Raw genomic sequence first — 144179 nt, forward strand, 5'->3', positions numbered from 1 at the left:
TACCCAAAATATTTTGCTTTGTTTTGGGTAAACTTCATATATTTCATTTTTGATTCAGGGGAAATGCTCTATTTTTTTGCCATAATATTGGTTATTTAAAATTTTCATGTACCTTTCTTTTCTTCAGCATAGGTCTTTTTAAAGAAATGTGGGAATACCTAGAAAAAAATATTCCTAATAACTTCTTACTTAATCAAACTTGAACCAAATTTGCAAATACGTCTCCCTCCCAAAATTCTATTTTCAAAGACATCTCATATTTGTCAAAAATATTCCCCAGAGCCAGCCACGTGCACCTGCCAGACTGACATTTTTATTTTAAAGCACGCAATTTTAATCCCATGTGCTCGATAACGCTGACCTCAAACCATAATTTATGTTGCTAATAATGCGCTCCCGTAAAAAAAATACAAGGTGAGGCTGAAGGAAAGGTTTGCTTGTCAGATGCCATGGCGGTGAGCAGGGTTTGACAGCAGGGAGCATGGGGTGAAGAGAAAAGAGCCGGCTGTTATTATGTGTTATGTTCCTCCATGAAAGGGGGAAGGCGAACTAACTCCTGCAGTTTCAGCTGTTTCCCCTCCAGCCAGGGTGCTTCTCCTTGAACTGTGACACCAAGCCAAGAAGTAATGACATTATTTTGCAGACTGGAATCTCAACAGGGCAGGGACTGTCTCTTTCTTTGTACTCGTCCAGCACTCAGCGCAAGAGAGGCTTGATAGAGACTGTGGCCTTGGGACAGTGCAAACAATCATATAAATAACTCCGCATACACAGGAAAGCCTAGCTGGAAAGTTTAATTGTTGTGACAGTACCAACATCTGCTCTGGTAAAAGCCTACTTAAATTCCAACACTGCATTAGCAATCTGGGAAGCAATCCTTGCACGTTGGCATCTAAAGTATATTTCACGTGGCCTAAAAAAAAAAAAACCCTGCTGTCAAGTATTTCAGCTTTGCTACTATCCCAAATTTTTATTCTAAACACACATTTTTAAGTGCAGCTGGGGCTAAGTGACCAGCAAATCTGATTACCGTGAGCGTACAATGCCTGACGTCCTTTATGCACTTGATTCTTGACTCAACACGGGGGGGGGGCTAATGGGAGTTGTGAGGCTAATGCCCTGTGTAGCAGGTTGAGAGCACGACTCTGAAAATTAATATGGGAAGCTTTCCATCTTCATAAGGCTGCTTTGGTGGCAATGACAGTGATGGGTGGTGTGTAATATCGGGAAAGATCAGACCATGGCACAGGCGGAAGTCCTGTGACACCAATGCAGAGGTTCTTAAGGACCTCAGCTGTTGGGAAGAGGACTTGAAGTCTGACTACTTTCTCAGGAAATAAATTGAATATCATCTTTAAAAATTACACTGATTAAAAAAAGAGGTGACGGAGAATTACCATAACAAAAGAAGTTTTTCTTTTATTCATCACAAAAAGGATGGCTGCGGGGGTAAAACAATACACTGGGAGCTAGAAGATTTATTCTCTGTGCTTTCCACACATTCTCTTAATAATCTTAAGGACAGTTACATTTCTTCCCTCTCACCCTACTGCAGAATCCAGTTAAATTATAAATTCTTCAAGGAAGGGGTGATCCCTTGTTATGTGTCTGGTACAGTGGCACACTGGACCATGAACATATGCTGGTATTTTTAATAGCTCCACTGTGAGATTTGTTGCAAAAAGGGCTCAGTGAGAATATAATGCTTGCACTGTGTGGGAGGTCAGACTAGATAATTTTAATAGCCGCTCCTGAACATGAAATATATTATCAGACAAAACCACAGTGATACAGGCAGCAATTATTTTCATAATGAGAATTGGTGATTGTGTGGACAGCGTTGAGCAAAAATAAATGAAAGCTGGAGACTAATAGCAGGCTTCTCTAACACAAAAAAGAACAAATATTCCTGTAAACAGAATTAGTATTGCTAATACTTCATATTCACGCAGCATTTCGCAGAGGTGACACCTCCGTTTTGCAGAAGGAACAAGCAGGGAATAGAGGTGAAGTGGTTGCCCAAGACCACGCAGCGATGCCCTGGGTAAAGGCTGCTGGACCACCTCTGCCAGCCTGTCTCCCCCCCTCATACCTCTTGCACATCTGGAAGTGCTCACCTACACAGTGCTGATGGGGTGCCCCTCTCCTGACCCACGCTGCTCCCATTCTCTTGATCCTGAGTGACACCCTGGGTAGCTCTGACGGTCACTTTCCCTTCCTTCAGTGCAGACTGGCAGCAAGTCCCTCCAACTCCTGCTGGCCCCATCTCAGGTGTGGGGGGTCTTCTCAGGGCAGGTTGAACAGAAGGAGCTTCAAATCAGGCATGTGACGACTTCACCTGCAGCTCCCCCTTGTCTCTGAATGCACCCCTTTGACAAACCCTCTCTCAGAAATTACCAACACCGGTACACACTTGGGAGTGTGAGGGTGTGATTGTGCATGTCTGCATGTGAAGAGATAGGAAAATGACCCCAAAATACATTTTTATTTCCCTAATTGTTTTCTTGCTCTTTCTTCCCTGACCTTGAGTTTACACTGACTTCATTTGCTTGGAAAGCTTGCTGCTTCTTTGATTTTGGATTACTATTTTTTGCCTTTCATCGCACTCAACCTCACTGGGTAGATTTTTAGTTACCCACACTGGCTACTTGAGACCAATTTGCAGACACTACGTTCAGTGTCTATAAGGCCGGGAGCCAAGTTCCCAGCAGTTGTAAATAAGGAGTTGTACCAATTTACATCAGCAGATTATCTGCTATGACACTAAATTTCTCCTTCCTCCTGTCCCCTATACAGGATGTTCTGTCTACTACATGCAATAACAGTAAAATGCTGGTAAGATTAAAGGCCCATTCTAGTAACCTTTTACAATCTGATTTACTAATTGGGCCATGGGACTCACAAAGCAGTGTGATTCTACCTCAACTACTAATTATCTGGCACTCAAATCCCAAATTAAAGACCTTATGCAGATGATTGGAGTCTTAGGGGGATGTGATTCTCTCCTGTCATTTTAAGGAGACAGACTCTTTCATATACTGTATGTACAAAAATGGGAAGAAGATGACAGGAGCAATTTTACTTCCTTGCTATTAACATTCATGACACCCATGCTATCTGGGAAAAAAAAAAAAAAAGAAAGAAGAATTATACTACAATAGCGATGTTTTGGCAGTCTGTGAACAACTGCACTTATAAAGGGCTATTAATAGATTAAGATCGTGTCTACTGTACTCCCAACAGTTACCTAAGGATCTTGAAGTGTACTCGTAATAATAGCAATGCTCAGTACTTATAGAGTTTTACATCTCCAAAGTACTGTACAAACATTAACTAATTGATCATCAGCACCACAGTGATCTGTCAACATTAATCAGAAATACCTTTTGAAAAAAGACCAACCCTGTATTTAATTTGTTCAGGTGGCAGATCTATTCTGTAGAGGGCCTTACACTCTAAAGGCTGAGTGCCTTGGTACTGTAAAATTAAGCGTTACAAGAAACACCTGTCATGGATGCTCTATTTTCTCATTTTGACCTCATGGGAAGAAATATTAGAAAGTGGAACGTTGCCTCGGTAGAGGTTTTTGTATTGCATATGAAGGTATTATTTGTGTTTACACAATATATGCATTTGTATAAATCTATAGTAAAGACAACACTCACAAAAATTTATATAGTGTGTTTTTTGATAATTCTTGCTTTGTAGATGAACATCCTTCATCTGTATCCTTAGACAATTGCATTGTACGAAGAGAACAAAGTTCTTCACTATTTGGTGCCTTTACATCTGTAAAACTGGTTCCCTTTGATCATGAAAATGAGGTGGACCTGGAAGTAGGAACTATACTTTTCTTCTTTTTTTATTTTTGTTGGATCATGATGTCATTTCACTGAGACACCAGAGGGAGACAATTCTCAGTTTGCGTTGTGCGGTTTCTAACACTTAAGTGGTTGTGGAGGTGCCTTTTTAGCACAAGACCAAGCTGTTCCATCTGTCTCCCTATACCAAAGCTGATGTAAAAGGCTGCCCCAGGAACTATCTGCAACTGTTGAAATAGGTTATCTATCCTAAATAACATGGGAAACAAGGTACAAAGCACTATCTATTAACGTTCAACTTTTAGTAACTGCTTGTAATACATATACACACACGGTCACAAGCAGAGATAGTTATCCATCCTCTGCATCCCAAGCTCCACTGAAAGAATAATATTAACAAACAGAAGATCAATGTCTCCAGAGAATTTTAGTTGGTTGTGTCGCCTTAAATAAATATATATATATACAGGTCTTTAATTATGTGATTATATAGTATTTTTCTGAATGACCTGGTCTCACTTGGTCCAGAAATGCAATGATACAGTATGTTGTTTCCCCTTTCTTATGCAGTGTGTGGCATTTTTTTTTCCCCTGAACACTATCTAGCCAAACTTTTCTGTTCGTTTCCATATGGGATTTTCTGTCATTCTAAGTGCTTCAAAAATATTAATGAACTCCAGCTGTATTCCAGTGCAGGGTGGAGGGTGAGAAAAGCATAAGATGATTTAAGGTTTCTTGTGCATTTAACTATTGCATGCCTGACTTTTGTAATCTTATTATAACTATGTTTTTAGGGAGGATTTTTGCATGTAGTTTACTAGATTTTCAAGAATGAAATTAATTAAAAAAAAAAAAATTTAGTTCCTTGGCATAGTATTAAAACCTACATGATTCACTGGTAGCATTGGAAACTTCACTTACATTTCATAGACTCCTGTCACTAAAATAAGGGATAACTGCAATAGCAGAGAAGCTCCTCTTAGAGGGTGGTTGGCACACATTTTGCAAGCCCCATGAGGCTTTATGCTGCACATGTGGCTTGCAGAGTTCCCACTGCTCAAGTCTCTGCAGGATGTGAAAAGGAAGGAGCAACATGCTAGTAAACCAACGGCTCATGGGTGTGCAGACTACCAGCATGGGCTGATAGTACCAAGCACTAACTGATTCCTCATTCAGATAACACCACTAGCATCAGTGGGTTGGCTGGATGACCAAAAATATCAGCCTTTCTGAACTGCTCTTCATTTTTCCCTATTTATTATGAGTCTGCCAATGCAAGGATCTTGCCCCAGTCTTTCCTAGTGCTGCTCCCCAACTTCTTGCCCAGAGAGTCTCTTTCCACCCTCCTCTGCCTTCCACTTTCCTCTTTTCTTATTCAGTTTCAATATCTCCTCTTGAATCCTCTTGTTTTCCCCTCAATAACTCCAGATTTGCTTTCACACACTTCTCATTAGTCCTAATCCTATCCCATCCAACCAATTTTGTTCTCCCAGTCCATCTTGTTCCTTCTTGCTTGCTATCTGACCTCAGTTTTGTCACCAATCCCTGGTCCCACAGTGCTGTTAAACCCTTCTCCTGGGTCCCACACCTCTGCAATGCACACAAGAGCACCAGGCCCACTTACCTCCCTGTACCCAATCTCAATCTATACTCTCAGTCTCCCATTTCCAGGGCTCTTTTTTTGTGCTTTAATTCCCCAAATTTTGTGCTTTTTTTGTGCTTTAATTCCCCAAACTGTCCTCTTTCCAATCTGTTTTTGAATTAAATAGATACCTCTTCCTTCCAGCTTGGCTATCACTAGAGAGAGAGAAAAAGAACTTTTTCACTTGATTGCAGAGCCTGGATCATGCCAGGCTAGGAAAAGATGGACGTGTACTTAGAGGACTATCTAGTTTACCCCTCAAAGACTGTGGAAATTCAGAATACGCTTGCTCGTGTTATGGGTGCGATTAAGAACTCCTCAGGCTGACTCCAGAACTGAAAGCAGTATGACAGCATCAGCAAGACGTTGATGTGGAGGGTTACCACCTTAAGCTCCTGCATTGCCTCAACATAACTACTCTTTCCAACACTTATTTTCTCCCCACCTAACTCAGAACTGGCTTAGGTTTCCCCAATACATCACTGAATCATCGTGTTCAGATTTGCCCTCGGCATTCAGTGGAGGGTGAGCTACATCACATCAGCCCAGGGAACAGTGGGTATCTGCGAGACACCCGAGGAAGGTGCTTGGCTCTTCAAAGAACCATGTAACTTTGAAATTATTCATTTTAAGTTACATGTAACTGTCAAGCATGTGTTTTGACCAAGTCTTGGTATGTATTTGCATGCTGATGCCACAAAGAAAGAAAGGGTGTCCAAAGGATTGGACTCAGTAAGAATTATTAGCCATCTCAAGAAGGTCTCTCTTGCCCGAAGGATTGGAGTCATTAAGAATTATTAGACATATCAAGAAGGTCTCTCTTGCTCACCACGTAGCCAAATAATCAGTGATATTCAGACAGGTTTCCAAGAGTTGAGCCTCTCAGTGGAGCACATCCAAACCTCCCAAGTCTGCAGAAATCTCAAGAGAAAATGACATTCCTGAAAATCATGTGAATCCCAGCTTCAAGTAATACAAGATGATTTATTTTCTAATCCCAGATGGAGTCTGAGGGTGAAAATGAAATGGAAAACTTTCTATTGGAGACTAGGGGTGGCTTTAAGTCTGAAACACCCTTGGAGAGGCTATTTTTTATTTAAATATGTATTATGCCAGTCTGTTGGGAACTGGCTATGCATCACTTGCAAATTCTGGTTTGATTCTATGAACTCTCTGTATATTTCTACCTTTGTGCTATCTTTTGCAGTATTTGTTAGATGAAATCACACCAAGTCTGTAGCTGAAGGGGAAAATGAATACAGATCTTCTGAAGCCCAGGTCAGACCTCTTTCCATTAGACAGCCTCTCCACACACTGCCAGTAAAAGTAGATTTTTTTGCTTGATGTGATGTCAAAATACAGGTCCTTTCAATGAAGCAAAACCAAAACTTTATGGTTTTAGCTTTGAAATTTCTCAGCATTCATAAATGAAATGGATACTGTGAAATTATTTTGTTTACAATCCTGTACCGTGAGACAAAAAATAGCTTAGTGAATTTTCACAGAGAAAATGCAGCCACTTTTGTCTTTCTTTTGACTGAGTGCAAAATACAACAGAGTCACATTTCTATTTAATGTAGTCTAATGATTGGCTAACCTCAGATTCTGGGATAAAAGAAAAAAAACACAACATCCAAGAACCTGTAGAGAAACAAGTATTTTCCTAGGAAATAGGCTTCCTGTCAGACAGATCTTTCTGTGTGGATAACTCCTGTTTTTAGGGGAAAGAAACTCTAGGACATAAAGCAAAAAACTTTCGAAGTTTGGGTTTTTTTCCTCTGGAAAACATCTTTTTTTTTTCTGACTACTTAGTGTACTCACTTAGTATACTCAATTTACCAAATTCTTTCAACTAATCCTTCCTTCCTTCGTTCCTTCGTTCCTTCGTTCCTTCGTTCCTTCCTTCCTTCCTTTTGAAACACATTTCCGGTTGGCAGGTGGTTGTAAAGAGCAAAGTAGACACAAGTTTGCAGTGGCAGAACAAAATACCCCAGTAATTTCAGAAAAGTTTACCTTTAACCTGTAAAGGAGCAGCACCGTGATGCAGAAAATCGCCACACATAAATTCCTGTTTCACTTCTATAGCCAATGCAGACCCAGAAGTAAATGTATTTTCAATGGGGCTACTTCCAAGTGGCTATAATGGATATTTTATTGTGGTTTCCATTGTAGAAAACGTGGAGAACAGAGCACGAGGATATAACGGGCAGTGCAGAAGCACTGTGGTTTTTATACCCTGTTAAGGAGGAGTGTGAGGTGACCTGTGTATAGGACGGGGAGTAAGGAATTGCAGGCCGGCTTTTGTGCTGATTTCCTTGAGGCTTAAGGCAGGAAAGAGATTTCATTTTCTGCCTTAATTATTCTTATTTGTAAAATGAGCATGAAAAGGTTTTTCTGCTTTAGAGGACAGATATCAGGGTTAAGACCAAAGACTAAGGACTGAAAAGCTGAGCCTGAAGATACAGTAACAAGAAATACCACTATCCTGCCTCAAGCACCCTACTGCACTCTTTATATGCTTGCAAATTACCTTTGATCATTTCTAAGTGCATATCTCAACACAGGTTGCACTTTGTATAACACAATCTTAAAAGATGCTGAGATTTGAAGGCAGAGCTCAGGACTGGACTCCCAGTGACCAGAAGGAGCAACTCTCAGACCTCAGGTTCCCACCAGGATCTTTTGCAGTGAACCCAACCACACGCTCTGTTTCTGGCATGTGTTTGAAGTACACAGCTCTGCTGAAGACCAGCTCTGCTAATCTTCTGTTAGGGACTCTGCTGACTCCAGCGTAAAAACACTGTGGCTCCTTGTAAAATGTTTGCTGTGCTTCAGCTGTTATGGTAACTAAGTAAATCAAATCTCTCTTCTTGGATGCTTTCCCTCTCTCTATCCCAAACTACTCTTTCAGCTCACTGTCCCTCAAGGATCCTATTTCAGTGTTAATATTGTATGCATTTAACTATGATAAATAATATAAACATGGAACATGAATGCATTCCTGAAGGATAAAATAGCACTATGAACCCCCAATTTTGCTTTGATTTTGACAAATTATTTCTTAAGAGAATAAAAAGTGTACCTAAGGAAATGCCTGCCAGTCAAAAGTTTAAATGAAAAACAGAGCAAGAAAACACACAAAGCTTTAAAGTTCTAACTAACTTTGTACAAAAGATACCTTGGGGAAGTGAAAGTAAGACTGGTATGTGTCCATTAAAAGATGCACATGTAACCTTTGATTTCTTTTTTGCAGAGGACTTTGAGATGATAGGAAGAAGATGTTAAGAAAATGGGATTACATCAGCCATACAGGGAACGGGGGAGAAGTCGGTCACTGGCAACACTTGTCTCATGGTTTATCCAGGATGTTTCAAGTGCTCTGAATCTAGTAAACCTGATGCATTAAAAAAGTCTCAAAATAGTAACCACCGATATATTTGAAGATTTTATTCTGGATGCAAGAGGATATCCCGGCAGTGTCACATTTCTTGGCAGAGAGATTCTGCAAATATGAAAAAACATATTGGGGAAAATAAAAGCTGCAGAAAATATCCAGAACACTTTACGTATTGGATGGGAGGGAGGGAACAGAGAAACAGTGCAAAAAGGTCTCTGTAGCCTGATTTCTTCATTCCCCATGACCTAACAAAAGCTCTTGACTGTCTGGTGGAAAACTTCCAGGTCTCTGGAGGTGTGATAGAGCCAGATTTCTAGTCCAAGTCTAGTGCCAGTGTGAGATATTAATGCCGTCTGATGCTTCGCTCTGCCTGTTGCATGTCTTCCCTCCGTCATTTCACAGATGTTGAAGGCTGCTATTTGTCCTCCGCTAGAAGGTGAGCAGCCAGTAGTAACAACCAAGCCCATATTCCAGAGTACAACATCATTTCTAACTTGCCATAGTTTTAGCAAGGAAGAAAAAAATCCTGATCCTGAGATATTATGAGTTTTGAATAACAAAGTAAGTCCCACCCAGGACTCTGTAACTAATACTAAAGCCGGATGGAGACCTTGCATTTTATATTATAAATTGGCACAAATGATGCCACTTATAGCACTATGGCAGGATTCAGCAGGAGGCTTACAAATGCCACTTGTAATTAATAAAAACTCTGATCTCGAATACATTTCACAGTTTATTCCTGGGGAGAAGTACTTCGCACTTTTTGAACTTTCAGGCTGATGGGCTGAGTGCACAATTGGTGCAGTTTCTTTTCAAGTGGATAATCCGGTACATGGCTGAGCAAATGACAAACCAGATGCAGAATGAAAGGTACCCCTCAGGGCTCGGAGAACCGGAGAAACAATGGAATCCGCAGGACATTTCTAGTGAATCAGACCCTTGTTCTCCTCCATAAAGGAGGAGGAAAAAAAACACGGTGACACATAAAACGTGTGGCAACAAATTGATGGCAACTTCTACAAAATGGGAACATGAACTACATGGCATGTGGATAAAAGAGAAAGCATCTGCAAAACATGTGAGGAAAATTGTGAATATAATTCTAGCAATTATGATTATAGTGTTGTATACGCTACTGCACTTAATTGCAATTCTCTGTTCTTTTCATGCTATGGAAATGGACTAAATGGACTACAAAATATATCTCAAAAGACAAGCAATCTGTGGCATGAATAGGAACTTCCTTTATCTCAATACAATGAGGCCTCCATTTCAGAAACATGGCAGCATCTCTGTGATAATTCTTCAGAGCAGAATTTTGATTACAAAATGAACATTGTGAAAAAAATTAGCAGGCTTTATTATTTCATCTGAGAACATGAATAGGATTATTAGGAGTATTAAGAAGAGTGTGGGGATTTATTTTTTCTTAAAGTAGTTTACTTTAGGAGTTACATTAAAATGATAATCTTTCCTTTTCCTAAAAACTCCAGTGTTATTTTATTGAAAGGGAAAGAGGAGTGATTTTTTAACAAAATCTTCATTTGCATGCTTAGAGCTTTCCTCATTTTTCTTTATTGGAATGAGAAGGTGTGCCGGTTTTGTAGTACACACATACTCGGTTAAAAGTTAAAACAACAGTCATAATCATTGATCTTAAACTGTGAACCAGAACAGTTCATCTGTGTAGATCCGTGAAATATTTTGCAGATAATGAATTCTGTTTAGGAACATTTGTCTAGAAGGGACCCCTTGGGGAACCGAATTAATTTGCAGGGTTTTCTTTGTACGCATTTTAAAATGTACACTCATGTTTTAAGTGTCGGTTTCAGGCAGTTCAGATGCTCCACTGAATTAAATGAGCCAGTGCAGATTTACAGGACCTGAAGAAGTAAGCCATTATACCTGTTGATAGGAGGAATTATATGAAAGCACGGTGTTGTACAGCATAAGGTTTTCAGTGGCACGGATTTGGGACAACGGCGTACTTGGGAATAGTAAAGCCGTGAGTTACACGGTTCCCTGTAAAGACGCACTGACAAAACTTGACACTTCATTGCCCCATCATGTGTACTGCAAGACTCATTCATTTTATAGATTTTTTTTTTTGAGTGTTTAAGAGTGCAATGAGTTGGATAACTTGCCCCTAAATAACTTAGGAATTCCGGTTGTGTGTTTGGAGACGAAGACTTTGCTGCGTGGGAAAGCTGCTGGAGACTGTCAGGGCTGTGCCGTCTGTCTCCAGGGTCAGGAAAGATGTTGGCGAGCCTGGATGACTCTCATTTAGGTGGGAGTAGACTGAACAGTGCGACGAGTGAGGGCTGAGAGAGAAGGAGGCTGAATCTGAACCCTGAAATTTCAGCAGTGGCTGAACAAACTACAATATTGGTACAGCTCTTGGCAAATGCAAAGGCTGTGAAAGTACGTGTGTGTTTGGGGGTGCGGGGAACCAGAAGAAGCAAGACTGTAAGGTGAGAAGCAAGAAGGCACCAGGAAGTGTCAAAGTTTGGACAGTTTGGTTTATCTAAAGGGGAAACCCAGGAAGGAAGAGAGTGACTATGAAAAGGGAGAGCGAGGTGTGAGCCGGGCAGAGAGAACACACAGCTTGGAGAAGATGGATGTAATTGCAGGGGCATACCAGCCTACCAGGCCATACTGGCCATTCCCAGACCTACCATCCAGAAACACTCCGGAGAGTGAAGAAACTGAGCCAGAGATATTCACATAAATGTGCTTATTATGTCATCTAATCATGGATGATTAATTTTTTTTCTGCTCAGAAAGGCCTATGAAGGCTGGAGGGAGAGTTACTTACTTTCAAGTGAACTTTTCTTCAGTATTCATTCTCAAGCCACACAGTTGCCTCCTACAAAAAGCATGCTTAAACTAATGGGACTTCACTGAGCTCTGGGCTGAATTTATTTCTTAAACACTCTTCATTATGAATTTAAATTCCAGATTTTCTGTAGAGTTCAATTAGACTTCTTTTGATTTACACCATCCACTATAAGTCATTGGTAAAGCCGGTATGCCTGTATATGACATATGGTAGGAGAAAATTAACCCTTCTTCTTCTGGCTGAATTCAGGCTAATTTAGACCATTGCAAATGTCCAATATTTACATTGAAAAATTATTAACATTCAGATTTGCTGTGTGCCACTAGCTGTTTTTCAGCACTTTCTTCTTTAATCTTCCTTCCTTGACCATCTCACTTATGAGCGACCTGGTTCCTATTGCTCCAGATCTTACAAAAGCTAACATCCTTTCTTGAGGTCATGTAGCTAAGCATTTCTTTCACCCCCTACTGCCTTCCACAGAGGCTTTGTCTAGACTTAGAAACACAAGCTAACTGAGATTGATTTATCTCAGTCTGGACAAGCTGTACAGCTCTCAATCTCAAATTTGATCTCTTCCTGTCTGTATTTTCTTGGACTCATCATAACCCTCCCTCTGTAATCAAGATACCCATGTTTCAGCGCTGAATAGCAGGACTCCAGAACCTACCACACCTTTTTCACTGTTTGATTAAACTTGTGTTTCACCAACAATCTGGGAAGGATTTCTCTCCAGGAGCTTTTGGGTTTTGGGGCATTTTGTTAATAATTTTTTTCAGGAAGAGAAAATTCTTCCTCTGTTTTACTTAGTCCTTGATAAAAAACAAAAGAAGGTGTCTTTTTTTTTTTTTGCCATAGACAGCCACATCTAGGAAAAAGCTGACTCCTATAAAGTTACTTTGAACATATATAATCAGATTACAATAATTTAATTAAAGCCCATTTAAAAATCTAATGTTTATTATTAGCTTGTGTACTTCCTAATTATTTTATAGGCTTTTATTTTTTATGGCAAGAATCCAATAATTACAAAGCTGTGGAACTTGATACCTATACAAGCAAAGAAATGCATTTGCAGACTTTGTTTAAAGAGAGAATTGTCAGAAATGTCAGAGCATAACATTTCACAAAAGAGAAAGAATAACTTTGCTTTTAATGATGTAGTGCTTCTCTTCCTTGTTAATATATGAAAGATTACATTACCAATTTTGGAGAGCAAGAGGGTGAAAGAGGACTGCACTTAGAAAGCAGAGGGCTGTGTAATGTCATCAACGCCAAGAGATTAAGAAGTAAAATCAATATGTCAGTGTTCACCCAATGCATTGTCTTTTCCAATTTTTCTCGTGGACATCAGAAAGAGATTCTTATCTCAGCCGAATCCTGATCCTGGAAACACTATCCTTACCCACAAAGAAAAAGAATTTAACTGATTTTGAATGAATAGCAGTTTATAAAATGGGACTCCTGAATGCAAACATTTTTCTAGAGACTTTCTGGGACTACTCTGTGTACTTAATTAGGTAGTACCCTTATGTCTGAATTAATTAGTTAGTTGCATAGAACCCTTACAGATACAGTAATGTCAACTAAAAAGGAATCAGCCCTGTCAATACAAAATGTTAATTCCATTAGTTCTGATTTCTGAAGAGCTCCTGATATCTTGATATCATCCTTGTTCCCTCAGAAGTCAGTGGAATTCTTGCAATGATTTTAAGATGCATGGAATGTCACAAATAAGCATTTTCCACTGTTTTCTCATTAGAAATTAAAACCAAGTGTAACACATCTATAGCTTATACAGCTTTAAATCAGGCTTTTCTAGTCTGAAAGTCAAACACAGGCACTATAAAAATAATGATACTATAGTTACCTGGGGAATCCAACCCAAGGGGAATCAATTTTATTGTAAAGATCATGCTTTTAATCCACCTCTACCTGAGTGCCAGATGGTCAAACCAAAGAATCAACACATTAAGCAGATGGACTTGGTATCAGATTCCCAATTACTAGAGTTGCTTCAGGTGGAAGGTTACTTCTACTGATCAGAGAAAATGATTTGTCTCCAGATGGTGGCAAAACATTGCTCACTCTGCTCTTTTAGTATTAAAGGTTCCCATTTACCTTTCAAAGTTAGGCAGTAGCATTAAAGATTTGATCCAAAGCTCATGGAAGGTAGCTATTGAGGTTGGTAGGTTTTGGATCAAGCCTTAAAGGTGGGTGGTAAAAACTTAGGGACAAGAAGTTGTTAAGGTATGCAAGACAGGTGACTAGGCTCTGCCCTAAGGTTGAGCAAGAAAAACGTTGGATGTGACACAAGAAACCACAAGACATAACAAACTACAGTGTGAGAAGTCAGCCAAAGCTTGCAGGGATGGATGGATTTCATGGGTGGTTAAAGAGGAGTTAGGTGAGAGGCAGCCAAACCACAAAAATACATGGATAGAGGTGTTGAGGGCCTTTTGGGGATCAGAGTCTTGCGAGGGCTACATATAATGCCCACATAGCAGCAGAAGTAAGAGCAGATAGGGCTGAGATTACATGAGTAACCATACCAGAAGCATCATATTTGGGTTCAGATTTGGCAAAACTGGGACCAATAGGGAGAAACAAGTAGGTACAGATTGTTTATTTGTGAAGAGTCATGGGCAGAGAAAGGGTGGCTAGAGGAAGAACCAGCACAGAAAAATGGAGAAGCAGTGAGATATGAAACAGGGATAAACTTGAAGCCTGACCAGTTAGAGAGGAAAGCACAGGATGGGGCCGTGGATGCTATTAAAGTCCATGTGACATTTTGCTCCTTCTAGTTCTGCAGGTATGGGTAAGGTGTGGTTCCCTGTTTGTGCTGATCTGAACGACCAGCTGTGTTCATATCCAATGTGTGCATCGGGATTACGCATTCAACCTCACTGATGGCTGGACCCCAAAATGGGAAAAGCAGCAGCCTCCCATCTAGCAGGCCAGCAGAGAAGGAATCATCAGGTCTCAAAGACCAGCAGATGTGTCTTTCCTTTAACAAAAGTGTCAAAAGTATTTAAAATAATCTTGGTAGATAATATAGGACAATAGAGCTGAAAACAATAGAGCTCTATGAAAAGCAATAAAGCTCCATTAAACCTTGTTCAGGCTTCTACAGACAACCATGCATTAGCTACCAGCTGTACGTAACTATTTAGTCAAAGCATCTATTTCAGTGACAATTCCCCATCAAAGGGATAAGTGGAATTATTGTTGTGATGGATTCAACAAGTTGGCTCTGTAGATTTCTGTGCATCCAGAGGTTAGAAGTGGGTATTGTTCTGAACGCAGCTCATGCCTTCCCGAAGCTGACACAATCGAACTGGATTCCCAAGTCCCTTCCCCCATTGCATGTGCTCATAACATTTGCATTAACTCACAGCCTAGAGATGAGAGACTATTTGTCTTGATACCCAGAATAAAATAAATAAATAAATATTTATTATATTTCAGATATATATATGAAATTTATATGTACATCTATATAAAACCCCATTATACAGTCTTTGGGGTCAAACTTTCTTGTCAAGTAATATATATTTCCTTTGAAAAGAGCATTCAGGCCAATAGAAAACATTTGACTTAACTGAAAGTTATACTGTTCATTTTAATGTTGTTCCTCCATTTCAAACACTGCCACTGTTTTGAAATTGTTAATTTCTGAAACAGAATTCCTGTTGCAAAACAAAGAATTAAAAGACTTGTAATGAACATCAACCTTTGGAACTTTTAAAGGTTTTCATCTTCTTGTTTTTGACTATAGTTATTCCCTCAAATAGTAAATCTTGTGAATATAGTCTCAGTCCCTCACAAATTATCTCTTCCCACTCCCAAATCTCCCTCTAACCTCAAAAAACCACCCTCTGTACCACCTGTTTATCTGCAATTATCTGCAGGGGAACAAAGATGAAAATTTCCATGACTGTTGAAGAGTGCGGATCATTTGGCATGAGGCGAATGCACGATACACTGCGCATCGTGCTTCAGGGGTTTTTATAAATGGCAATGAAATTTTACTCCCCAGCCCAACTGCTAAACTTCGTCCAGTTGTAATTAAATCCAACCTTTTGTTGTTAAAACAGGTCAGGTTTCTAAACTACATCAGCTTCATGGACTGATATTTCTGTTCAACGACCACGTTTAGACAGGCAGGAACCACTGCTTCGCTTCGTCCTAAGGGACTGCTTTAGTTTCATACAAATACGACCTGTGAAAGTAAAGGATAAAATAACCTTTTTGCCAGAAAAGGTTGGAGAAAGTCAATTCCCCTTTGTAAATAAAGCGTAAAGACCAGGTTATTTAGTTCTTTTGAGGAACAGTTTGCATCTGTTTCAGGTGCATCTGCCAGCAGAGATAATTTTAAATGCAAGTACTTTGCAACTTTGAGAGTGATATTAGTTATAAAATGCTGGGACACAAACACAACAATAGATTGGAGAATCTGAAACGAAATTGCAGTGATCAAGAATGGAAGAAAAACATTTCTTTATTGCAGATGTGTTTTTTCTTTGGCTAAATATCCTGTTGAAATTGTCTTAGCTCAGTAGCCAGTGCCCATTTGTTTGTATTAAAAGGGAGGCAATAAAGAATTTCAATAGTGAAGATAACATAATTCTTGTTTAAATGTAAACTGTTTGAGAGTAGAAATAATGAAGACTTTTCATACACAGAATAGTTGTCTAGGGGGGCAGTGAGGGTACAGGGCAATGCTACAGCTGCGTGATGGAGACAGCATCACCTTGCAGATTTACTGCACCACGTCATAATCAGATAGAGGAGAAATGCAAACGGCTTTTTAGGTGAGCAGGTGAGACATGACATTGACCAGACACTTTAGTTTACAAAAAGAGAGAGGATTGGTATGACCTTCTCCTGACTCTCATGTTATTTATTCTATAACGACAGGTTAGTGATTCTCTATGGCAACGACCCCAGATCGGTTCAGGAGTATCCCTGGCTCCCCAGAGACTCACATGAAACAAACCCTCTTTCTATGCAATCATTCACTGCATCTCAGAGTGGTGTAAGAAGTAAGACTGTGAGGTAGGCTATAGAATAAATATGATAGAAACTTTGTTGTTGATACCTTCATTCCGAGGCAAAGCTGGCTCCCTGGGATACAGGAGAAGCAGCAACGGGAAGGCGAAGGAGACCAAGAGCTGACAGGCAAAGGAAGGCTAGGCAGGGAGCAGAAGTGGTGGAGTGGCAAATGGAGATATTTATAGCGGCTTTATGGCCTTCTGCTTCAGGGGGCAATTTTCTCTGTGGGTCTGGAAAGTGTCTCTGATGAGTCCTACAGTCAGCCAGGGCTTGAAGTTGGGTCTGTCTACACCTCTTCCTTAAACAGAGGGCCCCAAAAAACATCAAAAGGGCTTGACAAACCTAGAGCTAAGTTTTATAAGGATATAAAGGAGATCCTCAAACTTTGTAAAACAGAGAAACCACAGCACATGTTTAGTAAAAATGTAAAAGGGTTTGAAACAAATCCCCTCCTGTCCAGTCTCTCTCATAAAAGAGGCCCCTTCCTTCCCACCTTCCCTCTATAAGTCCTGGGTCAAGACCCTCCTCATTTTTTCCCTGACTCCGACCCCTGGTTGTGCATTTGCCCACTGGCTCCCAGTGCTTGCAGCAGCCCACCCCTCTCCAAGTTTGCCCCATCCTGCTCTGTCACTCTCCTGGAAGAAGCAACCTCGCCCTGGTCTGGGGTGCAGCATCCCTCTCTACAAGAAGGACATTGAGGTGCTGGAGCATGTCCAGAGAAGGGCGACGAAGCTGGTGAGGGGTCTGGAGCACAAGTCTGATGAGGAGCGGCTGAGGGAGCTGGGGTTGTTCAGTCTGGAGAAGAGGAGGCTGAGGGGAGACCTCATCGCTCTCTACAACTGCCTGAAAGGGGGTTGCAGAGAGGTGGGTGTTGGTCTCTTCTCCCAAGTGACTAGTGACAGTGTGCTCCAAGCTCTGAAACAGCTCAGAGGTGGACAGAGGGACTGCAGCTGCCCAGGGTTCAGGGCTTGTATACGAATTTTGAGATGACTGCTTCTTAGAGTTTCTTCTTTCCATCCTCTGTAAATATGTGCTTCTCATCATTCACTTCATAAATTATCTTATCAACAATAAGGATGCTGTTACAGTGCTGGATTGGAAAGAGGGGAAAGGATTCAATTGCCTAAATATGAAGTGGTGCTTTAGACATGGCAGGGTATCCAAAACATCCCCATGGAGCTGGTAGATAAGACCAGGCATCTTCTGGAATAGCAACTCAAGATCAAATGGGATATCCCAAGGAATTTTCAATAATAGTAGGCAAATAAGTTTAAGCAACTGAATCCCATCCTGGGGGACATGGGTGAGAAATGTGCAAAATGCTTTATCAGACATGCCTCAAATACTGCACCAGCTTTGGCTAGCTGCAAAACTCTCTTTAGCACAAGCAGTAACTTAACTTATTTTTTTTTTAAGGTATTTGATAATGAAAAGAGATAAGTTTTTTTTTTTCTTTTATTTGAAATAATGATGTCTGGAAATGTTAGATGCAAAATATTCTTTGTGGAAGGAGACAGTCTCCTCCAGGAGGTGAGTCAGTACCTTTAAGATTTAATTTGTCCTCCAAAGGGAGTCAAGGGTGACAATATTACCAAATGAAATGCTGCAGGCAATGCCAACAGTGAAGTTGTGTGAATTCAAGACTTAATATTTCACCAAAGTTCACTAAAAAAAGGATTGGATTTAGCAGGCTAAAGCATGCATTTCTTCTTCTCAGAGTGAGAAAGGACAATATCAGTGCAGGGCTGGAGCACGTCATTCATTGTTGCCTTGGTGCATTTCAGACAAGGCTGCCACCTTTCTTTTCTTTCAGCTGAAGGAGTTAATTTTGGCCACTCTCTCCCCCCTCCATTCTTTAAATGTGCCCCAGGAATGCATCAGTAATTCCCATATCTCCCGAGCAGACATTTTTTTCTGAAACACAATAGAGAATAAAGTAGGGGGGCAGGAGTGTTTCACTGATATTAAAAAGCAAATCTATGAAAATTGATTAAATGGCTAATTAGAACTTCTCTGAAATCGGTGATAACTACACAGTTTGCCTGGTAAATGGTAAAACATACACACTGCCTGAGCACAATATTCCCACTTACGCACAACAACAAGCCATTAATTGATAGATTGCTGGTAGCTGTATTAAAGATTTTGTTGTTGTTGTTAAAGAGTCTTTATAAAATTATGCTCTGTGAATATATAAATCCAAGTAAAATTGAATGTTTCAAACAGAAATCTCATCTTCAGTTTGCAACTTGATTAATTACATTTTGGTAAAGGAACAACACAATCAGAAGAGCATCTTTTTACTATTCTCCTCTCTACTTGCCTTTGACTATCAACCCAAGGTACTGCCAGGGCAGGAAGTTCAGTTTTATTTTTCTTTCCCCTTCTAATTCTTTTTCCCAGTGGTAAACCTAAAAAAGATATGAGCTTAAAATAAACTACTAAATGTCTGATAATACTTAAGTATCATATAGTAGATACAAAAGCTTCTCAGAACTGGCAGTGATTTCCTCACTTGTATCTGGCACTGGTACTGAGTTTTTGATTTATTCTTTTTTTTTTTTTTTTTTGAATGTTACTTAGAATCATAGAATCATTTAGGTTGGAAAAGACCCTTAAGATCATTGAGTCCAACTGTAAACCTAACCCTGCTAAGACCACCACTAAACCATGTCTTTAAGTCCCTCTTCCACATGTCTTTTAAATACCTCCAGGAATGGTGACTCCACCACCTCCCTGGGCAGCCTGTTCCAATGGCTGACAAGCCTTTCAGTGAAGAATTTTTTTCCTAATATCCAGTCTAAACTTCCCCTGGCGCAACTTGTGGCCATTTCCTCTTGTCCTATCACTTGTCACTTGGGAGAAGAGACCAGCACCCACCTCTCTACAACCCCCTTGCAAGGGGTTGCACGTTGTAGCACCCTAAGGAAGATCAAAGAACTTACATGGTTTTGGATCAACTTTATGGCAGGGATCAAGCCTGTATATGAGACTTGGAGGCAATGTGTTCAGATTTCCCAAACAGTCCTTTTTTGAATGAAAACTCCATTCAGTCTGGCCACTCCATGAAAAGGTCATTACACATCAATTTGTCAGTTTTGCTTTGAAATACACAGAATGGCCAAAGTATCAATGTTGCAGCAGAATTACTGCATGGGTACTGTGTAGTCGACCTGTATATGCACAGAAAATCTTCATGTGTCAGACATGGGATCTTCCTGGTTTTCCCAGATGTAAAATAAGATTATTTATAAGAGTCATCTACAAATATAGTGTACAGATTTAAGACATACTGTTTCATAGAGACTTATCTTCTGTAGCCCACATGGCATAGTGCAAGGTGCAACCACAAGCTACTGCATGATCTTTTAAGTTATGGGCAGAAGAGAACAGTGGCATGTGAAGGGTAACAAGTAACGTCGTCAGCATTGTGGTGGTTGTTTTGATACAGGGCCATTAAGAACTGAATAATAACGGTAAACGGTTTCATTTTAGCTAGTATTTAGTAACGGCTCACCTGTGCTAAGCGAAGTTTGAATAGATGACCCTGCAGCATGAGACTTTTTTTTGGTCTGTCCTAAAGTGCATCCTGATCAGAAGCTGGAAGCAATTCCTTGTTCATATTTTTGTTCCCGTTGCAGAAATACTAAATGACCATCTGTAACTTTTCCACAGTATAAACTCACTTAATTACTTCTGAATAAGAAATCACTATCCTTGGAGCTTAATGAGATGTTTTACAGACCACAATTGCAGGGTGTTCATTTCTATAAGGAAGACAGAAAGCACTGTAAAAAAAATACAAAATTTGACTTCAGACATACTGAACAGTTCAGTTTGGGTGATTGAAGAAGAAAGGCTGAGACTGCTGACCTCTTCCTGTGCCCACCTGGGGTGTGCCTGCACCTCAGCTGGTTACTGAAGCTCCCTTTTTTGTCAATGGAAAGAGATATTTCTGTGCTGTGATTCATCTGACCTTTCCTGGATGTCTGTGATGAGGTGAACTGAACCCTTGGAGTGTCCATGTGCTGTGAAATGAGCCTAATGTGGCTGGTGCAGGGGCAGATACCCACACTCTGAGTGTCTGCATTAGTCATGTGAATTCCTCCCTTTGCAATAACTTAATTTGCTGGTGGCCCTGTTCCTAAACCTGCTGTGGGGTCTCTTGTCCCAGCCGACCTGAGACTACTATACCAGCTAGACTTGTCTGGCGATAAAGAGGATCAGGTCTTCTCTTATTTCCTCTTCCTGATCATTTAACGGCAGGTTTGCTCTCTCATTTTTCCCCCTTTGTTTTATATTCCCTGGTGTCTTCAGAGGCAGGGGCTGTCCCTCCTGTTGTTGTCATCTGACAACAAAATTTAAGCTGAAGATTTTAGAAATACATTTAGCAAATGAATCCCTAGATTTGTTGAAAATTCACTTTCCTAAGGGTAAAGCTCTGGACTTACAGTCAGAAAATGGGGATTCACACCACTCAGGCTTCCTTTTGCCCAGTGGGTAGCTCAGCACAGTGGAAGGAGATGTGCCCGTTTCACTCGGTTCTGCAATAAGCACATGAGAAACAAAATTAAAAAGCAGAAGCCTGGGAGCAATGCTGTTTGAATACTGCAGTTTGTCTAGGTATAGATCTTAGAATTGATGCTCAAATCCCCTCTAAATGGTCAGAGCCATTGACATAAGTTATCCCAAGAATGCTAATGATGGTAAAATGACAGTAAAAAGAGAGAGTTTTGTCTTTTAATTAATTTTATTCTGATTTATAAACTGTGTGGCTTAAAAATTCCCATCTTTCATTTTAATTGAAAGTTCTCTCGTTATACAAATTTGTGGCAAGCAAAAATCAGAACAAAAAAAGGAAAAAAAGACACTTTCTTTTAAGGGATTACACAGAAAAAATAAGTTCCTAACTTCCTCAAATTGGAAAATTTTTGTTGAAAACTGGAAATCTTCTGTGTCTAGATTTTTCATTCCAAAATAGCTTTTTGGGATTTTGCTTTTTACATACAGACTGGAATTTTCAATGGAAACACCTCTGACTACATCTATTCTTAAGATTTTGTGGCATGGCTTTTTACTGTACCAAAGAGAACTGTCACTTCTGGAACACTAACGGCTCATTTCTACAGCAAAAATCAGGAAAACTTATCCAAATTACATAACTATATGATGTAAAGTGATTTAAAATAAGCTAAATTATAACCACATTGATTTCCTAATAATATGTATTTACATTGCTTCATTAAACCACTAAAAATTAATGAGGAATTAATTTCCTGTGATCTCCTGTGCAAACAAATTCTTACAGAAAGAGGTGATTGCTCCTCTTTGGGTTGGCATGTATCTAATCTATCTTCCCAGATATTTAGCACACACTCCCTTGTGACAGATTAAAAACTTCAAAAAGATACATGGACAAAAGCAGTGAAGATATGAGTTTTATCTGCCTGTGGTCTGCATAAAAGTAATATTCCAATGCTTGCCACAGTACAATAAGTACTTGCTAAGTCCTGTGGAGAGGTGGCATGGTCACGGGTCACGGGTGCCCATGGTCTAAGCTGCAAAGCATGTAAAGGTCCTTTAGAGGAACTTGCCTAGGGTCTATCTTACAATAAGTTTGCTCAGACGTTTTACTATTCTTAATAAGGTCAAAGCAGATTCTAGCCTTGAAACAGTTCACTTTTTCATAGACAGTGGGTGGAGGCAGTTTATTCCTGTCTGAACCTAGCAGCAGATGCACTATATTAATTTGAATTTGGAGTTACATCCACCTGGCTGTGCAGTTTTTGGCCTGCCCGTAAATAAGCAGTGCGTGTTTGCTTCTGCACTCAGTGTGCTGCGAAACACACCCATGTGGGGGATTTAAGCAGGGGAGAACTGCAGCTAAATGGCAAATGGCCAACAGGTCGCAGGCAAAGCGGAGTTGCTCAGAGACTTGAAAGGAGGACAAGGAACCTGACCAGGTGTGAATTACAGCCATAGGCATGGTGCAAGAGAAGGCAGAAGGCCAGTGAAGTGGGAAATGCAAGAGCTGAAGTGAGAGATGATGAAAATCTGTACAACCATGGTGGATTTTTAAAGGGGAGAAAGAGGTCTGAACAATGCTTTGGGCTTGCACATTTGATAGAAAGGTCAATGCTAAAAGAAGTCAAATGAAAGGCTTTTTTTTTCAAATGAAACCCACCCTTCCTTCCTTGCTTCCTTGCTTCCTTCCTTCCTTCCCTCCTTCCTCCCTCCCTCCCTCCCTTCCTTCCTCCCTCCCTTCCTTCCTCCCTCCCTCCCTCCCTCCCTTCTTTCCTTCCTTCCTTCCTTCCTTCCTTCCTTCCTTCCTTCCTTCCTTCCTTCCTTCCTTCCTTCCCCCTGTTCTACAGGAAAGCTTCACATCTAGGACTCAGCCTCTATTAAAATGACAGAAGTGAATATAAGCAGTGGAAATCACCTGGCTTTGCTCATGTACCTTTTTTCCTGTGATCACTCCTTTGCCCAGTAGTAATTAAATACTGGAGGTGACACTGGGAACAGCATTGCTCACTGTTGCACTTGGGAAAGTACAATTTGGGAAAGTATAAAATACAATTTGGGAAAGTATAAAAACTACTTGGGAAAGTACAAAAGTACAAAGTACTTTTGCTTCCCAGAAGAGACATCTGCCCGCGGAAGGCAGGGCACTCTCGCCCGCTTCCTATGGACAGCCATGCCCGCAAGCTGTGAGAGCAACTCAGCATTTCACGGAAGGTGGTGCAAGCAATATTTTAACTACCCATCTTGTGTTCTCTGAATGGAGGATGATTGCATTGGTAAATTGCCTTCTGTGCTACCATTTGTTCTTCTTGCTGAAGGGAGAGGCAGTCTTGGGGCTTCTGAGGGCAAGCAGCAAGAACCAGTTTCTTTCTCCTGTGCCATAGTTTCTCAGGCAAAATGTGCAATACGCTTTTTTTTGCCGTAATACGTTATATAGTTTCCTCACTGCCAAGAAGAATGAAGTCATCATTGATTGCTTTTCTAAGATCGCCTCTGCAAAGATGTATGTAAGTATTGATTTGGAGCATCCCAGAGCAGAACAAGGTATAAGATCATCAGAAACATCACTCAATTTTGAAGGTCCGTGTGTCTAGGGTACCAGCAACTGGAGCAAGCGCAAGCACATATGGCAATGTGGCATCGCCAGCAAATATCAAGCCGGACTAGCTGGTGAGCAGGGTGAAGTGTCCGGGAGCCAGTGGGGTGTGTGTGTGACTGGGAGTGAGACAGCAGGAGGACTTGGCTACTGGAGGGACTGGGGTCCAGGCCGGCTGCTGGGGAGACTGTAGGCTTTGGGAGTTGCCTGAGATATCAGCTTGTATGTGTGTGTGTGTGTCTCTAAAGGGGGCAAGTGGGAGACTGGTGGTCCAGGGGCAACTACCAGGCAGACTGAGGCCACTTACTGGACGTATCCACATTGTATATATCTACGCATTTAGATTTTTTCTGACTAGTGGCCTTTCCCCAAGCTAGAGAAGAGGATGAGGCCATTGATGCTGCTTGTGTTCACCTAAATGCTGAGTCTGCCTGACTGTGTCGTCTTGTATGGCCAGGCATGTGCTTATTGGGAATACATGCCCAGACTCACTCCTGGCTGGACCTGGGGACATGGAGCTGCAGCTGCCTCACCTCTATTGGGTTATCAATCTCAGCAACCCCTGACAGCATGCATGTAAAGTTGGGTTGAACAGGCCATCCAGAGTGCACTTTTCTGGTGCTTCTCCCTCGTGATGGACAGGCGGGTCTCAAAGGCAGAATGAGTCTACTCTGTTTTCTCTGACTTTGACTGAAGCAGTGGTGATGTTTCCCTCTCCTTACAGCCATGCCCTCGCAGGCAGCGGAGCAGAGAAGGAATACTAAACATTTTCCAAGCTGTCAGAAACTGGCTTGGCTACCTCATTTGGTTCTCCATGGCCTGCTGTCCATTTTCAGCACATCTGAAGACTTTTTTTACCCTTCATTGGCTTTGATGATTCCCAATTCCCTTTGTTCTGTTCTTTCCACATATCCTCCGAAGGACCTTCCTCATTCCGGATCAGCTCAGATCTATTGCCTAGCGTCCAGTCTCCATCAGCCCCCTTCCAGACATGTAAAAGACATTTTTGGGACCCCTACCACACAGCCTCCTTGGCTGATGAGAGCCCTTCCAAACCTTCCACAAAGCTCTACTTTCTTGCAAATCTTTTATGAAACTCTTTACCATTGAGTCTGCTGAGAAAAAAAACCCCTCGAGCAATTGGCCAATGCTGATCAGACTGACCAAGAAAGAATTTCCTTGTGTTGTCCCGTCTCTTTGCATGAGGCTGTTTTCTCTTGCCTTACACTTTACATGCGAGCTCTCAGAGACAGAGACTGTCATTTTAATCTCTATTTTTCAGTGTTTAGCACAATAGTTCATGACGAGGCCTCTGGGCATTACAGTAATAAAACCAGCAGTAACAAAATTATATACGATGGCTATTCCTAAGGCGTGGCTTGAAAAAACTACCTGGTAGCTTCACATGTCTGGCCCTTTGTTCATTCAAGGTCAAAGAGGTGAAAGAGCAGAGCTTTCTCAGTAAAATCTCTCAACCTTTCCTAACCCATGTAATTTCTGCAAGTTCTTTTTATTGTTACTTGTCACATTACAGTTCCACACAGTTAAAAAATACCGTAGAAGCTACAGTTATTATAGTTATTAACATTTTATGGCCTTGTTATTCATACCTTAAGCTCCTTAAAATGAAGTGGTGCATTTTAAGAAAGCAGCATGTATTTAATTGATTCCACTGTAAAAAGATTGCCCTACTTCAATGATTTCCAATCTTTTTCCTTGGGTTTTGCTTCTATTAATGATGACAATATCAATTTTATCTCTTTGAGAGAAGTGATACAAAGCAGTTCAAATTTTCTTACTGTGCTGTATATCTGTGCTTGGGTTAAACATTTTTCCCTCTTTCATAATCACACACCATGGAAAGATTTACAGTGCTTTGAGCTACCTGTGCATGCACATATCTACCTCCACTTCAGAGTACAATGTCATGGATTCATTGGGAGTATAATTAATCTTGAATTATACACATTGTTATGGTGTAAGTGCATATCCTTGGAGAGCTACCAGCAAGATGCTGATGTCTGTGGGAGGAGTTTATCTCACATAACTTCAGATGTCTGTAGAGTAGATACCTATATCTACAGCAACTTATTTAGAATCCACTTCCAATCACCGTAGAGCTACAGGACTGCTCGCTTGAACAACGTTAGGAATATATTCCACCATAAGATCAGCCTCCCTTTAGACAAGCCCCCTTTTCTCCCTTGATTGTGTGGGAATCCTAGAGTAAAATAGTTGAGGAGATAAGCCATGATCCCAGTTAGGTCTTGTGTGGTGGCAGCTTTTTTGTACGCTGAAGTTTCTCCGTGTTGAGTCCCAAACTCTAAATATTTGGCACACATTTCCCTTCTATTTTGTACATCTTCTCTACCAAGAGACAGGGACAACCTTACTCTAAGTGCTTATACAGATGCTAGCACAGGGGTCTTTATTCACCACAGGGGATTGTAATCACTGGAACATAAAACTAAACAATTCTGGTCATTCAGGAGTACTGAAAAACAGCTTCCTTATCTTTTCAGACTGAAAGAACTTCAGACACCTGCATTTGGACAATGTAAGGTTATATTTCTACGAGATCAGGAAGGTCAAAACCAAAGAGAATGACAAAAACATAGGCAATTGAATTACAGAGCAGTGATAAAGTCAAAGTAGTATATGTTCACATTATCTTTCCCAGACTGCATGAGTCATTACAATTTTGATACTTCAGTGTCCTGGCAAAGATTGATGGAATAGGAAATGGCCACTCATAAATTCATTGTCATAAAAGAGGGTAATGAGAAAGGAAAGCAGTACAAATATAAACCATTCTCCTCTACATCACATACCCATACACCTGGCACATTTCTGTTCCATTGGCAGCTTCTGCTATGGAGAGAGCCAGGAGCTGAATGCGGTACGGCTGTTGCCAAACACACTGAACAGGACAGAGGTGTATTGTAACTTACACAGCACAGGCAGCCTGCCAGGACAGTGTCTGGAAGCTTACGTAACATCTGCCTGCATGTTTCAGGTAATCTGAAACCCCAAAATACACTCAAAGTATATATTTTTTTATTTTTTTATTTTTAAGACTTAAGAAAGAAAGGAAAAGTGGAAACAGTTCTAAAATTGGTAATTAATTGTGATGGCACAATAACAAAATCGTGTACAAAGCTTGCTGGACCACTAATTTGAAAATCTTATGGTACTTTCAAGTACAGATGAATTCTCTTTGCAAGTAGGTGGATTTTTTTCTCCTTATTTTACACACACACACAAAACAAAACGGAGAAAAAAATAAACTGCTGTACCTGAGTCGTGCTGCATTTCTAGGCCTGAGCTAGGTAACCTGTTGACCTGACTTGCTTAACGCAAGCCAGAGAAAGATCCTTTTGTTCAATGAGAATAAAACTCACTGAAGCAATTTTCTCCCGAGTTTCCTAGTATAATAAGTAGTCAAAAAAGGGATACAAAAAGCATAAGGGAAGTTATGAAGAACCTAGAGCATTTAGCTCACAAGATCATAGAATCATAGAATGGTTTGGGTTGGAAGGGACCTTTAAAGGGCATCTAGTCCAACCCCCCCTGCAATGAGCAGGGACATCTTCAACCAGATCAGGTTGCTCAAAGCCCCGTCCAACCTGACCTGGAATGTTTTGCAGGGATGGGAAACATCCAAGATCTTGTAGCCGTTCTTCTTTGATTATCTCTGTTTATTAAATGAAACACCTCTATTCTGATTATGGCCTTATTATTGCTGCCTACATAAGATGGCAGTGAGAGATTCACAAGTGAAGGGATTGAGAGGTGGGAGAGAGACACATGCTGACTGCTACTTTTGGCCTCTCTTTCCACCACCTGTTTGGCTATTGCCTGGTGATTGCAGTCCTCTCAGGTGTGGGCTTCTGCCCTTGGCCAGCAATCGCTGCCAATGCTTCTGATCCACCAGTAACTCATCTACTCATGTTCCCAAAGAAGCCAAGAGGCTCAGGCAAGTAGAACAGAACCAGACCTCAAGCATCATAAGCAAATCTGTTGGTAGCTAGAAGCTGGTAGTGGAAGAAGACCTTCTGAGTGTTCGGTCCTCCACGCCACCAAAATTGGTTTCCTTAAAATATTCATTTTGCTGCCACCGCCTTAAATTCACCATGAGTGTAGCGTGCACCACAGACTGCAGCACTGCAAAATTGGTGGTGGCTTTTGTGGTGGGAATTCATTGCACCTGAACTTATCCAACCAAAAGTCAGGCCTTTGTTGTCACCTTGTCATCCTTTGCTAAAGGCAATGCCTCCCTTTGCATGATTACTGCCATTAATTCTGGAGGTAATCCCTACCTAATAAGAAATTTTTACCACGGCAGTTCTTTCTGCCTGATTTGGGCTAGCATGAACAGCCCTGACTTCTTGCACAGATTATTGAAGGAAAGTGGAGGACTAGCTAAGGACTGGCTTGGATTACCAAAGGTAAATACACTGAAGTCATCTCTGAGAGGTGTCAGTCTTCAGGAGGGTCTCTGTCCCTCAGCTTAAATGAGAATGTAACCCCATTAATCTTTCAAAACATAAACTGTTCCCCCTGGCCTTCACATTCCTTCATCTGTTCTTCTTTGCTGTTCTTGATTTGCTCTTACTCCATGTGAAAAAGTGAATATGGAAGGCCACATTTCGTAGTAATATTTGCAAGAAACCTACATTCATATCAATTTTTTTTGCAAATGCTATAGTATAAAACATCATGAGATTGAAAACTCACATAATTTCTCTGCACTTTAATATTTCTTCTTATTCCTTTCTTTCATTGGACTATTTCCTGCACATAAGTTACTTTACTTCTCCTCCCAAAATGTGAATCTCATTGTTTGCTGCTTTATGCCTGTGCTTCTAATCCCTGTTGGTGCTTTTTTCTTTTTATTGCTTTTTTTTTTTTTAATTTTCACAACTTTCTCTAGTATCTGTGAATTTAATCCCTGTTCATCATCATTAATGAACACATTAATTAAAATACTGACACACTTTTTGAGAAGCTTGTTTGACACCTCTGCTGTATCCAGTGTGTACTGTTACTGACTTTGATGTTGACAAACACAATATTTTTACAATAGCTAATATATTGTATTATTCATACGGTTGCAGTTTTACAGGAAAAGTTGAATAATTTAAAATTATTTTAGCACTTCTGCTCTCTCAAAATAAGCAAAATGAAATTATTAACTCCAACTGAAGTATTATTATATTTTCCTGGTTGTTCTGCAAAGGTATTGCATAAACACATGGGGGTCAAAGAAGAGAGCTGCTAGGAAGAAAGAAAAGTGTCTGCCAAATATTGTTGAGCAATGTATTAACATTATTTAAATTCCTTTTAAAGAGCAGTCCTTCCCCCAACAGTTTCTTCTTGACAGGTGTCAGTTGATGAAGAGATGAGTGCGGGGGTGGGTGTTCTTATCTAAAAGGATTTTAAATAATTCTACTGACATTATTTGAATCAAAATTACTGCCTAAGTAATGTTTTAAGGAGTTTTGTCTTTTAAAGGGTATTCAATTATGTTACATTTCTCAGTAGCCTTACCTTTCAAACTCCCTTCATCCCCGTGTGGCAGTTGTGTGTTCCCATTTTCCCAGGGTATAAGATGCCATAATAGCACATGACCGGTCACAGTTATTAATTGAACATTTCACAAATATTGGGCTAAGGACACACACGTGAGCTTCATGGGTCTGAAGTGCTGATTCGGTTTGCTGTGAACTTGTGGCAGTTTAGCAATTCTGCAGCTGTGGAGTGACGGGGGTCCTGAGGTGTTGGGCAGGAGGGACTGGGTGTGCACTGTTCTTTAAGAATGGCTGGAAAACAACTGAGGATTTCTAGCAGAGAATTTTAAGTAAACTTAAGAGCACAATAGATCTGTTCTATGCCCTTTCTCCCCCTGTTTTTCTTTCTGATCTATTTAAAAAAGTGGTTTTCAGCCTCCTGGTATGAGTGGCCCTCTTTGAAGTAAAACTAATAGCATGTTTTTTCCTTCAACTTGCTCTAAAAGTAGGAATAATAAATCCATGATGCATCCATTGAAATGATTTGTACATATCTTTTGAGATGTCAGCAAAGAGGCTGGCATAGTTATAAAGAGTGGCGGATGATGTGTTTGAGGAAAAGTCTACGTTTTAATAACTGTGTTCAAAACTAGCTGCTGTTGTTGATAAACACAAGAATTGTGTTCTTCCCAATACATTAAAAGGAATAATTAACAGGTGAAACAGGGAAACTAAGAATCGGACTTTCTTTAATTCTGTGTCTGATTCTGCTGGTAACTCATTGTAGAGTAGCTCATCATAGAATAGATTAGGTCTTCTTCCCAAAACCTCTGTGCACCGATGAAGCAGTGTTAGAGGTGCTTGGAGGAAGACCCCAAGGTAAGTGTAAAATACCTTTCCTAATAAGGGTTTCCAAAATTTGAAATGCTGAGGAATTGTGTGTGGGGGGAAAGCATTAAATAGTCCTAAACTGAAAGAATACCAATAGAATATAGGGTTATCAGATAATACCTATTAACTAATATGCAAATCATATAGTCATATAACTATAATGGTTCATGACCAAAAGCAGTTGTTGGCTGAACATTTGAAAAATGTTGGTATAAGTAGATGTAACTCAACAAACCGAAACAAAAGTTAAATAAAATTCTCCCCCAATAATAAAAATTCAGAGAACCGCTGAAAACTTAAGGTGTTACAAAAACCTTTCTGTTTCCCTAGTAAAGTCTCATCTTCGTATAAGTTGGTTCCCTATGGTAAATCTCCTAGCTATGTAGAAAAAAAGAATTCTATTTATCTCAAAAAAGAATTCTATTCATTATGTATTTCTTTGCCCTATATTGAATGAATCTGGGAAGAAAAACAGTTAGTACACTTTCCCTTCCATAAGCTGAATTTCAGGGAGGCTTAGAGATGCTGCTCAACCTGATTCTGTTATTTGCAGTATCCTGGCGGACTACATAAACAGATTAAAAATTATTTCTACATGTTTTGCATGATTTAGGGATTTCATTTTTTAACACATTTGTAAATATTTATCATATAAATGTGGGGAAAAAAACTTCCTAGAGCTGATGTGATTTTCTATGAGACAAATAACCACCTAGGCAGATAAATATGCTATGATGTGGTCAAGTAAGGAAGGCAGTAAACAAAGCAATAAACAGAATCTGGAACTTGGTATTTGAAAGGAGCAGACCTAATGCCCGTTTTTCTTCTGTTTCTCCAGAAAGGTCCATAGGGGAGAAGTTTTCCTAGATGATTGAGAAAGCCAAGCTGATCACAGCATGCTCTAAAATGTAGAATTATTTTGGAGAATTTTACTTCACCTCCTCATCCTCACTAACAACTATTTATATAGTGTCCTACGTTTATGAGGTTGTCTTCAGAAATGATGAAAAAGACATGATGTCTGGCTCAAAGTAGAGAAACAGGAATTGTAACAAAAGATGAAGGAAAGTGGTGGGAGGAAGAAGGTTTATAACAAGTAAGGGTAATTGGGTGGTAATTGCATATAGATTTCAGCATTTAAACTTAGAATCAGGACAGAGAATAAAAGAGGAGTAGCTTGAGATGAGTGCTAAAAATTACAGCTCTGAAAAAGGCATTTGAAAGCGGGGAGAGTAATCCCCAGCTCAACAGAAAAGAGTGAGATACAAAAATGTGTATGGAAAAAAGGGGAAGAGTTGGAATTGTGAGTTTCTAATGGTCTGCACATCTCAGTAGGCCAGAAAATTGTCAAAAGACTGGGGTAAAAGATGGGACTTAAGACCTTTCAGTCCTTCCCCTATATATTCCTCCACTCCACTAATATGTTTACATGTCATGCTTGGTATCTAGTACCTGGAAATGCAAAAGATTGCCAGCAAGACAGACAGTGTCTAAGCTGTGGGACTGTGATAATTTATACATTTTTGACCCCAGCAGATCCCAAAGAATACATGGAAAGTAAAGGCTCTTCTCTGAAATCTGTCAGAGAATCACAGAATCACTAAGGTTGGAAAAGACCTGTAAGATCATCAAGTCCAACCATCAACCAACAAACACCACAACGCCCATTAAACCATGTCCCACACACATGAAGGACTCATACCAACTTGTCCTCCACACCATCTTCCTACAGAAAAAGTTGCTAGAAAGAGATCAGCTGAAATGTTAGGCTTTCATTCAGCGTAAATTTGGAAGAAAGGTTTAGGAATGTATAATGGAGAGGAATCTCTTTGGTCAGTGCATCCAGTCCTCTGCACACTCTCTCTCACAGGATCCCTTTCGTGACTATAAGCTACATCTTGAAATTAGCTCAGAGGTTATTTCTCCCCTACAGCTCTGGCTCCAGATTTACTCTAGTGTTTAGGTTTTCTTCATTGTTCCTAATTAAAACACATTTATGACCAGTTTATGACCCATTGGACCTTGTGGCTCTAGCTCTTTTTCTTCTTCTCTGGTACTTTCCAATCCAGTGTATTTATAAAGAGCAATCATAAACTGGTCTCTTGCCTTAATAAAAGCTTCTCATTTTCTAGACTTTCCAAGTAGACCTCTTGTGCACCAGACTATGCACATGCTCCTGCTCAAGTTCATGTTTGCAGGTAAGGTCTTTTAAAGACTTTTTCTGTAGCACAAACACTTTCTTACCGTTGCAACACATACCTTTCTCTAAGTATCGTATTATTCATCCTACCCTCTTGTACTTCCAGCACCTGAGAATCTTTTCCTCACTCTCCCAGAGAAGAACATAGTTATGGTGACATGTGCATTTTTCACCTTTACACTGCACTGCTGTTTTTCATTGCATATATTGCTGAATGGAAGAAAATGATGTACAGTCTCAGCTGGTTACTGACCTCCCCCATGTATCAAGATGAGCCATAAAGATATCTGTTGCTCCCTTGGCTGTTGGTGAACTCTGCTCATCAAAGCAATTCATAAATAAGGCTGCAAATACCTTAGAGATTCTCCTTCTAGGTGTCTCAGCAACTGCTGGAATGATTTTTAACTATTTCAGCATAAGTCATACAGCAGGAAGAAAAAAATTCATTTCATTGGAGATGAACAGGTTGACTAAGCTTCCAGAAAACATCAGCACTGAATCGAACCACTTGTTGACCACATCAAAAGATTTCCTTGTTTTATCAAATCTTTCCATAATAAACAGAATGAAATTTGTGACAACTATCCCCACATAAAAATGATCTTACCCTGGATAGAACTTTGCCCATCTATTACCTGCTAAAGACTCAGGTATTCTAATGATGGGAACCAGAACAAAGGCCATAGAATTATGATATAGGCTCTACTCACTGCAAGCAAGTCACAGTATTTCTACTTTTCAGATCAGTAGATTTTTTTTCACAAGCAGAAAGAATATGAATATAATCACCGTCCATGGCATTTGCATGGGTGTCTAAAATGGATTTTTATTAAAATCAAAATAAAGCTTCTCTGGAGTCCAGTTGGTGTTTACTAAGCTCTTCCTTTAAAAAAATTACTTGGACCTTTTCTTGTGTTTGCAAGATGAAAAAGAATGAAGATACGGAGCCAAGCAGGAAGCAAAGGGAAAAGCAATTCAGAAATTATTGTATGAAAAAAAATGTTTTTTGAATAATCTTTTCCCTTTTTATTAATCAAGAGTTTCTGTAAACTGAAGTTTCATGGGGTGATATTTGGAGTGAGTTTCAGAGAATTTTTAAAAAAGTGCTATGTATCTTTCTTTGATTGTACTTAACACAAGATAAGAAGTGAATAACTAATCAGTAATGATCATGTGGCACTCACTGCCACAACATAGAGTACTTAGCAGGATTCCCAAGGAATCTGTGCTGCAACATACAGCGGTGGAAGAGTCAACTTGTGTGCACGTATATTTGCATGAATGGGTGGTAAAAGCGGATCATGCTGCCTACAACCTACAAAAGGTCTCTTTTCCTAAGTGACAAGTGATAGGACAAGAGGAAATGGCCACAAGTTGTGCTGGGGGAGATTTAGATTGGATTTTAGGAAAAATTCTTCACTGAAAGACTTGTCAGACACTGGAACAGGCTGCCCAGGGAGGTGGTGGACTCACCATCCCCGGAGGTATTTAAAAGACATGTGGATGTGGCGCTCAGGGACATGGTTTAGTGGTGGACTTAGCAGGGTTAGGTTTATGGTTGGACTTGATGAACTTAAAGGTCTTTTCCAACCTAAATGATTCTATGATTCAATGATTCTATGAAAATAATCAAAAGATAAGGGCTTTAGAGGTCCCTTCCTACCCCACAGTGTAGGGGCAGCAAGTTGAGACCCACACCTGGTGTGTGCAGGCATCAATGCACACAGATGGGGATTAGGGGACTGTAGGTAGAGGTGTGGGTACCCACAGGGGTATGGCCATCCCTTCTCCAACAGGAGGGCTGTGCAAATGGGGGAAATAGCTCTGAGAAGAGGGACATGTGCTTGTAACCCCCACGTCCCAAGGGGAGTTGTGTGCACTCAACTCTGTGTCTGCATGGGTGCATGTGGGCAGAATTACAACTTTTGGGGATTAGTTACAGGAGGATGTCTTGAAACGCGCAGGCATTCGTTAGCATTTTGCAAGTGTCTAGTGTTGTGGTTTATTTGTTTTATTGCTGAATTGATCCTGGCTGTATAGCTCATTGATTGCAAGATAATGATGTGTCGCTAATGAATCGACATACCTCTTTGATACTGATTTGATTTAAACCACATGAATTGAGCTGGGTTTTTTCTCCTGCAGCACCTAGGGGTGGAGGCACTGGTTTTAAGGCACAGTAATAAGCTACACTCTCAGGCCACAAATCAAATCTAAAGGGAACTTTTGGGGACATATTTGTAAAAAGATAAGATTTTTTAAAAATCATGATGTGTGGTCATTGCATTAATTTTCAAAGTAATACCATATGATGGGATGCCTCCAGACCTTTTCAGCTGAACGAAAACAGAAAGCTTCTCAGAAGTGGCTTTCCCAGGACATTTCCAGCTCAGTATCATAGAGACAGCTCTGAGTTTCAAAGGGCTCGGGTAATCTCTGCACTACTTGTTTGGTAAATCACCCTGGCCTCCTAGCTGAAGAAATTTAGACCGGATTCTGGATCAATACTCCATGATTTTAAGTTTATCTCCAGTTGAACTTCAGAAGCATATATTGCACGAAGGATAATTAGTAGAGATCAACAAAAAGACAGACACTGATAAATATGAACAAAAGCTTCTGCGATGATGCTTTTCTGCACATAAACAAAGTAAATTAAGATGGCAAACTGTGAGATACCCACAAATTGGACTGCCCAGTAAGTACCAGAATGAAAGGACAGCCAGAGGTGGTGGTGCTGTCAGAAGAGAGCTGTGGGAAAGAAATAAGCAGAAGTATAAAAATACATATATTGGAGAGAGAGAGAGAGTAAAAGAAGCTGAAAATTCAGAGGTACACCAGAACAGGCACTGAGTTTGTTTTGAACTAATCCAATCTGTTTTTATTTTTATTTTATTTTATAATTTTGGTCAGGAAACTGAAACCACCAGTTCTGTCCTACTGGTCTCTATGCCTCTTTTAGCTACTTTAAAGAAAAAAGAAAATCAAAGGATTACAGCCCAGCACCATCTATGGTTGCTAAAGCTCCTCAGAACCACAGCATTAGAGGCACTGGACTGTGCTCAGTAGAAAATGGGTTGTTATTTAAAAATGTATCAAAGCAGATCTGAAGCAGCAGTAATGGAAGGAGGGGTCTCCTGTGTAAAACTTGGGTTACAAAATTATTCTCTGATGTTATTGGGGCCATGTTCCAGGAAGGTGAGATAGAACTTCACAAAAAGTGTAACCAAATGCAGTTTACTTAAAAAAAGGAGGAAGAAAATATTTCACTGACATGGGGAAAGAGTGAATGCAATACTAGTACACAGAATCACAGAATCACTATGGTTGGAAAAGACCTGTAAGATCATCAAGTCCAACCATCAACCAACACCACCATGCCCACTAAGTGCCATGTCCCACAATGCCTCGTCCACACGTTCCTTGAACACCTCCAGGGATGGTGACTCCACCATTTCCCTGGGCAGCTTATTGCAGTGTCTCACCACTCTCTCAGTAAAGAAATTTTTCCTAATATCCAGCCTGAACCTCCCCTGTCACAACTTGAGGCCATTTCCTCTTGTTCTGTCACTCATCACTTGGGAGAAGAGACCAACACCCACCTCACCACAACCCCCTTTCAGGCAGTTGTAGAGAGCGATGAGGTCTCCCCTCAGCCTCCTCTTCTCCAGACTGAACAACCCCAACTCCCTCAGCCGCTCCTCATCAGACTTGTGCTCCAGACCCCTCACCAGCTTCGTCGCCCTTCTCTGGACACGCTCCAGCACCTCAGTGTCCTTCTTGTAGTGGAAGCAGTGGAAGACTGTAGTATGGGCAATCTGGTAGCTACAACAGATGACCAGGAGCCAAGATACCATTTCACTGCATCATCTTAAAAAAGATCATCTTCGGCACCCCTTGCAACCTATACCTATGAGCAGAGATCCTCTATATTTTTGGAGATTTCAGTGAGACTATTAACTTCTTAGAAGAAAGGCTATTAATATGCAATAAGCTCAAAAATGGTAAGACCAAAGCATTTGTTTACCTAACTAAAAAATAAAATTAAAAAGCAACAGTTACTGAAACACACAGATGATAATCTTGGCCAACTCCTTCCTACGTGGCACACTTTTTTCTGCTTTCTCCTTTTCTCCTTAACCTTTTCATTCATGTCTTTAAGAGGATGTATACATGACATGCCTGATATACCTGTTGTAGTAGTTGTTCGCTTTAAAAAAGACCAAATTCTGCTCTTGCACAGTTATTTCTTGGTTCACTCAATTACACCTGCTTTGCTTCAGTGTGAATGAAAGGAGTTTTAAACTGCTTCTCAGGATGCTACAGAGGCAATAGCAAACTCCTGCAATGGATTCTGCATCAGACGGACAGACGAGATGTAAATCCGCAGATTCTGGCAGAGAAGGTTGCCATGGAATCACAGATACTTCCTAGATGTGAAAAATGCTATTTTGATGTCTCTTGAATTGCAAAAGGAAATATTTGTCAGTAAGGCTGGCATTTACCTCATCAAGGTTTAGCTCTCTAAAGTTAGGCATTATTCAGGTCCTGCCTATGGTCAGTAGGAAAACAGAGGCATCCTCAGAAGGTACGGTCATGCTCGTTATCATGAATACTCAGGTTAGGATGGTTTTCTAAGTAGCATCTCTCTCCACCGAATACAGAGGGAACTCCAGTTTAGCCTACATACCTAATTTTTCAGTCTAAATTTTGGTGAAATGGATTTCACATTTCACCTTGTTTTAGGAGGAAATTAATTAGTGTTGTAGGTGCTTAACCTCTGAAGGCTAGAACACAGCAAAATGGACTTCCTCGGGTCTCAGATAATCCGTATGAGGACAGAATCCACTCATTAGTGACCGGGTGGGAACTCCAGACTAAACCAATCTGTGTAAGTGAAAAGTAACAGCATCTCAAGATTAATGCACGATTCTAAAAAGCTGAACCTCCCCTCCCAAAGATGTAACAGGGTTTGGGTAAAATGTTCTCTTATGCTATTTTGAAAATTTTCCTTAAAGAGAAACACAAACATCCTCAAAAATTAACCATGATCAGATACCAAACAATAGAATGGCAAACTAATATCTTTTTCAGTTCGGGGCTATATTAATAGCATGTTTCAGCATCAAACCTGTTTTCAACCAATTGGTTTAAATATAGCTCGTCTCAAAGGGAACTAAAGTTTGTTGTAGAAGTGTCATCAGTTCTGTTTCAGGAGTGTATGACCTCTACTGCTGTAGTTTGGCTGTGGGGAAAAATATTTGACTACTTTTGATCAGACTAAAAATAAAGAAAAATCCAGGGAAGGTGACAGCCTTGTTCATCAAATGAAGATGTGCAGTCTTCATTTCAGTTAACAATGCCAAGTAATGGCATGCAGAAGATCATTTCAGTGACACAGAAAGAAGAGAGAGAATACTTCTATTGTTAATTACAACAATTAATTTCTGATGAATAGAACATTTAATGGAACAAAATAATTACAGGAGGATTGCCTAACTTAGTTATTTGATTATTCACAATTTTGAGAGAGAAGCTTTTCTACTCTGCATGGTGCACAGTCCTGCTCTCATGGATTTCCAAGCTCTGCTAGCGAAGCTGAACAAACTGGAGTTTTGATTCTCCTAAGTTACTTGTGAAACGGGAAAGTTCTTCTGAATCATGGCCTCGTGGCTAGCTAAAAAACCATGGGAGGTACTTTTTGAGCTTCCCAACCACTACAAGATGGGAAATGTCCAATACCAAAAAACAGCCTGTTGCAGTGGGAGGACCCTTTGAGATCCAACAGTAAGAAGAGCTGTAGGAAATGGCTGCCAGGTTATAGCTCCAGTCTAAAAAAAGCAATTCAACAGGGTTTTTCTGTAGGCAATCTTCTCACAAGATCAGAAATTGGAAAAAAAAAAATAAATAGCCTCTCACCAATAAGCATAGTCACTTCATCTAAACAGAGACAAAATCTAGAAAGTGTACTCTGCAAAAGTGCTAAACACATTGGGTTTCTTTATCTAATTCTAAAGCTTTTAGGAGGCTAAGCTTGACATTATTAAAAAAAAAAAAAAAAATCAAAGGAAACCAAGTAGCCAGAGTTTACATCAGGGAACAAAGTGAAATCTTTCCTGAACAAGCAATTATCAAATTACAGACCTGTCACTACAGTTGCCTGCAAAGGGTCAGCACCTTCTCTTGTTCCTGACAGACAAAGAAAGTGTGACAGGCTTGATCAATATTTCAGTTAACTAAACAGCTGGCTAATAACAGGACTTGTGACAGACAAAGGTTCGTTTCAAGACAATAAAATAAATGTCTTCTCAAAGATGTGGTTTAATTTCTATTTTGTCTTTTTTTCCTTATCTTGCTTGCTGAACAGCTTGCATTCATCTGAATTTTCCCTCTTCAAGCTTGAGATTTGTGTGATCGAAAAGAAATTTGCAACAAATCTTAGATGTGGAAAAAAATAATCAGAAGGCCATGTAAATTAAAACAAAAACATTTTCAGTTATCTGTCAGTTGTAAAAGGACAGCTATGTTGAAAGGGAATTTTAGCACATTAAATGCATTTTCACGTCACTCTCATGTGATCAGCCCTCTCCTGTTTTCCCATCTGACTCACACGAAGGAAAGCCTGGGGGTTACAGGGCCATGCAGGCAGATCTGTCTGGCAGAAGAGAAGACAATATCCACCGTTAAAGTATTTTCCTTGCATTAGTGCTGTCTGAATTCCATCTGATGAAACTCCACGGAAACTTGAGCAATTTTACAATACTTTTAAGTTCTGCAGTGACTGTTTTTTAACCTAGCAGCACCCTACTTTAGAAACCTAAGCCCCTTCCTTTAGGTTTCCAGGAACCTCCAATGGGAGTGAATTTCAGTTCAAGGCAAACGCGATGGAGCCTGACCATGCAACTTCCTCCATTTGGAAGCAAAATATGTTCATTGCAAGGGGAGCGTGTGTTTAAAATGGAAACGTATGCACGTGTCAATGGTGTACCATAGTAAGAGGAACGCTGAGAACAAAAGCAACACAGACCTCGACGATACCCTGTGCTCTGCCTTTGCAAAGTATTTCCCTTAACTGCTGCCCTTACCAGCATTTGTTCTTCGGTTGGTCACAGCCAGATTTAGAGGACAGCATCAGATCTCCCGCCTATTCTCGTGCGCACAAAGAATTCTGAAAAGGATTATATTGCAGATTTCTCCTTCTGTATAGTCATAACATTTAAAATACCATTAAACCTTTGCTTTTGCTGCTCTGTGAGTTCCTGTACCCTACAGCTTGCCACATTTCAGAGTCCGCAGGGGTTCATATTGTAGTCCAAGCTTTGTGTAATGTTGTAATGTTTCTGTAAAGCCATTATGTGGAAGAATGTTGCAAGCTTTTCTACGGCAGTTTTGTGTGACACTTATTTATATACCTTATTATGTATTGTAGTCCCTAGTGATCATTTTTCATAGTGATCTAACTTGTCTGGTATTCCTTCCCTAAAGGCCCTAAACACAGTGGCTCTATATAATCTCAGGGCTTTAAAGCTGAGCTGCTACGTTCAGCAGCTAAAGCTTTCCACTTGAGCCATCATCTTTGTGTGCAGAGTGTCAGCTGCATCTGATACCACTCACCCTTTTGTGTGACAAAAGCTGCACTTCTGGAAAGAAGAACCACCCCAAAAGAGGCTGCTTGGCAACGGCACACGTTGATCTGGCCGAACACACCAGGTCTGTGCAGGGGGATGGACTGACTTCCCTCCAGCTCAGCTCCAACCTGCCAGAGATGGGCTACAGACTTTGCTTTGTCAGAGACTGCTGGACCTGAGTTACACTGATGTGGCCAAACCCTCAGTGTTCAAATAGGGGTTTGGTCCCATTTGAAAATATTTGTGTCCAAGCTTGCTACAAGTAGATGAAGCATTACCTTAACAATTGCTCCATCACAGAAACTTTCTAAGACGTCTAGTATATATTTCTTCTTTTTTTTTACCATACATTATGATGCTCCTCATGACAAACTGATGATGGGGAGAAGGAAGAGAGCTGAGAGGGAAGGGAAAACTGGAGTTTACGTTTCAGTAGCTTCTATTTGTGTTTATGTTCCCACCCCCCGTGGACTTTACTTAATGCCTCGAGAAACCTTTTATCAAGCCAGAAGAACGCCAGCCCCAGCGGGTTATGGTAGGGCTTACGCTGCTTGATTCAGACTCTCATGCTGATTCAAATTACTTTCTATCACACATCAAAGAAACCTCCAAAATTTGGCATGTTCAAATTACTGCACTATTGCTGGGTGTTGTTTATTACCATTAAACACTCAAAGCCTCCAGGCTCAATTAGCTGTTTCATTTTATAACAGCCTTTAGCATCTATGCATTCATGTGTGAATCCATCTCTCTCTCCTTGTAGATTCTGAAGGCTATTTTCACCAAGGCTCCTTCCAAAGCTTATAGCCCTTTAACAGCCCAACTGAACAGGGCTTTCTATGAGGCAAATCCCTCAGCAGATGCTAAGGTCTTCTGATAATCACTAGACATCACAGAGGTGAGGTGGGATCTCAATCTCTCCTTGAAAGCCAATCTGCCTCAACTGCCATTTATTTTGCTTAACTTTGGCCATAAAAAATTTGGGCAGCTAATATAATTGAATTGCTTAAATTCCCCGTGAATGCAATGAAGAGATACAGGCATCAGTACTGGGCAATTCATTCCTTTCAAGGGTAGATGTCTGCAGTATGTAGGATGGATTGCCCATGGAGGTGCTACATTCTCTGCGTTGGCTGTAGATAATTACCTTTGATGACTAACTTTCATAAGGATAAAATTAGATGATGTGATGATAGAATGACCTTGACATGAATGGTTCCCAGTACAGGCAATTTTTAAAGCTTATGAACATTTTGTTATACAAATGCTGAGATATAAACATGAGACGTTAGTAATGACAGTGGCATTTACATACTTCACATTTTTCAGACCACTTGAAAACATCTAACAGTTGCTGAGTTTTTTGTTTTGGTTTGGCTTTTTTGTTGGTTTTAGGTTTTGGTTTTGGGGCTTTTTTTTTAACATTCAGGCTTATTTAAAGCTCATCAGAAGAAATAGACTGAATCTAATGGCTACATCTCCAGGTCCACGTTACCCATGTGTGTGCAGATTTTCATAAATTATGTTTGAGACCAAGAAGTGTAAAGTTCTTGAGTCAGGCAGAGCTCTGAGAAGGATCTACTACACGTTTTCCTTAAAATGAGTATTCAAAAAACACCACAAAGACTTTATCATTCCAAAGCAATTTTTTTCATTTGAAAACTTAGTAGGACAGTGAGGTTTAGAAACAGAGAAATTCTGACAGTCCATAAAAAAGAAAGGGTTTGAATACAAGTCTCCTCCCTGCTCACTGTGCTCTCTTCTCCCTTTCTCCTTGCTTATTATCAAACAATACCTGGCTTTGTGGCATGTGGTAACCTCCAATAGACTCCACACAGTCCCCTTGAGGCCAGAGGTCCATAAATGTTCCTTTCTCTTTGTGGGAGAGAAGGAGATGGGAACTCCATCTCAGGTTAAGTTTATGGAGCACTTGCTGCTCCCCATCTGGTTCCCAAAGCCTGACCCTTCCCAGAGCTCTCAGCGTTTCTTCTCTTCTAGAGCACCCAGCTAGCGCTAAGCAAAAAAGACGTCCAGTAAAACCCCTTTAAATGAATGTTATTGACCTTTGGAATACTATTGCCCTAATCTCACCTGGTAATAGACATAGTTCAGAATTTGGTAGATTTTTTGAAGAAAACAAATGCTGATTTCTTATCTTCTGCTGCCAATGACTATCTAATTCAAAGAAAAATAGTAGCAGTATAAAATACGTGTATAATGGTTTAAGAATGGTCATAGCGTGAGTACCTGGAAACCCTGTCTTGCCTGTCTGAAATGCAGATTCAGAGACTCCCGGGAATCCCACCAACGCAGAATTCCAGCAGAAGCTGGGAGGAAAGTTAGTGTTTGTCCCAGAGCTAGCTGAGCTATAAGCAAACGTCACATAAAGGAAAGAGTAAGTGAATGAAAAGGGGAAAGCATCCTCAAGTGACAATAGGTAGGACTTTCCTGTTGGGTTATGTTTCCTTTGAATGATTTCCACACCAAGAAACCTATGAAGCCCCTGCCTGCTCCCAGATCACAAACCGACAGCAGTGTCAAAGACTTCACTATATTTTGTCAGGTTTGTTAGCCTATATTTCCTGGCCCCCATTGCAAAGACACATATTTGGCTTTGTGATGAATTGGGACGATGTGAACTGCCTGGCATTTGCTCTAAGACACAGTATGTGATGAATGCACGGGTATCAAATAGTCTATGACAGATGTGAAACATCTGACAGGGAGAAAAAGACGTTCCATATCACAAGAGAAAGGAGGTTTCTGCATTATTTTGCTTTTTCTGTTTTCATATCTCACCTTCAGAATCATATGTTCCTCATTGGATGTTTGATGCCATATTCAGGTACTAGAAAACTGCAAGAAGGAAGAATCTCATTGATGAAGGGAATCTGATCTGAAAAGAGAACCAGTGTTTGCAGGCAGCAGTGAGGGGTATGTTTGTTCAATGTCAAAGAGGAAGAGTGGGTTTTATGAATGACTGCAGAAAGCCAAGTAACCTCTCAGGGAGAAAGAATAATCTGAAAAATTCCCAATAGAAAATTACAAAGGAGACTTTCAGCTGGTGTGCAATGGCAGAGAACCATTAACACTGCTGGTAATATTTAGCAGCTTAAGCACTGCTCAAAGCATTGAAAGACTGTACACATTTGTGAGGTTTATTCTCAGAGGTTAAGCTTCAGATTTTCCTAAAAGTTCATAAAATATGCACCTATTCACTCTCAGAAATAAACCAATGGAATGAATATTAAGAATATTAATATAATTGTTCTTATTTAAGATGAAAAAGTGCTTCACCATTTTTGGTATTTGAAAGAGAATGTTTTTCTGTATTTACTTCAAGTACGATGTAATCACATAACTTCAGCACCTGCTGTCCAGAGCCCCTGGTGTTAGGTGAGACACAGACAAAAGACTTGGTAAATACCTTAGCTTTTCTGTGCTTCTATTTTTCCCTGACATATAAAATGGAGCAACAGCAATTTCTTATCTTTCTAGTAGGATGCTGTGAGTAATAACTAACAAATGCCTGCAAGGTTCTAAGAACTTTAATCCTATTTACTGGAGAGGTCAAACTCTTGTGCTTCCAAGAGGAAACAAAGATTTTATAATGTGAAAAAACAGAGACTTGTTCCAGTGCATGCATTAGTCCTGGAGAGAGACAGGTACCCTTCCAAGCTCATGGCAAAGAGCTGTGGTATGTGGTAGATAACTTGATACATCTTTATGTGAATTAAGATCATGCAGTTTTTGTTTCCAAACCTTTTGTTACTTAAACCCATACTTTGTTGCAAGGCTATGCATGTCTATATGTCTTCACTCCAACATAATTTGATAAGAGTAAACTCAGATCTGAAGGTGCTTCTGCTCTCAGCGAGGTCTACTTTATGCCCTGGAGAAAGACAACCTGGTCTGTCAAATCACCTTACACAGAAGTGTATATATATTAAAAAAAAGGGCCATGCAGTCATGTTCAAGTGCTGTTATTTAGGCTGTAGGTATGTCTGGATGCATCTTAAATGTTTTGAAGACCTCTGTTTGAAGTTTAATATGGTTTTGTTATTCATGTTCAGCCTTCATTCATGCACGTGATAACTTTATTCTTTGAGCTAGCCACTTTTAACTTTTTTAGAGGGACAATAAAAAAATGGTCCCAGAGGGTCACGTGAGAGCATATTGTCTATTAGGTCTGGGACAGAGACCAATCCTCTTGCATAACCCATTCTAATGGCAAAATAATAAAAGGGAGGTTTCTGATGGAGGTAGGAAGTACAAACGACTGACTACCTGACAGTAACATGCTTAGTAGGGATGGTGGCCCTCAGTCAAGAGACTTTGAATGAAGAAAGTGTCCCAAGTCCTGCAACCTTTGCCCATATGCTCAAACTAAAGAAAATCCCTCCAAGTTAAAGTCCGTAATGAACTCAATGCACTCACGCTACGTAAGAGCTATATGCAACTTAATGCAATAATTAGATTACACAACTCTTACTTACAAGAGTAATATTGAATCTGAGCTGCCTGAAAACACACTGGTGAGATGGCAGACCGTATTATTTCCTAGGTATTTAGGACAGTTGTTGTATACTGTCATTTCATCACTTCGGGTTATTTTAGGTTACGCACAGCCCATCGAAAATGAAAGGTAAAAACCCAGTCTGAAAGCAGTGTATTTTTTACATTGTTGTCATATTACATTGTGTCATTTCATTTGATATTAAGAGTTGTCACATCATATTATGCTGTAGGTCAAGTAAATGGTAATGTGATGGGACACACCAGATACAGATAGCAGGAGCCCAATCGGAATTCATTTGCATATCCTCATCGACTTCATTAGCTGGTTGGTATCTCAACACGATCACAGTAGTTTTCAGAAAAATAGAATTATTTTGTCTGAGTACATGTAGTCCTAGTAGGAGTACTGAGAAGTTCATGAGCAAAGGGAGATTTAGGCCACATATTGTGAAAAGATGCTAGTTTTAGATAAGTATATATAAATATACTACGCGCACACACACTTAGATGTTAAATGATGAATATTATGCTGTGAGAGAAATTTTTTAAATAATACTGGCCCTAAGAGAGCTTTTCATGTTAAATAACTCTAAGGGCTTTTAGCTTAGGAAACAGTTTTCCAGCAAAGAGTGTCACCGGTGGAATCCTAACAAACTAGATGGAAAAGACATTTTTGAAAAGAGTAACTGTAAATACATTAAGATTTTCAAAGTCATCTGACATATTTTAAATTCCTTTCTCAGGCTAGATAACACATCTGTTGGGATTTAGATGGTTTTTGTTTTGGGTTTTTTTTTACATTTGGGGGAAGGTACTCTTAATAAACATTAAGTCTTCATGTGCCCATCCCGGGACCAGTATTTCTGATACATACACCAGAATTTCTTAAGTGTGTCAGTTCCCTTCTATGGCTTAAATACTGAAGATAATCTTATGTCCAGAGAGTTTAAATCCATTCTCAACTCTGAGCTGACAATCAAGACAAAGAAGATTCATGAAACACTTATGCATGTGCTTAACTTCCAAAGAAAATAGGAGGCATTAGCTACTTTTTTAAAATAACTTGTAGTTTTAGATATGAGTCATCAGTAGAAATAATTAATTTAAAAAAGAAGGTCCTAATACATCTGGCTAATATTTAAAATAAATTATATTGCATATAATACTCTTTTCTGACTGGCAGTCTCAGAAAGAAAAGCTTTAAAGGGGCCTCTATATCTGCTTACATTTCTGGTTTCCAAAAGGATAGGTATTTAGTGAGTCTAGAATGTGTCACCCTTACCATGCACTTTGAGCCATGTTGACTTGTGCATTTCATAGACTGACTCTGCAACGTCTGTACAGTGAATACAATATTTCCAGGACCAGCTAGGCCACTGTATGTGTGAAATAATGTCACCATTTCCCTTAAGAGATTTCTGAAGCAAACAATATCTAGCAGCAAAGAGTAATTGCCAATCCAGTCTTCTGACAAAATTGATGGAAAGTCAGAGAAGGCATTAAGGATACGAAAAGGGGCTATAGATGATTCACACAAACGGAAGACATGTTAGATATGGGCTTATTTATACAAGGTTTTTAGCTATAGCTGACATGCTAGGATGGGGTTACACAGTCAGATTTAGGTTTCTTCAAGTACCGAGCCTGTAGATGATCTTCCTACCAAACTAAAAATGTTTGATGTTTAGCCAAATTACAGTTTCAAATTTTATGTTTGATGATACAGCAATGCATACAGCCTGGCATCTGGCACTGTAGAGCCATAATCTTGGTTCAGTTCAATAATTTACTGTTAAATAAACAGTAATAGTAATAGGAGAATACTGTAGTAATTACCGAAACACCGTGTTTCTCTAACTTGTAATGTAATTTTAAGGCTAGGTTAAGTATGGGTCTCTTGGAAGGTTCCTTCAGATACATAAGATCTTTGGCTGTCAAATTCAGCAGTTAATCATTCCCATATTTATTTATTTTTTCAAATCTGGCCTCCCATAACATAGATAAAACAATTTTTTTGTTATATAAAAATATAAATCCTCTGAAAACCAGCTTCTGTCTGAAACTTTGTTTAGCTACTGCTTAACTTGACATTATGACTTAAACTTGAATCATTGTGGAAATTTAAGCATGTCATGAGCTTAATTTATCCTGGCTACCATCTCTGTAACCTGGAAAGTGTTAGTAATAATAGGCCTTCAGTGGACCTCTTTTCAATACCTGCTAGTCCTGAGCAGCTTCTTTACTCTCATGTAGAGTAGCACCGATAATATATCCCAGCATCACAGAATCACAGAGTCACAGAATCACTAAGGTTGGAAAAGACCTGTAAGATCATCAAGTCCAACCATCAACCAACAAACACCACCATGCCCACTAAATCATGTCCCACAAATGATTAAAAAAAAGCATGATAAAATTGTGCCCTCCTTAACTCCCTTCCTGACTGATTCAGGTTCTGGCTCTATGGCTTCGCATTCATGACTGACTAAGGTCCAGTTCGAGCAGGAATGAAGCAGACTTCCCACCCAACTTCAGCTGGTCCACAACAGGCACCTGAAATTGAAGCTTTTGGCATGAATTCCTTCCATCTCAGGAAAGTAGCAAACACAAGTCGCCAACCTCCTGGATGATCCTTTTCCCTTTAGATTATTGTGCAAAAAGAAATAATATTTCTGAATAAAAGCAAGCTGTTGCTTGTTCTAAAATTAATGCTATTTCCGTTTGGTTTGGCCATCTCTTCAGTGAGTCTTGGTGCCTTTCTGCCTCAACTCTGTGTTGCAAGTCTACAGCGCAGGAGAGAGAAGGTGATCAGCGTAGGAGTGAGCTGTGCTGTGCCTGTGTGCCGTATAGTGGTCACTTCCAGAGTTTGGTACCTGCTGTAGGGCAGACTTGCCTTTCTTCCTTGGTTTTTTTTTATTCTTTTCATTCTTTTTACGTGTGTAAATATGTCCTCAGGCCCCATTTTGGCAGCAAGTTTTGATTTCCATAGGATTCCAACAGAAATTAAAAGGTTTTCCTATGCTGTTGGAAGCTCTAGTTTTGCGAAACACCCAGATGCTAAAATTTCAGCACAAGATCGGTTCCACTGACTTGGGTGCTTACGCAGATTTCTGCATCAGGTCTGAGGTGGATCAGGTACTACAGGAAAACAAAAACACCCACTCCACCCCCAAAGCTGTGCTGAGGTGCCCAAAGCAGGATTGTTTTCCTTGTTGCTTCAACTGTCGGCAAAATGATTGACAAGAGGGTTTGTCATCTTTCTTGAGCAAGTTGATCAGTGACTAACAGTCCTCTTGATAATCACTGAAATACTGCACCAAAACAATTTAGCTGTTAATTTGTCAGATCTGATTATTCTTCTGAGTCATAAGGCAAATTCATTTTATTTGAACATCAATTAATAAAACAAGGAGGAGGGAAAAGAGATTTAAGCTTGATAAAATACCTCATTAGTCTATTTGTATAACTTTAAATAGACATTTTTCTCCTTCTATTGTTTAAATTTCTTTGTTATATTATGAGGCTTCTTTAATCAGGGAGTTTATATTAAAAAAACACCAAACACAACAACTGTTGTTGTGGAAAAGTTTTCTTTCTTTCTTCCTTTCTTCCTTCCTTTCTTCCTTTCTTTCTTTCTTTCTTTCTTTCTTTCTTTCTTTCTTTCTTTCTTTCTCTTTCCTTCCTTCCTTTCTTTCTTTCTTTCTTTCTTTCTTTCTTTCTTTCTTTCTTTCTTTCTTTCTTTCTTTCTTTCTTTCTTTCTTTCTTTCTTTCTTTTTTCATAAGCTATTCCTCTGGAATGTATGAGTTGTTAGGCTAGAAACTCTTAAGGGTCTTGGGTACCACATCCGGCTGTCTCGTTCAGGGGCTGCTGATGGAGATTTCTGTTCAGGAAAGCCAGCAGGAGTTGAAGGCACCCTACACACTATAGACGATGTTAACAGGCAGCTTATGAATGCTTCAATAAGCAGCTGTGTTGCTTAGCACACTCGGTGTGGATATATACAGCCAGCCCTCAAAATGACCTCACCACACGGAGCTCTGCTATTTCTCAGCAGCAGCAGCTCCACTCCATGTCCCACTGGTTCTCTCTCATCACGTAACCCAAATGCATGTCTACGTGTGATGCTTGTAAATAAAAATGACCCAAGAGGCTCCTAACTTGTCCTGTAAACATGGAATATGCGATCTGGGCATGTAACTCCTGGTCCTTCAGCTCTAGTAACGGGATTGCCCCTTAAAGGACTGGATGAGAAGTGGATCCTGCAATAACGGAGGGAGCGGCTGTCTGTGCTACATATCTTAGACCCAATTAACTGCGTGGCAAGCACACCTTGCTTTGTCAGACGTGTCTGTTCCTACTGCCCGAGAGCTTTCAGAGATAATTGATTCTGGCACTTCTATTACTACCCAGAAACACAAGGGCATATTTTTTACAGTCACTCAGGCAGTAGTTTGAGAAGAACAGTTTTCCTACAGGATATTGCTTACACTACCTATTTGTGCCTTCACTGAGACTGTGCAGACTTGGCACTCTCATACTATGGTGATGAGCGTAACATAAAAGTGATAGATTCAGAATGCCTTTTGTTGCAACTTTTTTATTTTTTATATGTCCGTCTGTGCTCTGTGTTTGGTCAGTGAGACAGCCTTTAAATTAAAGAAATTCCTAATACTCCAACATCTAGAAAAAAAGGATCTGTCGTTTATCTGATATCTTCTTCCTTTTTTTTTTCCCCCTCTTTCTGCACTTTTTATGCTTGTAACTAAACATGGAATAGAACTTGCACTCCAGTTACAAAATGTCATGGATTTCACGGAGAAATAAATACAATTACATATGTGCATTCATGAGTGGTTTCATCGCAGCATACTTGTGGCATGCAGAGATAAAAAATGTACACACAAAAACTATACATTCTGTATTCCTGGTTGCCGTGTCCAGCCGTGTGCTTGTACACAGAGAAATAATTGTGTTGTAAGAATTCAAGAAAAGGGGAAGAATCGGAAGAAATGTACTTTCAGTGATTATGTATAGGTAAATGTCCCAGCATGTACTTAATTTCTTTGCAGTTTCTTAAGACACAGAACTTATGAATTTATATTTTATCAGTGGATTTTCCGTGAAGTAGTGGAAAGAAGAAATAACAGCATTATATTTGAGCAATGCAAACCTAAATCAAAAATTACTTTTCAAAGCCGATAGGTCAAATATTCACAAAAAGGCTTATTGAATTACAGCTGAAAATCTACACACAGACAATGAACTGCAATTGTGTCTACAAAAACTCACTTATACTCAGTTTCTCCTATTAACTGTAGGCATGAGCCTGTTTGCTCACAAATAATTGAATCTGGGTCAAATTTCCTCCAGGAGGAATGTGACCATGCTGACAGATTTAGTCCTTGCTGAGAGCTGCTGCCTTGTTCCTGCATCTGAGCTTAGCGTAGACTGCTCATTCGATACTTCACTTTGGGGGGAGTGAGTTCAAACCCTTGCAACTCAGATTTCTTTGGGGGCAGAGGGCTGGGAAGAGATTGGCTAGTGGAAATAGCCACTGACGACTCCTTTTTAGCTGCCCAAACAGGCCTAGGGAATAACCAATTTTTGAAAACACGTCTGGTTGAAGCAAGCCCTTTTGGTGCATCAAGAGCAGAAAAGTCACAAGCTACTTGAAAAATTTGGTCCATTTCAGAAAGATGGGCTGAAGTATACTTTCTTGCACTTTCAGACGTCTTGCAGCGGAGTTGTTTAAAATGTGGGATGAGTTAAGATCAGAGGCACAGAGATGATATTATAAATCATTTGAATAGATGCTTCATTATGACTTGGGCTAATTGTATGAACCGCGTTGTTCCTCTGTCAGCTTGGCCTTGCAGACTATTTTGTCTTTACCGGTTGTCCCTCAGAAGGTATGGCAGAAGATGCTACAGTAGCATCAGTATTGCCAAGGGACGGGGCCATAAAGGGAGCGTGCACAGGGAGCATGGGCAGCAGCACAATGCTGTAACAAGCTTCTTCAGCTCGTTTTTTCCTCCCTCCCACCATCCCTGAACTCTGACACCCACACACCAGCCTGCTGTGCAGGGATCAAAGGAAGCAATACTCTGCTAGCTGTGAGACGTAAGAAAATTATACATCCATAGGGCATACCCATTTTATTTTGTTTTTTTTTTTTTTTTTAAATTGAGGGCATTTATGTCTGTTGATAATTAGAGATGTTTATAACATGCACTCACAGTAACTCTCCATACCGCCTTTTTGGAAACATGTGACTTCATGTTAATGGCTTGAGTTTTCTAACAATTTACAGGCAGACACTTACCACTCTAATACACCACTTACTCATTTGTTCTTCATGTTTTAAATTTTACGTATAACCCTGCCTGAGCTCCAGAAATTACTTACTCCATCACCCACGCTGCTTCTCCTACTTAAAGACGTAAATGAGTGCCAACCGTACAAGATACTTAGCATATGCTTAAATTTAAGCATGTGAATACTCCCACTGAGGTAAATGGGACTTCAAACTTAGAGTTAGTCTCACACTTAAATTACTTATTCAGAGCTTTAAAAAAAATCACACGCTTGGCTTCCTGATTCCTGCACAGTCCAACGTTACCCCATGACTCTGTTGTGTTTTGTGACTTAGTGGCATGTTTTTTTGTAAACCCTCCGTTGAACAGTCATCCTGCTAAGATCTCTCTCTTCTCTCTTTCTTTGCCGAGGTGTCAAACATCTCATTCGCCTGCTTGCAAGTGTTTTTTCTAATGCAGCTCCGACTGAAGAATCATGCCCGGAGAGCACAGCCCGGTGCCCAGCTGCAGGAGCGCGGCATTAGCTGTCGTTACAGGTGTTACCCTCAACGTGCGATGCACGTTGCAGCGTGGGTTTTACACAGTGACGTGCAATCATCTATCAAAACGGTGCTCTTCTCTGCTTTTCACGCTTTTTCCAGCCAGTGGATACTTTGGATGATGGCTCTAAGAACAGTGAGGTCAGCAATGCAGTCCGTGCATGTCTTAAGTGTTCTGCACACAAACACACCTGAAGCCTTAAAAAATGCAATCAGACAACATGCTCCTTATTTCAGGAAACTTGACCCCAGACTGCTTTCTAATCCCCCAGAGACTTACCCTTTAGGAAACCTGACTCTGTTCAGAGACCCAGGGAGAAAGAGCTCTCCTATTACCCTTAATGTTGGTCCTCTGAGGATCAAAGTGCTTATATACAGTCTTGTCCAACCCTGATAATAGAAAGATTTTTAAAAGAAAAACCTGCCCATTTATTCACAGCTTAAATCCAAAATATAATCTGAATGAAAAACCTACCCATTTATTCACAGCTTAAAATCCAAAATATAATCTGAACATTTGAAAGACAATTTGTCTAACCTCTCTATTTTTTCCTTTATATGTTTCAGTTCTATTCTCTTTACATTTTTTGGAGCAGGGAATTCTTTTTTATTGTGTTTTTATATAGGACAGATAATAGGAGCTCTCTTTTAAATAGGAGCTCTCCTATATACTATCATAATATGTGGGTCTTCTTAACACAAACTGAAAACAATTACAGCTGCACATACTTTTTATTTTTTTATGGCTTTTCACATGTGCTTCTAGAGTGCTATGCAGGAATAATTCTTACTATAATATTCACAAAATTATGTTACTTAATGTACCTGTCTGTTAAAAACGTCTTTGATAAAAGCAAAAGATTCAACATCTCTAAGGAAAAAAAAAATATGAATTTCACAATGTCTTGATCTATTAAAAACAAATTTTCATTGGAAAAAAGAAGACAGCTTGGAGGTAATGTTAGCAGATAAGGAGGAAGGATTATCAGGTAATATATTCATGTCTGAAAGCATCAGTTCTTGTTTTACTTCTGCAGATAATATTTTATACGAAATAGTATTTTAGTAGTTTTACGTTTTCTTTTGAATTGTTTTCCAAAGACTATTAAGAAAGTAAAGAAAACAGCATTTTTCTAACTACTCCATGTGTTGAGCAGGAATGGAAACCAAACAGAAAAAGGACTGCTTTTTGCTTAATGGGAAACTACCGTTAAGGCAGATTTTTGGAAGGAAAATCTTATTTATTTGGAATAATAGTCACCAATCCCTCCAAACTTTACACAGCCCAAAAACAGGATAAATGGAGGAAACAAAACATGATTGAAGAAAACCTCATCTTCACAACTGATAGTCATAGAATGCTTTAACCTTAAAGCATGTACAGGTTTCTTGAAGCATTGTGCAAATTGGGGGTGCCAAGCATATTTGAGGTTGAAACTTTTGAAAGTCAAATCACTTAATTTCATCACACTTTAGTCTAAAAATCAATCTCTCCTCCACTTAATAACTTGACAATGTTTCATTTTAAATATGTGCAGATGGTCACAATTCAAAGTCACAGTAAGACAAACTGTGTAATAGTAATATGTTCAATATCTGGATAAATGCCTATCTGATGGATGTAAACATCACCTAGCCTGTTGTCTGCAGGTTCAAATTTCATCAGAAAGGCATAAATTTAAGTGTCAATAATATTGCTTTTTTACTTACACACGTAGAAAGTGATTGTTCATTGCAACAACAGAGAATATGCGTTATTCCTTTACGACATATCTTTGCTGGAAACACTCTGCTTGGTGAAGAATTCAGATTCTGTATTTATTGTTCGAGATAGAGCCATTGCTTTACAGCAAATGGATTCTGGGAAAATACCTCCTTAGTATTTAACTGCTGGCTACAGGTTACTCTGAGAAATAAGATGATGTATCCTTTTGAGTACTTCATCTGCCATAAACAACCTTCAGATCTGTAGATAAAAACTATTACCTTAGTGCATTTGATTTACAGAGCTATTAGAAGTGGTTCTGTATTTAGCAGGAGGCCCTCTTGCAGTACAAGAACCTGCTTCACCTGCTTGACATCGACCAGAGGGAGCTAATAATGATTGTAACGCCGGCGTAATGACTCAGAAGATGGTGGTGTGGTCAAACTCTAGGAAGACAATGGGTTCATGATCTTCACTCTTCCATTCTCCCACTCCGGTCAATGAAACTCATCTTTTAGTGTAGTATATTCCCTTCTTACATAATAGGTGCTAAAAGTAGAGATGAACTACAGTGGAATGATGATTAGCAGCTTGCCTCTCATTCACACAGCACACAATTCCTATTTTTCCCCCTTCGAAAAGGAATTTACAGCGTCTGATTTATCCGCGGGTTGAGGCTTGCAGCTGCGACAGGCACAGCCCACCCACTGAAATCGGTATGAACGTAACATATCAGGTTAGCAAGAACAAGACCTATAAATTGGGTTTTATGGCTGTTTCTTACTTGATTGGGTTCTCCTCATACACAATTGGCCACAGCTTTCAAATAAATAAATGGATAGATAAAGGTAAGCACCCCCCATTAGAGCCATTAAAATAAATTAACTCTCCTTACTCACTGACAAAAACTCTAATCAATGAATGGATTCTTATTCCAATTCTGTGTCACTAAACCCCATGGCAGTAGATCCATTGGCCCAGCTGAAAGCCACATGGAACAGCTATACCATGATCAGAAGCAACTGAACTCATAGGATATGCAATCAAATAAATTCCACAAGTGTGGGATCTGTACCCAAAGTATTTGTCTGCTCAGCTGCAGGAATGACCTGGACAGACTAAAATTTTGGAGAGTACTATATACCAAAACCTAGAGACTAAAAACTGTTGGAAAAATATCAGAATAACTTGGGTGAGAGAAGAAAATATTTTGAGTGTGAAAAAATGTGGTTTTCCAATGCACTGATTCTGGTTTTTTTCTGTCCACACATTTCTGTTTGCAGTGCATGTAGAGTAAGCGGTCAAATATTTACCAAAAGTGAATGTTAAAATTGTACGTGGAACCATAGTGATAAACACTCATGCAAATATATTTGTGGTTGAATAGATTGTGCCTTTTTGCTGTCAACCATGAAAGCAAAACCCTGTGACTCATTTAATAAATCTGTGCTAGGCATCTAGCTGCAGTTTAACAAATTGAACACAGGATATTTGAGGCTTGCTTTTGTATATAGAGAGGAAAAAAAACCCTAACTATATGTGGAAAATATGTGAGTAAACTCACCTATTGGAGGATACTATTATATGAATGGAAAGAGAAGACAAATTTGTCAGATAAAATATTTATTGAGGCTTTTTTAAAAAATTTATTTTCAGCCTGGCCAAAGGAGATCATAACTGAACTGTGTGCAGCTGAGGTATAATGAAATGGCTTTCGTTAGATATCCAAAACTTATACAAACTTATTTAATATTTTATAGTCCCAGTATGACATTTCATGAGATCAGACTGACTGTCTTTGACAGTATTGAGCATACTGCAAGAACAAACACAGGGCAAATAAAAAATGCACTAAAGAAACCGAAAAAGGTTCAGGAAGTAAAAATAGTGTAGCTTTCCTATTAATTGATATTGTTTGAACACATGGAAAAGAAGAGAAATATTTAAATGAAGATGTCACCCAAAGTTAATCATGTTTCATAGGAGGATGATATCTGATCTTAGCAAACATTGAAATAAGTTTGCACGTCATCTAAGTCAGTTCATTCCATGATAATACGAGTAAACTGCACCAAAAATAATAAAAAGAATTCCCTACTCTATTCTAACAGAACTTCATAATGTGTCTTTCAAAATGCAACAATAGCTGATTTTTCAGTAACATGAAACTAGATAGCTCTAGGATGAGTTTCTTGTATTATCCTACTGGCTAGACATTATGAAGAATTTCTCAGTGCATACTGATGAACTCTGATTCAGGTGTGATCAAAACTCAGCTGCTTCTGTGGAATCATGGATTCTTAAGAAGGTTTAAAAAATCATTTTTTTATATACATATATATAAAGAGATTCTGATGAGAAAATAACAGAAATCATGATGTGTGGCTTCTTCTGCTTTAAGAAAGAAGAATATTAGTATTCTGCTAATAGATAAAATGTCACTGGAAAGTTCACCTTTCTTCATAATACTGTAATTAGTATTTCATATACTATAATTTTACTCTTGATGAGATAAGCACTTTCTGAGGAAATTTCAATATCTATATTGCTAGTGCTGGCAAAAAAGCAATTTAAAATGACAAATTTTAATACCTAATGGCGGTCTGAACCTTTTGATATAGTGGCATGAATATCAAATATTTTAGGTGCCTTCAAGGTTTTAGTGACTTTACAGCACTGCAAACAGGCCATGCTCAACCCTTCCTAATTTTCCTCTATATTTTCCCTATTTCTTTTTGTCAAAGTCATCTTTCTGCATGGCTCAGCTTTGCAGAAAAACACTGTTCTCTCTGCCCTAGTCTGAAAGACTGAGTGTCAGTTTTGTTCTGATCTAAAGAAATCTGAGAACTTCACTCAGAGACCCCTTTCATCAGCAGGTGTCAACTGAGCAGAAAGAAAATGCTACAGAAGACCTTCAAAAATCCAGGGTTCATATTTATGTAAGAAGTTGCAGCCAAAGACAATATGACATATTTCCTCTTATCTTGTTGACATGCAGAGACTTGTGTCTGTAATTCCCAGACATGCTAATTCTGTTCCTAAATACCGGCTCATAAAGACTGAACCATAGCCCAAAGCGTTTTTAAAGGACTTGGTTTACTTTGGTACTTTGCAAGACCTAATTAAGTTGCCATAAATTTAAAAAAAAAAAAAAAAAGAAAAAAAAAAAGAGAGAGAGAGACAGAGAACAATTAAAATATTTTTTTTGAAACATATTGGAGATCAGAAAAGTATTATTACTTCACCTTTGAAAAATTCCCTCAAGGCAGCCAGAAGCCATTCAAACTTCATGGGACTGGGTTCTGTTACAGATCAACCCAAACTCACCAAAAGGGAAACAAAAGGTCTGCAAATATTTCTATTAAATCTGTTTTAGCTTAACCTGAGACAAGCTTCTGGGTTTTATGTCCAAACCAGGTGGAGCTGAATGCTTTTTGTCTGAGAGTATTATGAGGTTCGTCATTGGTTGAAAGCCAAAATCCAAAGTTAACAGGTGTTCACCTACATGACTCAAAGGCAAAATACATTCTTGCTTTGTCACAATGAAGATAAATTCCCAAATTTTATAGCACTGGAGTGGTAAATCTCAGATCTTTGCTCTTGTGAAACACAAAACGGAGACAGAAACAGAACTGGCACTTTCCTGCTGGCTAGGCATATCGGCTGTATTGTTCAGTGGAAAATGTGGTCTTTCACTCCTAATTCACTCCAGCAACAGCTTCGACCCTCAGTGAGGGGTGCTGGGTGACAAAGAGCTTCTCTAAGGGGAAGCAATGGGGACAACTGTCCCGTGCTTTGCTCTGAAAATAGGGCTTCGCTCCCACCACTGCAGAACAAGAGCATTAATTTTCCATGCGAGCCTTCGAAGGGGTACAGGTGGCCAGCAGTGGGGAGCAAGGGGGCAATGACTTAGGGACAGGGAGTGACAGTCCACCAAATTAGGCAAATCTGGGTTGTACAACATGAGTAAGCAGGGTGCTACGGTGCTGACAGATCCCAAAAACCTTGTGTCAAAAATCCTGTTGCTAGTGTAGCCAAGAGGAAGTTCTTCACTTGGCTTTAGTGAACCCAACAAGTGCTTTTTTACTCAGTTCACCCAAAATATGTTACAGTAAAGACAATGTGGAGATGTAATTCTTCCTGTTGCAACAGGTGGAGTCACCGTCACTGGAGGTGTTCAAGGAACATGTGGACATGGCGTTGTGGGACATGGTTTAATGGGCATGGTGGTGTTGGGTTGATGGTTGGGCTTGATGATCTTACAGGTCTTTTCCAACCTTAGTGATTCTGTGATTCTGTGAACTTGTAAAACTCAGACAAATAATGTCATATGAAACTTGAACAAGTTTAGTGACAATCTGAGCTGACCAAAAACTTCTAAACTTATCCTTTTTTTGTTTTGTTTTGTTTTAAGAGAAATTATCACAGAATGTATGACAAGTTAATGAAATGAATGTCAAGGACTATGAAAAAAGCCCCTCTTACAGTATCTATGTATTAGATATGACTAATTTTAAAAGTCAGCAGTGTAACAGGCAGAAAACAAAATGGAGACACATTTTCTTTTTACCTATCAAACATCCCTGGAACTGTGTGTCCTTGCAACTGCTTAGGAAACAGCTTCAAGCCTAGAGCAGGAAATTAGTCATCATACTTGGCTAAAACTGGCCCACATGTTTTGCCAAAAATGTTATTGAAAAGATTAGTTTGGGGGCTATTTAAATTCTTTGCCAGTTCATGAAATACTTTATGAATAGATACAGATGATAAAAAGGTAGACATTTCAGAAACATTTATTTTATATTGGAATTATGTAAAAAAAGGACAAGTTATATTTATTTTAAAAGAAAGCAATCAGACTTTTAAAAAAGGTCCAAAATAGCCTCAAAATCCACAATACATGTGGTCAATCAGATATGAAATGACTGAGTTTTTCTTCGTTCATCAAAACAACCAACCACTCCCCAAACCTCAGCGATAGACATTGTAACAGCATTCCCTGAAACAATTTCTTAACAAATGAAAAAAAAAAAAAAAGTTACTGACATGTCTTTACCCAAAGCTCTTATACGACCAACTGCGTCACGGACAGCCATGGAGAGAAGTTCTGCTATTAAGACAAGTTATCTTGTGTCTATTAAAACCCTAATGTAGACAAAGCATTTATATTCCCCTTAAGACAGTCAGAATTTTTCCAGAGGTCAGAAAATGTTAATCTGTCCAAATAAAAATGTTCTGTAAGAATGTGTCTATATCTGCACGAGTAGCTTCGCTCCGAGTTTAATTCCCCTTACTGCCTAAATGCTCCAGCAATCACCTGTAGAAGTCTATTGCAGAGTAAACTCAAGTTACGTTGGTTCACTCCTTGTTTGAAATGTATCAGCAGAGTCCCACACTGGCAGCAAACGCTATTTAAGAGCATTTTTCCTGGGCTGCCAATTGGAGAGGCGCTCGGAAAGATGGGAGCATGGGGAGGAATTACTATTTAAGAGCCATTTCACTGAGTTTACCTGTTAGTAGTAGATTGGCAGAGTCCAACATCAGAGGGGAATCAGAGGGTGCTATTTAAAAGCATTTTTAGTGGCTGCCTGGGGAAACATCGAAATAGCCATTGCTGATCCATCTCTAAAAAGTGGGTGGAGTGAAAGTGCTTTTAAATAGTGTAATTTCACAGCAACTCAATCCATGCTCTGCACAAACATTTCAGACTAACTTTTATAAGAAAGTGTTGGTGTAAAATACTTTCTACAGTTTTTACCTCTTCCGTATTTTAAAATCATTGAATAGAATCTGTGTTTGAAATTTACTGAGATACATAGTTATATATAGCTGTACAGGTGTATACTGGGATACACAGTCGTAGGTGTGGAGGGGAACGGTTAGGTCTAGCCTATTAACTGTTGTATGCACACTAAAAATCCAGGATTAGGCATAGATTTGGAGTTTTTCATCATGTACTGATTGTGATCATGTGGAGGCATGTGTGTGTTTAATTCCTAGCACTGACAGTTGCTTGCCTGCCCTGGTAGGGCAGCACCTGGTCCAGGAGTTTGGACTCTAGGGATCGTTGTTCAAAGAAACATAAAATGACTTATGGGAATGCCTCAGCAGTTTGGAAGCCTTGACATTGCCTAAGCAGACTTAGTTTTAAATCGTTTATCAGTGGATTCAGCCATGCACTCCTTGGTGGTTGCCTACTTGAAAAAGTTTTCTTCCTTAATTATACAGCTCCATGTATATACCATATTGGCCCGACCATATTTCATAGAGTTATATGAAGCAAAACAGACCCCTCAGTGTGCAGATAGTTGTCTGGGACTATATATCATTCTTTTTTCATGTTAACAGTAAAGATGGTATAAAACAGCATTGTAACTAGACAGAAAAGTATTGAACCTTTTCACAGCCGTGCAAAGACTCTGTGAGAAACATCTTATTAAACACCTTTTAAATAGTAAAAACATCCAGGGCTGTGAGCTAGGACAGCATAAGGCAGGAAAGCTGATGGGGTGGATTAGATACAGTGTTCCTGGATGATTCTTCTGGGAGATTTCTGGGGATTAGAGGCCGGTGTGGCAGAAAGAGTGGGAGATTGTGCCTTCAGGACTGTGAGGAGTTCCAGAGAGATAAGAGGTGGAGTGAAGGAGGAACATCAAACCCCAGCCCAACCCAGCCTATACACCTCTCACCTTGGAAATGGAAATTCACACCTTCTCATGGAAATAGGGATATATGTATAAAATGTTCCTAACTGTAGTCCTAGCTGAAGCAAACTCTTATCTTTCCTTGTCTTCATTACACTGAAACTTAAGTTAAGAAGTAATTGCAGGGACTCTCCTAGTTGAGCTTAGGAGAAGCTACGAACACATAGCCCAGCCTTCAGATGCTAAGAGTTAGTCTCAGCCTGAAGTCACAAAAAAAGAGGTCCAGGAAGGATAAAACTTCAATTTCACAAAAAGATGTGGGTTCTAATTGTTAATTTGTTGGGGATTTTATTGATGCAAACCCACCTATAATCGTGACCATACTAAAGATACCTACATGTAAATACATGCCATATAGAAACATGTGGCATGCCAAGTACACAAAAATAGCATCCTGTTACCACTGGAGAACTGCAAATCCCCTGCTTTGTGTGAATATTGTCTGTGTATACGACGTGCATAAACTTGCACTCTTACTTTTACATTAAAAAAACCCCACATAATAAGACGGCAAAAAAGAAAAATAAATTACAAAGACATAATTTTAGTAACTTCTTGACAAGCACTTAATGTCTTCCAGTCAAGCAAGAACAGAAAATATGTTAGTTGCTTTTTAAACTATTATTCCAATAAAAAGTAATTATAGTGATTAATTGCATAATGATTACTGTAATCACAGCCTATTCTTAGTTGATTAAGAAAGACAGAAGCAGCTCACAGAAAGCTTTCCACTAAAATTATCTGTGTTTATTTTATTTGCCCTTTGCTAATTTTCTTATCAGAACCCATGAATGGCGATATTTCAAAGACAACCTTGCCAGTTGCTTTGAGACTAATCCACTATCCATTGATAAAAACTTCTGTTACGAGATTGACAAATGTCTTAAGTGCTATTATGGAGGCAAGAAATTCTTTGATCTTAACCATTGCTGGGCTTTTTGTTGCTATTACTTTTTTTTCCTGCTTTTTAATTGAGTACTTCTGCCTCACTAAAAGATTTTGAAAGAATTTGCATGTACTTTTAAATACATATAATTTTTAGCATAATGCATACATTGAGAAGATGTATGAACGCTCTGAAGAGATGATAGTGGGGTGACAGATGTGGGATTTTATTTTTGGGGGGTGGAAATCTTGGATGCATCAGCTAGGGAAAACCTTCACATTTCTATCAGCTTGGATGGAGTTGTCATAAATGACACCATTTAAGACTCATGTTGTTCTTCCTCATAGTCCATTGGGACACCGGCTTTTGTTAATTTGGTGTGTAATGAGATCAAATACTACTATGACAGTCAGCATCAGAAAACCCTAAATAGAGAAGCTGAGTGATGGACAGAGATCTCAAAATATTATCTACTTTTGACTTGTATTGGGAAATTGGAAGAAGAAAGAAGCTAATAGGCAAGGCAGTCGCTTTAGTTAAAACTTGTCAACTGCAAGAAGATTCAATAATACTTAAGTCCCATCCATGAGCTTGATTTTGCTACACTCCTATGTTGATTGTATATGAGATTTTTTGGGCACCGAAGTACAGAATGGGGATGTGTTCCAATGATGAATGGATGGTATCTGAAAACCTTTATGACAAGTATCTTAAAAAGGCTGGAGATGCAAAACAAACAGAGAAGGACCTATGATAAAAGAGGACCATGCTGCCCAGAAGGGAGTCAGCTTTTTTCCTGGTGCGCTTTAGCAATATGAACTTGACTCTGTGAAAGCCCTGCTGAGCTCAGGGTGCTGCTTAGACGCAGCATCAACAACACAGCAGGATCCTCTGTGAAAGTGTCCGAAGATGTTCCCCCAAGATCATACAAGTCTGTGAACTCATCTCTTCTAAATCTCATCCCAACCCTTCAGCCAACAGTGTCAGATATCTTCTCCATGAAGATAACACTTCAGGACAAGCTATCACACCTTCACCAACTTTTGGTATGCTGACTACAGTCAGGAATGCTAAAATCTGTGCCGATAAATGTCAATGCACACGATAGTTATTACAAAGGGAAACCACATTCTTCTGTATAATTCCTCCACCTGCTGGCCAGGTCAGGGATTTGGCTAGCCCAGGTAACGGACACAGGGCAGGCCAGTTCCCAGCTCCGTCATACTTGCCCTTCTTGCTTAAGGTGCTAGTTGCAATTAGGCTGGGCAGCCAGGTAAAGATCAAAAAGTTATTATTACCTGGGGGCCAGACTTTTTAGTTTCTGGAACTGGACAGGTAGCCCCCAATTGATGAGGCATGTGCTTTACTGATACAGAACATCATCATCTTCCAGAAATGCTCTATCTTTTTCTTTCCCTCCCCACCCTTGAAAATAATGATTTTCTTCAAAAGTGAAACCATTTGCAAAAAGGGACTTGTTGTGAAAAATACCACATTTCAATTTTAAAGAAAATATATCATGGTTTGCAATTGTCAAAAAGGCCTGTTTTGACATTTGAAAATGAAAATAAAAGAAACTTTGAAAGGTCACTATCAAAACAAAACGCTTACAAATTTTAAAGTGAATTCTTAACTTGATTTCTTCCAAAGGGTTCTTTCTTATTGTTTTTTTTCTCTTGTTTTTTCTCTCCTCCTTATTTCCCAGATATTCAGTACGGGAACATCTGTAAGGCAGAGACATATTTAGACATCCTGTAGTCCTTTCAAATGTACCAGGATGCGTAACTGCTTTCATAACTAATGAGAGCAAGGAGCTTCTTTATATCCTACATCTCTAAATCCTGAAAGTACTTGCAGAACGGAAGACCTGCTTCCCACCTGGCACTCATGCGTATATTCCATCACGCTATTTTATGGCCCTCTTGAGTTAAAAGACATGCAATTATCACAACTGCTTGTTATTATAAATTCATACAAGCATTAGAGGTGCATTTCTCTCTGTCTCACCCTTTTTCCTTCAGCTGTAGCTTTTCAGTTTGTTCTCTATTGCTTACAATTCCTCTAAATATATCCTTTGCAGCAGGGATATATTGAACCTGTCAAGTTTATTTAAAGAAAAGTTAAACTGGGGAAAAATCAAGAGTATGTTGCCTGGCCAGGGAAGGTAAGGCATTCGAGACAAGGCCTTGCTCCACTTAGCAGACTACAAATCCTCCAGATGTCGAGGGAAGCACAGAAAAGCAGATGATAAATGGCAAGTGAGAAACTGTACATTGATAAATGAGACTGCGAAGGAAGAATACATCTCTAGCAAATCCTTCATTGTTGCCTGCAACTCTGTTGAATTGCAGAGTGCTATTTATATAATCAAACCTGCCAGTAATCAGTCAACGGGAGGCATGGTTCTACATTTGTATGACTCCAGAAAGTGAAAGGAAATTGTAACAGAGAGTGGGGAAAATAATCAGGTTGTTCCCATCCCCAAGCAGATGCACATGTTCCTTGTCATCTGTGGACTGAGTGTCCTTTAGGGAAGGGACAGGAGTGATAAACCCTGAGATGAGAACAATCAAGGGGAAGGTGTTTTGAGGACTCTAGTGCCAGCCGCCTGTTGTCGTATAAAATATTATTGAAGAAATGAATCAAAGATTTTCCTTCCTCCATAATTATATGATACTTGTTATTACTTGGTGTGTGGTCTATTGAAGGAGGTGTTCATGTCGTAAATGGGCTAAAGACAGGTTGCAAGAATTGGGTTGTCTTTCAGACTAAGTCAGCGGCCTTCAGTGGGCCTTCTCTATTAATTTAGTCCCCAGACACAATCACATTTGAGTGTTTAAGAGGAAGAGGCAGTTAGGAGACAGCTGTACCATGACTTAAAGAAAATCAATATGTTGCGTGGAATTTGTGTGAGTTTTTTGGAGGACATCCGTCCTTTGGAGCCAAATCTCAGGACAACCAGATATTCAGGATTTGGACTGCATGACCACTTTAAATGGCCCAAAAGTCCAATCTGAACACAAATTAGTAACTTCAGTTTCTTGCCCGGATACAGAAATCTCATCTCAGCTACCTCCACTTGAACATGGTTTGAGTATAACTTTGTCATTGACGAGTGTGATTTTTGACTGACAGATTGATACAATCCCTGCAATAGGCAAGTTACAGAGCTACAGAAGTACTTTGTATTGGTGTATCTTACATTCTTTATAAGGAAGGGGTTATTTTGGTACAGACACATTCATACCTATATAAGTATATTCTCACTTGCATCACTGAAAGGCTTCAACTATATGGGGTAGTTACAACAGTTCAATCAGGATACATAGACAGCTTTATTCTATTGTTCATCGATAAATCTGCCCACAGCCACTCCACACTGAATGCATCGAACATAGAGGCTCCTGGATCTTGCTGGTAACTATGTGGGGACCACACAAGAATCTCAGGTGCTGTAGGGCAAAGCCAACAACATTAGTGAAGATGAAACCACAAAATCCAAGTGAGTGGAAAGATTTCACTGAGCTCCATTGCCACTGCTGAAGAGGTGGATAGGAATTAAAAAGGAACAAAAAATAGCTCTTTCTGTCTGTACATATTCACAAGTCATACCCATATTTATATAGATGCATGAGACATGCGTCATAATATGGTATCTTGAGGTCTTAAAAATTGAATGATACAGTTCCTTGTTTGTAATCCAGCTGCTGAAAGAACCTCAACTTGCAACACAGAATGTTCATTCCTTCTTTTATAATTCAATTTTAAATACCTTCAGGAAGTTTAAACTCACATATAATATGCAAATTATAGGTACTTTGAAACATCACATTGATTTACATTGTAATTGTTCCATTACTGATGATAATGGAAGTTGCATGTCCACGAGTACTTATTCTTATTAGGCAGGAACTCTGCAAAATAGGCTGACATTGCCTTGCTTTTACAGCAGTTATTACAATGTGAATGGAAGAATCATAACACCCCAGCCATATTGTAAGATATTAAAAAGTATCTTGGAGATAGTGATATGTCTCAGAGGTTTATCATTAGGAAAAAACCCCACAAAATAACAAAAAAAACCCACCTTATCTATTCATTACTTGTGACTACAACTGCAAATACAATAGTAAATATTAAAATACTAGTGATATGGTTCATGTGATGAAAGTTCACACTTAATAGCAGCAAAGCTATGGACAAAAGTGCTGGGGAAAAAAATTACACCTAATCTAGGTCTAACTAGTTCTGACAGTGCTGCCTACATTAATCTTGGATAAAATGATTCACAGAATGGAATTCTTTTGCTTTCTCTTTCTCTCTTTGCTCTTTCTTCCACCATTTTGCTCCCCTTCCTTCCCCTCAGTGAATGCAGGAGTGTTTGATAACGTTACAGATGGACCAAAAATAAGCAATATATTTTTCACCCATTCTGGGTGTAGAATTTCCAGTCAAGAAATAAGGGAAAAATGAAATCAGAAGAAACAGCAAAGATACACATTTGACTTACGAAATTGTTAACACAGATCAAGGGAAGAGATTTTTTACTTTAGTATCAGCAGTATACATACTCAAGAGAGAGTAAAAGCAAAGATATAATAGTTCAGAATTTCTTGGTTTAATTTGATAAATTTGAAGCTAAAATTTATTTTTAAGCTATGTGAAACTCAATAGAAGTCTTTTATTGCATTCACATTACGTTTGTAGTCACATTTCTATTTGAGGGTCAAGTGGTATTTTGGTTTCTGTGCTCAGGTGCAATGTGATGATGAGTTTGACCTTTGGAGTATGACCTCTGAACCACTCTGATGACTCAGAGAATGAGTCCATTGTGGTCTCAGCCAATTCTTTTGATTTCTGTGTGTCTTGAAGACTCATAGTTAATATTTGTTCGTAAGATGAAGATGTTATTTTCATTTAGGTTGGAAAAGACCCTTAAGATCATCGAGTCCAACCATAAACCTAACCCTGCTAAGTCCACCACTAAACCATGTCCTAAGCACGTCTACATGTCTTTTAAATACCTCCAGGGATGGTGACTCAATCCCTTCACTGGGCAGCCTGTTCCAATGCCTGACAACCCTTTTGGTGAAAAAGTTTTTCCTAATATCCAATCTAAACCTCCCCTCGCGCAACTTGTGGCCATTTCCTCTTGTCCTGTCACTCGTCACTTGGGAGAACAGACCAACACCCACCTCTCTGCAACCCCCTTTCAGGTAGTTGTAGAAAGCGATGAGGTCTCCCCTCAGCCTCCTCTTCTCCAGACTGAACAACCCCAGCTCCCTCAGCCGCTCCTCATCAGACTTGTGCTCCAGACCCCTCACCAGCTTTGTCACCCTTCTCTGGACACACTCCAGCACCTCAATGTCCTTCTTGCAGTGAAGGGCCCAAAACTGAACACAGCATTCGAGGTGCGGCCTCACCAGTGCCGAGTACAGGGGCACGATCCCCTCCCTACTTCTGCTGGCCACACTGTTTCTGATGCAGGCCAGGATGCTGTTGGCCTTCTTGGCCACCTGGGCACACTGCTGGCTCATCTTCAGCCGGCTGTCGACCAACACCCCCAGGTCCTTTTCTGCGGGGGAGCTTTCCAGCCACTCGTCCCCAAGCCTGTAGCTCTGCATGGGGTTGTTGTGACCTAAGTGCAGGACCCGGCACTTGGCCTTGTTGAACCTCATCCAATTGGCCTGGGCCCATCGATCCAGCCTGTCCAGATCCCTCTTCAGAGCCTTCCAACCCTCGAGCAGATCAACACTCCCGCCCAACTTGGTGTGGTCTGCAAACTTGCTGAGGGTGCACTTGAACCCCTCGTCCAGATCATTGATAAAGATATCAAACAGAACCGTCCCCAAAACTGAGCCCTGGGGGACTCTGCTTGTGACTGGCCGCCAACTGGATTTCGCTCCATTCACCACAACTCTCTGGGCCCGGCCATCCAGCCAGTTTCTTAACCAGTGAAGAGTGCACCCCTCCAAGCCATGAGCAGCCCGTTTCTCCAGGGGAATGGTGTGGGAAATGGTGTCAAAGGCTTTAGTAAAGTCCAGGTAAACAACATCCACAGCCTTTCCATCATCCACTAAGCGGGTCATCTTGTCACAGAATGAGATCAGATTAGTCAAGCAGAAAAATGTATTTTAAAAATTCATTTTAAATCAGGCAGCTCCAGCATTTTTTTACATTGGTGTTTTTTGGAAGTTTTAGAGCATCTCCACAACCGCAACTCCTTGTGATGGTCATCCCCTCCTACATGTGACGTGAACACAATTAACTAAAAAAACTTCAGTTTTCTGCAGCAATTTCAGATCCAAAAAGGTCTCATGTGTGTAAAAAGTCATCTCTCCCTCCCTATGCCTCCACACCCAAGATACTATAAGTTACTCTAATAAAAGAGTTTATTTCTCACTAGAAGCCTTGTCTCATAATGTTAGAACACCACAAACATAGCAACACTGCTAATAAATTTGTTTACATTCAATGTTGGCAACTCACATTGCTAATGGGTTAACTGACATTGCTGATAGGTTACTCACATTGCTAATGAAGATATATTTGCACTTATGCTTTTTTGTGACATGCACTTCTTCAGGGATTCCTGCTATTAAAGTGTGATGAAGCTGCTATGGAAGTTGAATTCCCCTTGCTTTATTTCAGGTGTCTAAAAGTTAAGCATGTTGTCTAAGCCACCTAAACAGATTCTCCCTCTGTTCAGTGAAGGGGATTACTCAACCCATCCATAACCAGGTAACTAAGGAAGGTTCAATGAATCTTGCTGAGGAGCTCCGACTAAATGCCTAGTTTCCAGCAGCTAGGTGCAATGAGTTTCCTCTTCTTGTTAGTGTCTACCTTGTACCTCACTGATACAGAAACACAGAAGGGATCTTGACCCCCTGTGAATGGTTTAGGTACAATTTAACCATGGACGAGGTTTACTGAAAGCCTGAATCTGCCCAAAACTCCTAATTTTTGAAGTGCTACCCTGAGAGCCATAGGAACACCTAGGTGGTGTTATCCAGGTTGAAAATATAAAATAAACGTGTCTGTGTGTATGTGCATGTTTGTATGTAAATAAAACTGTGTTTCTACTCTCTAATTAGGTGTACTTTTCATTAAATACTGTCTATAATTGGAAAGTATAAATCCTTATCCAAGTAAACTATAATCACATGCTAGCAATTCCTGTCAGACTTCTAAGCCAATAAGGTTTAGATATCATATACATTTTTTCTGGATACACTTTCGACCAGAGTCATATCTCTAAAGAAAACCCTGACTTCTCTCATGGCTTGAATAAAGCTCCTGCTCACAGAAAAGCAAAGCAGCTTCCCCAGTTTATGACGTAGAACAGGGTTTCCCCGAGATATTTGTGCTCTGAATACATAACTCTACCCTATATATTTTCATTTCTTCATGAATTAGCAATGGAATTTGCTGGGGATTTTCCGTTGTACTGTAACATCAGGCATTTTTTCTGTCACAGTTTTTTCTTTATTTTGGATACTGGGGTCCCCGTAGAATATGATCCTCAACAGCTAATCTGAATAACTGAAAAAAGAAAGGAAAAGACAAATTCCCACAGAACCTGAAAGAATGCAGGATTTTTTTTAAGTGTCCATGTGCTTCACACAATCTGCTATTTATTTTCGCCTTAGTTAGTGGTAATTCGTTACAAATATATGTGATGATAAGAGAAATTAGTCTGAATAGACGAGGCCTCTCAGAGTCACTCCTGCCTCTTGCTGCATTTGTTTGTGTTTATGTAAGCAAAAAAATGGCATGCATTATCTTTTTATGAGCCTTGCGATTTATTCCGTTTTGTTGTCAGACCTTTGGGAATGCATTCCATAAACTTTATTGAGACAAGATATCTAGAGGCGTTTGCATATTTGTGAACTCAGCACAATATTACTTTTTAATGCACTTTTGACTTTGCATGGAGAAAATGGAGTAAGAAAATGTAAAACAGCAATATTTCAGGTAGCTTTGTTTTTATTACCTGCTTTTTGTTTCCCTAGGTTAAAAACAAATAAAGACTCAATCATTTAAATGTAATAAACACTGAGATCTAGTAGTTTAACTTCTGACTAGTTCTGTGTCTAAAAATTCAAATTACTAACCGAGGCCTCCATTCAAAAAGGTATTAAGGATACTGCTAGCTCAAGCACCTATTTAAGTATGAACTTAAACTGGCGTGTTTCTTGAATTGGGCTTTATGACATGTCTGTTTCCAATAAAAAACTTGCACATTTTTTGTTGCGATTTTAATTCTCTATGTTCTACCTGAAATTTAATAGAATTGCCATGAGCTCATCTGCGGTATTGTGCTCAGTTGAGCACAGGTGTTGATATACAGAATTAAGTCCAGTGGTAGGCTACAAAGGTGGTCCAGGGCTGGAGCATGTGTGGTGTACAAGCAGAGGTTGAAAGAATTTTTTATGAACAGCCTTAGAAAGAGGAAGTGGTCTTCAGCTACCTAATGGGAGGATTTAGAGAAGGTATAGCCAGGCCCTCTCAAAAGGATGCAGAAGGACAAAGGGGAAGATGCAACAAGGGAAAGTCAGATTAGATATAAGGCAAAACCTTTTCATTGGGAGGGTGGACAAACACTGGAAAAGGTGCTCAAAGAAGCTGTGGGTTCTGAATCCCTGGGAATAAGGTCTTTAGCAATCTGATCTAGTTGACCCTGATCTGATCAGAAGGTTGGACTGCATGACCTCCAAAGGTCCCTTGTAACCTGAGTTACTCAAAGAGTCTGTGACTACGTGCATTTCTATTGACTTTCAGTGGCATATAACTTACCCCTGTGCTTTTGACAGTTTCAGCCTTAAATACTGGTTAGAAATGTCATAAAATCATCATAAATTCATGTATTGATTACAGCAAGGTTGAGGTAATCTATCATACCCCCTTAATTGATGGAATATTAAAAGTGGTTTTAAAATAAATCTTAAATTATCTGTACTCATTTTATTTTATATACTTTATTTACATGAGTGGTTTATCACTATCAGAAGAACAGGCCTGGACGGGCAGGTTTAGATACTAAGCATAATTAAACACTTCTTTGCACTTCAGTCTGTGCTGACATCTCAGAACCCTCCAAGGATGTCAATGGTTTAAATGAGGGTAGAATTTTCCCTTTCTGGTTTCTTTCAAAGGACATTATCGGGAAATTACTGTGGAATCAAAGTCCCACTGGCATCCAACCCCCATCTTTCTCTTTCCCTTCACCTCATTTCTCCGTCATGATTTGTGCCTTTTTTTACCTGAACTGTCCCTTAGTAAGTTAGAACTTATGAGCACTCTTAAAAAAAAAGAAGAAAAAAGAAAAAAGATCAGACTAGAGAGTATTTACTGAAAACACCCTTCTGTCATACAGAAACACTTGTGATAGAATCTGGAGAATGAAAAGTTATAGCTATCATCTCCACTCCTCCTGGAAAGATTTCTGACTTGTTACATTTTCCTTCCCTGATGAATCACTTGATGTTGAAATAACATCTTCACTGAAGACTTGGGTAAGTGACACAAAGCATCCTCTGTTTCCCACGGTGTAGAGGTTCCTCTGAACAATTCCTAAAGAAATAAAGTTTTTTTCTTTGTTTTCTGTTCTAAAAGAGCATGATGACTTTCCTGCTCTCTCCCTAGCAAAGAAGGGATGTATTTGGCTGGACTGACACCATTCTCTTTCCTCGATTTGCCCAAAAGGTTGACTTAACAGATTGGCATTCCTGTAGTTGTGGTATTGGACCATGTTGCAACGCAAGCTGTGCACCTCTTGTAAACTTGTTTCATTATGCACACTGAGGAACTTTAAAAGAAAAGAAAAGGAAATGATCAGTTTTCCCATTTAGGCCTTAATTCAGCAGTGCACTAAAATGCGTACATCATCATTATTCAAGAAAACATGCAAGGAAGGTGCTGATGGATGTGCTTAGGGGTTATGTTGAATTAGGGACTTAATTACGAAAGACAAGCAGTAGAGCTGAACAGCTCATATTTGGAGAATCTTGTCCCCATGGACCTCAAATGTTAATGACAAGTATATACTGACATTATACGGAAAAAAAACCCCAAACAAAAAGAAAAAGATAAATAGATTTTGAGGAAACTGCAATATATGTTGTAACTTTGCAAATGATCATAATCCCTAGAAAGGTTCAGACTTTGCTATGAATATTAAAATCCCTGAATTTCGTTGAGGGTAGAAACACATATAAAGGAAGCAGTAACATGCTGGAGCTTGTTGCCAGAGGAGATTGTGGAGACACAGAGTATCAGGAGGTTCAAAAAGGATTAGAGAAATTAGGCAGACAAATTAGACGAGACAAATTAGATATTAAATGAGCAAAGTCAATACTATACTATTGAGTGACTGACAAAACAAATAAAAAAGCCTCACTCCAGAGGGATTTTGATGAACTGTAGGTTGAGTGAACAGAAACTTCATGGAGTTTGACAAGGAGAAGAGCAAAGTCCTGCACATGAGCAGAATAAAAGCATTTATCATTACAGCTGGTAACGAACAGGCTGAAAAGGAGTTCTGCTGAAAAGGACCTGGGCATAGTGGGTGGACACGAAGTTCAGCAGCAGCCAGGAGCGCTCTCACTGTGAATAAGACATGCTCCGTATTTGTATACAGTAGGAGGACCATGGCCAGAAGACTGAGAGTTGGTATTATTCTCCTCACCAGTTCAGGTAAAGTTACACCTGGAACACTATTCAGTCTTGGATCCCTCAAATTCAAGAAGCATGTGGAGAAACCAGAGGCAGCAAAGAGTGACCAATATGGTTAAGGGCCTGGAGTACACAAAGTAGAGAGTTCAAGGGAGATGGTGGTGTTTAGTGGGACTAAGATGAGTGAACGAAGGAGTCTAATGACACCCTGCAATTACTTCAAGAGGAGTTACAAAGGTTGTGGAGTCCAGTGCTTCTTAGTAGTGGCAGCTGGTAAACTGATGTGGAATGGACACAAGCTGTGGCTTGGGATGTTCAGACTAGATATTAGAAAGATCTTTTTCACTGAGAGGCTTGCACAACTCTGGAACAGGAGGAAGGGAAGCTGTGGAATCTCCATCCTTGGAGGTTTTCCAGGTGTTGCTAAACAGTCACTGCTAACCTGATCTAGCTTTAGCAACATTCACACTCTGAGCAGAAGGTTGGCTAAATGACCTCCAGAGCTCTCTTCCATCCAGCGTCTATATTTTTCTTTGAAATAGACAACAGGAGGGGTTAAACAGATACAAAAGGGAACATGGAGGTATGTACCCTCTAACTTTCCTAATGCAATTACTGAGCAAGAAGTCATCTGCATATAAGGGTTAGACTTGCATACCCTCCCTAAACAGCCTTTTCTACTGTTACTCTTAGAGAAAGAGTAAGTGTTGGAAATATCAGTAGAGCATTTCTTGTGTTTTAAGAAGTCGATTAAAAGACAATGTGTCCCTCTCCCCACACCTCCTTTCTTCCAAGCATAATGCATGCTTCTGGTCAACTATATATATATACACTGTTTGGTATTGCGTGAAGAAAACCATTTTCAAAATACGTGTACACCACTTTCATGATAGAGGAGTCTTATTGACTCCATTTGCTATATGCCTGTGCAAAATCATATTTATGCCAGGGGAAGGATTTTTCTTTCTTACTCATACTATGTACATTTCTTTTACATTCTGTTTTACTTGGGGCACTATTAGGAATAAACAAATAGGGAAGTGGAAATGTAATGGTTTAAGGTGCATCAGTGTTACGGTTTTTCTTCTACCTCTGATGAGAGCCCAACATGTCTGGAAGAAGGTATTGCTGTCTTAAAACTTATTCTGCTGAAGTTCACTTTGTCCTCATAGCATGTAAAGGAAAGTGAAATCTGTGGTATTTGCTCAAAGCAACATTTAGCTTAGGTATAATGACATCACATAGGAAAAGACGTCATCGTACTATGGACCTCTTCCTTGCCTATCAATATCTCCCCTTAGTGTACTGATGCATGATATTTTTGTTTTTTTTTTCAACTTCACTTATTTCAGTTTCACTTGCTAGACCTGTTTTAGAAGGTTTAAAAACATTGCTAAAAAGAAAAAATAATATGAAAATGTAAAAATAATATTAAGGATGTGACATGCTAGTTGTAAACTACTAATACATGTCTGTTGTTTGTCATGCTGGCTTGGATCAAGAAGAATTTTTCTGGCTTGCTTGAGTTTTAGGGTTAGAACAAATGTATGGAGGTCTTTAGATGCGTTTCTTATATGTAAGAAAACATACTTATTAGTTTCTTCCTTGGTTGCTGAACAGAAATTCCATATTATTTAACCTCATATAGTAATACAGACCCATTTTTTAATAACTGGGTTCTACCTCGGCAATTAACAGCTCAGTCCTTTCAAGGAAGATGTCCATCATGAGTCATCTTCCAATGTGCTTATTAAGATTTTTTTACAGCCAGCTTCACAGCTGACTTCAGAATTTACTCCTGTGTTATACCACAGGCTGACTTTGGCCTGGAGCTGCTCAGTAGAACCTGTGAAAAAGACTTTATTTATGAGCAGGCTTTTTACCTGGAGGGATGCTGTTCCACATGATACAATGGAAAGAGCTGATACACTTGTCACCCTGTTTTTCCATGCAACTAACGGATTTATACGGTCATAAAAATCCTGAACAAATCAGAAACTTCACAACCGTGGATGGAAGGCAGGTTTACATGGGTGCTCCCCCTGCTCATTTCTCTGAAAGAAATGGGCAAGGGAAGGGAGAATTTGCCCATTTGAAAGAAAAGTGCAAGGGAAGAGAGAATGGGATGGAAAGAAATTCCTTTCCTCCATTTTGGAATTCACAGAATCATAGACTCATAGAATGATACCATTAGCCTGGAGTAGTTCTACAATTAGCACTTTGAGATCTCCTTCAACCTCAATCAGGAGATAAGTCTCACTTGATGTTCACTGTCACCCACTGGCTGTTTCCAGTGCCCAAAGACTCTTGAAGCCAAAAGTGGGCTATTCAGATGCAGAAGAGTATCACTGAAGAAATCTAGACACCTGCTATGGGGATGATATGGGCATAAAATCCTGTCCAATTACAAATAATGAGATAATTTATCATGTTTTAAGAAGGCAGAAGCAGATATACTTGAATCAGGGGGGTGGCTGTGAGCAAAGAAATAAGAAAGGTGTTTTTCCTTATTTTCCGCTTCTCCCTCCCTCCTTTATTTTAATGGTCTTGTTCATGTGGGCCAGGTGACATAGAACCTGGTGGAGCCAGCACCTCTGCCCAGGACCCCAGTCATGTAGGTGAGCCCAGTTCTGTAACACAGTTTACCAAATCTCAAAGGTGATGAATGGGGGATGATTTATTAAGTCACCCAGTCTGTTCCCTGCTACTCCAGGGTTAGTTCCAACAACGTTTCTGTGTGCTTAATGGATTAGTACAGTTCACCGAAGTTTATTCATGAAAGAGAAAGCGGGCTCAGCATTTTCTGCAAGTAAAGTGTGTGAAAACCCCTGTATAACAGAATTCAGATTTTATTTGGCAAGAAGGGGACCCAAGAGGACTAATTCACTAACCTTTACAGCACACCTTTCCTTTAGCAGAAGTGACAGAAATGAGATACTTTAATGCAACTCTTGCTTTACGTGGAAAATGGCAAAATGTTTAACAATGCAAAAAGGGCCAATTTTAATCACAACTACATGTCCCAGACCATCACATATGATACAATAAACATTGATTTTTAAAGTTTTAGAAATGTACTCTTCAGTTTTGGAGCAGGAAAGGTGGAAAACCCAAACAAAACCTGAAACTAAAAATATTTTCTGGGTGTGTGCTGACACAACAGGGTTTTGCAGTAAAAGTTTATAGGTTGCTGTATTTTGCTTCCTTCAATGTAAAAGGTGTCAAACAAAAAACAAAAATCATAGACCTGAATGTTTATTCTCAAAATGGAGGATCCTGAGGGAATGCAGCTGATGATTGAAAAGATCTTTTTAAAATGTTTTAACTTAAAGGAGTTTTCTAAGAGTAGAGGAATGGAATAATCAAAAAAGAATTAAAAATCTGTCTTAGTTTGTGGAGTTATTTTTAAAGCATGTAAACATTTCAGGGTCTGCTGCACTGAAAATAAAACTGTTAGAGGACAAACACTGGGTTATTACATAAAATGAGCTGGTGAGAAACATCAGATAAGAACAAGTGGGAAACACATTAAAAACATAAAAAAGGAATCCCCTTTTTATTTCTTTGCTTCTAGTACTTAATGAAAGAAAGATTTATTCCTTCAGATTTGCAAACCAAAGGGATTTCAATAAATTCTGGATCAGTATTGTTTCAGGTGTGTGGTGTGAATAAATCTGAAGGTTAGGCTTAGAATACCTGCAAGTACTGGTTTGTATTTCTAATTCTGGTTTTCATTGACTGATAATCATGACACAATCAAAATAGTGATAAGGACTTATTCCATAACTAGTAATTTCTTAAGTGTTGTATTGCTTTATAGAGTATTTTAAGGTCATAAAGGGATGGAGAAAAAATGAAACTTGGGATTCTTTCTCCTTTTCTAATCTTCCTGAACTTTCAAATGTTAACCTTATGGGTGTTTGGAGAGATGATACATCTGCTTGTCAGCCCTCCTTGTTCATCAAGTGGGAGCAGCATTTTTATTGTCTCCTCTTCCTCCTCTACATGCTCATATACAATGAAAAGACAATTATTTTTTCATGCTTTATGACGTGCAGCACTCTTTATACAACAGCCATGTCATCCAACTTTGGTGTGCAAAGAACAGTACCACCAAATCGCAGAACAGAGTACGTCTTCAGCAATTATACTGCAAATTTGTCTTGTGAAGGAGGCACCTGACACCAAAGTAAGGCCATTCACTGCAGAAACCAAGAAGTTTCTATATGTTAGTAGTGTTAGAATTGCTTATAATACCATTATTCCCATTGATTATAATATTAACTACTAAATATGTGCTCTGTGCTGCTGTTAGGGACCAATCAAGAATACTTAACATAATGCATAGCTTAAGTCAGGCAGACCCACAGTAAACAATTTTTCTGAAGGATGCAAATTAGAAAATCCTTCTGGAAATCCAGAGATGGAAACCACCCATTGATGTCCCAGCTGCTGCGCTTGATGCAGCTCAGTTTCTTCATTCTTGCCAGTAAGAATGTCACCCATGTATCCCCTGAAGAACAGAAAAGATCATGGGGTAGGAGAGCTAAAAGTGAGTTCTTGTCCTTCTTGCAAGTAAGAATGAATGAACGTGGGAGCTGACGAGTGTGGAAAGTACAGGGAGTTGCCCCAAAGACATTACTTTGTCATCTTGCATGGCGTAGAGAAGACACAGTACATAGCCAGAATGCTGTGCTGGGGAATGTTCTTGGGACATCTGAGCTAGGACAAGAGAGGTTGCCTTACTCCTTTAACTTATTTTGTTCCATCCCCTTTTATTCTGTTTTTATTATTCTGCCCTCTACCTCCAATAGGTTTGAAAGGACTCTGAGCAAGTAGGGGATCACCAAGAAGGCAGAGAGATGTCTTGATTTTCTCAGGGTTGCATATAGGAAATTAAACTCCAGGAGAAGTCCTGCATCCATCCTTCAGGCCAGCTGGCTTTGTGGCACTCAATCACATGTCAAATGCATAGGCAGTCCATAGCATCCCTTAGTGATTTTCAGTGCAATGTGGCTAGAAGCAAAGATTACAGAAGAAAGAGCACAGCATGCAATGGGAGGAGTGATCACCAAAATGCGTGGATTACTTGTTGTACAAGGCAATGTGTCTGGGCCATCTCAGCCAATTCAAGGGATGTTGTCTACAGTTTGGTTTGCTAAATAGGAGGAAAACTAAATAACATATTCGGTTTCAGACACCCATGTATAGTGTAGCATGGAATAGTATTTTTTGTTCCGTGTGTTGACATCTATTTGATATATGGAGATTTGATATGTACATTTGTTATTCATCACTGCAAAAGATAGTTGAATAAATATGAATACAAGAAATACACAAACCAATTTCCTCTTAAAATAGTTCTGTCTAGATGGGATTTTGCATCTTCAATATATCTTTTTTGTATCTTTTGGATTAATAACTTGGTTGTAGGACTACTAAATCTACAACTTTAAAGAATGGATTTTTTTGTTCTTTTCCATACTGAAAGGAACATAATGGAGGATATGATGTAGGAAACAATTTTTGTTTCAATTATGGAGTTACACTAAGAAAATAGAAAAAGTTTGATGGTTGTGAATATTAACATTTCTTGTTTGGGCATTAAGTATTCTTATCCTGTCAGTCTTCTGGAAATGAAAAAGGTGCGGAATAGGTGTTGGAAATTAAAGCCATTTCATATAATTATTAAATGTGCCACTCCATTCTGAAAAGGGTGTAGCATTAAATGGGCTTTGTTTGATATTAATCCAACTTTCCTACCTGAAATACCTTCTAGATTTAATGACTCTGGCCTCAGTCAAGATCAGCTGTCATTCAAATTCAGTCTATGGGTGGATATGTCTTTTTTCTTTTACTATATGATTACTGTACACAGACCCAGAGAAAGTTTCACAGAAATAAAATGTAATTATATGAGATAAAAAATAGAATAAAACTCTTGGAGAGAATAAAGGTATATCGTTCAGTATCTCATATGTTCTCTGTCATGGAAGTGTTTTCTGCTTTTGAAAGAAGAATGATTTACTAGGAGTTACATTCTTCACTTGCTGAAGCAGTATCGTACTCTTACTGTTCATGTCATGTAGCTGAGGCTCAGCAAAAGGAGAAAACAAAAAGGAACCAAAGTCTCAATGGCAGAATCTCTTACATGTTGCTTTAACAGGATGTTACATAAAAGTCTACATTGCAAAAGGTCAGTGTCCTTTACAAAAATCAAGCATCTAAAAATGTGAAGAAGTTGTTATAAATAATCAGATTTTCATTGAAGTTAAATTTTAACAGGAAAGAAAATGCTAAATAATGCAATTGAAGTGAATTTTGCTGATTTACATCCTCTGAGAATCACAGAGAAACAAATGATGGCAATGGGTTATACATACCACAGGGAATTTTTCCTTCTCTTTCTGGTTTTTCCCATCCCAGTGAATCTGAGCAAAAACCTGCCAATTTTCTTCACTTCCCCTGACCGAAGGTAAATATAAGGGGCAAGATCAAACAAAAACAATATAGATTTGAGTTGCCTTGTCCTGCAGAAGGAGAAACTTCTTTTCTACCTACTGATCTAAAACCAGCCTGACACTCCCGGGGTGGGGGGGTTGTGAATGAGTCATCTCATGCCCATAGAAATGGAGCACATACAAATGAAGCAAAAACTTCAGTTAAAAGAGCAAGTGGGGGCTTTGTCCTTCAATTGCAGAGGCAAAGCTGATGGATCGCACGCTATTTCTTTGTGGTTCTCCTCCATTTCAGAGTTCATACCCTTTTACCCAGCTCTGTGCTCTCTAAAATTATTTTCATGCATCAAATTGTTGTCCTTGGTCAGTAAGTTGCTCAGGGACAACTGGGGCCACAGCATCTACATTAGTGCCGCTCCCTACAGCGTACAAGCTCTGGCTCGCAGGATGTAGAAAAGACCAGTCCATATTCACAGCATGGCTTGCATTTTTGTATTAAAATTCCATTTATAAACCTAATTAAAATTATAACTCCAGCACAGGAAATTGAGGATGTTAATAAAAGAGCTAGCTGGAAAAATTCCGTGCAAATAGTTTTCTTTCATCCAGTGCTATTCAGAGAAAACTGGTTCATTTTTTTTTTGATGTGAAATGATATCAGCTTGGACGAAATTGTATTGTATGGTATTGTTCAGAAAGTAAAACACTTTGAAAAAGTTGTAACATGAATTTTGATTTCTTGGAACAAAGACTTTCATAATTTTGAAACATTTGTGTTTCAAGCTGAATATTACATAACAAATTAAGAAATATTGAAATGATAAAATATCTGAATGAAATTATTAAACCAATCTAATAAAGCTATAGAGGGAATTTTACTCTAATTTCAGCTGGAAGTATTTTGACATCCTAACGTTTTTCTAGTGAACAGAAATCCATTCATTGACCATTTCTAGCTGTCTCTCACCAAGCTATTAAAATTTAACTTGCCATTTTAACTTGACTTTATGAACTTATGGGAAATGTGGTATAGCCTGATTATATTAGACCTGTTCGTAGGATTCCCTGTCCTGGAAGTTTATCCTTCTACTGAACTTTTCTTCATAGTCTCCACAATTTTCCCATCATCTTCTCTCCAGTTCCCCTTACCTTTCTATCCCTGCTCTTCTGCCCTGCTTCCCGGCTCTCTTTTTAACACCATCATTCCTTTTGTGTTTCATTTCGTGAATGTCTTTCCCAAATAAGTGTAGAATTAATGCAGTAATTTCCAAACGATTTTTCCATACATAAGACATGTAATATTTCATATTTTCCATTAATCTTTTGCCTGCTCTTCTGTTTAGATTGTAAGCAATTTAGGGTATGACTGTAAATCATTCTGTCTTCCCAGGACAGTAGAGGTATATATATGTCTGGTTACTCCAGAAGTTACTCTGCAGTAAACATTATAATAAATATTAGCAATGCTCTGCATCATTTTATCATTGCCTAGAGAAAGTTAATTAACAGTAATTTTATGTAGATTTTTTCAAGCAAAGTTTCTATATATGAGAAATCCTTTCTTCCTTTTAGAATTATAACTCCTATTCTGAAAATAGGGATAACTGGCTTTTTGGTAAGGGAAGTGCTTTGGAAAGATGTACATTAATGGTAAGCAGCAGGACAACTGCAAAAGAACAAATGCTCTGATGCACACACAGCCAAAGTTTTCATGTCTCTATTTACTTTTTGTTTTTTCATTGTGTTGGTCTTTTATGTCTCCTCCAGTTTTCCATCCTAACATTCCTCCAAATTCTGCAGCAACTTTGCAGACCGACTATCCCAAGAAATGTATTGTCATAATGGGATTAACAGCCTTTCCCCTCTGTTACACCAGTTCAGATGCTGTTAAGGTCAATAATGACAGAATGTGGTCATCTTTTTCTAATAGCTTTGGACTAAATGAAACGAGCCAGTGATCCCAAGGCAGTTCCTATCAGTTGGGTGGGCATATAAATACAGTGAACGTCACTGCTCTCTGTCCCAGGAGACAGAAGTATGAATGGTTTAACATGAGGAATGGCTTATTCCTTTGCTTTCTTGAGAAAGCTTTCCAGGTGTGGGGCAAGGTATGGAGAAGAGGGAGAGCCACGCCTCTTGCTCTGTGGAGGAGCTCGGTTTGCAGTCCTACAGATATGACAACTTAAACATTTTAGAAGGAAAAGAGATCAGAAGGAAAATAACAGGTATACCAATCCATGAAGTGTTGCTTCATTTTACTGGTTAAAAAGCCATCTCTTTGTAGATTGTTTAATCGTGTATTTGTACATGGAAATTCAAGACAAGTCCTAGCCAGAAAAGTTCAACCATGGGATTGGAATTCCAAAAGTTTAACAAGTGTTTGGATCCCTGATTATGGGTTGAGTTTATTCCTAGCAGAAATTAAATATGCTTTTTAAAAAAAACCCATAGCCAACAACATTTTTGGCATCAGAGGTTAAATGTGAGTTCATAGAATTCACCAATGATGTTTCAAAGCTGGACAGCACTACAAAATCTAAGTATCATGGAAGAATTATTAGATTAAAGGAGGAAAAGAATAGAAATTAAAAGAAATTTAGGATGTCAATTAGCCAGGGATAAGTAATCAAAATTTCTCAAATGAGCTAGAAGCTTTTTGCTCAGAAATGGCACAGGAAGAAGACCTTAGTCCATCATCGGACGTCTGAAAGATGTCACTATAAGGCCATCAAGAAAAAGGCAAATGTGAAACTAAAGTGCATTACACAACACATTTTCAGTAGAAATCAGAAAGTAAATTCAGGGAAAATAGAATGGTTAAAGAAAAAGAGCAGATTATTTTACCACAGGAGACTAAAATGCTTGTCTTATTTTGTCAGGCTAAGTAAAGACTGAGTAGGGAATATGATTTCTTTTTGTAAGGGTATCATGAGTGAAAATAATTATCTCAGCTGAAGAGTGAGGCTGCCTAAAGAATAAAAGTATAAATTCCCCATAAAGTTGGGTGGGTTCAGTTCTTTTTTTCTTTTTTTTTTTTTTTTTTTTAATTTAATCCACTTGTGCTTCTACACTGATTTGGTAATACATACAGAAAGGACACTACTAAGTGCAAGTTTTAAGACTAACTGCAGCAGATATAAATTCATTGTTGTTTTTGCCTCTGACCTGCATATTCGTCATGTTTTAAGACTCTCTTTATTTCCCACCATCTAGGTGCTGCTTAATTAAAACACCTAATTTGAAGAGACTCCTAGTTTACTAATATTTTATGCATATTAATATTGAAGCCTAAATTTGAGAAAAAACTAAAAAGCTCAGCAAAATTTGGGATGCCATGATTTCACAAGGGACTAACACTTAAGGTGATCCTATTTTCAGCTGCCAAATATTAAAAATCTTACATTTAGGAAACACTGAGCAAGCTATCCTGTGACTCGGTCTTTTCAGATGTATGCTGGGCTAATTTTCAAAAGTAATTTCTTTTTTGAAAATCTGTTCAAACATTATTCTTATGGGGTTGTTATCATGTCTATATTTAAAAGAAGGAGGAGTTGAGGTATAGAAATTTCCCTGCAAGTTAATCCATTTCTTCCCCTCTGAATCGTTCCAAAAGATTCCTCTGGGGGAGGACATTCCTTTAACTTTTTTCCTTAGTGAAACATTAGGAATAGCTCCTAAAAAAACCTATCAGGACATTTTTTTCTATTTTAATGAATCCTCAGACTTATTTTGAAATGTGAATTAAACAGACATGAATAATATAATTATTCATGCTGTTTTCCAAATGGTTCAGTTGCAGGTAGAACTCTCATGGGAGCCAACATTTACATTCAGTGATGACTCTAATAAATATTTTCACATTTTGGTTGAATAACATAATAATTTCTGTATTTCATGGGGACACCTGAAAGAAGACAATAATTGGTATAACATTATTGCCTTGTCCTTTATATCCTTGATTTTAAAGAATAAATGTTCCTTAAACTGTGATTGAATGAAGAATCATTAATGGAAGTTATGAGAGCTAATTGGACTGTCAGTCTGCATTTTTTGTTGTCCGGAAAATGAAAAGCAAGCAGGACACTTACTAGAACAAGTGAGACATGCTTTTTACTGTGATAAAGATGCAATCCAATACAAATCTACTGAATGTCATCTTCTCTTGGAGTCAGAATGACATCTCTATTCTCCACACTTTTAATCCTGAGGCACCTCACAGCAGCAACTGTCAAACTAGTGCTAATTCAAAAAAAGCCCTGGAGGTGAAAACGTTTGACAGCCTCTCTCAGTTATCCAAAAGAAAAATCAGGTTATTTTCCTTCACCATCCTTTTTGTCCACTTCTGTACACACTTCCTTCAATTTGACTTTCATTTTCTTTGTCATCGACCCCCCAAAATTCTTCAGTCTTAAGATTTCTCTTCCTCTGCTGTTAATGATTCAAATACAATTATCTACAGTGCAACATCAAGAAAGGTGTGAATCACCTTGTACAACATGTGAATGTACTTCGTTTTTAAGCTGTAGACCTAATCTGAAAAGGACAAACAGCCTGTGTCTTATTTTTGTTTTGCAGGAGGTCTCCCTGCTTTCTGAATGTTAATTTACATAATTAACATTACAGTAAAAGTTAAGTAAAGATGAAGTAGAAAGAGTTGTTAGGGCCAGACAAACTTGGAAATAATCTTAAAGAGCTTTTGCTGGTCTTGGGTTCTGATTTATTCTGTATTGGCTCTCTATTAACTGTTATAAAGACATGAAATCTGGACTAGTCCTTTAAATATAATGCATTTATGATCATTTTGCATCTCTGTTGCTATGAACACAATTAATTTTATAGTATGTAGAATATGCAGAAATTAAATATGCAGAATAATTGCTTAATCATTCCACAGTATTTAAGGTCATTAGGTCACAAGGTCACTCCTTTGGTAAATTACAAGTCATTGAGTCTCACACAAAGACCAAGAGACTCTCATTACGGAGAAGTATGTCAATGTCAGGAAACTTGGGATGGCATGGAGAGCCCCAAGCAAATCTTAACTGAATTAGCGTGGCTGTGACATGTGGTGCATCACAATGCAGACATACTAAAGTGAATCCCAAAACCAGTGTACGTGCGATGCAATGGAGGTGAACGCAATGTGAAAAGTCAGCCAGCAAAAAATTCGGCATATGGCTGCAGTCCTATTACTGGAGATGGCTCAGGCATCCCATCAGTGTGGCACGTGTGCAGCCTGCAGTTCCTGTTCTCGTGGACTAGGTGTGAGTAGGCACACAGCAAGAGAGACCAAAGTGCCATCTAAGCTTAAGGCGTCTGTCATGGCTGGGATCTGATTTGAGTGGGTGCCTGGGTGACAGTCATATCCCAAGGTTCCACAATCTAAGAATTAAATTATTTTATACCAAAATCATTCTATTTATCAGTAAAAAAGAATTGCTTTCAGAAGCCTGTAAACAACATAAGACCTGGAAAGCAAGCAAATTTCTGTATTTCTCTTGCATCTTAACCAACAATCAAGATTCAAAGGGCCAAATTTTGGCCCAATTGCTCAGCTGCTGGGCAAACTCGGACAACTACAAAAGATGTAGTTGTATTTGTGCGTATTCCCTGAAGACTTACGGAAGAAACTCACAGAATCACAGAATCACCAAGGTTGGAAAAGACCTTAAGACCATCAAGTCCAACCATCAACCCAACACCACTATGCCCACTAAAGCATGTCCCGCAGTGCCATGTCTACTAGAAAGTCCCTTGTTGGGGATGATAAGAAAGAAGCAAACTGCACATTTTTTCCCCAAAAAATGCTGATTTTTTGTTCTTTTGTGAATATTTTGTACTAATTACCTGATTACATTGTCTATGGAGGAATGAATTTTAAATTATTAACACAAGGCTCCACGTTACTATTTTCAGAAGATCCCTAAAGAGCTTTCATCCAAAGATCACTGACATCAATGGGAGTGAGATTTTCCACTAAATTCAGTGAAGTCTGGATCATATTCCATGTGTACAAGTGGTTTCCTTGTTATTTTTTAAATTGTCGAAGCTTGTTTGTAAGGTTGACATTAAGCTGTGAAGAGCAGGACTAAATTCACCATCTTAGAGCCAGTAGGTTATCTCCAAAAGGATGCCATGGCTCTGATTCATTCATGAAACAAGGTTCACACAATCTGTTATGTATTACAGTTTGCCTGGCTAGATTTTCTTATTTGCATCATGGCCAAGACTTTTCAGTGTTCCTGTTCCTTTGAGACCCTCTGGTTAAGATGTGAGTGATTTCCAATGCAGAAAATTCTTACTGTAATTAACTGATTGCCAACCAACTCTTTTGTTAATAAACCCACCAATGAAATTCTAAGTTTTGCTCTGGGGGCTTTCGCTGAAGTTTTATTTTCTGAAGTATATTTTAATTGTCCATTAAAAAAATAAAATGTCAGGGTTAATTTTACTTCTTGCCCATTGCTCCTCTGGACCTACCATAGGAAATAAATAGGGATAAGAAAAGCAAGATAGGGGTTTTCTATAGTTGTCTCACTCCAGACAACCTTCACACCAAGGAAATGATGCATTTTATTGATCAGCAGTTAAATTCTTGTTTCATGTCCTTACAGTGGTGCACGAGGGAATGTCCCCATTGGGCAGACCGGTTCTCCTTTGCTAACACGGTTATTTACCTTCCATTTGTTGCTTTCAAAAGAAGGATGAATTAATCTTTTCATCCTTTAAAACAGGCTGCTGGGAAGATGCATCATTCTGCATAGAGCTTTCTTGCCTTTGTAAATCAAACTGGTTTTTAAGAAGGTGTCCTAAAAAAATCTGCCTTCCTGTGTGTGAAGCTGTATGTGCAATGCATTCATGGCATGTATGAGTGGTGTACTAACATTTACGTAGAGTTAAACTTCCTTTTTAACTGTCAGAACCATGAAGTTCTTTGATTCAGCACCATTCTTGAATTTCAAGGGGTGGCAGAGTCCCTGAGGAGACCATTCAGGCCGAGCCCTTGTGTAGAGGTGCAGTATTATCGCACATCATCCTGTACCTGCAATCCTAATCCCCTCCTCTTGTCCTCAGGGCAATTACCAGTTCTGTGTAAATGAAAATCCAGAAGGATTTAACGATTGCCTGGAAATGTATATTTTGGCCTCAGATAACTAAGCACAGAATCTTGATTTTTTCCAGAATAACATGATTTGAAGAACAACCAGGATAAATAGTGCTGATTTTCTCATTTTATTTTATAAATACCTCAGAAATGTCAAATTCCTGATCTGCATGTACTATTAGTTTTGAAATTCAAATGTTAGAACTCATAGAAGAATAAAAATAAATCTAATTCTACTCAATACACAAGCCTAAGATCACTCCAGCTACCAAAGGGTGACATAATTGAAATTTTTCTGCGTAATTCTGTTATTTCATTCTTGAGGCAAGTTTGCAGAGAGACTAGAAGCAGAGCTGTCAAACTCCTTCTTCAGCACTGGCACCCAAACTGGGACCGGAGCCCAAATAATGTCATGGCACTTACAATTGGGTCCATAAATCCAGGATGAATTTGATTGTAGAAGTGAGGTTAACCACCAGAAGTCAACTGGAGCTGAGAGTAAAATTGGGGAATCACCATACTTTAGGAAGGGACATTTTAAATTTTCTTCCTTAGAGGTGTCATGTGGATATATTGACAGATAACCTGGAGTTGTGATAAGAAGTAGTTATTTGACCATTTAGGAGTTTTCCCCTGTTTAGAAGTCACTAATAGCCTTGCTTCACACATTGCTGTTACTTATACATTGCTATAGATACATTCTTCACAATTCCTGGCTGAAGAGCACTTCATATCTTGGGTTTGGTAATTAAAATATCAAATAATGGAAAAGACTTGGCAGTTTTCTAAGGATCTCTCTCAACACTGGTGTCTGGCGCACAGTCTTACAAGGGTAGTACTCTGGGCTTTTGGTGAATTTAGGACCTTGCAGTGGCTATTTGCCTCAGCAACATCTAACTCTTATCAGTTGAAACAGTCTTTTAAGAATAACTTAGGTGAGACAGAATTTAAATGACGATTCGTAGATTTGGGAAGATGTCTTCAAGCATAATGAGCAAAATGAAGCAGCACTAAAGGTAAGGTGAAAGTTTGTCTTTGTCTTGCTTCTGGTATGACAGGGGCAGCAGACATGGGCTTAAGAAGTCCAGACCAGAAACATCAGAACAACTCAAATTATTTCACTGTGAGCATTTCCATCACAGCTTACACAGTTTATGAATACACATGAAACTGGGCCCTGACTCATGATATTGCCTACATTGCAATGACAATGCAAAATGATTTATTTTGCCTAAAATCTTCTCCACTCTCCTTAGCTACATCTTCCAGTTATCTGCTCCTATAATTATGGGTTATAATGTGTTTAAACTGAAGATCATCCATTTTAGTGAAGTCTAATATCAAACTACTTTGTCAAGGACCCTCCATCCTAAAGCTTATTTGCTGATCAACTGTATAAAATAATTACTGGTTTAGTACTGTGTTTTACTTCTCTTTCAAGCAGTTCAGATATTCATTGCCAGTGAAGCTACTTAAAACTATAGAATCCTTATGGGGTTTATTCATCACTAAGGTCTTATTTTCTGAAGTAAATTAATGATTTGTTATTCCTGGAGACTTTACTGTGCTTATCACTGTATTAACTTGCATCAAAAAATCACACTAAGCCATTTTTCAAAGCTTGGCAAAAATAGCCTAGAGACATTTTGGTGAATGAAGGTCTTGAGGGGGAAAAAACCAGGTATATTTTGAATAATGGCAATGTACTCAGTTAACATCAGGTATAGCTGTCAGAGGTTATTGCTAGCACACAGAATCAGCCCTCCTTTCTACGGACAACATGTCAGAACATAGTGAGAGATGACGTTGGGAGGATCTGCATAAAGAAAAGCCATGTTTAGCTGTTAAGATATTGGCTTGGCTGTGAAAATTACCTGGGTGCCAATGCATAGTGGCATTGTGTAGCTGGCGCTTGGAGATCAGTCTAAGAAACCCAGCAAATGCTTGCAACGGGTGAGACAGTAACATCTCAGAGATATATCTCCGACAGAGGAAAGAGTGTAAATCAGAGAAAAGTTTTTGAAATGGACAGGTATTTAGTTAATGAAAACAGAGCCTGGAAAAAAAAAGCAAAAATTAAGGACAGTGTTGAACTATTATCTGCCCCAAAAAGAAAGAAAAAGGTATATTTTTTCACAGAAGAGGAATATTGTATTGTCTTTTTTCTTCCATGAGGCAGTAGTTAAAAGCCACACTAAAACAGATTTCTGACAACCTAATACCCTTGGAGGTGTTTTTCCAATGGAAACCAGAACTGTGATGGATATTAGCAAGAGAGTCAAAGAACTGAACTGGGAAGAAGAGGTGATTTGAAGACCATTTCTTTAATTTGAAGATTCCTAGGAAAAAATCTTTGATAACTGATCTTTGATATCATATAGTCCCCACCAGTCAACATCCTCCTTCTTGCTTGGTCAGTCAAATAAATTTCCATTTTGCATAACACATTATATGGGTAGGTTCCCTTTAGCCACCACAAAATCCTGCACTTGGGGACTGAACCTCTGGGGTCCTAGCTGCTGTTATTTGTTCTGTGCGATGGAGCAAAGACTCCTGCCATACGGACACAGACAGACACTGAGCAAAACAGCAACACCCTGTTGACGGGAACTTACAATCTGAACAAAAAAATGAGCAACTACCAAAAAGCAACCACAGGATGTTGAGCCTTGAGGGACTTGGAAAGAAACAGAAGCTGGCTAAAGACTTCGATGATTTTTAGATAACTTTTTCCTCTCCACAAGCTTCTACCTCCCCTCTTGCATTTCATCTAACAGGCAGAATCACAGAATCACAGAATCACTAAGGTTGGAAAAGACCTGCAAGATCATCAAGTCCAACCAAAAAAAAAACCAAAAAAACCCACACACACAAAAAACCCACAAAACACACCACAACCCACACCAAAACAACCCACCCACACCACACAGCACCTTGCCCATCAAGCCACATCCCACAATGCCACATCCACACGCTCCTTGAATACCTCCAGGGAGAGTGACTCCACTATCTCCCTGGGCAGCCTGTTCCAGTGTTTCACCACTCTCTCAGTAAAGAACTTTTTCCTAATATCCAGTCTGAATCTCCCCTGGCGCAACTTGAGGCCATTTCCTCTTGTCCTGTCACTTGTCACTTGGGAGAAGAGACCAACACCCACCTCACCACAACCCCCTTTAATTGTAGAGAGCGATAAGGTCTCCCCTCAGCCTCCTCTTCTCCAGACTGAACAACCCCAGCTCCCTCAGCCGCTCCTCATCAGACTTGTGCTCCAGACCCCTCACCAGCTTCGTCGCCCTTCTCTGGACACGCTCCAGCACCTCAATGTCCTTCTTGTAGTGAGTTTCCCAAAACTGAACACAGCATTCGAGGTGCGGCCTCACCAGCGCCGAGTACAGGGGCACGATCCCCTCCCTGCTCCTGCTGGCCACACTGTTTCTGATACAGGTCAGGATGCCGTTGGCCTTCTTGGCCACCTGGGCACACTGCTGGCTCATCTTCAGCCGGCTGTCGACCAACACCCCCAGGTCCTTTTCCACCGGGCAGCTTTCCAGCCACTCGTCCCCAAGCCTGGAGCGTTGCATGGGGTTGTTGTGGCCAAAGTGCAGGACCCAGCACTTGGCCTTGTTGAACCTCATCCAATTGGCCTGGGCCCATCGATCCAGCCTGGCCAGATCCCTCTGCAGAGCCTTCCTACCCTCAAGCAGATCAACACTCCCGCCCAACTTGGTGTCATCTGCAAACTTGCTGAGGGTGCACTCGATCCCCTCATCCAGGTCATCAATAAAGATATTAAACAAGACCAGCCCCCAAGACCAGCCTTCGTATACGGAAAGCTCCTCGTAACAAAACCTTCCTCTGGTGTGTTTGATGGGTGGTACAACACCTGGTGTCTCTGGGCTGTACTGTAATGGAAAGATTAGTCCCTGAGCTACCACATGTCAGAGAGAGTGAAATAAGCAGCAGCTCATACAGACTAGCAATGACATGCAAATTCCAAGAGATGCGGAGTTGTAAGATTGGCATAAAATAGAAAAAGGGGTGAATTCATACTTGGACATCACCTATCACACTTCTGCAGATTGTGATGCACCCACCGAGCACTAGCTGAAAAACATCAAAGAAAAAGTCAGAGAACTACTTGAAAATAAATAGGGAAAAAGCAGAGCTCCTGAAACCTCTGGAATCTTTTCCTAAGAAGTTAAATAAACATAAAAAATTAGGAGCTAAATATTATGATGCAGTACAACAAACAATAGGGCAAACATGTCCTCTCTTAGACGTTCTTGTAACTGAACTATAGGGATGGTGCCTAATTTGCTGCTTAGTTATTCCCAAAGATCCAGTGAAAGTGAGATTTATTTCCTATTTCATAATTTCCTTGAATTGTATGCTGGGAAGAAGAGTTGGGTCTAAGGAATTTGTCAAATTTGGAAATAACAGTGTCCTGTGTAAGAAGAAATAACGAGTATCTTTAGTACTATCCCCGATTCTTACGCTTTTTATCATTATGTTTTCTTTCTGTTGGCTACTGTGCTCAGTGAACTGAGGATATTGTCAAAATCCACTGAAATGAAAATAAATTATTCAAATGACTGTGAACAAATACTGTAATTCAGATTTATTTTAGTACATGATCTGGTTGGTTTGTTCTTTTTTTGGTGAGTTTTACAATAAATTTTCAGGTGGCTCTGTTTTCAACAATGCAGTTTAGATTTACTGCAAGAATGATGGAGGACACTAAATGTATTCTGTCCCTCAAATCAAGTTAAATATATCCAGAAATTAAGACTGAAAAAATAATAATCATGTGTTCCGAGAGTCTGACTGGAACACTGAAAAATGAAACGGTCTAATTCATGTGTCTCTTATGGTTTATAGCATGTAATGTTTCCCTTCTAAGTTAATTAGTGATATTTGGAACAGAATACAATTAGAAATACAACCTAAAGTGCAAAGAAAAGCCCCTATGACTGCTTTACAATTCAGAGACTTATCCCTATAATCCCTTGTCTATGATTTTCACCCTTGTGGCTTGATAAATAATTTCTTTGTCATTTCATATACCTGCCCTGATTAACAAAGGATTGATTATTTCCTAAAACAGTTTTGTAATTAATACCAAAGTCACACTCCATCCCCCTTGTTGATCCTTGCCTCTACATGTTTCTGATAAAATATAATTGTCTTAATTCTCTCTGGATTGATTAGATATAATGTTCAAAGGGAAATCTACTTTATTACTGACCTAACATACCTTTGCTAATAAGAATTTTTTTTTACTGCACTTCAAAGATGAAGGTTTCTTAATTAACAGCAGAAGCTTTACTGAACCGTCTATTACAGTCACGTCACCATTTCCTGGGGCTCTATTATTTTCTTTATTAACACAATCCATTGGAGATAAAGGCCTGAAAATAATATTTAGACACAATGAAAAACATACCACCCTGAACACCGCTAATACTTTTTAAAATCAAAGTTTAAGAACTAGAGGTTTTATGTAATGAAGAACATTTAAAATCTGTACTTGGAGTGGAGTTCACCACTTAACTTCCATTTGGAGGATTTAAATGGGACTCGAGTGGTGCACATGCCTTCAGATCTGCGGGGGGCAAATTTCACCCTTAATCAAAGCAGTTTTTACTATGCTATTTGAAAAGTGATATTTGCTAGCTCTGAAATTCCTCTCAGTATTTTTGTTTAGTTAATAATGTGCTATTTTTAAGGTTACATTTGTGGTAGTCAAGGTCAAGAAAAATATTTGCCGGGAAGAAACCTGTGCCGTAACCATTCCAGTCATTATAGTTTAACAGTCAAATAAAACATTTCATACAGTATGCCACAATATTCTGTGTAATTCACCTACATGAAAAGGCTGGCGAGAGACCCTTCAAATAACTTTTATTTATCAATATTGATATTTACTTGGCCATTTGTGGTATCTGAAGAGTACATAAGCATTAATGGCCCATCTTTAATTACTGCTTCTTTAGCTTTGTCAATGCCCACTGTTAAAAAAGAAAAGAAAAGAAATAAAAAAGAAATTACATTCTTTGTGTTTATCTGTTGACATAGGAATATTGGATTTTAAGTTTTTCTCAGCAACCCTAAGGTTCAAAAATCTAGTCATTTAAGGATAAGGAAGAATTTTGACAAATTTAACACTCTGGGCCTCAGCTTCTCATAAAGAAGATCAAGTATTGTGAAAGTAATGAAAAATATAGCTGGAGTTGACCACATTGGTTCTTCCAATGAAAAAAAGAAGAAAGAAAAAAAAGAAATAAAAGAATTGCTAAAGAGACATGTGAAACACCGATTTACTATGAAACAAACTACTGAAAAATTGAAGCCTGGGGACTGGAGACATGAAGTAAAGTCCCAGACTGTAATACTCGTTTTTCAGTAAGCAATACTGTCAGCTCTACACATTCACGATAATATTAATTAGGTCTAGAAAAAATTGCAAGCATTATCGTTAGCATGTTGTGACATTTAAGCCATCTCAAATTTGAAGACTGACATTGACCTCTAAAACTCGTAGAATTTATTTGAATTACGATCTCCCAGGTCAATATGCAAAGATGAGTGAGAGAAAACTGAAATTTTCAGGACTGAAGTAGATAAGGGTTTAGTAATTTTATTCTGGTATTGTTGAAAGAGTTGCCAACAGTTTTTAAAAGTTCTCCTTCCTGGCACATAAAGAAGAGACAGCTGTTTTAAAATGAATTTGTTTTAGTTTAAGAAGAGGACTGATGAGCTTTCCTGAGACATCCTAAGAGGTTCTTTATTGTCGTACAGTTCTGTGAAATTCTATCTTTTCGCACATCTTTTTTTGCTTGGGGAGCATTAAAAAGCAAGGAAAGAAGAAAGCAATTATTCACTGAAAGTAGCTGTAATCTACCGGTTATCACATTGACTGTATACATTCTAACTAGGATTGTATGTTGGATATTTACAAAAATCAAAGGAAATTTTGGAAGAATAGAATACATTTGGAATGTCAGTGAAATCAATCAGATAAATAAGAGAAAAAAGATATAAAAATTCCTCTGGTTTTGGCACAGGAAAATCTTTTGAGACTATTAAAGAAACAGATGTATGCATTATTCATATGTAGCTCGGTCACAGTATTTGCCTTCTTTTATCTCTCGGAGTACATGTTAGCACAGAAAATCACTTTCTTTTGGTTTGTTTTCTTCTTCTAAGGTTTTGAGTTTCAACTACCTACATATCACTGGTGCATTTTAATTTAGACACCACATGCCCAAATACCAAGTGGAAAAAAATTGGGTAGACAGCAGCTCACCAAAAAAGGAACTGGCACGTACACATACAGACACACACATAGAAAAATAACTTCAGACCAAATTCATAAACAGAAGTGTCACAGTCAAACAAGATGAAACAGCTTTTAGTTCCAGTCAACTGTCATAAAGTTGCACTGGTCTGGTATATCCAGTTGCAAGCATTGTGTTCCAAGAAAACTCTAAAATACTTAAATAGGATCCAGAGGAAAAAACAAATTAAAGGAATAAAAACCTTGACGTATAAGGAAAGTTTACAAAAATCAGCATGGTTGAGTCTATGTAAGGAAAACCTTCATGGAGATATCCTAATGGTCTTCAAATATTTTAAAGGCTCCACAGAGAAAGAGATACACCTATTGGAGACAGAAAAGTTGCAATGGGGTTAAACTGAAGCGGAGGAGATGTAGGTCAGATAGTAGGAAGAAATCTTTTTAATGATAAGAATAATTAAGCACTGGAATATCCAAGGATGGCAGTGGAAAAGAGGGGTAGAAAGGTATCAGATAACAGGTCAGTATGACTCTACCCTGGGGCCACGGAGAGATAAAATGATTATTGGAGTTCTGTTCTACATGTATCTGAATGCTGCTAACCTAGGATACTGCCTCTGTGACTTTATAGGCATCAGTTTTGTGAAGATGTTCATTATCAAAATCAAAACACAGGATGTGAAACTATTTCTGTTGCTGATGTATTTTTGAGAGACAACTAGACAGTAATGTCTCCTTGTATGAATCTCTTCAGGCAGTGATAGAAATGTAAGGACACTGTAGATAGTAGCAATACTGCAATTTTCTTAGGTCTCTGAAAAGACAGAAAGTCAGAATGTATGTTTTTCTTGTCCTGAAACCATTCATCAGCCAGCAGCTGTACAGAAGATGATCTACTCTTAGATGTGATAAGACATCGGATTGAAAATAATCTTCCCATTGTTTTTTCTCCAAAGAAACAACTGAATACTTTGGTGGTAAGTGCAGCAAAGCAGCATATTTGTGCAGTGCATTTGATGAACTCTGGAGAGATCATCTGACAGCCTCATTAGAAAAGGGAAGGTCACCAAGAAGAGAAACTATTCAGAAATGCTGAAGTCAGGATCATCAGCATTGCTCCTTACATTTATAATTTGGAGCTATTATTCAGAAAAGTTGGTATTCAGGCTTTTGACCAAGGACTGTACCATAAATTAATAAAGATATATGTTGATGGAATTTAATTTTAAAAGATATTAACAACTAAAGGTTGCTGCTGACCACTCAACAACTGTAGAAGCCACAGAATATAATTCACTTGCTGTGAGTAATTCATCATAGGAACAATACTACATCTGTCTTTTAAAGGTGAAACAGATTTTCAGGTATAAAACACAGAATTTTAAAATCTAAAACTCAAATGTTTATTTGGGTTTAACAGGCTATAGAGCCATGAAAGATATCTGTTCACTGCCAGTTTGATTCGATGTCTTTTCAAGGAGTTGTAAATACTTCACCATCTTAGGCTCAACCATGACAGACAAAAAAATCTTTCTCCATATTAAGCCTGGCTGGCATGACCACTATTGCTTCCAGACCCTTCAGATCAAGTCCAAATGTGACCGCATTTGTTTTAAATGTTGAGGTGGGACTCAACTTGCTTAAGCTTAAGCACCTATAAAGCAATTCCTAAGCTCCTAATTCCTAGTTCCCCATTTTAGTCAGCAGTGAGATAATCAATACAGTAAAAGGAGTCCAGGGGGGGATTCAGCTGACCTGCTAGCAGGGGCTTGAATAAGTTGCCTTATCACAGACAATGGTACCATTTGAGATGCCTTGGGGTGTCCCATCTGACCTCCAGCTGCAAGTCCAGAAAGGTAGGGGTCTCCTCTAGGTTCTCCATCATGGCTGTCAACTCTCTAGGTGCCTTGAATAGCCTAGGGTATATTCAAGGGCCTATATTTAAGCACCCAAATTGAGAATTGGGTGTTTAGATTATGACTAGATAAACTGCTTTCTGGAGTCAACTGACTAGATCTCCGCTGACTATAATGGGAGCTTAGACACCTACCTTCTCTGCAGACACCTCTACTGTTGGAACCCAAAGACAGGTGAAATTATTTTCACATTTCATATATTAATTCTAAGCTCACAATAGCTGACAATAATTTTCCTGGAAGTTCTTCTATTTTTGATTTTTTTCCCCCTAAAGGTTAGTATAAGCTAAACCTGTTGACCCTCTGGGCACATGGAAAACCCCTTGATTGCGGCTTTTGCTTTAGGGAAGAAGCAGGGTATTGGGCAAGGGCTATATTGTGTTGTGCAGCTGAGTCTCCTTCGATTTAGTTTTACATCAGTCAACCATTACTCATTGCTCTTAATAATTTACTTGTGCACCTAGATAGATTGTGATGAGCATAATTTAAAAAAAATGAATAATTAAGTGAAATAAAGAACGAAGTAAATTAATGAGGATGTCATACTGAAAATGATCTATTGAGGATGATGTATATCATAATGGGAAAATCAGATACTGTGTTCTTATATTGTTAAAACAAAATGACGCTTCCCTAGTGATGTAAAGTAACCTAAGGCTTTAGAAGCCTGAACTTAACATGTGAGCCTTTTCTTTATTCACTTTTAGGCTGAATAAGAGAAACTATTTCCACTGATGAGTCAGTAGCATCCTTTCTGTCAACAGATACAATAGGAGTCTTGTTGCAAGGATTATCACAAAGATTACTTAAAATTGTGTTGGTCAAAGCATTGTTGAATGTACTACATGGAAAAAATGTGCACCAGTGAATCATGTTAAATAATTCCTTTTTCAGGTAAATATCATTCTCACAGGACTTGACGGTATTGCAAACACCTGAACGTGCTTTACCTTCTGTGCCCTCAGTAGACCTGCTAAGATTCAGCACGTATGTAACTGTTTTCACAATTAATGAATAATTATTTTAAGTTGAAAAACTGAGAACAAGACAATGATAAAACAGAAACAAGAAATGGGGAGAACCAAAGGAAGGAAATAGTACAAAACAAGGATGTTAATGTGTTTTGCATCAATTCATACATGACTTCACAAGTCATTAATTTTATAAGAATATTCATTTCAAAAAAACATAGTTTTTCTTTAAGCAGAATATATTTTAATGGCTTGTGGTGTATGTCAGTTAATAATATAAAGCATGATTGTTGCAGGTTCAAACTATTTCATTGTAACCCTTGACTGACATTACTGTCATATTACTGCTCACCCTATGGGCTTCATTATTTATCAGCTAGTTTTTCACTCTTTATTGTTTTACAGCTTCACTTGTGAATAACAATTCTTACATATTCCTCTTTCTGTCTTGCCCCTATGTTTTATTTCCACTCACGCATGTGTAAGATGAGAAACTGAGCAAGACAGAAAAAGCAGCATATGAAAGTCACTATGTCCTAAGAGGAGAACCAAAGTATACGGACATGCAGGTAGGTATAAAGATTTATAGATAGATATGCACATATTTATATGTATGATCATTGTACAGAAATACAAGTACTTATATAAAGAGGAATATTCCTTAAATTAACCTCAACATCATATTGTAATTATGTATATGTACATACAATGTAAATATTGTAAAATATTACATTAGTGATATGGGAAAACTCCACCTCAACAGTCAGGGAAGAATTACTCTCTTCCAATTTCTAGCCTGTCTTCTGGAAACAATTATTTCCAGCATGCACAGGCAACAAGGGAACTCAAGCGCTGAGCAGTATGCCACGTTGCACAAGACAGGAGGATAATGTACATCACCTTCTGCATTCTCTTCTTAATTATTAGTATTGCACATTAGAACCAACTCATAATTTTGTAATGATGGTAGAGACAGGAGGGGGAGAGAGCAAACAGAAAAAGTCTCAATATTCTGTAGATTTCTCATACAAAATATATATTTTTATATATATATATATGAAATCATGATTTTAAAATTTATTTTAAGCTGTATCTTTGAGGATTAGCAGTGTTCAAATCTTTTATAGATTTATGATTCACACATATTAAAATAGTCAGCAGAGGCAATAAAACCCTTAGCGAATCACCGATGCAGTAACCATTCCCCCAATTTGACACAGTCCTTTTTACAAAAACCCTTATTATGTACGTCAAGCATCCACTGTTTTATCCCATCTTCAATCCCAGCTGCTTTGTTTTAAGCAAGATTCTATGAAGTGAATCTACACCTACAGTTCCTTGAAAATTAAAATGTTATGCTCCATATATTACAGGTATCGACTGCATCCTCCTGAGAGGTTAACAGGACTACTAAACCGTGACTCCTCATAGCTGACAATGCATTAAAGAGGGGGAATATTTTGTACAGTAACACAACAGGAGTGCATGCATGCTTTATACCACATTTTGGCTCCAAATGACAAGAGGAGGCTCAAAAGTAATAGATTTCTAAAATGCAGTACTGATTTTCACAATTGTTTTCTAAAGGATCATGTAGCACAGGATAACTGGAGTGAAGAAAGGTTGGAATGCCTGTACCGTTGACATTGGACAATGTCTTGGAAACACCCTTGAAGTTGATGCCTAGGGCAGTTTTCTGTGATACATGTGGAGTATGAGGTAGTCACGTCAGGTGAGGTAATGTCTAGAATACGGTTCTGCCATTTCTGGGCTGAGCATCTGACTCATTCAACTGCTATATGATAAAATACATATGCATCACATAATAAGCCTTTTAAACTTCCTCAGGGGCCTGGGGGTCAGAAAAATACTTGCCCACCCAATACAGAGTTGCAACAGCCCTGCAGGCAGAAAACAGGCATTTTGGAGCACTCAAGACAATGTCCCAATAAACTAGAATGTTGAAAGAGGATCCGTGCATCAAATTTAGGCACCTTTGCAATTAGGTAGTCCTAGAAAGTGAGTGAACTGGATTGTTTGCTGACTGTTGGTACCCTTAGGTGTTTAAATCTTATTTTAAGTGTAAGCAAAGCGTGCTGCATCCCAGCCCATGAAAATTTAGGAGAAAATAGTTACATTCCAGGCAGTACGCAGTCTCAGAATTGAAACAAAACCTCCCATTCCAGCTCTCCCCCTTCCCCATTACCTCTTCGTACCCCATGAAAAGTTATGTATTTGGGAAGAGACACATTTCTATGCTACAAAAGGATGCTGGATGAGAAGTAGACCTTACGTAGGGAATAAGCATCAAGTGCAGTAGACAAATGCTCTACTGTAACATTATCAGCTCATTAAAGTTTGATGTGAAAGTTCAGAGAATGTAGAGATTATACTTCAGATGAAACTAAGAAATAATCAAATTAACATTAAGGCAAAGATAAACCATTTAAACTTGGTTGTATGCCTGTGATATATAAGCAGACGTAAGTTCTCATTGCTTTAAAAAAAGAGAGAGAAAAAAGTGAATAGATGAGAACTGCTTCTTTGTGGCACAAATAAATGACTTGCTGTGGGCTGTTGTGCTGTAGGCTGTGCATGTACATAGCCTGTTATGAAATCCTTACAGGGGTTTTTGGCTCATTTCCTGCACAAAGTTTTCAAAATTTACTTACTATATTGGTATTTTCTGGAACTTCCTTGTTCATTTTTCATTGCACCTTGGATTTGGTTCTTTGGTTTTTTTCCTTTAGTGGTCTCATTTTCCTTTCTTGTTCTCATTAATAATCTTTTAAGGTTTATTTAAATTATAGATGTTTTCCTTCTGTGAGGGGCAGAGGTGCAAAGAACCTTATTAGAATAGTACATGAGGAGACAATCCTGCCTGGCCAAGCTGGGAACCTCCCATGAGGGGATGGCTGGCTCAGGGGATGAGGGGAGAGAAATGGTATTGTTTCTCTTCACTTGAGTAAGATGTTCCACCCTGTCTCCTACAACATCCTCACGGACAAAATAAGGTCATACAGCCTAGAAAAAGAGACAGTCACTGAAAACTGGATTAATTGCTAGGCTCACAGTGTACTAACTAGTGGCACAAAGTCCAACTGGACCCCAGTCACCAGTAGGGTACCCCAGAGGTAGATACAGGGGTCAGTACTATTTAATATCTTCATTAATGACCTGGATTGTGGGACAGGCTGTACCCTCAACATGTTTGCAGATGAGCCAAAGTTGGGAGGAGAAGTTACACAATAGATGGGAGTGCCACCATTCAGAGAGACCTTGACAGGCTGAAGAAGCGGGACATGGCACTGTGGGACGTGGCTTGATGGGCATCGTGGTGTGTGGTGTGGGTGGATTTTTGTGTGTTTTTTTATTTGTTTGTTTAGGGTTTTTTTTTTTTTTTTTTTTTTTAATGGTTGGACTTGATGGTCTTACAGGTCTTTTCCAACCTTAGTGATTCTTTGATTCTGATTCTGTGAAGAGGGCTCAGTAAGCCTAAAGTCGGATCAGAACAACTCATTTAGTATGTGATGGGACTCATTTCATAACCTCTGCCTAAGTTACCCCAAATATAAGACACTGCAGGGCTTGTCTTGCCTCCTACGCTTTCAGAAGAATAATGCCTTATCGAGTGTTGTGAAAAGCCACTAGTCCAGTGTTCATTTCCAAGCCATAGGAGAATGACAGGCCACTCTTTGCAAAAAAGAACAGAAAAGTCTCTACTCTCCTTTAGGTAAAGTGGCAATAACCTTCAGTCTTTTTTTGACATCTCTCTAGAGATGAACTGCCTCCTTTTATAGGTCCGGGGACCTATCTTTAGTCTTTGCCTTCTTGTAGAGCAGTTTATCCCTCTCATGAGGACTACATCTGACCTTCTGACCTGCAGCTTCTCAGAACTAGAGCCTAATTTAAGTCCATCAGTTAGCCTTGTGGCCCCCACAGTTTCAGATTGGAGCTGAGCAGCTGGATGGAGCCCATTGCACTATCAGGTCTTTGGATGTTTATAAACTAACTCAGATATAGAAAGTCTTGGAGACAAGAAATATGAATGCCAAGGTGGTGTTAGGGCATAGGCTGGAAAGAAAATGAGGCACTGGAATTCTGGTGTCCTAAGCCAGTTTCAGTGAAGTAGAGAAGTGGACAAGTCTCAGGAAAGGAAAAGGAGATGCAGAGCATCGAAGGCTCCAGAGAGTGAGAAATGCAATACAAGGTGAAAGGCACTCTGGAATCTAGTCTATGTAAAGGCTTTTACGCTGGGAGTGAAAGCCCACGAAAAAGTATTGGTAGGTCTTTGCTTTCCAGGAGCAAATTGTGCTGACACACCCTCCCATTTAATTCTTTCCTAAAATCTTAGTTTATCACTCAGGATCTGGTGAAAGTCTGGTAACAGTTTTCAGGAAATATCCTGTATTTTATGTTTTCTGCACTAAGTCAAGTGGATGAGCAGTTTCATGTATGCTTATTAATATCTTGGATGCTGAATAACAACAAATCTAGAAATAAATTGTTGTTACCCAAGTCCTTGATATATTGGTTCAGGAAATAATCATTTGTTGTGTCAGTCATTCCACATGCCGTAAGCCAATATCTCAAAGGTTTCTTTGTAATTATTAAGGAGGCTAAAATCACCCATAATCACAATCTTACCTGTCTCCCTTATCTGATCATATAGTATTTCATTCTCCTGCCTTTCCTGTCATGTTGGTCTCTTGCAGTCCCCTGCTATTAGGCCTTAAAACACTATCTGTGAGCTCAATCCAATTGATTTTCCAGAGTTGCAGTTCCTTTTTGTGTTTCCTCGGCAGATAAGGGCAAATCTTCCATTTCAGATCTTTCCTTTGAAACATCCTATAATCATGTATTCAACATTAAGCCTCGTTTTCAGGGAGGGAAAAAAAAAGAAAAAGAACCAAGGTACTCGCTGTACTGTCATTGCCATGCATTTTCATACACATTTCTGATTGTAAATTATTAATAAAGCCAGAACGTGTTAATAAACATCAGAATATGTTTGCACCAGCAGTTTACTTTTACATTTTAACATAGAATCACAGAATCACTAAGGCTGGAAAAGACCTGCAAGATCATCAAGTCCAACCATAAAAAAACCAACCAACCAACCAAAAAAAACCAACTACCCACAAACCACAAAACACACCACAACCCACACCAAAACAACCCACCCACACCACACACCACCATGCCCATCAAGCCACCTCCCACAATGCCACATCCACATGCTCCTTGAACACCTCCAGGGAGGGTGACTCCACTACCTCACTGGGCAGCCTGTTCCAGTGTTTCACTACTCTCTTAGTAAAGAACTTTTTCCTAATATCCAGTCTGAATCTCCCCTGGCGCAGCTTGAGGCCATTTCCTCTTGTCCTGTCACTAGTCACTTGGGAGAAGAGGCCAACACCCACCTCTCTGCAACCTCCGTTCAGGTAGTTGTAGACAGCGATGAGGTCTCCCCTCAGCCTCCTCTTCTCCAGACTGAACAACCCGAGTAACATGTTCCACATCATGCATTTTTAGGCTGGTTCCATAAGCTTACGCAATCCTAACAGGATATGTATGTGCCTATGTGTGCCTTCTCTTTGTGTCTGCACGTTTGCATGAATGTCTGTCAATTCTTCTTTAAATAGTTTTGAGCCACCTTGCAGATTTCGAGGAGAGGTCAACTATTATAGAGAGATCTGAAAAATACGAATTTTCTTTAAATTTCATTAAACTATGATGTGGTAGAGAAATACCCTTTCTAATGCTTCTACTCAAAGTTGAATAAGCTTCACCTATTAAATAACAAAGAATCTACAAGGGGGAGATACCATGGAAACCTGCACTAAGGAGGTGTAAGTTCTGCTGCCCATGCGTGGTAGGTACTTCTGGGTTGATTATCATAATTTGTTTTCTTTTCATTACTAGATTTCACTCTCCTTCCTCCTTCCTTCATTTGTTTGTTTTTGGTTTTTTTTCTAGAAACAGATTGAAAAAAATGAGAACGAATGTAAAGAACACTGGAATAGAAATGTTAAATAGTTTCCCCAGGACTTTTTAAGGGAAAAAAACACCAACAAAACTGATTCTTTTTTATTCCCCCATATTCCACCATCACTGTTTTGCAGTTTTTTCTAACAAGGACACAGCCAGTCCTTTCTGATGCTGGCAGTTTTTAAGCTGCATGCAAGCAGTATAATGCATTTGCTGAGGGAGGGTATGGTAATGCACTGCCAATTGCTTTAAGCTTAGCTCAGTTGTATGCTTTAGATACTGACAGAAAGCAATAATCTAACACAGAGGTGATGTGTCAGATAATGTCATTTTAGCTGTACTTGGATTGTAGTACTTGATCTCCTCCTAACATACGAGATCGATGGACAGAAAAGATGCCATGTGTTGTCTCCTGTATCCTTTTGAGAGCTCCTGTGTTTCCTACTATCCTGCTATGTGCCAAGCTAAAATTCTTGGCATGGCACACAGATGGTTTTTCTCCCTCGAAGGTGCCTCTTAGTGCTTCACTGGCTCCTCAGACCTTCTCTGAAGTCCTTCAGAGACATGTGAAGTGGCCTATGTAGACATGGTGCTGGGTGAGGAGTCAGTTTGCTTCAGGCAGCAATATAGCGAGATTCTCAAAGTACTGTTTGTACTCAGGTACCCTATTCCTCACTTATTTCACACACCCCTTGCTACGATGCACTGTGTTGGCCGAGTGCCTTGGGTCAGTCTTACATCTGGGGCTCCTATCTACCATGCATGGTCTATACACTCTTGGGCCCTTTTCAGGGAATTCATTCATAGTGTGTAAATGTCAGCCTAAGTCAGCCTAGGGCTACTATATGGAATTTAAATCTACAGAGAAACAAGATAGAGACACAGGCAAGAGAAGGTGCCTAGTTTAGGTTTTCCGTAGATTCGTGTTAATCTCTGAGTTTGGTCATAAAGCATTGTATCTCAAAAATTTGGTGGAGCTTTTATGTTGCCACATGCCCTCCTTTCCTTTATCACACCAGCAATCTGACCAAGGCACATGACTGAATCTGTTCAGCAGCTAAGCATTTTGGCTAACCTTATCATCCTTGTATCCAACACCTTCAAAAGAAACCAGTTAACTTTGCTTAAGTAAAAATGAAGCCTTTCGTCTCTTGAAAGGTATTAAATGTTAAATTATAAAACATTAGAAAACTGAGATTGTCTGTCTCCCATGGATCCTTTTTCTATTGCTATGAGAAAAATAATCAATGAACAACTTGAACCTGATATTATTCTGCCAGTCTTGGAAAAATCTAGAAAGCCCAGAACGACATGCAAATTAATTATTAAAAGTAATACGATACAGTACTGTCATCATGTTTCATGTTGTAGAATATTTTTCAGACAAACTCTGTCTTGAAAGGCTTTTTTTAAGTTGTAATGTACACCTTAGAGATCCAAATAATAGCAGTTGGAAAAGAGAGAGCAAAAGGGCAAGAGATAACCGGTGAAGAAGATATGTTTTCAGATGTGGTTTGCAAATGGATGGAAAAGCAGAGTGTGACGCAAAGAGCATTTGAAACAACAGGAGCAACAAAATGTAGTGGCAAAACTGTAGAAAGACACCAGAGCAGGCACTACATAAATGAAAAGCGAGGACACTGGGGAGGTTGCTAAAATACTGTGATATCAATCAAGACTTAGACTGATCCCTACTGGGCTTTTTCTTTCAACAGTGCTGGAAATGTGCAAGTAATTTTGTTGGAAACATATCTGCCACCTAAATGGTAAATATTTTTAATATTCCCCCAAATTGTAACAGTTTTTCATAGTTTGCTTACAGCAACACATACTCATTGAAAGCTTTCCTTACAAAAAGAAAAAAACATGCAATCTCTTGAAATCCAGATTTTTGCTAAGCATTTTTTTAGTTAGTTAGTTTATAGTAATGCAATTAATGCAAATAATCCCAATGACTGGGGTAAGAGTCATCTCACCTATCTCAGGAATTTACAGTGGAGATTCTGACATGTGAGCTAGCCAGGGGTCCTTTTATAGTCACTGAAGAGAAACGGATAACTTTGGGTCATGGTTCTTCTCTCTCTGGACATCTAAAATAGGGCAGACAAATGGTGCCCTGCAGGGATTATTCTTCCCTGTACAGAGGGCTGAGGACAGTTCATTCGGACTTCAGGACCTGCTCTGAAAACCTCTGTTGTTGTAGATGAGATGAAACTTCTCCTAGGCACCACAGGCTCCACAAACCATGGACCTACTACTGCCTGAGACAGCCAAATTTCTAGCTGGGCTGTCCCATATTCGGACACATGGTTGGGCAGGATTCAGGTCTTAATATATCATAGGGACTGGCAAAGAAAAAAGATGTCTTGGATGAGTTTTAGTACCATGCTTTTAACATTATTTTCCAGGAAAAAAAAGGTTGCCTGACTCTCACACGTAGGCTTGACTGTCTACAGACCTGAGTTTTTAATTTTAACTCAAAGTGCTTTCTTATCACAATACAATATCTGATCATTGCTGAGCTTAATGTGACATCTGTGTAACTCTGCTGACAGTCACAGCTCTGGAGTTAACAGCAGGGTGTATGAGAAAAGACCCATTAGCAGAATTTGTAGTTAGGATAAAATATTTACAGGTGACAGACTTTTTCATTTTAGTCTGTGGCCTATTGCCTTGATTCTGACTTTCTCAGGTTCAACTGTCAATTAATAAAATAAGGGTGATTTTTTTTTGAAGATGTTTTGAATGGTTTAAATTGCACTCATTTTCTTAGGTTTTCACAGTGACTATAAATGGAATATTCTTGATATAATCTCTTTTTTTTTAGGATTGGACACATTTAATCCTGAGACTGCATGAATATACTTCGTTATAATTGTCTTATATTCATTAGGTATGTGCAGTAAAAGGAGTATTGACATTCAGAAGCTCCATCTGAAATGACTTAATCAAACTTTAAGACAATGATTTCTGACAAAAGAGTTTGTCTTTTCAGGTATGGACTGTTATACTCTTTATTGCATAGAGAAAGGTGCTTCAGGATGTTGGTAAAGTTGCATATAAATACACAATAATTAGTGATAAAGCTAGACAATGTAGCACCCATGAATCCATGACAGTCTCTGCATCTTCCTGTCATTACACTATTAAGCTTTGTACTATGTATTACAAGAATATTTTACAGCTGAAAACCTGCAGACTTTTTTTTTAAATTGGTTTCCACCATCACCCCTGCTCCACGCACACATCTGTACTGTCTTTAATTTTATGATTATTATCTCCAGGACATTCTTTGAAACAAAAAAAAAAAGGATGAACTCTGCCTCACTTGAGGGTGACAGACTTCTTTGTCTGGAACAAGCTGGTTTTATTAGTATTCTGTCAGAAAATGGAAAATAAAAAAATATTCTTGGTGACAGATTGGAATAAAATTTAAGATAAGGTAAAAGTCCTGTTCTGCAGTGTTTGGTGCTCTAGCCAGGGTGACTTGGGGTCATCTGTGCCCTTCTTTGCATGGCACACAAAGGGAAGCAATTTGTGGGTTTGGGTGTATTTCAGTGCCCTTCTTCCTTCAAATTAACCATTCAGACAGGAGTATTCATTCAGTCCCCTATATTGAGCAAATATTCTTGAGGACGAATTTATAAGCTCCTGCTTGGCATGTGAAGAGCACAACCCTGACTGCCATCAGTGAGAACATGAGATAGACTTCATACTGGATCGTCTTGAGTATATTTTGCCCACAATTTCCCTTGTCACCAGTGAACATCAAATTAAGAGCATATAGAGAGGATTTACAGAATCGCAGAATGACAGAATCACTAAGGTTGGAAAAGACCTGTAAGATCATCAAGTCCAACCATCAACCCAACCCCACCATGCCCATTAAACCATGTCCCACAATGCCACGTCCACACGTTCCTTAAACACCTCCAGTGATGGTGACTCCACCACCTCCCTGGGCAGCATGTTCCAGTGCTTCACCACTCTCTCAGTGAAGAAATTTCTCCTAATATCCAGCCTAAATCTCCTCTGGTGCAACTTGAGGCAGTTTCTTCTTGTCCTGTCACTAGTCACTGGGGAGAAGAGACCAACACCCACCTCACCACAACCCCCTTTCAGGCAATTGTAGAGAGCTAGATAGAATTAGATAGAATTCTGTTATTTATCAATTGTCAGTTCAGCATCTACTGCAGAGAAACTAATGCCACATGTAGGCACAACCAACGGTAGACTCTCAGTTTGACTTTTCAGAGAGAACTTTATGGATTTTGTGATTTAAATTTCCTTTGTCATTTTTTATTACACGGTTTTGAAAAAATGCCAAAAGGTAAGAAGAGAACAATGAGTAGTATCAGAAAAACGGAGAATGTCATGAAAGAGGCAGCTTTTTGGATTACAAAGGGGAAAACAATTCTACTCTGCCATTTTTATATAAAGAGTTAATAGGTATTGGAATGGTGTGCATTAAATGGTACTTAAGGGGAAAATAAACAGGGTTAAAAGATGTTATTAAGGTTGCAAAACTGAGCAACTACCAATGATTGCCCTTGCAAACTTAATTCTGTGTCTCAATTCACTAAATGAGGTAGAGACCCCCTCTGATCATGTAAAATATGTCTGTGTGACAGTTAATTGACAATGGTCTTACTGCTTCTCAGAGGAAAAAAAGTCACTGGGATATCTCATAATAAAATGTGTCAGGCAACCTAAATTTACTGATTGCTACCGGTTTCCCCTACAACTGATTATATTTGTGGGATTGTTAGAATATGGCTTATAATGAGAAACCAACTCAACCTTGAAAACAGAAGGATGTTAGTTTCTCTTTAGTTAACCTCTGAATGTTATGAATTATTATATAGAGAGATATTAAATTGTAATGCATGCAGAGCAAATCCTTGCTTCTATTATTTTGTCAGTCATTTACAGAACATCAACTTTATACCTATCAGGGGTTTTTAAACTATTGTGTGAATAATTAAATCATATGGGACTGAGTAACAGCATTGTGGTTTCCCAATGTTTGCTGTATAATCCATATTATTTCCAAAGATACTTTAAGCAACGTAGTTCTGCTCAGAGAGTTTCTTACAAGTTTCTTTTCAAGCTCTTCCTATTTTCCATGGCAAGGCAATGCATTTTATACTGTGTAACAATGTGTAGTTGGTATATTAATATGCAAACAGAAGCTTTGATGCAGAAGTTACATCAGTACTCAGTTTTTGAAAGGTAGCTATTTTGTAATTTAAGGTTTAGGGCATTTCACAAGCTAGAAGTGTGAAGCTATTGCAAAACTAGATGTGTTTCATGTGTAGCCTGGAATCACTGATTTTTCACCCAACAGGGACTTTTGTCTTAAGGCTAAGAAAATCTTTCAAAAAATAAAAGTTTTTTGACCAAACCTTTAAAGAACACCTTACCAATAGCAAAATTACCTTTATTTACTGTGCAACATAGGTTGTATAGTTTACACACCACCATTTCTAAGTCATGCTGTAGGGTCAGTTCAGTTACCAGATAATACCAAAATCTGAAAGATTTTGTAATATTTCTGTAATATAGTGGCCTCAACATTGCAGCACTGTGGGAGTCTACCACTTCAGTCAGTGGTAGACACCTCAAAAGCATAGTTGCAGCAACAGGATTTACAGTCCTTATCTAGAAATCTGCTGTTGATGTTTTGATTGTACCTCTACTGAATTGTTGATTTTGTTCCAACTTAATTACATCAATGCAGGAATTTTAAGGCTAAGGACATTACAGCGGTTTAACTGAGAGAATATATGTTAGGCCCACCTCTTAAAACTAAGCAATGAAAAGAAAGAGAAGAAAAATTGAAAAGGATCTTCAAATGTCATTTTCTTCAAATACCTTGACAAATTCAATGTTATTTTTTCATTGTCCTCATGCCATTCACTGAAATTTTTTTTCTGTATTTCTAATGTTAATATCAGTTTTAAAAGAACAAGCTGAAGCTATAATGTTGTGTGTTGATATGTTCTGAAGATTTTGTTTATCTGGGTGGGAGTAGAAAGACAAATTAATGACTGAGTTGTGGTGGTCTCCTTCATCCAGGAGTTACAGTGGTAGTCAAATAGAACATATACCGATGAGAAAAAGTCTTTTCAGTACTGAATATCACACTTTCTTGTCCTTGCTTTTATTACTGCTATAGTAGCTTAGTATTTCATTGAACACCCATGCAAATTTATTGACTAAATAATTATGAGACAATCTGCAAGTCAATTTAAAGTATTAAGACGGTAAAATTTCATACTGGGTCAAAAATCCTCCCCCCACAAAAAGAAGAAAACCCAAACCCAACTTTATTAAAACAAACCTATAAAGAGCTCCCTCTCACAGCAACGCTAGTGGGTGCAATTGTAATATTAATGAGCTTTGGGAATTTATGATTTTAGAATTCCTAGCCTCTCAGCTTTGATCCATTAGTGGGTATAGATTCAGTGGGAGTTAGCACAATTGGGTAAAGGCTGCCTAAGTGGAAAATTGATCCTGGTAAGTGCTAGCTTACTTGCTTGACACATTAATGTTTCCCATCCTAGTGCTTTGAACTTTTGCTCTGTGATAATGTAAGTTCAAGTCCCACTTGGGATGTTAAACTTTCAGTAAAGACTTAGAGTGAGTATGGGGGATCTGTCATTCCTTTACATTTTAATTAAAAGGATAAGCTGAAACTAATGGAGAAAATATAATGAAATTACCATCATCATCATCTACCTCTGGAACTGGGAAATAGACCTTTTGTGTCACTTAGTCAAGGGAATGGTTGACTGGGGAGTTAAAGCAGGCACTGACAAGTATTGAAAGGTGCTACATCCAAAGTCTGAGCTCTTTAGTCACTGTCTCCCTTTTTGCCCACTGGAAGAAAAAAAAAAGAAAGAAAGAAAAAAAAAGATAAATCCAATGACTTTGAACAGAGTTTGCACCTCGAGCACTTATTAATCAGACATAATACAAATAAAATGAAATAAATGGATAGTTTCAAGAGCACCTTACAGACTAATTAAATGGTTCTGTAAGAACTCTTGGGAGACGGGCAATTAAGTAATTTCCCAAACAGATAATTTGGAAAAGTCAGGTAGAGAGATGAACTAGGGAAAGGCACCCAGGGAGTCAAAGTTAATGATAATGTGGAACTTCCCTAGGTCCCATCCTAAGCTTAGATTAGTTGAGTGTAACTGAATCTACAGAGAAAAACTGCATTTACCTAAGTTATTAAACGAGACTTTTACAAGGAGGAAAATAGTATCATATTTAACAAGATTTAGACATTCCCCCCCCAATCCATTTCTAACCTCAGTATAACACAAAATTTAGCCCTTTAATAGCAAAAAGCTTCGAACGCTCTCTGAGGTTAATACAGATCACTGTGCAGGTACCATTTGAGGAGTTCAGCGCAGAAGCACAAGATTCATTTGTGCCCCTACCTAAGCTTTCAAATTTGGGCTGTTACAAAAATTGGTGTGTACAAAAACCTTCTCCTTGAAAACTTCACTTCCATTTCAGGACAAAAATGTACAAAGTTTCCAAATTACTTCTTAAGATCAATTTGAACTTCCATTTTTCAGTTGCTAAGGAATGGACCAGAAATCTCCAACCAAGAGTCTTCTGGTTTGTTTTACAGACTCCCTAGGTCTGGACAAGCCTTTGAACTTTTGGATGTTTATCCAAGCTGAACTTAAGGTTTATCCATACCTCATAGATGTGCTATTGCATAAAAAAGGACATAAATTTTGAATCTACTGGCCACTGGTATCACACAGAATCACAGAATCATTAAGGTTGGAAAAGACCTGAAAGATCATCAAGTCCAAGCATCGACCCAACACCACCATGCCCACTAAACCATGTCCCACAATGCCTCGTCCACACGTTCCTTAAACACCTCCAGGGATGGTGACTCCACCACCTCCCTGGTATCTAGTATTTCTATTTGTAAAACGGTCATTGTTGAATGATTATAACTTAGTAGTGTAAGCATTGGTAGTTATGTTGGTCATCTGCCTAGAAAGATGACTAGAGCAAGTGAAAACATTATGTGTGATTACCTCTGGCATTTAGATGTCAATACCACAGCTACTGATGGATAGACACCACAAAATAAAAGTCTCCACTGCACAGCACTTGGCATATCAGCAATTCCAAGAGGACAAATAAAATCCTCTATGGTTTGAAGATTTATCCACATTTTTAATGTCATTTTTTCTTGCGAAATAACATCTTTCAGCAGAGAGACATAACTGTGCACGTTCTGTTCTCCTCACAACTGCTTTTCCTACGCTGAGTCCAAGAGCTCAGAAACAGGCTCTAATTAGATTTCTTTCATATTTTTAACCACCTTCCAGAATTGTGTCATCTATTAATCTGTTGCCAAGCTAATAAAATTCATTTGACTCCTATTGCTCTAGAAATTGGTGGATGTTGTAAGCCAAAATGACAAATTAGTTGGATCCCAGGAAAAGTGTCTGGGCAAAATGATTATGGGAGGAAAATAAATGAAAATTAAAAACCCCCTTCCTTTCTTTATTTTAACGATTGATCCCTGGGGAGCGTGAGTTCAATCATGCTACCAACAGGGCGGAAGGGCTGGAAGAGGCGCCATGTACTGTGGGACTAAGCTGTAGCTATGGGCTCCTTGGTCATAGCAGCTTGGCATTGCTTGATTTTTAACCTGTGTGAAGTCCCATCAAATTCAATGAGAAATGGCTCACAATTACATGGACCACTGCCTCAACACTAAAGCTGGCTTCCTGCTACCGCCCAAGCCCTCTTCCTAGACATTGCCCCTGTGACATATATAAATACCAAGGATTATCACCCAGTTTGGCCAGCTCAGCTGTTTATCTAGTGTTTATTATCAAGGAGCTTTTTGGGGTCAGGAGGAATGGTTCACTCCAATCATTTCAGAGATCCTGTTAAAGAGACAATAACACCAAACATTTAATCCAGAACCGCTCAGTAGACTAATTTGTACCTTTAAAGATATGATCAAATCTAAGCTAGTATTCATAAATTTTGCTAAACTGTGCTAAGATTGGATATACAACTAGTGTTAAATGTCCAGGTAAATACTTTTCCACCAAAACCCTCTGGTGCTGTTTACAGTGATGCTTAGGCAAAGCCAGACATCTACTTTGCATCAGGTGGTGCACATCTGAAAAGTAAACCGGGCTTCCATATAGTGGATTTAGAATATCCCAGAGGAGAACTGATCCTGCAGCATTAGGAATTGTGGTCAGACACATCCTTTCATGCTTCTTTTTCGTACCAGAACTTAACACAGGCCTGTTTAAGTGAAGCAAAATAAATAAATAATAGAAAAACATCTGGATGCCCTCTGCCCTCCACTCCCAACCAATATTTGCTCAATTATCTGACAGAAAGGCCAAATACAGAGAAAATGAATTCCTGGTATCTGATAAGTAAGTGGGATTTATTTACACAAATTTGTTTAATTCTGATCTCTTGCTTGTCTGCTAGTTCATCTGCTCTGTTTCACTCATTTCATGCAGCAGAGGGTTTTTCAATTATAAATCCAGGCAGCACAGTCTATTTGAGCATTCTGTCAGCTTGATTTGTTTTTACACCCATAATGAATTTTAAACTCTCTCCTCAAAAGTCATCACGTACGATTTGGAAATAGAGCTTCTCTGTTGTTTGGTGGGATTACAAATAACTGGATAAATGGGGAAAGTCTGAAGATAACTAAATCAACCCTAGAGGAGCCAGTGATGAATCCCAATACACTGAGAAGAGTACAGAGCTCTTGATTTTACTCTCTCTCCTCCTTAGTCTCCTTCTTCTTTTTCTTATTTAATCCATTTTATTTATTAATCAGTCTTTGATCATTGTTTATATCCTACACTGAATACAGCACTTGCTGCTTGTAGCACTCTGTGAAAAGATAAGCAACAATTGCCTTAAATAGTTACAAATTCTGGGCTTGATGATTTCAGTTGTTGGAAACCAGGCTACAGGGTTCCCCTTTGGCAGCAAAACCAGCCGTGGGAAAGAGCAGGGCAAAGTGTCTACAACTTTGACTGGGCAAAGAGCCCTCACGGAGGATGAAGGTATCCCAACCTGAGAAGGTGATACCATCAGGGCTGAGCAGTCTCTCCCGGGGCAGACAAGGATGGGGCTCTCCTAAGGAAATTCGGTTTTTTTCCCTGGTCATTTCTCTCACCTCGAGACGCAGGAGGAATGGAAGGTGCCTGCATGCAAATACATGTGTGTGCACACATATATATTTTTATAAAACTATTCCCTGCACCTGTAAGGTTTACTTAAGATCTAGAGCTGTATTTACAATATCTGTGGAAAAGCTGTCAAAGAACTGAAGCAAAAAGCTTCATCAAAGGCAAATAATTAAAGCGCAGCATCTAAGCAATGTTTATGCTGCCTCTGAAGTCTTTTAGCTTCCTCTGCAAATCTTTCTGGTGCCCTATAAGAATACAGACTCCTCAAACACTAAAATTCCCTTGAGATATATGTAGCATTCCACTAATGAGCCTTCTATAAGGTGAAGGCTAGAGGTATGAAATGCTAGTGAATATTTAGGGTAATCTGACCCATTAAATCTCACAATGGCACTCTGATGACATCCTTGTGTTCCCTGTGCCTGACAAACAAGGATGTGTTTTTCTTGCTAGACCTGTTAAATTTATTGACAACCTTAAGCAGTAGAAAACACACTGCTGTTTTGAAAGTTGGGACATTCCCAGGACAATCATCAGTAAGTGGCTAGCAACCTGAATGGCAAGACAGGTCTGTAAGAAATCAGAGATCACCAAACGTTCAATACTTACTGGCTGGGAAGTGGATAGCTAAGAGCTTTGAGAAATCAGGTAATTAACCCGAAATTCTCTCTTGTCAATAAAAAGTACTTATGATGACAAGATACTTGGCTACATGCTAATGCATAATACCTTTAGCGTTGGTCAAAAATAAGTAGCTTCTTTCTTCATTGTGACAGAGATAATTGCAGCCTACTTAAATCTGTGCATTTTTTTTTTGGTGGTTTACTGCGCACATACTAAAAATACTGACATCTTTGCAATCTGTGTTTTTCCATGTAACTTCAAGTTTCTGAATGTGCATATGAGTGATTGGAAGCAAACTTTTCAGTTTATTGAGCTCTGAAGGCTTTATTTTATTTTCCTGAACTGAGTCATTACTTTAGCCTTTGTAGAAGTCCTCAGTGTAATTCTCAGTGTAACCATGCAAAGAATTTTCTGGCTCTCCGATGGATGTAGAATGAGCTTTGCTCATGCTACCACCTTCTTTCCTGCCCCTGCCAGCAGCCCCTCATATTTCTTGCTTGCTGCTCCAGTTAAAGTAATGGTCACAGGGAAATGGTGAGGGAAACCAATCTTCTTCTTCTTCTAGGGGTTGGAGGAAGTGAGAAAGGTAGGAATTTGGGACTGGAGAGCTCTGTGATGCCCAGACTCCTCCCGAAGAGGCAGGAAAGAGCTTGCTCTCTCCTCCTAGGGCAAGACTGGCTGGGACTGGTTGTTAAGGTTCTGGGAGAGAGCATGCAGCAGAGTGAGTTAACACTTTCCGATTGCCACATCATTGATGTCCCCCAGCTCAGCGAGGAAATAAAATATTACAGAGACATGTCCACCTTGGGTATGTGCCACTTTCCACAAAGAGGAGAGGAAGGCACCTTTCACAGTCCGAAAATCCCTGGATTGCTAAAAGAGCATAGGTGGCTTAACTGATAGCATTAGAAGATTAATTTTTAGGTAAAGTTACATGACTGGAATCCCACTGTTACTAAATGAGCACATTCAGGTCAGGAGAGCATGGTGTCAGTGAAGGCCTGTTTCAACAGACCCTTGTTTGCATATAGGACTTTCATTTACCTTGAGAACAGATGAAAGGAGTAAATTTTAAGCCTGCCAGAGGAAGAAAGAGCCTGTCAGCAAATGTGCAAATAAAAGCGTAGATGCATCCTGACAGCAAGAGATAAGTGACCTTGTCACTCTCGGATTTTTTCACTAATAAAAATACTTTTCAAATATATTCAGAGAAGAAGCACTTGTTCTCTTGGACAAGATAGCACTCTACCTCAAAAACAAATGTAGGATGTGTATGATGGTGCTGAAGTGTCCTCTGTAGACGTGATAACACATGGATGAAAGGGAGATGGCTCAAGCCCCCCCCCGCCCCAAAATGAATCAGCACAAGGTAATCGGGAGGCTCACAAAATAAAATACAGCTAAGCCAACACAACATGGGGTAAGGTGCTTGGGTGAGAAACAAGACAAAGCTCAGGACAGGAACAAGTTTTGCAAAACATCCAAGGAGGCGGTGAGATGAACAGAAGCAGAAAAGTCACTTTATATGGCAGAAGAATCCTCCCCCTCCCATTCTTCAAGGTTTTGAACTCCAGGTTGGATCCCAGAATTTTGCTCTCTGTGAGTATTTCTCAAATGAGAAACTCCTTCATTTGGTCCTTCAGCTTATTTCTTCAGCTGCCCAGTTGTATGCATGCTTTGGCAGGTGCTCTAGCTCTGCTCTCAACACGTGCCCAAAGTGCTAATATAATTTTCTCTGGATGACTTGCAGGAATAGGGGTCAATGAACCGTCTGATAAAACCTGGCATGTAGTATACATTCAATCCATTTAGTGCCTCATTTTACTGAGGAACTAGCTTTTGAATGCATTTAGGCACCTATCTGTACTTTGGGTAATTTTCCAGCTTTAATATTCGTATATTAAGATGGAAATAGCATTTGTATTGAAATGTTAGTTACTCTGATGACAAAATCATACCTAAATTGGTGAATACAGATCCTGCTCCATCACTGCATGGTATTATTTCCTTCCAAAACTCTTATGGCATTATACACCACTATTCCACTATTAAAATATGGGAACTCATGTCACTCATGTCTTGTTACTCAGGTCTGAGGTGGGATTTGCTGGGTTTCTTATTAGATTTGTCTTCTATTTGGCTATTTAACTGAAGTTTCGCTGTGATGTTGGGCTGCAGTTCATCCCAAGACTTGTTTGGTAAACAGGAGAGGTCTTCATGGATGTCTGCACTGGAGCTAATCATGCTCAACACCTTCTATGATTAAGAGACAGAAACAGACACTTGGAGGGCATGACCCATCACATCCAGAACAGGTGAGCTGACCTGAGCCATTAGGGACCCTATTTCTGTTCATGACCCTGAAAAGAGCCTAGCTCAGCTGCAGCCATCCACATTGTTGGCATCTGTGAGTAACTGTGAGTAATCCCACAGCTACCCTTCAGCAGCCACACTGTGGCCTGCAGAAGTGACTTTAGAATATTTTCTAGTTTTCCCAAATGATGAAATTAAGACTTGATTTATAGGGTCAAATCAAAGATTCAGTTGGCTCCATATTCTTCTTTGTGACGAGGATACTTTTATTGCTTCCTATGCATATTTGTTAGTTTTGAAGTTAGAGAGTTCCTAAAGGCATAAAGCTGTTGGAACTTCCACAGCTGAAATGTCTTCAATGAAGTCAAGAAGATAGATGTTTTAATCTCAAATGAAGAGTGTGGATTCGTTTTTCTTATTTCTATTACTGAAAGTGCTATGAGTGGATTTTCCAGAATGGTGCTATGAAAACAAAGGTTGATTGATCAATTCTAAACCTACAGCTAGGAAATGTTTTCCAGGAATACTTAGAGGAAATGCACAATGGTCTATGAATAGAAGCAATTTACTGTGTGCACGCTGACGGCCAAATTTGCAGGGATCTCATATATTTGGCTATGGCAGTGACAGATATGATGAAATAGTGACATTTTTCTATACTTGTTCCTTCCCATTATGCTGAATCAGAAGACGAGGATACCAGAACTGCAAACTGTCTTTGTGAGATTCCCTAATTATACCTTTCAAACGTTTAAGCCTATAGGAAACATGCGAGTGTACATGTAAAAATACATAAAAAGGTTGATTTCAGATTGCAGCAAGGTCACTAAAAACTAGCCCTGCTGAAACTAAAATATCTATCAGTCCACTATTCATCTTACGCTGCAAGAACAGTAACCACAGGGAGGGCTTTTTTTGCCAAAGCTTAATGAAAGCAATGAAAGTTTGTCCTTTGATTTCAGAGGTCTTTGAATCAGGCTGTACCTGTTTCTTAAACAATCTGTGTCCAAGCAAAACAAGAGAGGAGTGTTAATGGTTTTGTATCATATACTTAGGAGGTAGTTTAGACATGAAATGCTAACAAAACAAGAAACTTCAGGGAATTTACCTAGGAAAAAAGTGATAAAGATGAAATAAACCTCCCTGAATTGTTCTTTTCCTGGTGTGGCCGTGCTACTCAGGATATTGTTCCTGTATCTGCATTTTTTACTCTTCCACCAGTCTATTTACTTCAGTTGGTAGGTTTAGATGGGCCCAGCATGTTTCTCATGAACCATTTTTACTAACTTTTTTTGTACTCAGAGTTAGACCAGTAGTTATTTTCCTGAATCATAGCAACTGGCTTCTAATGCAAAAGGTTGTCCCTTTTGACCTTGCTGAGATAGAGAAGAGGACAACTCCTGGCTCACTGACTTCACACTCCCGCTATCAAAAGCATAACCTATTTTTGATGTCTTTTAGAAATATATTGGACTTGATTTAATTTTGCTCAGCAATGACACTACAGCTCCAGAACCTCACCCTTCTAAAGGCTAGACATCATCTTTTAATTACCAGCTTAAATTTATTAATGATCAGTTTATACCAAGATATTTTTTGTCAGTTAAACAGCCCCTCTTCCTTCCTAACATAAACACAGTTTTGGTGTATTTAAAAGGCAATGCCACCAGTTTAGTTATCTGAATTCAAGCTTACGTGTGTACTGTAATGAATGTAATTATTCCAAATGATTGTAATGCATGAGGGAATATTCATTGGCATTTGCAGTGAACAGAGAAATAAAAATACTTTCAGTCAGATCCCATGTGCTTACCATAGAAGAAAAAGATATAGCTATTAAATCAAAACTCCAGGAGAAAGAAAAAAAATAACACACGAAGCCATTTATTCTTTACTGTACTTCTCTCCACAGGAAAACTCTTTCTCAGGTTTATTGAGATGGGTGAATGAAGGTTTAAGAACAAACATTTGCTTCTGGTATGACATCATTTCATGGTTACTTAACAACATGATGGGCATCGAGAAAACTGTAGCATATACAGCCGTCTAAAAACATGTAATGAATCTGCTCCTCTAATACAAATACATAATACAGTTCTCTTCCCCATTTTCATAAAATTATTGTTTTCCCATTTGTGCCATAGTTTCTTTGGTTTTTTGCTTGGTAGCTCTGTAGATGTATGGATGTGAAACACACACATCAGAATTTTTTTTATTTCCCTTTTTATGATAAAATGTGATAACTTTAAATTGAAATTTGTCATAATGAGGAATAAGAAATCACCAGTCTCTATTGCTGGTATTACTGTGTCTGCAATTTTTTGAATTACTGTCTGTTCCTGAGGCAAAATGTCTTAATCTGATTATTTAAAATTACATCATTGATTAGCTGTGAACGAACAGGCTCATGAAATGAAAGGATGTACAACATGTTGTGATTAGACTTTCAGATGCTCCTGGCAGTATGCAGCTTTAAAACCTCTTGCATCTTCCCTCTCCCCGTCCCCGACTCCTGTAGGAGATGTAATGTAGTTCTGCTGGAGTCTGACATAACAGATGCTTAACAAAGATGTCTTAAGCTACCTTTATAAGAAGAAAATTCATTACAGTAAAGCACAAATCAGGACTTTAAAATATCTACTGAAAGTCTGATTTTGATAAAAATAACACTTAGGTGAGGCTCATTCTGAAAATACTGCTTAACATGTTAACCGGGATTCACTTCTTCCTACTCCTCTCCTATGCATGTATGTCATTTGATGCACCTATAATCTCTGGTTTAGACTATAAACACCTTCTAGACAAGGCTTGTACTTTGTTTTATGTACAGCACCTAGCACATTTGGGGCACGATAACAGGAAGCATAAGGATGAACCTTTCTGAAAACAGGACATCGGACTTCACTTTTCCTTGTGCCTATAGATCTGAAAACAAAGAATGTTTCAGAGCAAGTTTAAACATGTCCGTTTGAATAAAGGGTAATGTTTCATATCAGTGGCAAAGTCATAAATAGTCAAATTCTGTTATTACATCACCAAAATAAAATCCTATGATATAGACGGTATGCACTGAGAATACAAAAAGCCTGTGTTTCTTCACGACTCTTGTACAGATATATTTCTTGTGCAGGCATATTAGACTGCTTGGATTGTGGGTCAGGTGCCAATGGCTATGAGAAAGAAGAGCACAGAGGCTGATGTGGAAGGGAAAACTGGCTTTTGGCACCCACCAGGTTTGGGAGTCAGCAGACACTGGGAAAACCAGCCCTGCAAGGTACAAGTTAGTTTAAGCTAGTCAAGTTGTTCCCTCTGTAGAATATGAAATGAGGAAATGCAATTCACAAAATCACTATGGTTGGAAAAGACCTGTAAGATCATCGAGTCCAACCATCAACTAACACCACCATGCCCATTAAACCATGTCCCACAATGCCACATCCACACGTTCCTTGAACACCTCCAGTGATGGTGACTCCACCACCTCCCTGGGCAGCCTGTTCCAGTGTCTCACCACTCTCTCGGTAAAGAAATTTTTCCTAATATCCAGCCTGAACCTCCCCTGGCACAACTTGAGGCCATTTACTCTTGTCCTGTCACTCGTCACTTGGGAGAAGAGACCAACACCCACCTCACCACAACCCCCTTTCAGGTAGTTGTAGAGAGCGATGAGGTCTCCCCTCAGCCTCCTCTTCTCCAGACTGAACAACCCCAACTCCCTCAGCCGCTCCTCATCAGACTTGTGCTCCAGACCCCTCACCAGCTTCGTTGCCCTTCAAAGTCATCCCATTTCAGGTAGCTAAAGTTAGGAAAGATGAAACCAAACCTTAGGTTTTAACTCAGAAAGGAGAGAAAGTCTGGAATACTCCACCAGAAAGCTTCTTAACCCCAGATCTAAATGATATCTTACTATTTCATGGCCAAACTTTAATTATATAAATAAATAGTAATAATTTATATTTATTTTTTTATTTCCATTCAGATATTGTTTACAAATTATAAACATATTATTATAGACTATAGCTATTTTCTTTAAGGAATTCTCAATTTAAATTCACTAGTGAAACTGTGCTATGTCAGTATTTTATGTAAGATTTCTATATAAAGCAAATGTAAGAGCAGAAAAATTGCACTTAACCAGGTCATGTGCTTTATTGTTATGCAAGGTAATACTTAGAAGCTGCAAGGTTAATTACTATAATTTGGAAAAAGACAGTATAAGTAAAATGCAGATGCTGTAATATCTATGTAATTAACTTGTAATTGCAGCATAATTGCACAGTGGTTTTGCTTTGCAGTAGATTCCTAAACTGGATTTATACAGTTACTTATGAATGTGTTAATTATACAAATTTTGACATCATATTAAATTTATTTTTGTGACAAATTCCTTCAAATTATCAAATAGGGAGTGTATATTTTTTTCAATTTCCTCCTCAGAAGAACATTTAATGGTATTTGCATGTTATATGTAGACAGCATGCAAAACTTGTAGCATGTTAAACATGAATGCTAAAAGGCTTTACTTTATACATTATGCATTTTTCCTTATAACACATAGCTCATAAAAAATAGATATCACTTGCGCTGATAAAGCTGTAAGAAAAAGAAGGGAGGCTGAAACCAAAAGGCAAAAATATTCTAATGAAATGTAATAAAATGCAAAATACAAACAATAATCAAGTAATTTCAGAGAAATAGTGGAAGAGACATGGTCATCCCCCATCTCATGTGATCTCCTGATACCCAGCTGCAGAGAGCGACGGGCAGCTGCGTCACTAGGTGGAAGTATCTTCTACTACAGAGGAAACAAACTCTTCTAAGCAGTTTTTTCTTCATAGATGTAATAGTCATCTCAGGGAAAAGGGAAGGGAGAGAAGAACTCTACAAAGCATGCTATCCCTTGGGCAAATAAAACCTACAAGGTGGCTTCAGAAGCTTGGTGAAATGTTGGAGAAGCTAAGGAGAAGTTTTAGTGTCAGTTAATATCTTATTCATGCAATTAGTTGTTCATGCAATCTTTTGGGCTAAATATTCTTTTCACCTCTGTGGAGCAATACAGTTAATTCTGATCACAGCAAGGAAGTCTTTTGCCATGGCTGTGGTGAGTCCTAAAACTGGACTCCTTCCAAAATAGCTGACAATGTAATTCTCCAGAGTATTCAGAAGGTAACGCTGTTGTGCCTCTAACTTTAGGGCACAGGCTAATCAGAGAAACTGTAACACAGACATCTGAGGGCATATGCTGGTTAGCCCTGAAGGTCTCTGGCATGTGTCAGTGCAGCAAAGAGTTAAGCATGAGCACCAGGGCCATGAACTGGTAATCTGAATGTGCCCAGCACTATCCTCGGGTAGAGGCCAGACAGCATGAAACAACCTGCTGCCTTGCCATTAAACCTAGTTAGCCTCCTGCATCCAAACTGCATGCAGGGAATCATCCTTAGCTGTGCTAATTTCCCAACACTGCCTCAGAGTTGTTTGACAGAGTGTGATTTCGCCAGCCCAAAACAAACCAGCGTGTCCAAACTCTTCCCTGGCAAGCATTGCTATTATATTTAGCATATATTAATTTCGTTGTATTTACACTGTTAATGTTGTTTATTATAAAGAAATTCCTTGTTCTGGGACACAAATCACAACAATGTAAGTGTGATGTGTAATCTTAGTTATAATTAAGGAAACAATTCTTTACCACTTTCATTGAAAGATACTGAAGATGCCATCAGTAAGAGTGAACACTTCAAGCAGGTATTTGCATAGAAAATTCACAGATCAAATAATATAATGGTAACACCCAAAAAACTTTTATTTTACTAGAAGAATAAGAAAAAAACCCCTCTCAAATTAAGCACCAGTTTACTCAAGTGGATTAAGCCATCTGTGTAAATCATTTACACTGGCATTTAATAGAAGCTTAGATTAGCACATTTTTGGAATTTTGCTTGAACACTAAGCGCATCTGCAGCAGCAATGAGAATCTGGGGGGCATCGACGAACACCACATCAGGCACCGATGCACAGGGGAACTCATGATGCAGTTTCAGTCAGCAGCTTTGGCAAGGTATTGGCATCATGAGGTTTTAATAGTAATACTCCACAAAAATTAAAAAGAAAAAAAAAGTGAGGGACAAAGCTCAGTGGAGACTTCCATGCATTTTTAATTATTATACCCAGGGTTTCCACCTAAAATTTTCATAGGAACTCTGCACAAAACTGGTTTTTTTTAAATGTTTGAGCCCACTATCAAGCTGAGCTTCTACTTTTAGCTGTCTTGAAAATACCTTTGGAATACCTTGCTTTGGAGTAATCAAGGCCCCCTGAAACACTCCATCTGTCAAAGTGACGTTATAGGTCCTCTTTGCCATCATTTAAGTATTTTAAAGAATAAAGGAATCTGAAAATCAGAAACTCAAGAAGAAGCTGCCCTTTGAAGAAAGGAAAAAGCAGACAGGTAAGACATTATTGCCGAACAAACTGTATTTATGAACGGCACTCTAACTGATGTCTCCCTTTAATTGCAGTCATCACCTTCTCCTGTCACATCACACAGACGCAAGAAAATAAACAGGCCTTAAAAACCTGATTTTCTATCAGGCAGTGATAGCATCAGCCACCTTCAAGCATTTTCTCTTTCACAGCAGAAGATTCAGTACATTCTTATAACTTTTTGCCAAAATTGAAATTCTATCAAACAGGGCTTCATTTGCCAAGAAGCAGCAATATCTGTTAAAGATCCGTTAGACTCGTATGCTGCTGGAATTCAGAAGCAAAAACTGATATTATTTGCCCCACAGTTCAATAATGTCCTAGTAGTTAGACACTCAGTTATCCTGGTTAACTCTACCATAGCAATAATTTACCATCCACACCACGAAAATACCAGCATTTCTTGATAACCATGCAATGAAACCACATCATAATGAAAATACCTAAATTCTTGTCAGGAAAATAGAATGCATAAGCACTAGAAAAAGCTGATTTTACATACTAACCTCAGGATCTGTCTCAGAATACCTTATTTCATGAACTTTACAGACTTGAGAAAGTACAAATGTGGCAAAAGAGCTATTATCTTCAGCTCTTTTGCTGTCTCTCTGGGGTTTTTTTTTGTTTTGTTGTGGTTTGTTTGTTTTTTTTTTTTTTTGTGGGCACATGTATAATGAATTTGGTTCCAGATATTGACCTGCTACTGCCATTCTCCGTATCTACTTAAGTATAGAAAATTATGACTAAAGCTATCATTAGAATTAAACAGGGTATGAACAAAAGATTATGAAAAGAAATCACAACAAAAATTCCCTTGGAAAATACACTAAGAAGGCTTCTGAATTGCATATACAACAATGGAATAAATGAGAATATAGCACATCTTGGTATAATATAATCATATGTCTCTTATCTATACACAATTTCATACAAAATTCAAGGGAGACGATGACCTTGTACATATAATGTGATTTGATGTATTAGCTGAGATGTATCTAGTACAAAATACCAATTATCATACTGAAGATTTTAATATATATATTATTTATAATGCTACTGCTGTATAATGAATGTAGGAAGCTAGAATGGACTAACTGGGTCATAAAGTCCAATTCTAGATACTGTCAGAAGATCATGATGTAGATGTTTAGCAATGGAAGAAATAAAAATAGACCCGCTACAGTGAGGCTGATAAACAAACCAGTCAGCTGGTTTGGTGATCTGCTAGTTGCTATGACATGCTCTCTGATTTTATCACACCACCAATAAACAATGTTGTTTTTCTGGGGCAATGTCTTGTTTTAGTTCTGTTTTAAAAGCCCTGTAGCTAGTTCATTGCCATGCCATAGCTGAAATAATCATTTCTAATAATACCCACCAAACTAAATAACAAAAAAGAAAAAAAAAACCACAAAACAAACAAAAAAACACATCATAAACCCACAAACTCTTTACTTATCCTATTTGGAAGTTGGCTGCCATCCCCCAAGTTACAGCTCACGAGTCCCCCCTTATTCAGCAAGAAACATAAAGGTAAGTTTGACTCCCTTACAATGTGCTTGAAGGATTGCTGAACAAGGGATTGGCTTGATCATCTGCCTCAATGTTTTCCTGAAATGACTGTCCCCCATAGAGTCGAATATTTTAGCACACTGAAGGCCTGAATGCTCTCTCTGGTCACCTAAGGAAGAGCCCAACAAAGCCAGCTTCTTCATACAAGACCATAAACTGATTGGGTTAAGTCTGGTTTCCAATCACACAAAAGCCAGTCCTCCAAAACTGGGCATCTTCCAGGGCATCCTGATGCCTCCTTTAACTGGCAAGGGAATCACTTGCGACCAACACAGGAAAAGGAAATCTGAACTTTCAGCTCTATTGGTAAAACCGTTGTCGAACAGAGTTGAATGCAGAACAGATTCTGCTCAAAGAGATTTCTTACATTTTTCTTAATTCTGACTAGAAATAAATTTTAAAAAAGATGAAATTGTTACAGAAAGAATGCTGAGAGCACCTCAACTTCAGTCAAAATGACTTCTTTTTCTAAAACAACTCATTTCATTTCTGTTTCATTCAGTACGGTATACATTTTAATTCCCAGAAAATTATATTCCCCCTCTTAATGTCTAAAATTATTTTGAAGCCAAAATAAATACGATTTTTCTAAGCTTCTGGTTTTCAAATAAAGTGCACTTTCTCATGGAAAACAGTTCCATCTACATTTTCTTTGCCAAGTCATCATGATGCTATCAGTATGCACAGTCACCACTGTAGCCTGGTGTGGGAAGGACTAGAACTCCGGATCCTGTCCATTCCCTTTGGGTCATGATCAGCCTTTGGAAAAGCTTTGAAAAAGCAGCTGCTTAATTTCACAGGGCACAATGGCCAGAAATACTTTTGGCCCTAATATGGAGAGTATATTCAGGGGCCCTAATATGGGGAGTACATTCAGGGGAGACTCCTTGCATCTGGCAAGTAAAATCCATAACATGACCTTAAATATTATGAACGTGAGAACAACTTTTTCTTGATGATTACAGAAGGATAGCTTATTGTACAGCAAACAAAGCCACGTTGGATAGTTACATAAACACTAAGACAAGTTCTCTTCTTGCTTTATAGCTTAGATAAAAAATAGCCAAAGCCAGAAGACACTGTGAAGACATGGTGCTGTGGTTTAAGCCCAGCTGGCAACTAAGCACCACACAGCCGCTTGCTCACTCTCTCCCTGCCCCAGAGGGATGGGGGAGAGAGTAGGAAAAGTAAAAGCGAGAAAGCTCGTGGGTTGAGATAAAAACAGTTTAATAAATGAAATGAAGTAAAATAATAATAATAATGGTAATAAAAATTGTAATGAAAACAACAACAAACAAGAAAGGCAAGTGATGCAAATGAAAACAATTGCTCACCACCCTCCGACCGATGCCCAGCCTGTCCCCAAGCAGCGGTCCCCCGGCCAGCTTTCCCCCTAGTTTATATACTGAGCATGATGCCATATGGTATGGAATACCCCTTTGGTCAGTCGGGGTCAGCTGTCCCGGCTGTGTCCCCTCCCAACTCCTTGTGCACCCCCAGCCTACTCGCTGGTGGGGTGGGGTGAGAAGCAGAAAAGGCCTTGACTCTGTGTCAGCCCTGCTCAGCAGTAACTAAAACATCCCCGTGTATCAACACTGTTTTTAGTACAAATCCAAAACAAAGCCCTATACTAGCTACTATAAAGAAAATTAACTCTATCCCAGCCAAAACCAGCACACATGGCTTTTGTTGTTACTGGGCTCCAAATGTCAAAAAGGCTGTGGTTTAGGGTGGTTTAACTCACAGAACTACAGGAGAGAGCCTTTGGAGAAAGGTATCCTTGAATAATCTGTACATCTAATAGGCTCCTTTCCTCCTTCCTATTGTCCCATTCTGTCAATGGCTCTGTTCTCAGGAAGAACTACAAATAGATATCTCTGAAGTGCAACATGGCTTGTTTTGTAATGGACCAGATGGCATCCAGTGACAGATATCTTCAAATAATACATTCCCAGAAGAGGACACTTCTGTTCCTCTGACAGTACCTGGATGACATATACTATCTATCACTTCATTAAAATATCTGGAGATTCTCTAAAAGTTACATGCAAAACTGTTTGCTTCTATTCAATAAGAAAGCACGTTATTTGGTGTTGTTCTTATTCTTTCTTTTTTGTTCGTTTGTTTGTTGTTGTTGTTGTCTTAAAAGGAAAGAGGATAAACAGATTCTTGTTCCTTTCACTGGCAGAAGCATCAATAAAGTCGCTTACATCCTCCATCAGTCTCAAACAGCCTGGATATATAATACTACAATTAAGCTTCATTTGATGATTCAACTTATTTTCAAAAAAATCAGGTGATACGTTTACACGTAGACTATATTTAGTGACATCTGAGTGGGGTCTGTATGACGAAGACTGTGTTCTCTTGCCTTGCCTTGCCTTGCCTCTAACAAAAATCAAAGTGCCATCATTCACAGTTATGGTTGGGATTCAGGGTCTCTAGAAGACTGGCAATAAAACATATTGAGGCCTGAATGCATTCCTTCCATTTGTGGCTGAATGCCTTCTAATCACTAAAAAGCCTCTAAATAATCTCTACCAGAATAAAATAAGGTTTTGTTTAAATTCTGAAATGGTTTTTATTTTGGGAACCATGTGTTATTTTAGTTCCATAGTTCTGATTCCGTCCCATATTCAGCAGCAATTTATTTCTTAAGGAAGGTCTACCTTAAGCTCTGGGTTTAGGAAAATCATCAGCTACAGTTTGTATCATTCTGCTGTATGCTATTTCAGGTGGGCAGGCAGGGACTATGCTCACACCCCCAAGGTTACCTCCATTTTACAGAGATTACTTTCTAACCACTCTTTGAAAGCAGCATCTTATAAATCTCTGATGTTTCACTAGCTCACCCAGTTAAGAAGGAGGATTTTGGTTTTGCAAAAATGAAATTGTTCCAATCCTTATCCTACAATTAAAACCACATTTTGTTCTATTCTTGTACTTCCAGAAGGTCTCATTCTAGGTCCTGCTAAATACGAGCGTGCAAACTTAGCCTTTTCTCTCTTTCATGATAATAACAGTTTGCTACTCAAACTTCTGGCTACAGAAACAGGCAGAATTTACTTGAATATTACTTGAAGGAAACAAACTGGTATGTTCTAGAAAGAGTGGATTTAAATCTTGATTTTAGTAATATAAGTCCAATAAGTTGACAGTAAATTGATGTAAAGATTATATAATGAACAAAAATCAGGCAGAATGATGCTTTGATATGTTTACACTCAAAACTACATTTCCAGTTTCACACGTTATGTGTAAATTACCAGATATCACAATGCTGCTAAGAACTGATAATTCAGAAGCTGTGGATTTAGTTCAACAAGGAATGATAGTTTGTTTTCTCACATAGGAATATACAAACATCATCTGAAATGTAGGCATATGCTTTGAAGTACAGAGCAGAAGAGCAAAACATTCTCAGCATCTGCTAACAACTGTTGGGGTGTTTGGGTTAGATCTTGGATATAATCTGTCAAATTGCATCAATCAAGTTAACTCACACTTCAAGATGTAATGAAATGTGACCAACACAATTAAACACAATAACATAATATAGCAGCAAAAATGCATTCTTGATGATAGTGGGTAAAGAAACTGCAGCTTTGGTTTAACTCAGAAAACACTGCTTGATTTTTTGGAGTATTTTTAGGATACAACATGCTCTTTGCTGAAGGTTTTTGGCTCTTCTCATAGAAGTTTAAAAGGGCATGACTAGGGCATTTCTAGCCATTGCACTACTGAGGATTTAATTTGCAATTAAATAAGGAAAAAGAAACTGATCATCTGCAACTTTCTGTAAAGAACCTGTTCCACCATCCTATTAATACAGACTGCAACCTAGAGACTGTATAGAGGGTGCATAGTATTGCTCACATTTAAACATATTAACACATACGTAACCTTCGATAGTTTCGTTATAGATTATAATTGAACAATGATGACAGACTTCTTGACCAAACTTTCACAAAAGCTTCATTGCTTTATTCTGCAGCCAAACTCTTAATGCACTTGTGACTGGACATTAATTAATATAGTAATGATAACCATGCCAACACCGCCTGGAGAAAGGGATCCCAGACAACAGCAGCCAGCAAAACACAGCTCACATTAATTCATCTGTAAAAAGATTAAATCTACAAGATTCGTTTGAAAACAGACAAGTCTTTTGTGTGACGGAAATAATCTGTCAAGATTTGGTCATATCTTACGTATCTCCATATATGTATTTTGTTCAGTAAATACCACTAATTATTTGTTATTATGCATATGTATATTTATGTGTCATCCTTAAAAAGTTTACTTAGGACATCTGAATAGTGTTTCAATTGTATAATAGTTGCTTAATAATCAGCTGGTTTTCTGCTCAGTAAATAAGTGACTGATATAAAGAAAAGCAACACTCCTACAACTTTTTTCTCATACCAGTGCACTGCAAGTCACAGGTGTGATGAGTTAGACAGAAGACTGAGCAGGCTGCTAGACTAACTCCATGCTGTACATGCTGGTGGCAATCCCACCACACAAAGCATAAGAAGTTGGTAAATCCATTTGTTTCTGAGTACTGGACTTCCATCAGTCCTGTGCTTATCTTAGATTTAATCATTTGATTTGATTCACAATACTGCTTATAGCACGGATTCACAAAAGTGCTTACAAGAGATAGCCGGATCCGCTCCCGCTGGGTTTGGTTAGTATTTGTGCACTCCACTCCTTTAAAATGCTGCAACTTTATGTTTGTGACTCCATGCCTCCAGAAAAAAGTGTATAATTTCACCTCGATCCATGAACATTACCTATTCAAATCCAGGATGTACAAGAAAATGCACCTCCGTGGAAAACAATGCAACCTACAGATCAATCCTTAAATTAGTTGTTGCGGAGTGGGGGCATCAAAAGGTTGTAAATCCCATAAATCTTTTTTTCTTTGAGTGGGAGTTAAGGGTCCTAGCTTATACAGCTGTTTTTCAAATTTTATGCCGACTGTAGAGTGTTGAAAATCCAGATTTAGATCCTCAGGCCTTAAAATTCCTGCAGGGTGAATTTCTTTACAAAAAGAATTGTTTTCTGTAGAAAGGTAATCTCTTCCTGCAGGCTGGTAAAATTTAAATCTGCGATGGCATCTCTAACAACAAACCAAAAAAGCCCGCAGGTGCTCTTATAGCTAAATAAACTGCTGTAACAACAAAGTCTTTATGGCATTAAAAATGCAACGAACCAACTTGAGTTTCTAAATGAAATATAAATAAAAAAGTACGGAAAGAGAATTTCAGGCACCACTTCTTGAGCCATGAGAGGCTGCAAGACTATGAAATTGTACAAAATTTGAAATTATCTCTTTCTTACCTTAATTACAGCTTTTCACCAATGTCCCAGAAGCGGAGAACATCCCATGTTTCAAAGCAAAGAAATATATCCATCCTGCACAAAAAAGAAAAAAGAAAAAAAAGACATTGGAAAAAGGTCTGTCATTTCAGAAAGTTTGTTTCTCTTGTACAGGTCTGGAATTAAAAAGTAATACTGAAGTCCTCTTCGGTGCCAGAGGAAAGGAAGTTTAATTATATTTGCTATGAGGAGATCATAGTCATGTGAAACATTTAATGAGTGTTAAACCGAGAAGATAACGCAACAGGACTGAAGGTCCTTTTTGTGTCACTAATTCAAACAGCTTTTAGAAAGTCACCATCTTTTTATATCACTGATCTATACAGCAGATTTTCTGACCTGTTATTCACATGACAATTTACTACACTTTTATTTTAAACATAGTATATTACAGTATAAACCAAACGGATATATTTGCCTGTAGTAAGGTCTGTGAGCCCCTATTCCTTTGCCAAAACATAGAATTAGTCTTATATATACACAAAGGAAAAACATGGTCCAGGTATAAAAACATATATCTTAAAATATGGCTGTTGACCTTTGCTATCCATCCCGTTTCGTACCAGACCAACAAAGATATTCCATCCACTTAAGGATGTAATACTTAATATTCAACACACACACATGTATATACAGATACACATATAGTTATAAATATATACATACATATTTAAGATGGTGGAATATATTTAAGAGTGGGAATGTAAAGCCAAAACATTTAACTTCAAGCCAGGACTGTTAGACCACCATAGGAAATGGTCTTGATATGGGAACAGAACAGAAGATCAGATACATCATTTTCCCAGATCTTTTTGGTAATATATATATGAATGCAAAGGAGGGTGGAACATGGATAGTCTTCCAGCTTCTTTTTCTGCTGAACAGACGTAAAACAATGAGTAATCGCTTGCTGGCTCTAGGACCACAGAGGTGAAGAGGACAATAAACTCACCTGCCTACAGACTCACCTGTTTGTAACTGTTCCTCCTATATTCTGGCTAACTGCATAAACACAATGATCATTTTTTCCTTTTGTGGAGCAGAAGATTATTTGCTGTTTTCCCCGAAATTCTCAGAGAGAACCCAGTCCTTTAGTTTTGGCTATTGTAGAGTCAAAATCACAAGAACTCTTAGCTTCCCAAAAAGTCCCAAAAATTATACTAGGTCATCCGATCACGAGATGCTGCTGTCATTTGAGGCTGAAATGGGAGATTTTGATGCCGCTGACTCTGAACCTAAAGCTGATCTGGGACTTAGCCTCAAATCTAACCATCCCTGTGCCAAAGCTTTGGTGCTTATCTAAAAGCAACCAAGTCCTCTCAGTAGTTCAAGCTCAGTCACCACTGTCATAGCAATGCTGGTCACACAAAATAAATTCACAGGTAAAGGAGATACTGCAAGTAGTTGGTTCCTGCTTGTTCTGTCCCTGTTTCCCAGCTGTGATGCTTTAAGCAGCAGGCTATTGAAACCCAGCAGTGACAGCGAAAAAAAATGACAAACTGCCTGAAAAAACCCAGAAGCTGCAATTTACAGTGACAATATTTGTCACTGAAGTTTTGTGGATCGTCCTTCACACTTAAAGGGGCAAGCCTACGTGTTGCCTTTGCCTTTGATAGGAAGGTGATGAAGGTAAAAAAGATGAACCAGAAGAGAAAATATGTCTAGAAAAAGTTTTCTTTTACAGAAAAATTGCAAATCTTTTTTTTTCCTTCTTATAATTCGTGCATTTATCTGATTAAAATTGTACTTATTTGAAGATTTCATGCTGAGTTCTTCGTATTTACACCACATATATGAATCATGACTGTGTCAAGTGATTACTTCTCTCTCAGATTAGTAGTCTGGAGATCAGGGTTGGCTGAGTAGACTCAAAAAAAGAGAAATCCTGCTATAACCACGTGCTAAGATACTACTAATACATAGTACATACCAATACATGCCCATAGAAACCTTCTTTCTTGAGGCCATTTGGCCCCAATTTTCTCCTACCAGCATTTACATGGTTACTGACTTTTCTTCTTTTATTCATTACCTGAAAAGATGCAATGTAACATTCAGGAAAAGGCGTAAGCAAGAAAACCATCTCAATAAAATGTATTATTTATCTTGCCCTAACACAAACCCTAGACAAGAACAAGGATAGGAACACACACTTATGAATGTGATAGAGTTATAATGATTTAATGAGTTACAGCTTATCAGTTGAGTTGTTATGAATTACTGTTTGCAAGATTTTCAGCTCTCCCCTCCTTGCAGGTTTATGTGAAACTTCAAATGTAAAGAAAGATGCTTTAAGTAAAATAACTTGACTTTGTATTCTGTAAGGCTACAGGGGAACATGCTGGCAGTTATGAGGGCTTAGCTAAGAGAAAGGTATATTTTGTTAAGCCAATGTAACTGAAGTCTGTACCTAAAGCAAGCAGATTTTTTTTTTTTTCATCATGGATTTCAGTGAAACTACTCTAGCTTGCATTAATATGAATGAAAGAATTGGATGAAAATGACTTATGAAATCTAGGGGGTTTTCCTTCTTTAATTTCTACCATTACATTTTCTTCTCTTTAATTTCTGCTACTCTGACAGAAGTTTTCTCTTTTGACTTGCTCTTAAAAGTTGACCTTAGTTGCTTCTCACACTGCAGGGACTACATGGCTGTGCACCAGTTTAATGTTAATGAGTAAAAAGCTCTAAAGTCTAACAATAATTAAATGGGCACTTGCAATTGATGAGCACTTGGGGGAGAATGCTGTTCTTTAACTCAGAGAAAAATAAAATTCTTGACCTGGATTTGGAGCAGGAAAAGATGAAAAATAAAATGAGAAAAAAATTGCTATCAGAGCAGCTGAGAGAAAAACCCAAACAACTAAATATCATAATTTTGAAAACTTCTACTTAAGCTTCTTGTTTTACCTGCAACTGTTGAGTCCTCCCTGGAACACGAGATAGATAGTTCTTCCAAGCATTTGCATTCACACAGTATATCAGAGTTAAAGGGGAGATGAAGCATTAATTATATATATAACAGCAAGCACGCCAGAACAACTGTATCTTTATGGGGAAAAAGGGCTACATACGGTGCTGAATTTAATTACCCAGAAAAGTGGCAAACACTTATACCCCGCCTCTGATCTCATTCTAGCCTCTGTGCTTCTTTTTCTGATCCACCTCTTAGGGTAGCTGTTTCCTTGGTGAGGCTTCTTTTCATGTGGTGAGGAGTAATTACCGGGGAAATCATGGTCAGACCAGACTAAGCAAAGTGGACTTAGGTCATTCCTCTCCTTTCCCCCAGGTAAACTTCTTCTAGGGCATAAAGAAGTGACTTTGCTGATATGTCTTTAACTTCCTTTCTACAACAGGAAAATATATTAATTGCTCTACCTTATACTAAGTTTATAGGGTGCTCACTCAACATAGACTGCAACACCTATCCTATCTCATGAGCCCCGTAACGTACACTTGTGAGAAAAAGGAAGAAACAAATGCATCATGTTTCACGCTGTATGCATGAAGTTTTCCTTTGATGATCCCTTTCCATGACTCCCAGATCACACTTTTTCAACACAGTCGGATCCTGTGATTAATTTACAAACTCTGCCTGCCGTGATGTCTTGCTGCAAAACAGAAGCTCCAGCATCGTGCAGCAGCCAGGGAGTGTCTACACCAGGTTGCTCACCATGGCTGCAACCCTGGTTGATGAACCTTCCTGACTATATGACTTATCTTAGCATGTCAATTGGGAGAAAATTCTATCTTCTCATCAGCTGCCCTATGGTACAGTATGTCACCATGGTTCCATGCTCAGAAATCTTTATCTAACCAAAAACGTTGACAAGTTTGCTTCATACTACAGGGCAAATTACTTTAAAAAATATTTCAAGTTCTTTCCCTATAAGCCTCAGCTCTACAGGAAAATTCATCTAACTAACTACAACAGCAATCTGGAAGACATTCAAGATGCCATTTTTTGCATCATGATATTGGATAAATGGCAAATACCAGCCCCAGGCAATGACAGTGCTTGCAGGAAGTCCATTTTCCTGGTCTGCCTTTCCAAGTTCTTTTTCCTACTTCTCTTTGGAAAGTTGAATGGATCTCACATCTCTAGGGAGCAACTTTCTCTTGCTAAGTCATATGTTGAAGTCAGAGCTCATCTATTTTTCTGTTATCTCTGCTATGATGTTTTCAGATAACTTTAAAATAAAATTAAAGTGGACCACTCTAGAATATCCAACGTGATTTTGCCCATAACACAGATTTAAAAAGATCATAACTTTTTACCTGATTGTTGGTTAAACTAAAATCATCTGTTTACTAAACTTTCTTTTGCAATTTATTTTTCTTCATAGTCAGATCAAAATTTGCTATTGCATTGCAGTTCTCCACTACATTATACTCTTGCTGCTCCAGTTTAGTCACAATCATTAGTGGATAAACTCCATTACAGATGCTTCTATAAGCATCTCAGTGGTGAAGCTGAAAATCTAGGTCAATTTTTTCACTGAAAAGTGAATCAAATTTCTTTCTGATGATATTGGAAAGTGTGATAGGGAAAAACTCTACTGTATACCTTGGTAAACTTCGATAGACTCCTAAACCTTGATCAGCATTACTAACCAATAGCATGAAATCACACACTTCTGTGTGCAGCAGCTGCTAATAAATGCTCACCAGGCTAATGCTTCATTACAGGTTGGGGCTTATCAACTCTTGGAACCACATGCCACTCTCATTTACTTCTGTGTACATCCAAATTCTCTCATCTCTATGACAGTGTGACCGGGCGGGAATGTGAGGACAGAATTTAGCCCCATGAGTCTATCTCACCGGGGAATTATATAAGTAAATGAACATGACTGAAAACATGGATTAAAAGAATCCTAAACAAGATGTTATAAATCCCCTGCTCTCCTGTGCAGTTTCAGCAGCTTCCCTCTTTTATGCTCTTAGTCTGAATATCTTAACAAAAATAACATTCCTATGAGGCCACTGTGTTTCTGGACATGAAATCACGATCTAGTGGTTATAGTGATTTATGGAGGGAAGCAGAATAGGTTTTGGATTTCACTAATTTCACTTTTAATACTACTATCTTGCCAAGCAGCTTGGCGAGTTGTACTGGCCAGCGCTGTTCTGCCCTACATTTGCAACCTTTTAATCCTCAGTCAGTCCCATAGGAGCAAACGGACGTGGATGAAACATTTGCTATTACTCAAAAGGAAGATGCGTTACGCAATCAGAATTACTGATACATCTGATGCTGTCTAGCTTTTAGGATAATCTTCTGGTGAAGTAGGATGGTTTTCTCCTATTTCTGCCCCGACTGATGGTGTGATGTTAGGCAAGGAGCACAACATCACTGTACCTCAGCTTCTTCCTTTGTAAAATGGGTATAAGGCAATCACCCTGCTATTTGTGCCATTCTTTGAGGTCTTCTGATGAAAGGTGCTCAAATAAGCACTATGTATTATTCATATATTAATTCGCTCTGGCATATTGGTTTCAGGAAACTTCATTTAAGTGCACTGGGAAATGAACATCAAAGAAATGCAGAGTTACACACAGTGAATACACTCAGCAGTGGAGCAGACCAGGCTTGACACAGCTCTGAAAAGCAAATAAAAACTGAACATTGAAACTCTGTAATCTCCTTATGACCAGAAAAAGACCAAAAAAAAAGGCCCTATAATAACTTTTCTACAGCTTTTGGGGCAGTCTTGTTCAGCTTAGTAGCAAATTAGACCCTCTTAACAGAATTTTCTAGGGCAGCCCAAAATATTTATGGAGATAATTTAATTAAGAAAGTGATGGTCCTGGACAAAATCTTAAGTTATGAAGAGCCCCTGGGTTCCTTGGCTTTCAGCCTGATTTTTTAGGGAGAATTACTTCTTAGAGGGTTTTGAGATGCTACTATCTTTCAGTCTTCAAAATATCTTGAGTGGGACACCCAAAACCTGACTACTTCAAAGTGCCACATTGCTTCTGAGACTGTGGAACAAACTACCAGCACAAGAATTTTTAAAAAACTCTTCCTTTTTCAATCACCAGGGATTTTCCTTAGGAGCATTTATTTAACCATTTTCAAAAACAAATTAAAAAAAAATATATATGGGGCAATAGTTTTTTGTTTTTTCCTCATTTCTCTCCATCATTTTGAAAGGCTGTTTTCATATATGCAGATAAAATTAAACCCTCTGAACTCTGGGGGTAAAAGTAGAATTTCATCAGGCAGCACCAAGATGTTCCCAAAAAAATTTATAGCATAATTTCCTATAATGAACCTTGAAGCTTAGACTCTTGATTTTGTAAACAAAGGGAGTATACGTGCACTGAGGGAAGACAATTCCTAGTAATTTTGTCAGCAAAATTGTTACAGTAAAGGCCTAAGCAACACTTCATCTACCTGTCACTTGTCTTGAAAGGGCAGATTACTTTTTCCTCAATCTTGGCACATCCAATTAAGGTAGACTTACAAGCCAGGCAGGTGTAAAGTGCAAGCCAGCACTTGTTCACATGAGCAATTATCAATGGAAAAAAATACGTAAGTACTGAGGCTTGGCACAACAGTTACCCTGGCAACCGGTAGCACTCAGAGCCTCAGCAGAGACTAACATGACAGTTTGACATCTTTTCCCATGAAAAAGATGATTGCATTCTCTCTTTCTCTCTCTGTTTTTTCCCTTCCCCTCTTTTTGTGCTGTTTTTCCAAAGCTCTCAGCAGTGACCCTGCCTTGTTTAACTCTAGCCGCTCACCTACCGGAGTGGAGTGTAGGGACCCGAACTGAACTCCCCTGTTTTACCGGCCATTAGACCATCCTCTATGGAAACCAAGAGTGTTTACTGGTTGCCTGGCCAAGCCTGAAGAGCAGGAAGGAAAGGTGAAGATGCCTCATTAGTGCTATTGACCCAAGATAGCCAGAGACCTGCTGGCCAAGAAAAGTTCACTCAATGTTATCCTTTTTTTACGCTGATATTCTGGAATACCCAGTAAGGCACACCGTTCAGCTGTGGCAATGCGCCTCAAGATACTGGCCCCTCTCGCTTATGCGTGGACCTTTGGAAACAGTTCTGTCTTTATTCACTAACTTCTCAAAAAGGAAGAGAAAGTCAACCAAAAGGGAAGTGCACAGGGAAAAAAACTCATCCTCAGTTCCACCAAGGAACTCAGTCCAAGCGGGGTTTGCAGAAAGTACAACTTCAGAGCATACCCAATAGCCCAGCCCTTGAGGACAGAAGAGCTAGAAGAAGGCTTAGCATCTCTTCGGATTAGGCTTTGTTCTGTGGGACACTTGTGGACTAACTTGCTTGAACTTGTTGACTGTGTTAGCTGCCAATTCTGTTATTTCTATTTGGCATTTTTATGTCAAACAGTTTTAAAGAGTGATATGCCTACAGCAAAACTATGTTAATTAGTGATTGTTTCAGTTAAGTTTACCTGACTTTCCCTTTGCTGTTCCTCGGGAGCCATTTCCTTTCATTGCCTTTTAATGTCCCTTTTCTAGGCAGTCTTTCGACATCCATTGTTTTTCTTCGATCTTACTTTCTCTTTAATTTTATTAACACCTTTTAATTTTAAAAAGTTAAATTCAATTCTTAAAGAGCTAGATCTCATTTATGTTTATTTTCAGTGGTTTATTTTCTTCCCTCTTCCTCCCTTGATGTATGTTATTCCTGCCCATCAGCTCTTTCTGTTCTCACTCACTGTCATCTCCAAATGGAGAAGAGCAGAAGGACTGGGGATAGTTGTCGTCTTTTCCAGGTGGAGGAAGAAAACATTTGGGAAGCTGTGTATACAAAAGGTTTCATGGTGAAATTGAGCTGATTGTCTGTTCCTTACTCTCAAATTCTAGACAAACTAAACACATACTCTGAAAGATATGCAGAAAATCAAAGTAAACATCTTCTAGCGTTTACAAGAAAATTCTGCATTTGCTTATTATTGCATATGCTGCTCCCTTAGACCTCACAGATTTCAAAAGAGTAGGGTTTGGCTGCGGAATAACATTGACCTGAAAATTCAAGATGCAGAGCCAAATCTTACTGCCTATGTTCCTGTGATCTGTTCCCATGGGCAAACACAATGTGTGGTGTAACTTTAATTCTGTCAGCAGGATGAAGGCATAATAAATAAAAGTAATAAACATTTTACAACATTAAACAATCTTTCACAGCTAGTCAATTTGACAATTTTGACCAGCATTAAATTTACTGGAATGTTTCTAATCATGGATAAGAAACAAAGTCATACTTCCTCTGGTACAGTTGAATTGATTAGAAGAGTGAACCAATAAACTTTATTACTACTTTCAGATTCTGGGGCTAACAGAAACTTGTTCGTTTCCGTGCTATTCTGTGGACTGCATTGCAATCTCCTCCACAACAACATAATTTAATTTAAAAATCATGATGCTATAAGTACTTGAGAAGCAGTTACAGCCATTCAGTCAGAGAAAGGTCATGTTAACATAAATATTGAAAAGAATGATAATTAGGCAAGAAAAACAGCAAAACACATTAAAGAGAAATGAGGCAATTTTTAAATGTTAACATCTCAATTCAGAAATGTTTACACTACATTTAATGGTTCCATTTTCAATGAGCATTCCAATAAAAAAAATTACTGCACAAAATTATGGAAGAGAATTACAACCAAAAATGACATTGTATACATTTTACCATCTTGAGAGAAAATGAATTGTCTGAACCTTGTTAAACACAACAGAATTCAAATAGTCCAAGCATGACTTATTGCAGAATAAAGTGAAATACTCTCTTATGAAGAGGAATGTACATAATCTTTTGATGATAGTTCATAATTTAAAACTCTGAATATTTGAAGTAGTTGCAAAATATTTAATTGTTTTCTATAAATTATCCAACCCACATAGGGCTGGATTAAGGTAAGAACATCACAGCAATGTTAGCAATTTCATAGCCTGAAATACACTGTGGCTGCTTCTCATTGTATTGCTTTCCACATAATCCAGCCTTGATATCAAGAAACACACACTCAATGACACACTGAAAACTCCCAAACAGGCTAAGCTTATTGCTGTTTCAGGGGGACTTCCAACTTACAGTATACACTTTTCAAGCTTAGTTTTGGGGATGGTTTTATCTTAATTAAAAATAATACAGGAAAGCTTAAAACTTTTATCAAAAGATACCTGGATTTTACTAAGTTCAGATGACTTTTTTTTCTTTTCCTCTCATTTATAGCTGTTACCATTCGAATATGTTCATTTAAAAAGAACTTTTGAAGTAAAAAGCTAAAATTACCTCCCAGGAAAATGTGAATAATTTTCCAGTCAGGTTTGTGTAATCTACCTAGACACCACAAACTGAGTTAGGGTGCCACGATAACGCAGCAGTAGCACGATACAGTCCCCAAATCAAGGTCCTTACAATACAGCTAAACAAGGCTGAAAAAGTAAAAGGATAGACAGAGGCACAGAGCAATAAAGAAATGGCCTTTGAACCTAACGTTTTTGTTTTATTCTCGGTGTATTTGCCACAAGATAAAGCCACACAGTTTAACCTGCATGTTGATCAGGTCAAGGAAATACTTCTGGTTTTGTATATTTTCCAGTCAAAGGGAAGGAGGGATTGCTAACACAGAAGTCAGATATTAGGAAGAAGTGATTAAGACGCTGTGAGAAGGGACAAATTTAACTAAGAATTCCTTCTTTAATTGCAACCTCCTACACCCTTCTTTAAAATGCAAATGAATCTACTTAAGTGAATTTACTTTAAAAGGGCTGTCATGTGAGACCACCCTTATTTGCAGAGACCTGAAAACCTGAAATTTAAAGGAGAACAGCAGAAGAGATTTCAGAGAGCTTAGAGCTTTACGTGTACATAAAATATATTGACAAAAATGTGTTCCTGTGGTTTTCGTTCCCGGGGCCGGACTCTCTTGCCCTCATGCAGCGTATCTGCCAACAATGTAATGTCAGCGGACATCAGTATGGATATCACAACAGTAGCTGGAGACAGTTGCTTGTCGTTATAAACAGCAGGGCTGTGATTCTAGCACGGAAAATCCTGGCTATCAGAAAGTCCAGCTACCTGTAACACTTGTTTACCACTTCTCTCTCTAAGCTCTTACATCTGAATTTTATCCAAAAAAAGGATAGACACAAGGTGCACAAAATTATATCAAACTTCTGTGAAGGAACAGCAGCAGAAGCAACAAAAACCGTATCAAAACTATGGCTATATTTTTCTGCTCCTTGGTACAAATGCAGCTACTTACCCAGCATTCATCATGGAGAGTACTTTTGGGTCAATTTTCAGGATACCTAAAGGTTGTGATTTCTGTAAATAAGCTATTAGTTTACAAGCAAAAAGCTGATTTTTGCTTTCAACCAGATTACATCTCATGACAGCAGTTATCTCTGCAGAAAGTTTAGCAAAAATGTGAAAGAAATTCAATCCCAAATTTCTCAGCTTTACTGGTACTGAGAAACAGGGTATGGAAAGGCTGTCCCTGGGATAAAGTAAAAAAGTAGAGCTTAGTAGAAAATAATGTAAATAAAAGGGGTTTCAAGAAATTATTCCTCGATAACCTACACAAAGGGTGCAAAAAACCCCTTCCTGGTCCATGTTTTTGTGTCTTGCTGTAAACCTTGCTGGGGGAGATGCCACAGACTCCCAAGCAACCTAGTCCTGTGTTCTGCCTTCCTGTAAGAAAGTTCTCCCAGGAGTTTCACCCAGACCTCTCTGATGCAGTTGGAGCCTTTGCTTCTTACTCTATTCAATGACGACAAAGAGAATGTTTTATTCCTTTTCCCTTTGAAGGTCTCTTCCGCATATTTGGAGATGATTATCCTGTCTTCCTTCAGTCTTCTCGTCTCTAAACTAAACAGTCTCAGCTCTTTCAGGGATTATACTGATTTCCTAATGTCTGGTTGCCATTTCTGGAACTTGAACAAACTCAACAGATGTATAATGATACTAGGTTGACCCAACAGAGTCTTTAAAATGTAAATATGCTTTACACACTAGTATTTGTTGATTCTTGCAGAGGAAATTCCTGTTGACTAATACTGATAAAAATAGCAAGGAACAAATTGTGTGAAATGACATGACTAACACTGGCCAGTGGTTTACCATATCAAATGAGTGAGTCAGAACTACTTTTATTACCGCAAGTCAGCCCTTTGAGTGCTATCATTCCTTAGCTCAAAAACTTTTGATGGCCAATATACATGCGACTTTCAAAAAAGGAACTATTCTAGATCTTCCTTTTGTGTGTTCATTTATTTCTGGTATAACAACCATCATAAAAACTCTTGACAAGAAGATTTTGTCAATGACAGATAACTCCCTCCTGAGAACTGGGCTGGAGTGATGATACGGACCCTTAAAACCTTAGCTTTTACACTCATTTTAAAATCAGGATTTGGTGTCTGCACAAGCTGTTCGATATGGGGAAGCAGCCTTTTTCCAAGGGGATTGACTATGCACGCAACAACTTAAATCTGTGAAAATGAATCAACCGAGTCAGCTGCCGATGACTGCAAAAATCACCTGGATGCTGTTTACTATTACCTTTTCAAGCAGGAGCTTGAAATTAGGAGAATTATAGCAAAACTATAATTCCAGGAGAGATCGACTGCCTGGAATTTGCAACGCAAACCTATTCTTATCCCTTATGCAGGAGAAAGATAAGTGGGGAAAAAAAATAAATTAACAGCCATAAGAGCTCTCTCCCAGCTGCAGTTTCATCTTATTTATTGTTGCTATTTATTTATATATATATATTTAAACGCTTAAATGATTTGTTAGCTGTGCATCAAGCTAACCCATATAAATGCATGTTTTATTGCAGCTGCTACAGCTTTTAATATTTTTTATTATTATTCTCTTAGCACCCAGAAACTAGTATCATGCTTTAAGGCCCCACTGTGCTAGTCTCTGTATGAACAAGTGAGGCAAGGGCAGTTGCTGCCCCAGAGAGTTCACAGTGTAGGATTTTGAAAAGATGAAGCACATGACCAGACATCAAGAGGGACGAGTGGGGTGACAAGGTGATGTAGAAGTCGATATGTTTACTTGAAGAAGGAAGCTTTGCAGCAGAGATACTGCAGAATAGAGTACAGGAAGAGGTCTTTCTCTTCCTCTGCTTCTTTGTGCTTTGTGTCACACCTGCTTGCTGCTTTGTGGCTTCAGATGAAGCCCTATCCTGTGACTGGCTCTTCCTGGGCTCCTCACTACATCTGCATGGAGCCAGCGATGGAACGAGGGCAAATTACTTCCAACAGAGACAAGCTCTGGGTTTACCTAGAACCACTGGGGAGTCTTTTGTACAGCCAGACAAAAACATTGATACAAATACCTTAGATTAAAATTACCAGCATCCGTCTTGTGCTGTGACCATCTATTCCCTAAATGAAAAAATATAACATCAGCAAAGGACTACAAAACCTTCACAGCCTTAAAAGATCAAAGGAAAAAAAAAAAGAAAGAGATGTCTAGCTGGTTAACAAATGCAGGCTGGAAAAGCAAGCACTCTAGCTGAAACACCTCATAGAAAATGCCTGTCATCTGCTCCATTTTTTCACACTGTGGAATATCTAGCCTGGATTCCTCCTTCAAGTTTGTCATGACAGAAGAAGAGATGATTTATTAGCTATTCTTGACCTGTCTGAGTCTTTGTAGGTTAAAGCTAGCATCCTGGTTTCCAACGGCTTTCACAGAAATGTGCATTCCCTGTTTTATAGTTTCTGATGTAAAGTCTAGTCCCATGGCAGATCTGTTGTTTGGTGTTCAATGTTTTATTCAAAAGGATTTTGTATATGCCTATGCATATTCTGAAATCATCTACTATCTCCAGGGTGTGAGATCAGCTGAAGTGGTTTCCGAAGTAGTTGATGGACGGAAAAAGATGATGAGTGCTGGTAAGTTGTGTTCTCAACAGATGGCCTCCCAGCTCTGCAATTTAATCCACTTTGTCACCCCTCTCACTTCTCCCTAGTGCCCAAAAAAGGTTCTGATTCAAGAAAATAACAAAACATTTACTGAAATGCCATTTAATTACACCCATCGCATGCTAACTTTTAGGATCCACTATTAAGGTCATCTGTTCAATGAGAGAGAAGGTAACATGAAACAACAGGCCAATGAGATCTAACTGGGGAGCAATTAAACTTTAAAAATAGCGTCTGTGGTCCTGAAGGCTAGTATACGCACTTGGCTGAAGAGCACAAGTTATGGATAGAATCAGTATGTTTTGCTTTGGGGGTTTTTCCCTATAGGAAATCTTCGGCCAACATACTCTATCGAAAAGTGTGTGCTGCAAAGCGGTGGTTCAGATTTTCCATCCTACTGCTCATGCTGCCCCTAGAAGCCGTAAGTACAGGGGCTGCCAAGACATGCATTTGTTATCATATAGAGGCTTATCATGTTAAAATAACACATTTGCAGGTTTACAGAGCTGAGGTAGTTAAAAAGGCACACTGTATATTACTATTTGATTTTCCTTAAGTCAAAAGAGCCCATGCTACCCTGTAAACTAGAGGTGAATTTAGATATCCAAGGTTATGTGTTCACATGTAGCATTTATATGCAGACAAGGTGTCTAACCCATATTCTCCCGAGATCAAGGCAATACACTCTGTGGAGTTGGTGTTCATCTCCTAAAGCACAGTCCAAACCGTGTCACCAAGATAATACCCTGGATACCTCCACACTTAATTTAGTTGGTGTAACTTAGTCACCTAGTGCCATTTGAGATCACACAGAATCACAGAATCACCAAGGTTGGAAAAGACCTGTAAGATCATCAAGTCTGGGCTATCCCACCTGATCCCAAGCAGCCACTCCAGAAAGGTGCAGATCTCCCATATACCCTGCGACAGACAGATGATTTCAATATCATAAATCATGTTGATACCTGCACTTAAACACCTGAATTGTGTCTTGTTGAATGGATTGACTCTGTCTCCATTGACTGAAATGATAACTTAAATATCTAGCATACAGGTAGATCCTTGTCTATAGTATAGGTACATAACAGACACCTGAAAGTAGTTGGCTGAATCTGAAGCCACACTAGGTGATAAGCAGAAACTGCTTTAGTTTATCATTGGAAAAGAGCCTCCACTCAAGTGAAATGGACCTCCGTTTACCAGCTGAACAGTTGAACAACAATTGAAACTAAGTGATAACACAGAAATTAAAAATACATCAGCGCAATGTAAAAGGAAGATAGGCTTGAATGTTATCTATGGACGACATTATCACAGCACCACTGTTAACCTGAGGTACTTAAAATTAAAGCAGAACCTGATCCACTATGACCAGTCCAGAGACAAAAAATCATCCAAAGCCAAATGAAAATAATGTTATTGACCACTGAAACAGAAATTATTGGATTCTGTCTAGAGATATAGTTACTTAGACTGACCCTTCTGTGTCCTTGAAAATAACTGACTTTGCAGCAGAAGATGACAAAAAAAGCTGTTTGGGATGAAGACAGGATTAAACTCATTGAACTCTCAACCCATCAAAAGCTTTGCTGCCAGATGAATGTCTAAGTTTCTCTGGAAATGCTCTTTTTTCAAGCAATTATGCCTAACCCAGGATTTTTGTCTTTTCAGCATAAAGCTGAATTATCCTGAACGATATTCTGTGATAGAGAGACTGTAGACAACTAGCTTAGGCTGGGTGCCTGATACTTGGAGTGTGGCAAGATGAATCTCACCCTAAATTGGAGACTTGTATTTAATTTTGTCCCTCTACTGAGAGCATCTAACTGAGGGCTGGATCTCCATTTCAATAGGTAATGAGTGTGCTAGCATCTTTGGAGATTTAGGTGTTTGCTCCTTTGTGCTGCAGTTCGTTGTCTGTCCAGCATAGATAATCTATCACAGAATCACAGAATCACTAAGGTTGGAAAAGATCTGTAAGATCATCAAGTCCAACCATTACAAAAAAAAAAAATATCAGATAAGGCTGACTCTACGTTGCAACAGTATTGTAATGGATAAATATAAAGACATTGTTAAATGCATAAAGATTAAGGTAATGGCGACTACCTTGGCCCATTAGCCAGGTGGTGTCATGAATTAATATGAAAATCAATGCAAAGATAAAAATAGAGTATGTTTTAAATTGGAATGTTATTTGACTTCTGCCGGCTATAGTTGGAGACAGAGATATGCCATAACTCTTTATTCTCATCATCTTGGTCTTTTTTGCACACTCTATTCTCATTACTGTAAAATCGCAGCAACAATTTTGGATTTACTGTCCACTTAAACTCCTCTGCGCAGCTGATCATTTGAAATTCCTGTCATTTTTAGTACTTTTTTTCCTGCCTTAATTCTTGGTCACCTGCCATTTTTGACACATCTGAGGGAAACTGGAAGGGAAGGAATATTGCATCTTCTAAGACCAGGCCCACAGCCATATCTAGAGATATGTGTTACCTTGGAGTTCCATTATCGACTCTCTTTGGTCCTCCATGTCCTTAGCAAGCCATACATATGTTTGCCAAAGGGCTTTCCTATTTTCTTTGCTTAGAGTTACAGAGTCTAACACATTTGAGATGTAGTACTTCAATAGTTTTTTTTTAATTGTTCTAATTACCTTGTTATCTGATTTTGGAGATCAACAGGAGATCTTCATTTCCCTCCAAAAAATCTGCCTTTCTCTCAGATATGTTACCATATCTTGGCCCTCCTTTGCGAGTACTGATAAATAGAGGAGGCCCTCAGTAACATCAAGCTAAATTTTATCTGTGTCCTTCAGAGGCAGGGCACAACACGATTTCACAGTATTTGACTGACAAGAGATGGCATCTCATAGAGATGCCATTCTTCTACTTTTCATCTAGAAAGTCCGGGAATATACATAGTATTCTAGTACATATTTGTACTTATACACCTGAGTAGACTACGTTGGACAAAGACATAAATGAGGCTCACAATGACAGAAATATATATTACCTCCTACATCATCATTATATGTTTGGAAATCAGTCAACACAGACATCCCAGAAGCTGGCAAACAAGTCTACATTTTTTGACCATCCCATGACACCATGTTTACAAAATGCCTGAAACTATGCATACATTAGTGATGCTAAATTTTCTCTTTTAGCTGATTAGGGGTGCAAATTTCAAGCACACTGTCATAAATCACCATCACTCATGTATTTCTTGGAATTACGTTTCTGGGAATAGTTTCAACAAAAAGGCAGCAATCCTACATATAGCTAAAAAGCACACAAAAAGAAAAGAAGAAGAAGAAGAAGAAGAAGAAGAAGAAGAAGAAGAAGAAGAAGAAGAAGAAGAAGAAGAAGAAGAAGAAGAGGAAAAAACCCCACCACAATAAAAACTCCCCAACCCCAATGCATTTGCCAACTGTTTTAATTTTGTCTTGGAAAGTGTTGGACTGGA

The sequence above is a fragment of the Gavia stellata genome, chromosome 1, assembly GCF_030936135.1.
Source record: "Gavia stellata isolate bGavSte3 chromosome 1, bGavSte3.hap2, whole genome shotgun sequence".
Taxonomy (NCBI): Eukaryota; Metazoa; Chordata; class Aves; order Gaviiformes; family Gaviidae; genus Gavia; species Gavia stellata.